The sequence below is a fragment of the Nelumbo nucifera genome, chromosome 1 (genome assembly GCF_055504915.1).
Source record: "Nelumbo nucifera cultivar China Antique chromosome 1, China Antique-T2T, whole genome shotgun sequence".
NCBI classification, from domain to species: Eukaryota; Viridiplantae; Streptophyta; class Magnoliopsida; order Proteales; family Nelumbonaceae; genus Nelumbo; species Nelumbo nucifera.
The window spans coordinates 85,924,832-86,050,815 of NC_142649.1; the positions used below are offsets into that span (position 1 = coordinate 85,924,832).

At 38.5% G+C, this 125,984-nt stretch overlaps 3 protein-coding genes and 1 long non-coding RNA gene across 7 annotated transcripts; 3 read left to right on the forward strand and 1 right to left on the reverse strand.

Annotated features, from left to right (window-relative positions):
* Positions 1 to 15,098: 15,098 nt before the first annotated feature.
* LOC104599522 (TAF RNA polymerase I subunit A) lies at positions 15,099 to 62,789 on the reverse strand. 2 transcript variants are annotated; one of them, XM_010262096.3, is made up of 10 exons: positions 61,934 to 62,789; positions 59,762 to 60,137; positions 46,669 to 46,785; positions 46,046 to 46,128; positions 44,249 to 44,679; positions 43,418 to 43,593; positions 35,472 to 35,557; positions 19,653 to 19,786; positions 17,046 to 17,345; positions 15,099 to 15,710 (listed from the first exon to the last, which is right to left on the reverse strand). In XM_010262096.3, the coding sequence occupies exons 2-10, from the start codon at positions 60,080 to 60,082 to the stop codon at positions 15,526 to 15,528; spliced, it is 1,833 nt and encodes a 610-aa protein (XP_010260398.1). In that variant the 5' UTR covers positions 60,083 to 60,137; positions 61,934 to 62,789; the 3' UTR covers positions 15,099 to 15,525. The 2 variants fall into 2 exon arrangements, with proteins under 2 accessions (XP_010260398.1, XP_088743422.1); XM_088887296.1 differs by lacking the exon at positions 59,762 to 60,137 and having other exon boundaries at positions 61,934 to 62,778.
* Positions 62,790 to 62,924: 135 nt separating this feature from the next.
* On the forward strand, positions 62,925 to 66,740 carry LOC104599523 (uncharacterized). Of its 2 annotated transcripts, XR_735527.3 has the most exons (3): positions 62,947 to 65,702; positions 65,862 to 66,095; positions 66,188 to 66,740. It is a non-coding gene; the product is annotated as an uncharacterized LOC104599523 (long non-coding RNA). The 2 variants fall into 2 exon arrangements; XR_002022775.2 differs by having other exon boundaries at positions 62,925 to 66,095.
* Positions 66,741 to 72,129: 5,389 nt separating this feature from the next.
* LOC104599524 (apoptosis inhibitor 5-like protein API5) lies at positions 72,130 to 97,185 on the forward strand. Of its 2 annotated transcripts, XM_010262099.3 has the most exons (17): positions 72,140 to 72,502; positions 72,654 to 72,815; positions 74,978 to 75,077; positions 75,303 to 75,368; positions 81,123 to 81,220; positions 81,336 to 81,410; positions 81,606 to 81,755; positions 84,231 to 84,257; positions 85,381 to 85,446; positions 85,558 to 85,623; positions 92,293 to 92,403; positions 92,765 to 92,854; positions 92,944 to 93,050; positions 96,080 to 96,194; positions 96,308 to 96,373; positions 96,461 to 96,564; positions 96,645 to 97,185. In XM_010262099.3, the coding sequence occupies exons 1-17, from the start codon at positions 72,416 to 72,418 to the stop codon at positions 96,823 to 96,825; spliced, it is 1,671 nt and encodes a 556-aa protein (XP_010260401.1). In that variant the 5' UTR covers positions 72,140 to 72,415; the 3' UTR covers positions 96,826 to 97,185. The 2 variants fall into 2 exon arrangements, with proteins under 2 accessions (XP_010260402.1, XP_010260401.1); XM_010262100.3 differs by lacking the exon at positions 84,231 to 84,257 and having other exon boundaries at positions 72,130 to 72,502.
* A 7,901-nt stretch (positions 97,186 to 105,086) lies between these two features.
* Positions 105,087 to 107,574, forward strand: LOC104599525 (basic leucine zipper 34-like). Its single transcript, XM_010262103.3, has 4 exons — positions 105,087 to 106,037; positions 106,164 to 106,254; positions 106,399 to 106,525; positions 106,872 to 107,574. Exons 1-4 carry the CDS (start codon positions 105,520 to 105,522, stop codon positions 107,027 to 107,029), a joined length of 894 nt encoding a protein of 297 aa, XP_010260405.1. The 5' UTR covers positions 105,087 to 105,519; the 3' UTR covers positions 107,030 to 107,574.
* Positions 107,575 to 125,984: the final 18,410 nt, after the last annotated feature.

Here is a 125,984-nt window from a genome sequence, read left to right on the forward strand (position 1 = left end):
ATTATTTTTTAAATTATAATAGGTTTATTCATTCAGACCAAACAGTTGAACTGCTGACCTGGAAATTGATGACCAAAGCAGTTCCCCTTCCGAATCAGGTTTTAAAACATAGGTATATGGGTTTTGGAATATGGGCCTAAGGCCCATGATTTTGCTAATTAATTAGGTGATCATGTTTATTTAGGGGTGTTCGGTGTATTTTAGAGAAAATCTCAGACCAAACCAATTGAGAAGTTCTCAAACCAAACAAACCATTTTGGTATGGAAATCTAACCAAACCAAACCATTTTATTATACTTTAGGGACTTTGGGCCATTCTACGAATCTATTGGGCTTAATCCAATTAAAAAGCCCAAATAATACCCCTAAAAAGTTAAAACTTTTATTTTATTATAAAATTAAAGAAATAATTATGTATTTATAATTTTACACACACACACACACACACACACACACACACACACACACACACATATATATATATATATATATATAATATATATATAGTTTATGATTTACAATTTGGTTTCATATGTGATGTTGCACAATCTGAACGCTCCCTAATGTACTGTGATTCGGATTCTGATTGGATGTTGGCCGAATTGTGTGGCCAAGCTGATGTTAGGATGTCCGAGCTAAAGTGTGCTGCAAAGGAAGAAAGGTGAGAGTGTCCAGCTCTGATACTTAAATCAGTAAGTGAATGGAGATTTCTCTAAGAGAGTGAGCGAGCTTGAGAGTACTAGTGTGCGTACCTCCCCAGGTGAATTCAGGCTCCTTTTATAGTCATCATGGGCTTAGGGCGCTTTGGCAACTATCCTGGGCTTCTGGTAGAGATGTTTCTGCATTACTAGGTGCAATAAAGTGTCGGTTGCAAGATCCTCACAGGGGTTACAATTCGTCTAAGTGAAGTCAAGGCGCGCGACACGGCGAGTCATTCTAATGGTCACGTTGTTAACGCCTTTGGTGGCGAACCGTTGGAGATGGTTAGCAAGCTCTTCTTCATGGGCCGCCTTCAGACCTCTCAACTCGGCTAGTTCCCTGAACAGGTCGCCACAGTCTTACGGGGTCTGCTAGCTTAGCCTTGCCGAGGTGGAGGTTGGCCGAGCAAGGTGGAGGTCGGCCTGAGCGAGGTACTCCAAACTAACTTATTGAGTTGTTTTGCTGACTCAACGCCAAGGTGTCATCAGGAAACCACGTGCTGCCACTTGTTTGGGAGGACCAAATCACCCCTCATCAATTACCCCCCACTCTCGAGCTAGCGCCAGTCCAGCGACGAGAGTAGTCTTCGATGAGGTGTTTGGTCTAGTTTATTCACAGTTCGCCCAACTCGCCCGGATTTGGTCTGAGGCCGCTCGAAATGTGTCCCTCCTCTTCAAAATTTGAACCTACGTGGGAAGTTTTTCAGGGCATGGGTAAATTATGAGTGTGCAACCGTCTAATTTCAATTTTTTTTTAATTTGTGTGCTTCGTCGAGCGCATGCTAATTCGAATTTTGAATTGGCACGCGCTTTCTGCCAACTATAGTCGAGCTAATGGTGCACCTATGTCATTGATTTTCATGAGTTGCGCATCCCGCCAGATGTTATTGCATCCTCGCCATTGGTTTCCCCCTTGGCAAGTTATAAGTATGGGGTCCCCCATTGAGGTCCCCATGCGCACTATTTCTTCCTTGGAGTTTTCTAGGAAAATCCGAGAAGGAGGTTTGCAAGTTGAGCTAGTCTGCCGAGACGAGCTCCGTTTCCTGTTAATTCGAGTTCCGCCGCTATTGCTTTCAGTTCTCTTCCATTCTTCTATTGAGTACCTTAGTTTTAACCATGTCTGGTAATCTTTCCAAGAATAGATTGTCTGACCAGAGCTCGAACAGTGAAGCGAGTCCCTCGAGGGAGCGCTCGTTCGGTGCATACTATGGTGGTGCCTTGGTGGGGAAGAGGCATGAGGTCAAGCAAGCCATGTCTTCCTTCGGCCCTATTGAACTGTCTGGTGAAGAGATAATTGAGCTATGCCACCATTATGAGATCCCCAACGAGCCCAATTGGATCGAGCCGCAAGCCGGTCACTACCCCTGGGATCACGGCCAAGATGCTCTATGTGTTTACGAGGAGGCATTGGCTGCGAGTCTCCGTTTTCCTCTTCACCCTTTTGTAGTTGCAATATTGAGGCATTATCATGTGTCTTTAGGTTAGCATGCTTCTAACGCAATCCAGGCTTTGGTGGGGTTAACCATTTTGTTCCACCATCGTAGCTTCCAATTGAGTCTCAAGGCTTTTTCTACCCTGGTACATATGAAGAGGATTTCAAGTCCCTTTTGTTTCTACCTTCCTTTTTGCAACGGAAGGAAGGAGCTGAATGATTTTCCCAATAAAGTCAAAGGATGGAAGAAGAGATTCTTCTTTCTTGCTAAAGATGGTGGCTGGAGTCCGGACACTTTCTGGTACAGTAACTGCCGGAATGTTGCCAAGAGTGAGGATGGTGAGTTGCGAGTTGCTCTTCAGGAGTTTATCTGCGAGGAGGTTCAGGTTGAGAGGGTTTTAGCTAGGCCCATGCTTGTGTGAGCGGGAGTGAATCGTATAGGTAGGTCGGTTGACAGGTCATGCATTTTCATCTGGTATTCCTTATATTATCAGCTCGGCTAACTGTTCTATTCCTTCTGCAGGTATGGCGAGCTTGGCCTCCATGATATCTATTGACAAGGAGAAGAGGTCTTCTCGAGAAAACCGTCGAGCTAAGCATCATTCTTCCATGGAGGGGACATCGACTGGTACGCCTCTTGTTGTCGACCTGGAGGGGGATGATGAGCCTATGTGCACAGACCAACACATGACTGAGTCTCAGGTCGGCCAGGAGGAGCGAGAGGCCAGTCCCTATGTCTCGAATATACCTCCCTTCATCCCTAGTGTGTATGATGTTTCGGTGATAGACCGGTTGCACAATGCGCGTCTAGCTCTCTGGATAGCTAGGGGTATACTCCTCCCTAAGGACATGTACCAATATGGCGAGTTGGATCCCATCAAGGCAGGAGCTCAGATGACTTAATGCATCATCCAGGTTTGTCTTCTTTTAGAGTTTCTTGATCCTTTTCTACAAGGTATGAGATATCTTATTTTGGTCTCAATCTTTGTAGGCGAAGACCATCGCTCAAGTCTTGCTGGACCGCGTCCATTAAAGACAAAAAGAGAGGGCCAGCATGCAAGCGAATATTGGTTTGCTACAGGCCGAGATGTAGAAAGTTCGGGTCGATTCAAAGGGGGAGCGTCAACGCTTCTACCAGATGAACAAGAATTTGCAACGCGAGCTAAGCGAGGCACGTTGCGAGCTAGAGGAGAGATGGCGAAGTGTACTTAGGACATCTTTTGAGCTGGGGAAGAGGCTATTGCTCTTTATCTGAAATCCTCGGAGTATGAAAAGAAGAGGGCGGAGGATGGCATCCCTTTTATGAAGAGAGGTTTCAAGCTGTGTCATAATTACTTGAAGTCACTGTATCCTGCTCTAGACCTCGACTCTATTTTTGTGCGCTAAGTCCCGGACGCGCTCTTCATGCAAGTGGATGAAGAGCCCTTGACCCCGGAAGAGGAGGATGACAGCAAAGATGGGGTCGAGGAGGGGGGCGATGAGGAGGCCCAGGACGGTGATGGTGATGAATAGCTTGGCCCTGCAACTAGACTGGTCTGGTGGTGATGGTATCTTTGTTATTTTCAAGAGCTAGTATTCTCCTATAAGCTTTTCCGGGGCCTATGTACCCTATTAATGTCCAAACAATTGAACTCTCTTCTTTTTTTTTTGTGGCCATATGGCCTCCTTTCTTTATGGCCATTTGGCCTTTTTTTCCTTTAATGGAAGCTATTGTTATCATATCCCAGCTTTCGCTCTCTATTCACTTGGCCACTTTCATGTCAGTTAGCTCGACTGGATTGTCATATCGCTGATTGAATATGTCTTTGTGCTCTTTAACTTCGTCAATTTTGCTTTCCATGATTCTTGGCCGAGTTGTTAGTTGACCTTTGGCGAGCTTTGATGCGAACTTTGGTGAACTCACAGAAGTAGCTCGAAACACTTTGCTTCAAAGGTAGTACCTGTGCAGGTTATCTATGTTCTACGCCCAGGGCACTGCCTTCCTTCAAGTGTTTTAAGTTCATACGCGTTCCCTCCTATGATTCTAGAGACCCTTTAGGGGCCTTCCCAATTCGGACTGAGCTTTCCTACACTGGGCTTAGGTACCATAACTTTCCTGAGTACCAAGTCACCAACCCTAAATTGACATATTTTAACTTGAGCATTATAATACTGGGCTACATGTTGTTGGTATGCCGCAATCTATATGTAAGCCAGGTCTCTGACTTTTTCCACCAGGTCGAGATTTTTTTGTAAATCTTCTTCATTTAAATCTTTAGTGAATGCTTCAGATCATAACATTGGTACCTCCATTTCAGTTGGTATTACTACTTCAGTCCCGTATGTCAAGTTGAAAGGAGTCTTGCTTGTCACTGTCTTTGCAATGGTTCTATAAGCCCATATTACACTGGGTAGCTTGTCCACCCACAAACACTTAGCTTAGGAGAGCTAAGCTTTGAGGCTGCGTAGAATGGCCCTGTTGGTCACTTCAGCTTGTCCGTTAGATTGGGGGTGTGCCACCGATGTGAAATTTTGCCTTATTCTCATCTTCGCGCACCAATTCTGGAACTTGATATTTTCAAACTGGTTCCCATTATCTGAAAATAGCACTCTAGATAGACCAAATCTGCAAATTATGCTTCGCCAAAAGAAATTTTGGACGTTGCGAGTTGTGATGGTGACCAATGGCTCTACTTCTACCCATTTAGTGAAATAATCCACTGCCACAACTAGGAACTTTTTCTGTCCTTTTTCTAGTGAGAAGGGGCCTAACAAGTTTATGCCCCATTGCGCAAACGGCCATGGGCTAGTTAGGTATCTCAGGTCAGTAGCTGGTTAGTGTAGGATGTTGGCATTTTATCACATCGTTGGACTAGCTCAATCGCATCTGCCTTCATGGTGGGCCAGTAGTACCCTTGTCGTAAAGCCTTTTGAGTGAGGGCCTTGCCTCCTAAGTGTCCTCCGCAAAGCCCTTCATGAATTTCGTGCAGCACATGGTCTGCTTCAGTTTGTCGTAGGCATCGTAAGTAGGGCAGTGTGAAGGACCTTCTGTAAAGCAACTCGCCCACTATCACGTAGCAAGCTGCCTATTATTCTATCCGCCGAGTAGCATTTCTTTCTTTTGGCAATATGCCTTGTTTCAGGTAGTTGAAAATTGGATCTATCCAGGTCGGCTCGGTAGTTGAAAATTGGCAATATGCACTATTTTACCTGCATTTCCCACAGAGGGCGCCAATTAATGTCGTGCAATCTGAACGCTCCCTTGTGTACTGTGATTCAGATTCTAACTAGATGTCCGAGCTAAAGTGAGCTGCAAGGGAAGAAAGGTGAGAGTGCTCGGGTGGTTTTTTACCCGGGAGGGCACTCCAATGCTTAAGTCAATAGGTGAATGGAGATTTCTTTGATAGAGTGAGAGAGCTTGAGAGTACTAGTGCATGTACCTCCCTAGGTGAATTCGAGCTCCTTTTATAGTCATCAGGGGCTCAGAGCGCTTTGGCAACTTTCCTGAGCTTCTAGCGGAGCTGTTTCCGCGTTACTAAGCGCAATAAAGTGTCGGTTGCGAGATCCTAGCGGGGGTTACGATTCGTCTAAGTGAAGTCAAGGCGCTAACGGTCGCGTTGTTGGCGCCTTTGGCGGTGAACCTTTGGACTACCTTTGGACCTTTCAGCTCAGCCGGTTCTCAGAATAGATTGCCGCAATCTTATGGGATCTGACAGTTCGGCCTAAGCAAGGTGCTCCAAGCTAACTTATCGAGCTATTCTACTGACTCAACGCCAAGGTGTCATCAGGAAACCACGTGTCGCCACTTGTTTGGGAGGACCAAATCACCCCTCATCAGTATGAAAATCTTCAAACCATTTTTAAGTATAAAGTGAACCAAATTGAAAATTTAGTTTGGCTCCATATGTGCTATGCTATCCATCGTGTTCTAACCTTTTTATTTTCCTGAAATGCTAAGATATTTTCTAAAAGAAAATAAAAAGGTATACTTTTTTTTGGTAAAAAAAGAAAAAGGTATACAAGAGTGAGGCAACCCGGATTTCCCGCTACAGAAAATACAACACCGAATCTAAAATAATAATAATAATAATAATCTCTGCAACTCCAAACTAAATAAGAAGAACTGCAATCCCATGTAGAATCAAGACTAGGACCCAAACAAAGACGCCCCACCCAAAATCTACAATAAGATTAGATAGAGAGCAAAAGGAAGGACATAAAGCTAGCTCCAACAAGGAGATATGCCTCTTCCTATGGTGCTCCACACCATAGAAGATAATATAAGCTGCCAAAGGACCAATCTGAGCTAATATTGTTAGACAATTTTGTATGCCCTTAGCTTCAATCAAAATGATGTACATTATGAGTTTATTGTAAATGAATAAAAGTACATATTTGATTCATGTTCCCTTTGTATGTTTCTGTGTAATACCCTTAAACTAGACACTTAATGAGACTCGTGTTAGTTTACAATGTTCACAGCCAGTGGATCGGTCTGGGGAGACCTATCCTGATAAGGCTGACACTGATGTGCCACCAAGTCGGTTGGGGTGGCCTGTCTCAGCTACCAGGGTGAGACCCCAGGCACATGTAGTGTAGGATCAATTGAATCTTTGAACCAGACCAGATTTCCAGTATTGCCCTGGACCTTGGAGATTAATGGACAAAACTAGAAAGTTACACCCGACCCCTAGACTCGATTATGATACTGCACTAGGTATCGGATTGGGTTGTCTTTGATGTACCAATCAGTGAGATCCTTAGCGGGGGTCAAAACCTAGGTATGTTGGAACAGTCTGAGAATTCATTTGAGTGTGTGATCATAGTGACAGGATCAGCCCCTTTGTCGGACAAAAGTAATGATCGGGGATGCACTCTCTCAGATGGAAACCAAGACTGCCGGCAGCCGATTTCAATCGTTGAGATTTGTTTTGCAAAATATATTTTATATGAGATATAAAAGTATATATATTATGGTTTCTAAAATGTTTGCAAAATGTTTTAATTCCCGGGATCCATATAAGTAAAGAGTGCAACATTGTTCCTTGCAGCCGAGGGAGAGGTCATCTCTTGCCGGGCAGTGTAGGATCATTATGGGCTGAGAGGTTGAGTGTAAGAACATTGAGGATAATACCTGATGGGCTAATCTTGCATCTGCCCACAGTCCCTAGGTGTTACAAGGTGGCTTGATCCAGGGACCACTTAGGGTAAGTGTAGGGCCCATAGAGCCCATTTGATGGGTTTCAAGGGGTGCACTGTCCATAAACAGTGTATTCGGCCAGGCCTTGTAACAAAGGCTGGGCTGAACCTATGTGGTTGATGTGTAGATCAATGCTTGGGTCCCATGCCATACAAGGAAGCCCAACTGGGCAGCAGTTAGGAAGGCTAAGTGAGCAATGGACCTTAATGAGCCTAAAGCCCATTTCGAAATGGGCTATTTAATTAGTTAAATATGGGGCGAATTCTGAGATGGATTAGCAGATAGGATAGGGTCTTAACCCTATCCACTCAGAGAGTCTAGATCAAGATTAGGAGAAGGCTGATCCAATATGCAGATAAGATAAGGGCTTATCCTTATCACCTAAAGGGATGTCTGATCCAAATATGATTTGGATCAGCAACTCCTAATTGGATTAGGAAGGGGCGGCAGCTTTTAGAAGACAGATATTCACATCCTCTCTAGTGTTGAAATCACAGAAGAAAGAATCAAGCAACCCTACAGAATTCTTTCTTGCCGCCTACCTTAAAAGTTCGATCTCCAGTTCAATGGGAGAAGTCAATATTTGATCTTGATATCAGTTTTTTGTGAAAGAACTAATAGGAAGCTGTGCTCACGTGCCATCCTACTATTTCTTGCGAAGGACTAGGTTCTTGGAGAAGAACTCTGCTGATTCTGCTCCATCCTGCACTGCGCCATCTTTAGTGGGAGCAGTCTTTGGATCCTTCCTTGGACGTGAACACCTCCATTGGGAGATATTACTTCTCCGCATCAGGTATAATTCTCTCCTACTGCTTTTGTTTGGATCTGGTTCAGTTTATGGTTCAAGATTGATTCTTAAAAATATGATTTTTTAAATAGGGAATTCAATTCCCAGTTGAAATGGAGAGAAAATTATTTGAAATTTGCCCACCTTATTCCGCAAGATTTTGGCGTCCATATGATATATCTCTCATCCCTTTAAATATTGCCCAAATTTGACTCACCATTTTATCGATGTAGAGCTCTAATCAAATTTGTCGAGATTAAAGTAAATATTTGACTGTATTCACCTCTGCTTGATGCGCTTTTTTTTTTTTTTTTGGAGGGGGGGGGGTGGTTGGAGACTAGAGCAAATCACTCAATCACTGTCTTGCCTTGCTCTCTCAGATCGTCATCTACCTTGTTTGGTTTATCGTCTTGTATCAAATATTCGTGAGACCTGTACTTAATTAGCTTAACCTTTCTTTTTTGTGCTCGTAATGAAAGCAACCATGTGAAACTTGATATCCATGCGGAAGTCGTCGTTGGGTTAAATATATATGGATACACAGAAGTGCTTTATTGAAGTTACAAATAAAACGATCATAGCTAGCATATTAATTTTTGTATGCATTTTATCGTCCTTCATTCTCAAACGTATTCAATTAGAAAACCTTAGCAAAATATATAGTGAATTCTGCAAGGATTATAGGTATAATAAGTATAGACAGAAAAATTGAATCACATTTGTTGCACATTTCTGGGCCAAGGTCTTTCCACTTCTATCCTTACTGCAAATTAATTTTGGTAGCAATAACATTACATCTTATATATGCTTTTTTTTGTAAGAATTGTGTTCTCAATTGAGTTTTAAACTGTTCTAAAAAACTGGGACGTTGAAGACATTCTATTATTAGGCATAGATCAGACGGTTGGTATTATTGGTAAGGTTTCAATGTTTTTTGAGTTGTCCGGTTGATAAGTCTGGTCTATAAATAGAGAATTGGTGTAGGATTTCGATTGGTTTAACTGTAATGGGGTGGGCCCAAATTGCTTTTTTTTTTTTTATGGATGAACAATCCGGACCGTTGATTTCTTGGGTTGTCCTAGGATCACCTCTTGTCACCTATACATAGAGATACCTATGGTGTAGGGTTTCCTATTAGCTTCTGATGTAGGCGCATGTGGCAAGGCCAGGATGGCACCACGTGGCAATGGCCGGATTCAATCTTAGCCATCCACTGCTAACAACCTCCAACTGATCCCAGGGTGAGTTCAAGTATAAGTAAGGGTGTCCCTCTCTTGATAAGGACACTTAGCTCATTCCTGTTCTTCAGTTCTCTTGTTCTTGAGTGACCTCGTCTGTGCTCTCTTGTCACAATCCCTTTTGTTTATTTGACTAACTTGACCATGGGCAACTCCGCCCCTAAGATAATACCCGGGGCCTCGGATACATCAGCTCCCAGACACATCAGCCCTTGGCTAAGAAAGCACATTTACTTTGTTGCCCTCAGCCCATTCTTAGCAGCAACAGTTTTAAAAACTGACCAAGAGACCGAATGATTTTTTTCCTTGGGGTTGTAGGTCACCAGTTTGACCATCATCGTCAAACAAGTTAGACCATGCCAAAAGTTCAACTGCCCAAATCAAATGGGTCAATAGTTGAATTTTAGGCTGTGTTTGGTTGCAGTGACACTGCAAATGATTTGAGTGTAAATTCTGATCTATTTTTATTTTGAATTTTAGTATATTTCGTTTGACTGTAGTACAAATGGAATAAATTAAGATGCGAAGCCGAATAAAGTAAAACCCAAAACAAAATTAAACAAGAATTTATATTTTTTTCATTTACACTTCCAGGCATTTATATTAATACAAATAAAGTTACACTGCAACCAAAGGCAGCCTTACGGAGTGAAGTGATTGTTAGTTGTTACTTGTTAGTTAGGAGTCCCACTCGTCAAAATTTGTCTATAGAAGCAAGCAAATGGTCTAATTTGGATGTTACTTGTGCAATGCATTGATTTGCCTTGTTATAAGTGTATTTGTGTGAAACGTAAGTATTACAGTCAGGAATACAGTGTATCTATGTGAAACAAAAGTTTCAAAAATCATAATACCCTTTTTATAGTATTCAACCTTAAAACATCTTTCTTCCAAAACATCTTAAACCTTAAGGTTCAATTTGGAAGGAGTACAAATGCAAAACATCTCAAACCCGTTCCAAATCCGACTAATTTTTCCTCTCAACTTCCCAAACCCATCCCACTTGTTAAACCCTTGGACCAAACGTTTTCTACTATAAAAAATTCTTAATGCTTATAGTGTGACTTGAACCCGGATCAATTAATGATAGTATCAAATCTCTTAACACTACTCTAAGCCACTAAATACATGTATATGATTAACAATTCCAACTAAAAATTAAACGAAATAATATTTAAAATTAGCATTATATAACTAAATAAAATAAACAATCTATCAAATCCAAATCTACACATCAAATGTTGATTTTAATCCCAAGAAATTTATACAAATAAAATATTAATAATTGGATAATTATCTTAATGCTTAAAATTTATAAATTTGTGCATGATATATAATATAATAGATTCATATTTATGCATCCCAGGTATTGTGTATTGGATACCCTAAAGTCAAAATCCAAACCCTATAAGGTTTTGATAAACAAATCCTATTAAGGTCGGTACAGGTCAGATACCCGAAAATTCCCACAAAATTGCCATCCCCACAAGAAACGGTCATTCCCTCAAATAGAGGAATGTCATTCCAATTTCAGCAAGAATGAGAATTGAATTCCAATTCCACCCAACGAAACAGTTAGAATCAAAATAACCCATTCCAAATCCCTATTCCCGCGAACCAAACGGGGCCTATAATTGTTGATTCCTTCCGTTATTTTTACAAGAGTCGACGAATGATATTAGGTCTACATTTCTGTCATCATATGGTATTTCTCTTAATCCCACTCTATATATTATATATAGGAGGGGTTCGGAATAATGGCTAAAACAGTAGTTCAGAACTCCGTCCATTGCTTCCCTCAACTTTCTCATCAAAAGTTTTTTGCTTGCAGATATACCAACTTCAACTTGTACTGTAGGCATGAATCTTATTATACTCATCCTAACTTTCTTGTTCCCCCTATGTTGCAAGAAGAATGAAGAAATTAATCAATGGGAAATCTTGGTCCTGGTGAAAGATGGATACCGCACTCCCATCCAAGTTTCAGTCTCATCCTTGGCTGATGAATCATCCATGGCCAAGTTTCAATCTCCTGTTCAAGAATCCAGTTATCGCATAAAGCCACAAGGAATATGGAGTTCCTGCTGGTATAAGCTTGGGGGCCAGAATACTGATGAACATCACCAACAACAAGAACAACAGCAGGACGCATCAATACAGCTGAAGTTAGGGCCTAAAGGAGGGAGTCTAGAGATGAAAGGCCTCCCCAAGACCATCCTCAAGGCCTGGGTCTTTGCCATCATAATGCTCTCGCTTATTGCATTAACATTGGTGTATGACAACAGAAGGAAAGAAATACCAATTACAGCTGAGGAAGTCGTACATTTTTGTTAACTTTAAGATGGGGAGGGAAAATGTGTTCTCCAGGTGAATATCAGAACTTCTATGAGTGCTTTAAATCGTGTCTCATCCATTGAACTTCCCGAAATTAAACCAAATCCAATTCAAGAAACCCACGTTGCTGGCTTCATCGATACAACAATCTTAAGATAAAGAGAAATCAAACCCACATGATTCCTGTAAGTGGCTTTTGAATTGAGATATATGTAAAGCGATGGGTATCTCAGTTTCTGATCATAATAAGATTTTGCAAGTATAGGCTGATGTAGATCTATGTTGTGTTCTTAGCTGATCAACCCAGTTTCAGAAACAGACAACCTTTGCTCAGACGGTTAGATGTCGTCGGTGGAAAAGCTTTGCTCAAAAGTCAAAATGGAGATGGGTTTATTGGGTTTCTCTTCCATCGAATTAATGTTTCTCTTTATTTTGATGATGTTTTAATGTTTTTAAATTTCTGAAAATAATGAAGAAATATAGGTCCCTTGCACCTTGGTTAAGTTGTTTCAAACGGGTTTTCCTACTCACTTTTCTTAGATGGTCTTGCTTATTTCTGCCATGTGGAATGGAGGAATGATGTGGCACATTCAGATCCCTTCACATCAACATGGTCTAGACTCTAGACCAGTGACAGAGCCAGAAGTTATCTCTTGGAAGGGCCAACTTAAACAAGAAAATAAGGAGTAGAAGAGGTAGGGTGTGGAGGGATACGGGGTGAGAAGGTTCAGTTTTACATTCTTTTCTTTTTTGTTTTTTTTTGGTGTGTGTGTGTGGGGGGGGGGGAGGCAAGGACCCACTTTATTACATTTTTGACCTTGTATCTACTTAATAACTATATAAATATTAGTTTTGGGAGGCCAAAGATCCCCCACCAATAAACTTGGCTCCGCCCATGGTCTAGACTCACCATGTCAGCCCTGTAGACCGAGTACTGCAGGAGAAAACAAGTTCAAGGAAGAAGAAGAAATATAAACTAAACATGGAAGTAATGAAGATATTTGATTTGAAATCATTTTCAGTTAAAATTTTGGATAAATTACAAAGACCACCTATATATAATGGGATTAGTGACAAATATCCCATGTACTTTCATTTGCAAGAGTGACCCCTTAGAATTTTTATCTTGCCACAAAGACCTCGTTAGGGTCTGTGTGAATTTTAGAAAAGATTCTTTTTTGGCTGTTTAAAGATTTTTAAATCCCAAAACTAGCCTTTTTACCATTTGCTTGGACAATTTTATCCCTTTCATTTACACTTTAATAACCCAACAATTTCTAAAAATGTTGGTTCTCATATAGTTTAATAGGTTCTTCTCCGATGACGACGATAACAATATCTTCTTCTCTGACATGGCATAAAAGATGTGAATGCTTTTTTTAATATCGCCAGAACTTTTCTATATCTGATGATGATGCATCCACCAACTCATACCGATGTGATAGTGGCAACAACTTGGGCAAAGAGTGATGTAGAGTTCTCGTCAAATGGTTCTCCAACGGTAAGTTAGTGTAGGTTAGGATTTAGGAGAAAATGGGAGAATGGGCAAGGAATAGACAAAAGGGGGAATGGCTTTGCCCATTTTCGTCATTTTGAAAATGTCATTTCGTGTCCTTTAAATGATTAAGAGGGCATTTTGGTAATTTAACGCCTTTCATCATCTGATTTACCAATTAAGGGTCTTTGTCTTTGTCTCAAATGAAAATACAGGGACATATGTCAGTGACCCCTAGTATTGAGGATCTTTTAATTTAACCCAAAAAAAATTAGGGTCGAGAATCTAAATTTGTTTCAACTTTCAATAAGAGAACCGAGTCAAAAGTTCCTGACAATGGGAAATTCCAATTTCCGACTGTTTACATGGACTTTCTTATGGGTCCACTAGTGTGCACTATAGCTGAGTTGACCTGAGTCATCCGACCTCTTCGAACTCGGTATTTTTGGGTTGGTTCCAGAGAATTTCCTAGATACTACTCGAACTACATCTCTGTTTATACATGGGCAGTGTTTGAAATTCCATACCGTCATTGATCCAGGCAGGTAGTTGAACTAGCCGATTATCATACATCTGACTGCATCCTTTTATTTATTTGATTTGGTCAATAGGCTAACCACCCGGTTGAATTAGAAAACTTGCCTCTTGTCCAGCTTTCTGGGTACGTTCTGACTTTTGGGCTAAAACATTGGTTACGGGTAGGGGTAAAAATGGATCGGATCAACCGAAGTCCCGTTCTATATTCTCGGATTTAAATAGCTCCATTTCATTTTTTGAATCAGAATCCAATCAGAAATCAGATCAAGTTTGGACTACCATTATCCAATCCGATATATATGTTATCTATTTATAAAATTATATAACACGTATATGTTATTGATTTATTTATAAACATATGATTTACATTGCATTTTTGTAAATTTGTTATATTATTTATTTTTTATAAAAAAATATGTATATATATGATCAAAATAGTTGAAAAGATATTTATATTTTTTGTTTTTCTTTAATTAAATTGTGGTTTTATTTTTTTATAATTTATTTATTTTTTTAATCAAATCAGATTGGATCAGATTCAACTATCTCATCATATTCGAATTCAAATCCATGTTTATGAGATCCGATCGATTTTTATATCAAAATGGGTCTACAATTAATAGTGTCAAATCAGATTCGAATATACCCCGATTCAAATCCGATCCAATTCATTTGCATCCCTAGTTACGAGGACCTACTAGCTCAGTCAGAGTCCTCACCGAGTTTGCCAAGTGATATTACCTCCAATGCTTGAAAACTTGTGACTCTTACATTGGATCAATTGCAGGTAGGTGATGGATGGATGGGCTTGATTAAGGTTTTGAATCCTGGCCCACCTCCAGATGTACCAAAACGACTACATCAGCACCCCAAACTAGATATAATGGTTAGATGTGATGGCTACAAATTTAGATGTGCAAGTGATTCATGGCCTATCGAAGAGATCACCAATCAACGCTGACCCATCCATCAGACTCAGAGATTAGCCACCTTCCCCTTTTAGATGTAGATTGAATACGACGTTAAACTGCAGGCCCACCAGCCATGAACCAATGACTTGGTCAAGAAAGATCTACCATCGTTAGGTTAATGTTGGTTGGTGTCGTGTGTTGCAACTGCTGTTTGGTCCTTTGGCTGTGTTTGGTTGTTATTTGCATTGAAATTAAAATACAGAAAATTACAGTCCCATTGTAGTTTTCTGAATTCCACTGCAGACCTATAAACATTCAAAATGTCAAATACCCCTACTCTATGCATCAATGTCCGTTCATGAATTGGCATCAATTCCAAACTGGCACCTACTCCAACTGTACTTTGGGCCTAAAAATTCTGACCCTGGGCTGAACCGTCATTCTCCCAATAAAATAAAGTAAAACCCAAAACAAAATTAAAACAGAATTTACAATCTATTCATTTGCATTCCCATGAATTTGTACTAGTGCAAATAAAATTGCACTGCAACCAAACACTGCATCTGTATTTCGTATTTTGTATTATTTTGCATGTACTTGTACATACTTGCATATGTACTCTTTAAAAACTGATACTTTGTTTCTTTGGATTTTGAATGAAATCCTTTTTACAGATGGATTTCTCCCTATCCTTCCGTCTCTTGGACAACTTTGTGAGGAAGCCTTCGTGCGCGCATTCATTCGTGTGTTGCATGTCAATGTCCGGTAAGACAACCAGATAAATTGACTCATTCCCTAGATAATTGACTCATTCCCTTCTAGAAATCATTGTCAGAAACTCTTCGCTAACACCTAGTCGTATTTATTAATAATGGTAGAAATCCTTCATTTGTAGAGAAAAGCAGTTCCAGCATTCAATTTGCTCTTTTCAAATTTTCATGGAGATTGAATGAATTCATCATGTGCTTTTGCAAGAACAACACTCTGCCCTTGTTTTCTTCCTTGTCTAAACAAGTATAAACACTGACAACATATTCAAATTTGGGTCCATAGAGGTGAGATGCACAGGCTGCCTTGAACATTATGAGCTGCAACTCATCTGTTTCAATCAAAAGAAAAAGGTCCATTAGTTTACTATGAAGGAATGTGAATAGATAGATATTCATGGTCTAATGCTAAAATTGACAAACCTTAGAGCAATATTGAACATCAACATGACGTGGACAAGTAATCCTAGTTATGGCATGAACTACATTGCTTGTAGAACATTGAAAAGAAAGGAAATTTAATAAACAAAGAAGAATGAAACCTCTGGTAGAAATTCTGAAATGGCTACAGGCTGTGGCTGACTGGTTGGGGTATATGTACGTATAAAGGAATCAGAGTTGAAAATCTAGTGCAATATAGTAGCCAGATCCTAGCTCAATTTAATAGCAGGATCATCTAGATGTTTTGTCAGAAGAATCAATGAACCAAAAACCACCAAAACCAGCCAGCTCATGATGGGAAAATCAGAACTGGGCCTTTCCTGCTCGAATCAAGGATGGTTCTAGAATCTTTTGCATTCAAGGCTTCTTATTTTTAAGTGGTTTAGTATGCTGAACTTTCTTCTTTCCAAAAGATCTCAACCAGAATGTTAGTGTTCATTGCCAGTTCATCTGTTAGTGATCTGTTGCTGATTCACATGTTCTACATAGCTTTTTACTTGAGGATAAGGCTTAACATGTAAGTAACAACATAACAATTACCAATAACTATAAAAATTGAAACCACTAATAGATAATAATGTCCGTACTAATAGTATAAATCATGATATTCTAAATATTATAATATGCAATTACTGTATGGAAAAAGGGTCAATTACTTGGTCTTATAGTAAAATCTCATACTGACAAATGTAAGAAAGTGGGTTTGACGTTTGAGTCTGGAGCAGCAACTTTGCAACCAAAAAAAACAAATACCAAAGTTAGGTCCATATACAATCCACCCTCCAAACACCCCTGTTATCCAGGGCAAACAATGGGTGATGGTCCTTTTAATTACTAAAGATAGTACACTAGTAATTACTCAAAATAGAGTTTAAGACATCTGTAATTAAAAATTAACACATTTTCTCTATTGGTAAGGCCACCTTCACTGGTAAAGAGTGGCTGATAAAGTGTTATTCAACTTGTCACCATTGTCATAGTTGTTGCTTTTCATTTTCTTTTATTTTTTAAATATGGTTGCTCGTGTGATCTGACATCTGATTAAGAATATAATAAGTCAATAAAATTGAAATTATCCAATCAATTCATTAAGAGTTTAAGATTTCTCAAAAAAAAATCATTAAGGATTTAAAAAAAACAATAAAGGTTATTAGACAAACATCAAATCAATAAAACATTATCACTACCACATATTGAACCATAAATATCAGTTCATAAGAAGGTACCAGATTGCATTTTGGAAATAAGGGTGCTTTTACTGAAGTGGCGTGTTGACCACCATTTGCAACGTAGATTCCACGATGTTCTGGACTTTCCCTCCAAAAATGCTCTAGGGATAACAGTGACAGAAGCAGAATACCCTTGCTTATCTCCACCATTTTCCCCACATATTGATAAACGATCTTCTTCATATTGTGAGAGGTTAAGGAAACAAGATGCAAGTTCCCCCCATACATCACATCCTGGAAAGGTTGCATCAATATGTGAAGCTATCATCTCCAATAGTGTTTCAAGACCATAATCCCCTGTAAATACCAGAAACAACTCAACAAGTGAGTTAAGAGAATGCCATGTAACAAAGCTCCATGGTAAAATATTAATTCATACAACAATCACACAACTCACCAAAGAATAAAAAACACAAAAGCAACTAAAGTAAAAAAAAAAAAAAAAGAAAGAAAGAAAGAAAAATAAAACACAGTATGGTTACATTAGTAGTCTCACAAGCTATATAGTGAAGCAAAAGGATGGCTGCTATTCAGTTCCTTTAGTAACATCAGTCATGTTAATTGCAGAATGCAGCTTTGCAGCAAGCATGAAGGGAAAATTTTTCTCCCATTTACAGAGGAACACTTTATACTCCCTGCCCTCAACACCATATTCTTATTTTTTTGGAGGGCTTAAATTTTAATGGAGAAAGAGAGCATCAACAGCCCAAGATGACCAAAGAAAAACACTTTTGTCCTATTAAAAACGACCAAAGATTAGCATACTCAAAAAGCAGTGGACATTAAAATTTCTGAGATGATTAACCAAATGATACTAACGCCCAATTAAACTGACTTAGCATCTGGGTTGTTCTACTAATAATATCAGAAACCACCATTTATTCACTTGTTATGACCATCCATATGGGCAGATTTCTGTACTAGGTAATCCAAGATGTCTCCCAGAGATGGTATTAAAAGGATTAAGAACTACTTACATGTTCTGAGGACTCATATAAAGGTGCAGGCATCTCATCTTGAGGAAAAAGGCATAGTCAAACCCTAAAGCTCCCTTCTCCAGGCTCATCTGCCTCAACTAGGCTTTTATCTTTCAGAAATATTGTTAGTAGGCCATCTTCATAATGGAATTCCAAACATCATCAAATGCCATTAATAAATGACCAAAGATCATCCAACGGAGGCCAGGGGGAAGGGCTCAAGAGCAAGGCTAAGTAACTTTAGTTCTCAATATGAATATGGGACTGTTGTAAGATGTTTCAGAATTTCTATAATCTGGGCTTATGTTTACAGTAAAATCTTCTAATATTTAATTATATTGAGGATTATTAAGTGCATGCATGAGGCTAATATGAGTCTACATCCATATTAATGTGGAAGTACACAAGAGCTACATGGTATGGAGAATTAAAGTTCCACATTTTGTTGGACATAAGAGCCATATTGTATCAGACCTGAATGCGATGCAAGAATACTTCCATTCTCATCTATTATTACTCCCCCCAACACCAGATGGCATCAGGGTGCCCATACTGCTCCCATCAAAATTTTATTTCCCCCGTCCTCTACAAGGAGGCGGGGCTTGTCCACTCTTTAATAATTTTTAGTTTTTAAGAAGAAAATGCAACTGCCCCCAATTTCTGAGTCATCACATGTAATGTCTGAGAATAATTCCACTGTCCTCACCCACCTATGGTAATGGTTTCAATCAACACCTCTATACTCCTTTCTTTTTGCACCCAAGCTAACAGGTGATAGTGATGAAAGACAAGTTTGCCTCCTATGGTAATGGTTTCAATCAACGCCTCCAAGCATATGCCTTTTAAAACACTGGGAAAGACAAGTTTGATCTTCAGTGAGTTTTGATTTGTCTTGAGAAATCAAAGCCTGATCAGTAAATAACTAAACTTTCTAACATCACAAGAGATTTTTGTCGCAAAGATAAACAAATTCTTAGCAATCAAATAAAAAGAAAAGAAAAATTATGGACTTAAGGCCGCAAATGGATTGGATTTAATCTAATTTGAATTTGAACTTGATTAGTTTAAGTTGGATTCAGATACCCATTTAGCCATAACTGGGACAAATCGGATGTGAAAGTATGGTACGTTTATTAATCGGACCAAATTCAGATATTGCTTGATCCAATCAGATTATATATCAATATATAAAATATTATTTTGAGTACTAAAGTTCCTTCAAATTAAGTTGGATTTGGGATTTAGATAAACTTATTTTTTTCAATTCAAGGCATATTGTTTGCTTTGTATTTAATTTTATAAATTTATGCTATTTTTATAGATTTACTGATATTTGTAATCAAATAGGATTCAAATTGTATATCCAGATATGTAAGTGAATTGAATTTGAAACCATGTTTTACATATCCATTCAAAATCATATCAAATTCTGAATCAGATCAGATTCAGATATACACCCATTGAAATTCAATCCAATCCATTCGCAACCCTAGAAATAAGTGTTGCTATATATAAAAGACCTAAGCAGTACACGATTCACCAAAGAACTTGACAAATAGGTATTTTCCTTTATACTACTAGAAGTCAGAACCATATCCAACTTCAAGTTTCAGGGTCCAGTACAAACCATTTCTATGCATGGTGATGAGCCTTGTTAATGACTGGCTACATGTTGGATCCTTCTTTAAGATTTCCTCGTAGCAAGTTGAAAGTACGCTAGAGTTCTTGCTATCAAAACATTCCAGAAGACTAGCCTTTAATCTGCAGAACATGGTAACCTTTTAAGTAAGAAAGATTAAGGCCCTATAATATTTATTTCCAGTGGCATGGCAAGTTTCATGAATAATTTATAGTGACAATAACATTTAATGAAATACTGCACGTAATTCATACAAGTTTTCGACAACACAAAAAAAGAGAGAATTACTATAAATTAGAAGTATGAAAAAAAAAGAACAGATTTCCTCCAGCAAAACAGAATACTAGTAAAATTGAGAAACATAAGAATGTATTGAAGTACTGGGCAAGGATTGCTTCAGAGTTGAAATAACACCATAAAGGTATGATATATCTTTACTATATGATGTTGATACAGTGATTCTTTCCTTGGCCTCACATCCAGACCACCAATATTTTAGTCCCTTTTGTTGAGAGAAAGTTAACTAATTGTATTAAAATCTAAAAAAAAAAAAGTACATGAGATGACGTAGTACAAGAAACAACTCAGGAATTACAAAGGTAGAGTTCTGTTATGAAATAATGCATCCCCAAGAGCACCAGAATTGGCTAGTTTGTCTGCTGTAGAGTTCAGCATCCTAGGAATCCAGAGCAGTTTAACAGTCAAAGAATCCTGATGATCTCTAGCCTCACTCAGAAAGTGAGACGGTCTCCATTGTCCCTTTCCCCAAGACGCTTCATAGTGTTAACAGAATCTCCTTTGATGACTAGAGCAGTCAACCTTTTTTCTCTTGCTATTTGGAGCCCTGTAAGCACAGCTAGGACCTCAGCCCTAGTGGAGTCAGCATTCACAATAGGACCACTGAAAGCCCACCAAATGTTACCATTCCTTTCTCTAAACACACCACCAATACCACATATCCCAGGATTTCCCAGAGCACATCCATAGAAGTTTACGGTCCTCTTCCTCTTCCCTTTCAATGCAGAAGTTAAGAACTCTTGAGTGACTAGGGAAGGGAGACAAGATTGCCACCACATTCAGCTGAAGCTCATTCAAAGAAACTCCTATAAACTCCAAAGATCTCAGGACCCAAAGATTGCACATAAAAGTCGTGTGAGAGATCAAATCACTAAGAGATCTAGATTTGTTTTCAAAAATTTGATTGTTTCTTTCTTCCCACACACCCCACACCACTGCTTGAGCCACCATAGACCAATAGGTTTTCCCCCTTTTACGATCTCTACCTTGCCATTGCCAAATAAACTCCTCAATGAGCTTGGGAGAAGCCCAACTACAAGAATAAGTGGATCCAGATCTTAATTGTCTCTGAACATTGAAGAAGGAGATGTTCAGCAGATTCACCACTACTAAGGCATAGGGTAGGGAGCTGACATGTGGGGAAATGTACAACCTTCCTTCGTTCTTTTTCTAGAGGTCACAAGTGTTTATTTTCTAAAAACAAGCCTTCCACACGAAAAAAAAAAAAAAAGAAACTCTAGGAGGAATTTGAGAGCACTAAACCTTCTTAAAGGGGAAGCTTTTATTTGATAAATTTGTGGTATTTTATTAATCAGAAAATAAAAAAGGTGTACCATCAGCCTAAAAGGAGGCACAAGATGCTACCTCCCCTTAGAGCTAAGCAGTTAAGTACACACTCTGTCCTGAATTACAATTATAAGGTAGCCCAGAACAGATCACCCCTTGATACCCCTTGTTTAGCCAAAGAGTCAGCCATGGCATTTGCCGATCTGCTGACCCACTGAAAACTAACTGACATATTCCTTGTAAGCCGATGAACTTTCTTCAGAAGATCCCAGTAACACCAGTGTGCAGCTTCTGGGTTTGACTGCCAGCCCTCGCCACCTCGGAGTCCCCTTCAACTATCAGGTTCTCCACTCCAAGCTGGCTAGCAACTATCAGCCCTTGTAGAGTCACCAATTCCCACTGGTCCTGAGGATGATATTATGTTGCTATCCTTATTTCTCAGCATCCCTCCTATACCCAAGGGCCCTGGATTACCTTGACTACTTCTGTCAAAATTCATTTTTACCACACCTTCCGGGGGAGATTTCCGTTCAGGCAAAATATTGTTCTTGTCATGATACACTCCTGTTTTGATCATAATTCACAAAAAAAGAACTTGAGTAGAATTAGGGTTTCCCTATTCAGGGTGTATAAGTATGCACTATGTCTGCTAAAACCCATTAATTATATTCCTTAGAGGAAATACCCTTTGATTTTGATTTTATATGAAAGAGCTACTTTATAAGGATTAAACCCAATAGCAGGTATAAGCAGTCCCAGCAGCTTGGATTCTTAGTGGGTTATACCCATGAGTTGTCCCCACAATTGGTAGATAGGTCACAGGACCCACACACAATTGAGCACCTTTAATATTTTAACAGTGGGCTCCACTAAATGGGACCCACTATTTGATAGTGGACATGACCCACTTTGATATTTTAAATTTAATTATTTTAACAATGGGCCCACTGATGGGTGGGACCCACTATGATGACTTGATAGTGAGTATGGCCCACCTTAATATTTTAAACTTGAGTATTTTTAATAGTGGGCTCCGCTGAATGGGTGGGACCCACTTTAATGTTTTAAACTTGAATATTTTAATAGTGGGCCACTATGATGACTTAATAGTGGGATATGGCCCACTTTGACATTTTAGACTAGAATATTTTAACAGTGGGCCCTGCTGACGAGTGGGACCCACTAGGTTGATTTGATAGTGGGCGTAGCCCACTTTAATGTTTTATACTGAATATTTGGGCCTCACTGACAGGTGGGAGCCACTAGGTTGATTTAACAGTGGGCATAACCCACTTTAATGTTTTAAACTTAAATATTTTAACAGTGGGCCCCGCTGACAGGTGGGATCCACTAGGTTGATTTGATAGTGGATGTGGCCCACATTAATGTTTTAAACTTAAATATTTTAACAGTGGGCCCCGCTGATAGGTGGGACCCATTAAGTTGATTTGATAGTGGGCATGGCCCACTTTAATGTTTTAAACTTGAGTATTTTAACAGTGGAGCCCGCTGACAGGTGGGACCCACAAGGTTGGTTTGATAGTGGGTGTGGCCCTCTTTAATGTTTTTATACTGAATATTTTAACGGTGGGCCCCGCTGACAGGTGGGACACACTAGGCTGGTTTGATAGTAGGTGTGGCCCACTTTGATATTCTGAAGTAAAAAAAATCCACAGTGGTCCCACTTATAGGTGAGACCCACTGCTAATTTGGTAGTGGGACCTACTATGCTGAATGGGACCCCACTAAATCATGTTATCTAAAACCTGTTATGACAATAGATGGTCCATTGTCGACCATCTTTTGAGGTGGATAAGATCCACCAAATGTGACAATGGGTCCCCCAATTATGAGTGGGACCCATCAAAACAGAATTATGTATCTGTCATAACAGTAGAGTATATCCTTTTGAGGTGGATGAGACCCACTGAATATATTATGCTACATATTGACTTTAATTTGTTTTTGTTTACAGATGTCAATACATTTGTTGAAATACTTGACAACCCATTAATCACAGTGAGCCCCAAGCATGACTTTTTGTTTTCCTTCTTTTGTTTTTATCTGCTGTAATACTGGGCAGTCCACTGAAAGTTCTGCTCTTCTGAGGTCGATAAAATCCACCAAACCAAACAGTGGGTCCCGAGTACTAGTTTTACTTATAATCTGTTGTAACCGAACATGACAGTGATTCCCAAGTGTTTAATTTTTTTTTATTTATCTGTTTTAACATTTCTTTTGTGGTGGATAGAATCCACCGGATATACATATATATAATTTGAATAAGCTTTTGAGTTCTAACAGAACTCTAGAGAGAGAGAGAGAAGATAAGGATTGAAATAGATAAAATTTTAAAGAGATAGAAAGATTTATACCTGTGTAAGCCTATCCTTACACATCATCAGCCGAACTTCAAATCTCCTCTATTTCTTCTCTTCCTCTCTCTTCTCTCTTTTTTCTCTTTCTTTCTTATCTCGTTCTCTTCTCCCTTCTCTCTATCTGCCGCCCAATTTTCTTCTCCTCTCCCCCTTATATAGAGGAGACAGTTATGGGGTAGGAAAGTTAGAGCAACCACCCCACTCTTCATACGTGGGGTTGTTGCTTAACTCCCCCCATAACCAGAATAAGTTTAATTTATGTGAAGTGGGCCAGCTGTCAAATCTGGCCCCTCAAGCCTTATTTATTTTTTTTTTACATTATATATTTTTAGCCCTAAACAACTCCTTGACCTCAGCCAGGCTTCTTTTCTTTTCTTGGAAAATTCTTGCATCCCTTTCTTCCCAAATTGTCCACAAACTAGCTGCTCTCATGCACATACACATTAAACTCCAACTTTCTGTCAACTGCCCTAATGTCACGGGGGTAGTTCTACAGCGGAAGAAACCCGTGTGGCGTCTTGGCCAAGGCAGGCCAGGACAAGCCTTTATGCGCTTAGAGGCTAGGAGTTGCCCGATGGGATGGCTCCACCAAAGTCAGTAGCACTGGATCATGACCTCAAGTCCAATGGCCGGGGCACTCTCCTGGCTCAGACTGGTCCATGGAAGGCGCCGCTTACGTGCTAAAGGGGGACAACCATAATGGAAGGCGACCATGTGCCGAAGAGGTGACTTGGCACCGATGTGAAGGGTCTCCTGTATGCCGATGATGACAGGCACCTGTGTGCCATGATGATAGGCAACCGCTTGGGCCGGAACACACCCGTGCGCTAGGGGCAACGAGATAGCTCAATTAGCTTGGGCAAGGGGCTGGCGAGGTGAAGGGACATGCTTGAGCCAGGCCCGCATGCCAAGCCTCCCTTGAGTATCGGTAGCGCAGTGCCGATCCAACACCGTCCCCATGAGCAAGTGTGCACCCATGAGGAACCCTGGTAGCCATGCTAGCCGTTAACCAGGGCCGCCCCGCAAGGGGATGGAGGTCTAAGAGTGCCAAGGTTAGGCACCCAAGGAGGTCGACCACCCCTCCTCAAAGAGTACGTTAAGCTTTTGGTGGTCTGCCTGAAGATGACATCAGTTCTCCCAAAAATCTTACAGGCGAAAATGACGAGCATGTCCCTAACGTAAGCCTGCCAAGCGTAGGCAAGGCTAAGCCTGCTTTGAACCGTAACAGGCTCCCCCACTCAATTCATTGTCGCCCTCGACAATGACTCCTTCCGTGAATGGGCGTTTGAGTCCCGCGCCATCCACTCTTCAGCCAGTTCTAGGGCTCGCCTGGCCAACCCGGGTCTTGCCTATGTTGGTGTCCATTTATGGGGACGGAACCATTTCACCATGCCGGCCTGCCTGGACTTCACCCCCAGTGTCGAGGTTACTCAAACCGCGCAATGGCTATGCCGTTGAACTATGAAAGAAGGGCCCTCGAAGAAATGTGTGTGGTGCTTCGCGGAGGTCCGTCCTATGTATCATCTTACCTCAAGGCTCAACCGTCTTCTTGGTAGTTTTTCAGTGATGCTACCGAACACGTTGATAGGTCTACTCCTCATGTTGGCGATGACCTGGGTACCCTTTCACCATGCTGGCCTGCAGACTTCACCTCGCCGATTCGGGTTACTCAAACCTAGCCATGGCTTATGCTCTCTGGGCCCTCGAAACTACGCTTCGCCTCGCCGACTCGGGCTACATCTTCACTCCGAGGGGGCCCCACTACTGCTGCCTCAAGGAGACCTGACCGCTTCAAACGCGAGTGTGGCAACTTTTACCCATGAGTGGTCGAACATGCACTCGCCTTGTGATAAGCTTCTGCTGCTGCAAGTGTTCAACCTGAAAACTGAGCATGTCCACCTGAAACTTTGCCGGTGTAGGGCCGCCATGCTCCAACGGCTAGCGTAACCACATTCCTAACAAGGCTCACGCGTCTGCCCCCGCATGAGGACAACAACCAATGCGTTTGCAACCGCAAGGGAAGCTGTTTTAGGGTCATTGGAATGGGAACGCGAACATTGAATGGCCTCTTGATAGGCCTGATAAACAATCTGCTCGATCCTGGGTGGAAGTGCTTAGGGACCGCACCCCACAAAATGCTGCTTGTCGAAATGACCGCTTCAACTGGCTCTGGGCTAATCTGCTGAAAACCAACTGTTGTTGCAATTAGCCAACTTGCTCTGATACCAACTGTCATGGGGGTAGTTCTACAGCGGAAGAAACCCGTGCGGCGTCCTGGCCAAGGCAGGCCAGGACAAGCCTTTATGCGCTTAGAGGCTAGGAGTTGCCCGATGGGATGGCTCCACCAAAGTCAGTAGCACTGGATCATGACCTCAAGTCCAATGGTCGGGGCACTCTCCTGGCTCAGACCGGTCCATGGGAGGCGCCGCTTACGTGCTAAAGGGGGACAACCATAATGGAAGGCGACCATGCGCCGAAGAGGTGACTTGGCACCGATGTGAAGGGTCTCCTGTATGTCGATGATGACAGGCACCTGTGTGCCATGATGATAGGCAACCGCTTGGGCCGGAACACACCCGTGCGCTAGGGGCAACGGGATAGCTCAATCAGCTTGGGCAAGGGGCTAGCGAGGTGAAGGGACATGCTTGAGCCAGGCCCGCATGCCAAGCCTCCCTTGAGTATCGGTAGCGCAGTGCCGGTCCAACACTGTCCCCATGAGCAAGTGTGCACCCATGAGGAACCCTGGTAGCCATGCTAGCCGTTAACCAGGGCCGCCCCGCAAGGGGATGGAGGTCTAAGAGTGCCAAGGTTAGGCACCCAAGGAGGTCAACCACCCCTCCTCAAAGAGTACGTTAAGCTTTTGGTGGTCTGCCTGAAGATGACATCAGTTCTCCCAAAAATCTTATAGGCGAAAATGACGGGCATGTCCCTAACGTAAGCCTGCCAAGCGTAGGCAAGGCTAAGCCTGCTTTGAACCGTAACACTAAGGCATGTGGTTCAAAAAGCAACTTTACTTCAGAGGGCAAGTTCCACCTGCACCCAAATAGCACTAAAAACTAATTCCAAATATTAGCAACAAAAGAACAAGATATCAACAAATGGTAACAGTCCTCACTCTGCACTTTACACAAAATACACCAGTTTGGGGATAAACACCAATAAGGTCTCTTCCTTTGCAAGTTTTCCAAAGTATTGATCTTACCATAAAAGGTTTCTCAACAGAAAACAGTTATTTTAGGAGGAATTGACCTTGGGTAGATTTATTTTATTGGGAAAACCCATGAGGAAGGGATAACCGGGGGATAGGAACCTTGAAATAGGTTTCTTTTCGAGGAGGGAAATTGAATAGTGGGAAGGAAAACGATCTTCTAATGGTTCAGAGCCCACCCAAATATCTTCCCAAAAGATGATAGAACTTCCAGAACAAACAGCATACCTTACAAACCTGACAAATTAAGGGAGAGTGCCAAAAATTACCTTCCAAGGTGTTGTGAGCAAGGCCCTTTGACATACCCCAACATCCCAACCAGATTCAAAACAGCCATGAATACTTTTTACCACTTCATGGCATAACCTCTCCCTTTCCAAGGGTCACCTCCAAAGCCAATTGCCTAGAACAACTTCATTCTTACTCACTATATTTCCTACCCCTAGGCCCCCTTCTTTTTTTTTTTTTGATCAATAACACTTTCATTAATTCATCAATAGAAGATTTACAAAAGGAAGACAAACACGCTTATCTTCCAAGAGCAACAAAGAACCTCAAGAAAAGGAAAAAAGAAAGAGAAAAGAAAGAAAACACACTAAAGTTACAGCTTGGCCCAAAAAAGTGAATCCCTTTCTGCCCCTTGTTTAGCTAAACCGTCAGCTAGGGAATTAGCCGATCTTTTAACCCAACGTATCTTAAGCCCCCTTCTTTTTTACATCGACTCACCACTTCCCACATGATTAAATCATCTTTTTTCTCTGTGATAAGAAGTCTCTCATCAATTTTTATAACCTCTTAACCTCCCCATTGGCATGTTGGCTAGTGTTACCTTAACCAAGGTTACTCTACCCCCCAAGGATATATAGTTTCTCTTCCAAGCTGCCAACCTTTGTTCAAACTTTTCCACCACAGGGTTCCAAAACCTTTGGTTTAGCACCTTGGGGAACTCCTAAGTAGGATAAAGGCCATTGTGACCAAGTGTAGCTTGGGCATGTTGCTAAACGGCAACTAGTGTGAATAAGAACAGAGATAAAGGATCCCCTTGTCTTAGGCACCATGTATCCTCAAACCCACACTTCCTTTGCACCTCTAACAGAAAGCTCCAATCCACTACATCATGGGCCTTTTCAAGGTCTAGTTTACAAACAAAACCTTGATGCTTTGATCTCTTCATCTACTCCACACATTCAATTGCCATTAAAATCCGATCAATTATTTGTCCCCCCTAAACAAAGGCTACTTGACCTTGACTAATGAAGGACGGAAGCACCTTTTTAATCCTCAAAGATAGGACCTTAGCCAAAATAATTTTAAACATACTAGTCACTAGTCTAATAGGTCTAAAATCCTTTAGCTGTTTGGCTTCTTTCTTCTTTGGAATCAGGGCTAGAAAATAGTGTTGATCTGCAACTTATAACTGAATTATCCTCAAATTCTCTGAAAACCTCAAGCAAATCTTCTCTGATTATAATCCAACAATATGGAAAGAGAAAGCCATAGTAAACCCATCTGACCCTGGTGCTTTAGATCTGCCCATTGAGAATACAACTTGCCTAATTTCCTACTTGAAATTCCTTTCCAACCAAAATTTGCTTTCTTCAGAAAGATCCCTCTAGTTCCACTCTAGTATCTAGTGGCCTCCTTAGAATGGATTTGAAGTGATCAATAAAACAAATGGTTATCTCCTCTTGAGACTCATAAAGTATTGAGATTGAACAAGTCAAAATAGCAAATGGTTGGTGGATGTACCTTCCACAAGGAACCACCGTCGGTGTCATTGGTAGATGTCACCAGTTCTACAAAAATGAGGTGAGAGTTCCCAAAGGTGTCAACACCAAGATGCATACTTTGCCCATGCTTCTTCAGCCCTAGGAAATTCGTGCCTTGGAAGCGTGACTGGTTGGAGGCAAGGGATCTAAACAATTGCTCTCTAACATTTGCAACTGGCCAAGATCCTGGCAGAAGGTGTTCCTTGAGTTCCGCCATTAATGGAGAGCTTTACGAAGTGAGAAATGGAAATCGTCACTGGTAAAATTCATTGTTTTTTTACATTGTGAGAAATGGAAACCATCCCTGGTAGAGTTGTCAGCATCGAAGGGGACTTGAAGTTTAACTCAGAAGTGAATTGGGGCTTGGATTTGGGTTAAAAAAAGATTTTTGTCATTTGAGAAATGATATGTGGGCATTTAGGACATTTTATCAGCTCTGAACTGCCTCTGACCGCATTAAGTAGTTGGGTGACCTCTTACAATTTCAGATCTAAAAGTGGCATTCAGATCCACTTCTAAACATGACCCCAAACGTCTATTACCTCTGAAAATCAAGTTTTTCAAAGATAAGAAGCGGATTCAGCGTTATCAAACGTCGCCTAACTCATGAAAGAATTTGGTATTTCCATCCCCTTCCTTATCCACTTACATCTTGATTTCTGCCTCTAAGAGATTTCTTCCCGTTGGAGGACCTCTTCAACTTCTATCTCAATTCTCTTTCTTGAGTATTCTGGTTCTTTGTGATTCCTCCACTTCCAGTTCCTCTATTTGATTCATCAAAGAAGATTTTTTTTAGTTCTATTCTCCCAAATTGGTCTCTATTTTCCATTCCCTCAAATTTGACCTCAATTTTTTTTAATTTTTTTGTGAAATCTTACCCCTTTCCACTTCACCCCCCTAATTTCAACCATCAACCATTCCTCGATCTTCTTTACAAAGTTTGGGTGTGTCAACCATATTTTCTCAAACCTAAAAGGTCGGGATCCTTAGCTAAAAGGCCCGTGTCCTAACTCAATGGGACAATGGTCAAAAGTAACTCTGGGTGGCGCTCTAGCTATCAAACCCCTCCAATTGTTTTCCCAACTCTCATTAAATAGGAATCTATCTAATTCGAGCAAGTTGATTTTTCCTAAAAAGTGGACCAAGCATAATGGGCGCAATAAAGGGAGTTCTTTCAATTCATAGCTATTCATGAACTCATTGAACATCCTTATGCTGGTTATGATAATCTATTGGGGATTATTTGATTCATTAGAAAGCAAGATTACGTTGAAATCCTCCCCAAGCACCAAGGACCTTCCCATAACCGTTGAATCCCATAGAGTTCTTCCCAAAATTCATTCCTCTCTGTAATTGTTTGGTCCATACACATTAGTTAATGCCCAAGTGAATCCATCCTCCACCACCCTAAATTCTAGCGACACCAAGAAGAGTCCTTTTAACTCCTCCACTGCCTCCACAACATCCTCTCTCCAGAAAATAACGATACCCCCCAAAGCCCCCCAAGAAGGTGCAAAAACGCAATTTATTCCAATTTGGTCTCTTGGAAGGAGATCCTTAATTATCCTTCCCTTCCTTACTAATTTGGTCAACTGCTCTTCTATCAGCTTTAGCTAATTTGGTCTCTTATAACATCACTATTCGACCTTTCCCCTCTAAGGAGATCCTTAATTAGCCTTCTCTTCCTTGCACTCCCTAGACCTCTTACATTCCAGCTAATGATTTTCATAGACAACGGTTTTGGAACTTGTTCCTAAAATCATGCCCCAAGTTAGACACTCTCCTTCTTTCCCCTCTTATGCCTTCTATATCAGAAATCAATCTCTCCACCTCTGATCTTTTCTTCTTCCTTCAGATACTTTCTGTTCTGGAATTGCTTGAGATTTCTTTTGCTACTATTGGAGTTGAAAATTACACCTACAGTTATTCAGATAATGTAAGAAAAGAAAACTGGAGAGAAAGAGAAAGAAGAAGAAAGAAGTTTCAGCAATAGGTTGTGGAAGAAGAAAAGAAGGGAAGAGAGAAAAGAAGAATTCAAACCTCTCTCTCTAGCCCCCTTTCATCACTTTTATTAATAATTCTAAGTCTGAGTATAATTACTTGGATGCCCTTAATGGAGCGGCCAGCTCTAAAGAAATAATTAAAGAAAATAAAAGACGGCCCATAACTAAGGCTCATAACTAAGAAACATAACTTTTAAATACTACCTAAAAGAAATAAAGAACACTAAGGCCCATTCAGCCCATTCTCACTACACTCCCCCTCAAGCTGAGCATAATTAAAGAACACTAAGGCCCATTCAGCCCATTCTCACTACACTCCCCCTTTCATCACTTTTATTAATAATTCTAAGTCTGAGTATAATTACTTAGATGCCCTTAATGGAGCGGCCAGCTCTAAAGAAATAATTAAAGAAAATAAAAGACGGCCCATAACTAAGGCTCATAACTAAGAAACATAACTTTTAAATACTACCTAAAAGAAATAAAGAACACTAAGGCCCATTCAGCCCATTCTCACTACACTCCCCCTCAAGCTGAGCATAGATGTCAATCATGCCCAACTTGCTTACTTAATGTTGAAGCTTTGCCTTTAGGACTCTCTTAGTTAGAAAATTTGTTAGCTACTCTTCTGATGCAATGAAAGGTAGGCACACCTCTCCTGGAACCACTTTCTCCCGTATAAAGTATCTGTCTACCTCAATGTGCTTAGTTCTATCATGCTGAACTGGACTATGAGCAATGTTAATAACAGGTTGGTTATCACAATACAACATTGGTGGTTCGTCACATGAAACACCCATCTCATTAAGCATCAATCTAAGCCATAACAACTCAGAAAAACCATGGGCCATAGCTCTATACTCTGCCTCAACTGAAGATCTAGCAACCAATGATTGCTTTTTGCTTCTCCAGGAAATAATATTTCCGGCTACCATAGCACAATATCCTGATGTGCATCTCCTGTCATCCACATTTCCTACCCAATCAACATCTGTATATGTTTCTACTTTCATGTGTCCATGTTTAGCAAATAATATACCCTTTTTGGGGGTTCCCTTGAGGTAGCATAACACCCTTTCTGCAGCAATCATATGTGTGTCCCTGGGAGTATACATGAATTCGCTGATGACACTCGCAGCATATGAACTGTCTAGACGAGTCATACATAGATAAAGAAGTTTCCCCAGTAATCTCTAAAACACTCCCCTGTCAACTAAAAGTTCTCCATCATCAGTTGAGAGTTTATGATTCACATCAATAGGGTAGAGGCAGGTTTAGCACCAAGTTTTCCAATCTCAGTAAGAAGGTCTAGCACATACTTCCGTTGAGAAATAAAGATACCTTCCTTGGACCTAGCAACCTCAATGCCCAAAAAATACTTCAACTCCCCTAAATCATTAATTTCAAATTCAGAACTGAGAAACTTCTTAAGAGCACTACCTTCTTTTGTATCACTACAGTAACCACAATATCATCTACATAAACTTTAAGAAATGTCACCAAAGTGCCTTTTCTCTTAACAAAGAGGGTATGATCTGATTGAGTCTGAGTGTAGCCGAACTAAACAAGAGCAGCCCTAAACCTATCAAACCAAGCACATGGAGATTGTTTTAGCCATCAAGTGATTTCTTCAATCTACACACCTTACCCTGCATTTCTTTGCCATATATACTAGGAGGAAGGGACATATATACCTCTTCAGTGAGATCACCATTCAGGAATGCATTCTTAACATCAAATTGATACAAAGCCAATCATAGCTCACTGCTAAGGATAAAAGAACTCTCACCGAAGTCATCTTAGCAACTGGAGAAAAGGTCTCACTGTAATCTATCCCATATACTTGGGTATATCCCTTGGCAACAAGCCAAGCCTTATACCTCTCAATTAAACCACCTGCACGATACTTGATAGTGAAAACCCACTTGCACCCAACAGGTTCATTCCTAGCTAGCAAGTTAACAATATCACAAGTATTGTTTTTATGAAGGGCTTCTATTTCAGTACTCATAGCAATCCTCCAATCTGGTGTGGATAAAGCTTCTGAAAGACATTGGGATGGATTGAGAGGAAATGGAGGCTAGAAAGGCATAGTAGGATGGGGACAACAAGTTGTAGGAAAGGTGTTTGGAAATACAATGAGTTGTACATTTCCTCTTACCTTTTCTCAAAGCAATAGGTCGGTCAAGGTCTAAAAACGAGGGTGTTGGTAGAGGAGGTGATGGACATGTCCTCTCTTTAGGAATCGAGAGCGCTTGAGACTCAACTAGAGGTGTGGAATCAACCTGTGTGTGCCTTAGCTTTTGCCGCTAGTACCACCTCTGAGTATAGGATGAGTGGAAACAACTAGAGGACTAGCACGAGGAGGGGGAGGAGCAGGAGTGGAAGACCTCACAGGAGAGGATCCCTCCATGGGAATGGGAGTAACTATGGAGGGCTTGACACAAGACTCAACTGGAGTTGGCAAAGGAAGGGATGAAGAAAACAACTCAAGAGATCTCTCCCCCTCAGAAGGATGGCTATAAAAAGGAATTGACTCTGCAAAGGTGACATCTATGGAAACAAACCGGGTGCCACTAATGGGATCAAAACAATAGTACCCTTTCTGTATTGAGGCATAACTAAGGAAGATAAACTTCCGAGCCTTGGGCTCAAACATGTTTCTTTTGGAACTGGGAATGTGGACATAATAAGTGCAACCAAAGACCCTCAAAGGAATAGAGAAAATCTAAACATTAGGAAAGAGGATTCCAAAATGAGATTTTAACCCCAAGACTCGAGAAGGCGTATGGTTTATAAGGTAGGTAACTGTTAAAACTGCATCACCCCAAAACTTCAAAAGAACATGAATTGCAAAAAGAATGCTCCTTGCAACTTCTGCAATGTTTTATTTTTCCTCTCTGCTACTCCATTTTGTTGTGGAGTGTGGGCGCAAGAACTCTGATGAATAACCCCAAACTTCTCACGAAGTCAAGATAGGAGGTAAGGTCCTTCTCAAAATATTCCTTAGCATTGTCTTACCAGAATATTTTGATGCGGGTATTAAACCGAGTGAGTATATGTTCAAGGAACTGTTGCACAAGTTTAGGCACTTCAGCCCGAGAGCGCATAAGGTAAATCCAAGTATATCGTGAAAATCATCAATAAACAGGATAAAATATTTATACCCACCCATACATGGTAATGGTAAGGCCCCCACACATCAGAGTGAACAATGAAGACTCAATAGACTAATTCCCTTAAATAACTCTAAAAACAATTGACTCAATGAAGAAAAGGAAAATTGACCCAAACAACTATGGCATAACATAATACGACTAGTGGACTCTGAAACAAATGTAGTTCTCCTAGGTTGTACTTGGCTCTACTCAGGCATGTCTAACAGATAGATCCCATTCGCTTCATGGCCACTCCCAATCACCTTCTGAGATTCCATATCCTAAAAAACACAATATGAAGGAAAAAATGTCAGACTGCAATTCAGGGATTTAGTCAAATTACTAATTGAAAGCAAATTGGTATCAAGTTAGGCACATGAAGAACAGATGATAAGGTCAGGGCATTATAGGTCTTAATGTCTCCCTTTCCTGTGATAGGGGCTAGGGAGCCATCAGCAAGGTATATCTTATAGGTCTTAATGTCTCCCTTTCCTGATGTTGAACTGCATGCATTTCTCTTACAAAGCCACACTTGATACATATCCCCCCTCCCAAAAACACACACAAAGAAAGAAAGAAAGAAAGAATCCTTTTTTGCCAAAATACCAACCATACTCATCATCATCATCCAAGCTTTACCAGCTATATGGAGTCAGTAACATGAATCCCTTTTTGCCATTCCAATCTGTTTAAGGCCATATTCATTGTTAAATTGTGAGCACTTAAATTATTTCTTACTACTTCAACCCATGCCCTTTTGATCTACCCCTAACCTCTTCAACTTGCAACAGATCACTTCTTTTTACTAGTGCTGTCAATGGTCTTCTCTGCACATGACACCCACCATACTCCTCATCCCCCTTATTTCCTAGTCTAGTGCAGGAGTTTTTACACAAATGCTCAAAATTCTCTGACTGATACTTATTTGACTATAATGGTATCGAGAAAAGTTGCCAATCAAAAAAAAAGTGTTAAGAAAAGGAAAGGTCTATATATCTAACTAGCTTACAATTAAACCATGCCCTAATCAAGCACATTTAAGTAAATTTTTTGGTTGGCTACACAATTAAGTAAATGTTTAGACACAAGAACTAATCGAATTTCTGGATTTCCCACTATAAAAATATTAAAAAAACTAAACTAAACTAAGTCCAGAATCATTATTGTTTGACTACAGACCAATGGATTTTGATAGTTTTACATAGATAACATTGTAGAAAAGAAATTCAATTGCAACAACATATGAAAGGCAAAACTTTCTCAAAAGATGAAAATGATGGTACAATTTTCAATATGTGAGTTCCGCTTATAAATTTGTCACCCTCTAAGTCATGCTAGTGATGATAGATTTATAGCAAAATGGGTTCAAAGGATAGAGTCATCATGGAATTTAACACTGGGTTCGAAAGTCTTGACCAATGCAGTATCATACCATATTATGCCACATTGTTAAATATCCTATGACACTAACGTGATGATGCCATGGAATGATTATAGTATAAGTGAAAAACAATAACCAATAACAGCATCTTATTTTATCAACATGGCACTGATACAACATTGCATGACATGAATGATATTAAAGCATGATAACCAATCATTACAGAAATTATTTCTGAACTCAGCTATTGAAAGATTGACCATCATCCATGGGAACAATTTCAATACATAAGATCTTTGGGTAGAACAACCAAATAATACAATTACCTCAAAGGAAGTGTAAGATTTGAATTATGGCATAACTTTTCAAGCTCCCCCAGTGCCTCCCCAATGCGATTTCCAAGTAGCAATAACTGGTAAAAGAGACCAAGTACAGCTCCAATAATTAAAAAACAAACAAAACATCCAGACAGATTGCATAAATAAAGGATGAAAAACCCAACAATTTAAATGAGCTCTACATATGGAAATATTCAAGGTTACAAAGTTAAGACGGCGGTTAAAGTACATCTAACCAATCATCCCTTCTGGGCCACTTACAAAACTAATTGTTGATCTCAGTTTACAATATTGTTAGTCAGAGAAGACTTTTGGCACGGAAAAGTTAGTTGATTCACATTAGGGTGGCACATTGGCTGAAATCTCTGGATTCATTCATAGACTTCTCAGTGGATGACCTGTTGAGAAGCTGGAAAGAGATAGCAAGTTCTGCCCAGGTTAAAATGGAAATAAGTCCCTCTTGGATACCTCTCCCATTGGGCTTCCTAAAACTGAATTTTGATGGCAGCAGCCTTGGGAACCCAGGTTTGTCAGATATTGGGGGAGTATTCAGGGATGAGGAGGGGATTGTTTCAGCTATCTACCCTGGCCCTAATGGAAAGGGTGACTCTCCAAGGGCTGAGGTCTTGGCGGCATTGGAGGGAGTTCAAAGAGCAAGGGAGTTGAACATTAGGAGACTGATTATTGAAGAGGACTTGGAGGTGGTAATAAGATGGCCAAAGGAAGACAAGACTGCTATGTGGAATTACAGCAAGGAAAGGAAAAAAAATAAATAAATGGCTGGCAAAAGATAATGAGATAAAATTCAGTTGGGTGAAGAGATCTGCCAACTCATTTGCAGATGACTTAGCAAAGCAAGGGGTGATGTAAGCTTCAAATTATGGTTTATTTCCTTTTGTTGATTATGGTTTATTTCCTTTTGTTGATTATAATCAAATAAAAGAAACAAAGCAATGGAAAAACTACAAAGCAAGTGACCATCTTAATTATCTAAATAATAGACTGATGTAAAGCAAAAAGATCAAATAAATAACAAGAGTAGATATGCAAAGCAAAATACTGAGTTCAATAATGGCATTTTCGTTCTTTCTCTTGGGATTTATGCACTATGTATCTCATCAGAATACTGATGCAAGGCTATATGCGCTGAGCAGTTTTTGGATCATTAGCAGCACCCAATATGTTCTAAATCTGACAATAGATAGGCCTCTCTCTAAGAGGGTCCACTAAGCTCCCTCCAGTGACATTACATAGTTTCATTTCTTTTCTCTTTATTGGGTTTTAACCATTTTTCTATGGTTTGTTGTGGGTCCATCTGAAGGTCATTATTAGAAAACCTCAATGGCAAAGATATAATGGTGTTTTAGGGCAGTATATATATGACTTTAGAGCTTGTGATAGTTTAGTGTTTCCTGGTGGGTTGCAGTGCACATCTTGGAAAGTTAGGGGAGGAAATAGTATTAGGTTTTGGAAGAAGACTGTGCGGGGTGGGAAAGTTTTGAGAGCGAGTTGTGTCCAAGATTGTATACTTTGAGTGAGGTGGGGAGTGGTGATTTGGTGCCCTAAAAATTGAATATCACTGTTAGATAGGGAGATTGAGGAATGTGTGTTGTTGTTGTCCAAGTTACAAGAGGTAGAGATCAGTCCAGAGAGGCCTGACACAAGAAGGTGGAAGGAGTGCAAAAGTGGCAGATTTTCAGTGAAGTCTTTTTATAATGCTTTGGCCCCTATCCCACCAAGAGTGCAAGTATTTGCTTGGTTGGAAGCTATGAATAGTATCCTCACTCAAAATCATCTAAAAAGTAAGGGATTTCAAATGGCTAATAAATGTGTGCTGTGTGGATCAAGGGAGGAAGATGTGTTTCAGTTATTATTTCATTGCTATTTTACAAGATTCATTTGGGGTTTCTTCTTCAGGCTTGTCAACAAGGATGATTGGAATTCAAAGTCCCCTAGTGAGGTATTTGCAAAATGGCTGGTTCTTAAAGTCAAGAAAACTAAAATATTTTTGGAGCCGTATTCCTTTTGAAGTAATTTGGGAGGTTCTATAGAAAGAAATAAAAGGATTTTTTAAGGAAAAAATTATTTGCTGATCAAAAAAAGTGCATTGCTGTTCTTTTATTTATATGCATGCTGATTGATATGTAAAATTAAGGAACTAACCTATAATTTAGTTTTTTTCTTTGTAAGATCCAGTTTTTTTATGAATAATAAAGCATTTCATTAAGATTAATTAAGATGGACTGACAACTGATACAATACAGAATTACCCCCAAGAGGTGCAAGTTGCTGACTCAAAAACAAAATAAATTACAATGTAGCCCAGAATAAGTTTTCCCTATTTACCCATTGATTGGCTAGTAAGGTCTGCCAGGCCATTAACCGATCTCCTCTCCCATTGAACTCTAACTATTAAATTAGAAGTTAGCCACTTGAATCTTCTCATCGCCCCCATGAAAGACCAAGTTACTGTCTCCAGTTATTTCACCCATCCAATTACCAGTTTAGAGTCTCCTTCAATGGCCAAATTCCTAAAGTTCAACTCTTTAGCAGTTTGAGCTCCCTATAAAACAGCTTCGACCTCTGCACTAACCACATCCGCCACTCAAATTGGACCAGAGACTAAAGCAACAATCTGGCCCTTTGTATTCCTAAATACACCTCCAATACTAGAGGGCCCAGGATTACTCAGGCTGCTCCATCAAAGTTTAGCTTTATGAAGCCTTCTTCTAGGGGTTTCTAGGCTAGAACAGGTTTTTCCTTAACCGAAGAAGATTTAGCAACTAATTCCCAGTTTCTCCATATTTCATCAATGGAGAAGAGTGAAAATAGATCCAAAGCTTTAGCACAATTAATAGCCCTAATTAGCGGGCAGCCCCAAACAGTAGCCTCATCCCTTTCTTAATCATTGAAAATTCTGTTATTTCTTTCCTCCCGAACTGTCCAAACTAAAGCAGCCCTAACACGTCTCCATAAAACTCTCCCTCTTCTCTTAGGCCACCTGAAAGTTGTAGGATCAAAAAGCCCCCTCATTTGCAAAGGCATCCTCCACCTGCACCCGAAAAGACCAAAGATTATTTTCCAAAGTTTCACAACAAAGGAGCAGGATATTAGAATATGGTAATAGCTTTCTCTCCATTTGCTTTGACAGGAAACACCAACTTGGGGAGATACAAAGGTTGGGTCTTTTCTTTTGTAGATTATCCAGAGTGTTTAATTTCCCAAGAGAAACTTCCTAATTGATGTGTGTGCATGCTACACATCATTTTTATTGCTTTATACATGGTTTTGATGATGATTTTCAATGGTTTGTACCCTAATTGAGCAGAATTTCAGGAAACTAAGTTTGGGACAGTCTAGGGTGAAGAGAGCGTGAAGACATATTGATATGGCTGAAAGGGAAGCATTTCGGCCCATCAAGAAGAAAGGCCCAGCCAAAACCCAATGGGAGAGCAGCCCAACAGCAGTTCGGCCCACCAAGGAGAGAGGCCCAACAGCAGCCCAACCACAGCCCTAAGGGAAGCTCCAAAAGGCGGCTAACTTTAGAGAATTGAAAAAAGGCTGAAAAGAAGAGTATAAAAAGAAAAGGAAAAGAGGAAATTATGGTTCGGACCCCTGAAGACAAAATCAAAGAGAAGAAGTGTTGGAGATGGAGAGAAGGCTACTGAATGCGAATTGAAGAGGAGATCGAAGATTGATGCAGAAATCCTAGGTTGTCTTCTTCTTTGATTCTGCGAATTCGGTAACCTAGATTCAATTAGGGTTTCATGGTTTTTCTTTGTTGAATCTTTCTTTTCTTCTTTCTATTATGCGAACCATGATGGATGTTAATTCAGATTTGTAATTAATCTTTTAAGCAGATCTGATTGATTGTGATTCATTCTTGAGATTTCTTGATTAGGGTTTTCGATTATAAGAATAATCTTGGCCGAATTGTTCTTGTTTCTTGGATTACTTGAATTGCTTGAGAAAGGGTTTAGGTAATCAGATCAACTAATCAAGAAAATGGATTGAATGCATCTTAGAGATAATATGCATAATTCGTTGGCATTCATTCAACTAGAATTAATTTCTGTTGAATTCCTTGTTCTTAATGCATCTATGGCGATTAAATTTCTAATAGAGATATAGGAATTGTTGCTCATAGATAGAGTGGGCTGTGCTCGAGAGAGGCTGCTCATACAATTAGGGTTTAGCCAACCTAAGACTGAATTCACTTCGGTTGGACAGCTTAATGATTTAATTGCTGAACCGGTTTTGCTAGTTTTTGCATGCAGTAATTCTTCTCATCATTAAAGGTGGTCTGATCCGAGAATGCTTAGGGTAGTTTTCTAATTAGGAGTTAGGTTTTTCTTTGCTTAATTTTTCGGTTTATTAGATAACAAAAGGCTGATTCAGTACTAGTAGTTGTTGGATCAATCCCCGTGGGAACGACACTATACTCATCATTATATTACTTGATCGGCTAGTGCACGTGATAGTGTCTTCTAAGCGCATCACTAATAAAGGGCTCTAACCTTAAGGGGAAAGGGGTTAGACCAAATTTACTTACAAAATAAAGGATGAGGGTTAGGGACAGAACACAACTGAGAGAAATCCAAACAAAGCAGCTTGATTAAGCTGCATTCAGGTTCAGATTCTAGCATCAGGTTTAGAGAAATCCAAACAAACAGTGTCAAGGGTTTTGAGTAACAAAGCAGCTTGATTAAGCTCAGAGTCTCTCAGGCCTCTTCTGAACTCTACATTCCAACTAATACCCAAGGACCGGGAGAAAGAAACAAACCTTTGAATAGGTTCATTTTTAAAAAGACCTAGAGAGTTGGGAGTCCAGATTCTAGCATTAGGTTTCGAGAAATCCAAACAAACAGTGTCAAGGGTTTTGAGTAACAAAGCAGCTTGATTAAGCACAAATTCTCTCAGATCTCTTATGAACTCCATATTCCAACTAAAACCCAAGGGCTAGGAGAAAGAAACAAACCTTTGAATAGGTTCGTTTTTAAAAAGGGAAAGGGAATACAAAGATGGATAAAGGTCCTTAAGGATGGAGTTACCAATTCAGGTGTCTTCCCAAAAAAAACCCTATGTGCACACATCACACCTGATGAGGCTGAGGAATTGGGGAAGGATACCATCAATAGCCTTCCACGGAGAGTTCAAAGTAGCCACCTAGACATTCCAGCATCCCAACCATTACAAGTACATCCATGAATACTTTTTTTATCAATAACAAAGGATTTCATTAATTAAAAAAAAAAGGATAGAAAGGGAGGAGATAACCTCACTTATCTCTCCCAAACAAGAAAAACAAAGCAGAAAAATAAGAGTTGAGCCCAAAACAAGTTATCCCTATTCACCCCTCGCTTTGCTAACCCATCAGCAAAGGAGTTTGCACATCTCTTAACCCAAATTACATTAACTTCCATCGCTTTTGTCAGCCACTTGAATTTTTTTCTTTTCATTGTTGTGCATCCACGTCCATGAATACTTCTTACAACTTTATGCCAAAGCTTCTCTCTCCCTCTCTAAAGGCCATCTCCATAGCCATTTACCCAATAAAGCTATAATCAGTGTTTTAAAAGGCACGGGAGGCGTATGCCTAGAGGCGCACCTCCAGGCAAGGCGCTCCCAAAATGCCCTGAGGTGTATGCCAGAGGCACTGACACCTCTGAGGCATATGCCTCAGGTGTAAGAGGTGTACGCCTCATGCTCTTTTTCATGAGGCGTGCTAGAGGTGTACGCCTCATGCACACCTCATATACAAAGACTAAAAAAAGAAAAAAGAAAAAAAAAAGGAAAGGAAAGGAAAAGAAAAGAAAGGTAAGGGAAGGGAAACAAAAAGAAACAAAGAGAAGAAAAAGAAAAGAGAAAAGCAAAGGGAAGAAAAGATAAGAGGAAAGAAAGTGGTCTGCCCCCGGCCCCCTCGGCTGGTGCATCTTTATTCTTCTAATAGTGCTATGCATCTTTGTTCTTAATATAAAAATTTTTATATTAAAAATAAAGAAAAAATGAGATCTCCGCTTCCTCTTCTTCTTCCTCTTGACCCCCCTCCTCTTAAGGAGGCGTGATCCTCCTTGTGTTCGGGAGGCTTACACCTCTTACGTTCTGAACTACGCCTCATGCCTCTAGGTAGTGGAATGCCTCGCCGCCTCCACATTTTAAAACATTAGCTATAATCTTCTTCCCCATATTGCCAATCCCCAAACTCCCTTGCTCCTTACTTTTGCATATTATATCCCACCTCATCAGGTGATCTTTTCTTCCTTCTCCAGGCTCCCATAAGAACTCCCTCATGATCTTCTCTACTTTCAGCACCTCCCTTTGTGGCATCTTAAAGACTAAAAGGAAGAAAACTAGAAGGTTTGCTAACGTAGACTTAATCAAAGTAATACAGACCCTAGGGACACGTAATTCCTCTTCTAAGCTGATAATATCTTGGCACATGTTTCAATAATTGGGGTTCAAAAAAACTTCCCTCCTAATTCCTATGGGTTGGCTCCTAAAGGTGTACCTAGATATTTCAACAGCCAATTAGTGGTAGGGCAACCTAAGGCCTTACAACCCCAACCATCTCCTCCTCCCCTAGGCTCAATCCCACTACACAACTCTTTTCAAAATCGATCTTCAGTTTAGAGACAAATTCGAAAAATTTTAGCACTTGCTTCAAATTACTTGCCTTCTGAGGATCAGCACTCACAAAAAATAATTGTATCATCAGCAAACTGCAAATGTGTAACAATTGTGCTCTCCCCCAACCCTCCAACCTTTAAAATGTCCCAAGCTATCAGCTGTAGAGATAAGACTACTGAACACCTCAGCTTTAAAAAGCCCAACCTTTGTGATTTATCAAAAAAAGTCCAACCTTTGTAAGATTGGTTGCCTAGGCAACTAGGCAATCCAGTGTTTCCTAGAATCCACTAAGAACCTTAACAACCATATTCCGTGCACGACAAACTTCTGAGGATCAGCACTCTCACAAAAAATAATTGTATCATCAGCAAACTGCAAATGTGTAACAACTGTGCTCTCTCCCCCAACCCTCCAACCTTTGAAAAGTCCCAAGCTATCAGCTGTAGAGATAAGACGACTGAACACATCAGCTTTAAAAAGCCCAACCTTTGTGATTTATCAAAAAAAAATCCAACCTTTGTAAGATCTGGTTGCCTAGGCAACTAGGCAATCCAGTGTTTCCTAGAATCCACTAAGCACCTTAACAACCATATTTCTGGCACGACAAACTTTACATCTAATCACTGCACAAATGAGGTAGATTCAGGCCAAAATATAACAGTAGCATGGAGATGTATGCATGTTTATGTCTCAGCTCATGCCAGCCCAGTTTGAATATTTACAACTTCCTTTTGATGTTAGATGTTTGATTTTCATTGCAAAACTGAGATCACCCATCAAATCTCCATTATTTTAATTCTACAATTTTTTTCTTTGATAATTATTTTAATTTTATAGTTTTCTCCCATCCATGATTTTGCACCAATTAAATGTCACAACTCCAGTTGATAGTCACTTTGCACAAAGAGTTAACATTGCTTCAAGGTTAATGGGTCCTCCAAATATATGAAAAGAGAGTAGCTTAACTTACTTCCTGGACTATAATAGATTGAAATAAAAAAAATTGGGCCAATAAATATAACAATAAATCAACTTTTTCCCACCCAATAAAGTTATATATCACTCTCCCTAGGTTCTGAGTTAAGTTCATAAAAAACCTCATTTATGTTTTTCACAATATACAAAAGACTATAACAGTACAGCTTGCTTTTGCAATCTATATCGAAATATACAAATAATTTAAGAAAGATAAAAGCATCTTGTATTTGGAATTTTGGAAGCTCCATCAAAACCAAACCCAACTTGCAAGATTCACATTTTCCTAGTAACAGGTAAAGATTTCAAATAAAAATGGACGTCAAAATTACCTGTATCAAAGGAAGTAAAGCTGCCATTACTGGAGGAGTTGAACATAACGCATGCTTTAAGTGCTCCATAGCATTATTGTAATTGTCATTAAGCATTCCCATATACAAATGAATTGATTCATCCAAATTATTCTTCCAAGTTGGAAGCCTTAGAGGTAATATACATGCATCCAACCCTTTCACAGCAAAAGATGAAAAATTATGTGTCAACATCGACCAAGGATGCCAAGACTTTAGCATATAATCCAATATTCCAAATGTTAACATTCATTGTGGTGGCTCCCTTTCTGGCATATGGTAATATATATTACACTGTTTATAGAAATCAATCTTAGTCTCCATTGCATTACCCTTCAAAAAAAACAGACTTTTTGCTTCTTTTTGTACCTTTTTCGTCCTTCCAACATATCTCATAAATTTCCCTAGTTACTAGTAAAAAGATTGTGTACATATGTAAAATAATCATACTTTTTGGGTGATGCACCAAAAATGGTTTTTTGATAAGTCAACAAAAATGGTTATTTCAACTGCAACATTTGAACACAAAAAGCCAAACCAGCTTGAAAAAGGAATATGCTATTGCATAAAGGACCCATTTGGGAGGGCTTCAGCTTCAAATTGAACTGCTTTCACTCAGCCGCATTGAAGAAGCTACTAAAACAAGCTTCACCAGAAAGCCAATTTTTTGGCCAAATGAAAGCATATTAAGATTTCCAGGTTTTTCACCAAACATAACTTCTACGCTATTCGTGTGGGCCCACCTTGCAAAGCCAGAAGCCACTGCATGAAATCCCTCCCAAACAAGCATTAAATATAAAATCCCAAACTCACCTTGTACAGAAAAAATGGATGCATATATCAAGTTGTCACCATGATCGATAAAAGGTGGTTCATTTCCACTAGCTTCAGCAGACTCCTGCATGTAGAAACCCCATGGCTGAATATTCTGATAGAGTTTTTCTTTTTGCCGGTAACCATTCCCATTTACAGGAACCTCTTTATCATTTCTAATAGAGGTTTCTGAATTACGTTGAAAAGGAGAATCCATTTCATGATTATCAATTCCTTTATGACCATCTGTGTTTTCAAGCAGGCTGATGGACCTCCCCACAGACATCTCCGCTGGCGTAGGTGGCTCAGGAATGTCAGAGGTTTTCAGCTTCATATCTTCTGGGATAGAAGAATACCAAAGTTCATAAAAGATCAACCCAATCATCAAATTTAAAATTGGGTCACTACCATATTCATTTTCCTGCATGAGGCTGTAAAGAAAGCAACGTGAATATTCATGATGATAACAACTCTAAAAACACTTCTAAATTATCTTTCCATGCATTTTGCAAACAAAATTAATAGCACTTCAAGAACAAGAATAGAACAAATAAACTACAGAATACAATAACAGAAAAAAAAAAAAGACAATATGCCTTTTTCCTTGTGTTTCTTTGTAACTAAGGCCCAAGGGAAACTGCTGTACAAAAAATTAAGTACAAAACTAATACTGAGCAAAAATACAAGGACATAGTGGCAAACAACTCTAGTTCCCTAGAAAAGTTAGGCAAAGAATCTCTTTTTCTTGTTCCTTTATAACTATTTTGTGGCTGAAGAAAAGGAAGGGGAATAGCTGTACAAGGTTGAAACTGATGATAAGAAAAATATACAAGGTATTGTGTGGCATTCACCTTTAGTTTCCTAAAGGAGAAAAGTGACTAAATGCCATTAGGTCTCAAAGATGTCTCTGGTTCTTTCTTGCAGAGATGCAATATATAGCAAAACGTGCCATCCTCCAAAGGAGTCTTCTACCAACAAAAGCCTTAACTGACGATTCCAAAAGGAAGACAAAAGGGTTCCAAAAGTACACAAAAAAAGCTCCAAAAAGAGGAAAAAAAATGCACCTAAACCTGTCTTTCAGAAGCATGCTGAAGGAGGTCATACACCACTTCCAGTCATTTTTGCACAAGAGATACATGTTGGTATCATTCTAGCTATGCCAATAAGTTTATAAATAATAAGAATTTCATTTCTCATCGTTGTCCAAATAACAAAAGACTCCTTTTGAAACTTCACTGCTCCAATAAGTTTATAGAAGAATGCAAATAAATCTTCTATTCAGTTTAGCACTATGATCTCAGTTGATTCATTTTCATTCATAACATGAGGAGAAAATTACTGCTGTTGGACCTAGGCCATTGTGCTACCTGCACCAACTTGTCAAGATGAGCAACAGAACTGGGAACTTCTGTAAAATTGAAGTTGATGCTACAATTGTAATCATATAAAATAAAATGCATTTCAGAGTCTCAGATTAACAAAGGGAGGAGAGCAAAATTTTGAATGAGGTACATGATATAGCATTGTCCATGAAGGTAACCTAGGTTAACAATCTATTTCCTTTATCTGTTGCATTGGAGTGTGCTTAGCTTGGAACACTTGGAAATTAATCTAAAACAACCCAACTTCAATACAGAAAGCCAAAAAATAAATATGGTCACAACTGTGCCATTGTTTGGATAATCCAAGTATTTAAGATATCCTATGGAAGCAAGTATAGAAAACTATGCAGTATAAATATTTCATTTCATTTTAAATTTAGGAAAAGTGGAATAAAAGTGTCAACAAATTTCATACCACATCATAGCTTGATGTGCTTCTTCAGTGTTCCTTTTTGTAAGACATAAAAGGACAAATTCCAATTGATTCACGCATCTATCCTGCCCAACATTTAAATGTATATGAGTATATTGTTATGCAACATGGTTCATACTCTGCATGAATATTTAAGCAACTAAGCTATGTCTGTGTATATAATTCCACCAGTATCAAGAAATTTAGTGTTGCGTTGTACATCCCAGGCCTAGATAAGCAGTTGAATTGGCACTAGGGGTTGGATAATAATATGGATCTTGGCCTAAAACCTACAAGTTGATATAAATATAAGCAGGCAGCTAGGTCTCCAAAAAGCACAGAAATCCACCATCTAGTCAAATAACACAAAGTCAGGGAATAGTGCTTGTGACTGACTGTTTAATCCACAATTGTTAATATACACAAATAGAAATAGTTTGGCCAGAGCCAGATATGTTGCACAACTCCCATTTGTTACATGCAAAGTGCAAGGGACACAAGAGTTGTTCTTATGAAAGTTTCTAGAAATGGAAAAGGAAAATTGAAACTGTTAAAAAGAGTACATGAAAGAATAAGCTAGAAGTCATAGATCCAATGATGAAACAGATAACCATGCCACATTATACCTTTGCTGGCAAATTCTTCATTGACCCATTCTTTCTAATCCAAATATCATAGATATGCTTGATCTTTGATAGTTTGATATGATACCCAGACATCTGATTAAGAAGCTCCATTGCAACCTAGCAGCAATTTGCAAGTATTATGATATCAAAGATGCGCAAATATTGCAACATTAAATCCATATGATTAGTCACAAAATATCCAAACACCTTAACCATTTTGATCAGTGGCAAATCATCATCTAATTTAAAAAGTTCAACATGAAATCCATTAGTTACAAAATTTTATATACATTCCATGGACATAAAATAGGCACCAATGCTAGATATGTTAACAAGACCAAATTATCCAACTCTTTACCCTTTTTGATCAGTGGCAATTCATCACCTTACTAATTCAACAAAGTACTAAGGAATATATTATCAATTTATCATGTCAAAAATTTTTTGTAATAAAAAAAATTATTAAAAGGAAGAAAGAAAATACAGGGGAAAGTGACCAGAAGTCACGAGAGAGAGAGAGAGAGGGAGAGAGAGAGAGAGAGGAGGAGAAACAGAACAGAACTTCAAGACTCAAATACAAATACTCCAAGCCAGCCTAGCCTCAGAAAGATCAGCAGAAACCAGAACCCACATAATCACCACAAGACAAAAGCCCCTCAACAGAAAAGGACCCCAAAAACAGCCCAAAGACAACTCAAAACTCAAAGCCAACAAGGACAAGTACCATTCAAAAACCCCACAAACACACATCTAAACTCGGAATAGACCAAAGCCAAAACCAACTCACAAGTTACAACCTTTGATCCGCTAAAAGACTAATATCTTCTTACAGTCTTGTTCAATAAGATCTCTTCCTTAAGTAAACCTTAGAACCAGAATCGGCTAGCAAAGTCCCATTACCATGTCAAATACTATTCTGCAAAAAAACCCTATAGAAAAAAGTATAGTATATAATAACTGAAACAAAAATACACAACTGCCAAAATTACAAGTAAATTTTGGGCCAGGATTATGTACACCTGGCTTTCATCTAAACCCACCTAGTGTAACCAGCATACTTCAAACTAATGGGTATAGCCGTGCCAGCACTTAGCACTTGGCAGCTGACATGACACTTCTTGTAACAAGTTTATGATGATGTTTCAAGCTGAAGTCAGAAAAATATTAGATGAGGTATGGCAAAAGACACATCCAATAAGTGTCAACCCTTGTATGTTTTTGATTGATAACGGAAAAGGTTTCATTGATTATAGTAGAAAGAATGCAAATGTACAAAAATTGTTTCAGCTATTGGCTAATTTTACTACCTAAAGAAATTTTTCAATACATTGTTTACAAATGAAGCAAAATATTACTCCCTTGTTGCCTCTTCTTTAGCCAGTGAGTCAGCTAAAGCATTAGCTGGTCTTCTAACCAATGCATAGGTTAATGGGTGATCATTAAGTCTTTTTCAGTTGCCTTTTCCCTTTTATGATCCAAATTTTCTCTTTAACCTGTTAATTATGTTAAACTCTTAAATTATTTGTGCAGTGCAATATTAACCAAGATTGTACCTTTCATGATTTATATAACTAAAACATTACATACACCTAGAGCCACATGAATGCTTAGCACCCATATCACATGTCTAGCAACAGACCTGCCATGTTCACGTAGAGGATGTTAAAACGTATTTAGCCCCATTATATAGCTCCTCGTAAGAGATCAAGCAAGAGAATTATAATTGAATGATCCTAATATATCGAGCACTATTAGGCTATTTTTGGCATAGCATTCATTTAAACAGAACCTTTTATCTTTTAGCTATGAAGGCATTTGGACAAGCCAGTGTTTTAAAACGCATTGGGACCAAGTGTGGTTTTAAAAAGATGTACAGTGTGGATCAAGGCCTCAGTGTCAATCACATGTTCAGATCATCAGTATGGCACAAGCCAGATGCTTTAATCAAGGACTACTATGAGAAGAGGACAGGTCAAGCAATCTGGTCCCCAGGACTTAGAAGAAGTCTCCAAGATTGGAAAGCTGAGAAGCTGCTAGCACTCATGGGTGAGAAAAACCAGGTAAGTTAAACTCTTAAATTATTTGTGCAGTGCAATATTAACCAAGATTGTACCTTTCATGATTTATATAACTAAAACATTACATACACCTAGAGCCACATGAATGCTTAGCACCCATATCACATGTCTAGCAACAGACCTGCCATGTTCACGTAGAGGATGTTAAAACGTATTTAGCCCCATTATATAGCTCCTCGTAAGAGATCAAGTAAGAGAATTATAATTGAATGATCCTAATATATCGAGCACTATTAGGCTATTTTTGGCATAGCATTCATTTAAACAGAACCTTTTATCTTTTAGCTATGAAGGCATTTGGACAAGCCAGTGTTTTAAAACGCATTGGGACCAAGTGTGGTTTTAAAAAGATGTACAGTGTGGTTCAAGGCCTCAGTGTCAATCACATGTTCAGATCATCAGTATGGCACAAGCCAGATGCTTTAATCAAGGACTACTATGAGAAGAGGACAGGTCAAGCAATCTGGTCCCCAGGACTTAGAAGAAGTCTCCAAGATTGGAAAGCTGAGAAGCTGCTAGCACTCATGGGTGAGAAAAACCAGGTAAGATTGCATGAAAAAAACCAGGATAGAAGGTGGTTATTTTCTGATAACTCTGGATTGTTCTCTGTCACATCTTTCTACAAGGTCTTGCCTGCACAACATAAAGAAAGCCCCTGGAAATGGATATGGAGAGTTGGTGTCCCATCCAAAGTTTGCTTCTTCTTATGGACAGCAATTCTGAATAGAATTCTAACCATTGATCATCTACTGTCAAAAGGATTGGTACTGGAGAATAACTGCTGCTTATGAGAAAGGAAGAATATGTACATCATTTGCTGATTCTTTGGAATACAGCATAAGGTCCCATTTTCTCAAGCTATTTAGGATTAGGAATCATTGGTTTGTCCCTAAGGATCTTACAACCCGCTTCTCTACCTGGACATTAAAAGAATTGACCAAAAAGGGGGAGAATCCTATAGAAGCCGACACCAGCAGCCATTTGTTGGCCAATTTGTCTAGAACATAACGAAAGGATATTCTGGGATAAGGATTTTGTATTATGAAAATTCTGTAAATAATACTTTTTAGTATACATTGTGATGAACTAGCACTGTAAACATCTCATGGCTGAGGGACCCTCTCCTTCCTTTAAATACAAATTTATTCTTACCTTGAGAGAGAGAGAAAGAGAGGTGTTGGAGATGTATGACTGATGCACAGCAAAGACATACAAACACTTTATGCAGGAGGTACATGTCCCATGTGCCTTTGCCTTTAGAATAGTCTTTATAATAATAAATCAAAGGGAGGAACCATTTTAACGTGTTTCCCATTATATATTAACATAATATAGATGATGAAAACCCCCAAATTTGTTAATTATAATATTATAACAAAAATTCGATAAATAGAAGTGGGGGCTTTGATTTATTTTAATGCATTACAATCATTTAAATATTAAATGGCACAATTGTTTATGATAATATTATGCAATTTATGTGGATTACTGATTCTGAAATCTTGATTTGCAACTCTGTAAGCTATATATTGAATTATTGATGACTGATGATCCTTACATAATAACATATGAAGATACCACATGAGATGATACTTCAATTCCATATTTAAATGTGATGGTTTTGTTATTAAAGGTTAAAAAGAAAAATAACTTCTCATAAATTTTCCTAGTTTCATGGGATATTACTATTTTTTTTATCAATAACAACAGATTTCATTAAATAGGAATAAACTTACAAAAAAGAGGAGCTAAAGTATCTTTACTCTCCAGAAATTGGGTAGGCACCCAAACTGAAAATAACAAACAACTACAACTGAGCCCAGAACCCAGAAACCCTATTCACTCCTTGCCTAGCCAATCCATCAGCAAAGGAGTTTGCATTTCTCTTTATCCAAGTACATTGAACTTCCATATTCTTGATCAGCCATTTGAATTTTCTCATTTCATTACTGGAGCTCCAAAGCTTAGAATTGTCTTCTTTTAGCCAATTCACTACAACCATAGAATCTCCCTCTATAATCGGCTTCTTGACATTTATGTCTTTAGCCCTTTGTACCCCTTCCAAAGCTGCTAACACCTCAGCCCTCAAAGAGTCTCCCACTCCAATTGGGCTAGAGAACATAGCTATTACATTACCATTCTCATCTCTTAATACCCCCCCAATACCCGAGGGCCCTGGATTCCCCAATGCTATTACCATCAAAATTTAGTTTGATAAAACCAGGAGATGGAGGGTTTCACATAGGATTCAAGGTCTTCTTAATCAAGATTGAACTTGCAATTTCTTCCCATTTTCTTAACATATCATCTGTTGAAAAATCTGTGAAATCATCCATTGTTTTCAACCAGTGTATTACCCTTATATGGATCACTTCTAGCACATTTTCCATCTCTCTCTCAATTTCTGATAAAATTCTTGAATTCCTTTCTTTTTTTTGGATCAATAACAGAAACTTTATTAATTAAGAGAAATCCTTGAATTCCTTTCTTCCCATACTGTCCAACAAACAGCAGCTCTCACACATCTCCACATGATCCTTGATCTTTTTATTGGGAAGTTAACAGAGGGAGAGGTAAACAAGCTTTGCACATTCGATGGGGAGATCCACCTGCACCCAAACAAAGAAGCAAACCATTCCCAAATATTTTTTGCTAAAACACAGGATATTAGTAAGTGGTAACCAGACTCACCAGCAGCTCTACAAAGAACACACAAGTATGGAGATAAACAACTATTGGGTCTTTTTCTTTGAAGTAAATCACCGGTGTTAACTCTTTCCAGAAAAGCTTCCCAACAAAAACTCCCAACCCTCGGAGGTATAGGTTGACACCACACTTCCTTGACAAGGAATGACAAGCCAATAAGACTTTCCGGTTGTACTAGGGCTTTAAAGAAGGAGGCACAAGTAAAGGACCCAAAAGGAGTCAAAGTCCAAATCCTACTATCTGTTTTTGTCGGCTCCAAATAAACCCCATCAAGAATGGACAGAAGAGTTGAGGTACTATCCAATTTTGTGTTCCAGAGCGCTCTTCTCAAACCCAAGTTCCACCCAAACCCAGAATTTGAATTTGAGGGAACAAGGAATGTGGCAATTGGTTCATTTTTAAAGGTGGAGATTGCAAAAAGGGTCGGAAATTAGTCTTTCAAAGGATGATCCCCAACCCAAACATGTTCCCAAAACTTGATGAGGTTACCCGAGTGCAAGTCATATCTGATCCAAGGAGAAAATAGAGGCAGAAAAGCTTGGATTGATTTCCAAGGCGATCTCTTGTAGTCATAGCCAAAATCCCAGAGTCCCATCCATTCTCTGCAAGCCCGTGAATACTGCAAATTATCTTAGCCCACAGTTTTTCCTTTTCCAATGAAAATCTCCACAGCCATTTCCCTAGTAAAGCCAAGTTCCTCTTCCTTATATTCCCAGTGCCTAGATCTCCATCCTACTTACTCCTACACACCACCTCCCACCAAACCCTATGATCCTTTTTCTCCTTCCCTGGCTCCCACAGGAAATCTCTCGTTAGGTTTTCCAACTTGTTAGCCACCCCTACAGGCACCTTAAAGACTGAAAGGTAATAAATGGGCAAGTTAGCTAAAGTAGACCTAATTAGGGTGATTCTTCCTCCAAGAGATAGATAATTTTTCTTCCAAGATGCAAGTCTCTTTTCAAACCTCTCCACAATTGAAGTCCAAAAACTTCCTTTTTGAGGATTATCTCTCCTAGGGGAAGACCAAGGTAAATTAGAGGTCAATTCGAGACTTCACATTCCAAAATGTTTGCACATGCAAGGATCTCGCTTTCCCCCATATTCACACCTACAACACAACTTTTATCAAAGTTTACTTTCAGATTTATCATTTGCTCAAAAAGTTTTATTGTAAGTTTTAGATTCCTAATCCAATTCATGTCCCCTCCCTCACATAAAAGAATTGTATCATCTGCAAACTACAAATGTGTGAGTGGTATGTTCTCCCTGCCTACTCTCCACCCTTTGATTAGACTCCTAGAGTCTGCACTAGAGATTAATCTCCCTAAGACTTCAACAACCATGGTGAACAAGAAAGGAGAAAGGGGGTCTCCTTGTCTTATTCCCCTCAATGTTGGAAAGAAGTCCACCATCGTTCCGTTCACCAAACTAGAGTAGTGGCAAGTCCTAATACACCCTATAACCCACCTGCACCATCTATCTCCAAACCCAAAATTGATCATCATCTCCAACAGAAAGGACTAGTCTACCAAATCATAAGCTTTTTCCAAATCTAACTTACAAACCACACCCTTTTTCCTTGATTTCATGAAGTCCTCCACACTCTCATTTGCTATAAGTATTTGATCAGTTATCTGCCTTCCTCTCACAAAAGCTCCTTGGTTATTTGATACAATGGTATTGAGCACCTGTCTAATTCTAAGGGACAAAACCTTTGCAATGATCTTATACAGACTATTTACTAGACTGATTGGTCTATAGTCCCTTGGATGTGTTGCTTCTCTTCTTGGGAACCAAAGCAATGAAGGTGGAATTCAACCCCGGATTAATCACTTCACTCCTCTTCTGTTAAACTCATCAAAGACCAGCATTAACTCCTCTTTCAAAATCTCCCAACAATCTTGATAAAATGCCATCGTAAAGCCATCTAGACCTAGTGCCTTTGATCTATCCATAGAGAATACTGCCTCCTTTACTTCCTCCACCTCAAAATTTCTCTCCAACCACTCCCTATCTCTTACACTTAGGTTTGGCCATTCCATCCCCTCGCTCCACACCCTATTACTTAAAGGTTTTCTATAGATAGATTTGAAATGGTTTGCAAAGGCCCTAGCAATCTCACCATGATTAGATAAAACGGTCCCCTCAACTTCCAAGCTTGAGATAAAATTTTTCCTTCTTCTCCCACTTGCCACAACATGAAAAAATTTAGTACTCCTATCCCCTTCCTTCAACCATTTACACCTTTACTTTTGTTTCCAATTAATCTCCTCCTTGAGCAAGTCATCCTCCAATTGTTTTCGCAGTTTCCACCTTTGTTCTTTGTCCTCCTGTGTAATACAACCCCTCCCCTCCTTCACATCCAAATCTTCCAGTTGTGCAATCATGGCTTGCTTCCTTTCTTCTAACCTCCCAAATTCTAACATATTCTATTCCTTAATTTTACCCTTCAAGAATCGTAACTTCTTATGGAACCTCATCCCATACCATTCTACTATAGGATGACTCTATAGCCACCAGTCCTTGACTTTATTAATAAAACCTGGGTGGTGTAGCCACATATTTTTTAATTTGAACAGGACAAGCCTTGTATTTCCCAATTCTTCCTCACCAATCACAATAGGCCAATGGTCATGGGATATTACTATATCTTTTATGTATTTTAACCTATTTTTAATTATTAATTAGATCTAGCTTACACCTTACGCCTTAGGGATGGTGGAAAGCCTCATTATACCTATGTCTTTTAAATCATTGGGTCAACAAAAATGGCAACAAGATGCCTATAAGGGTTAAGCACCCATTGAGATGAAAAATAACTCATGAGTGCTTTTATATAGAAAAAGTGTCACTGACTTTTTTTTATTGGAAACGGTAACTTCATTAAAGTAACTTTCCAAATTTAAGTATAGCCGTCAACCCCTAAGAAGGTGTCGAGCCCCCAGTAATCTTTCTTACAAAACTGCCCAGAACATACTCTCCCTCATAGTCCCTTGTTTAGCCAACGTGTCTGCCAAACCATTAGCTGATCTCCTTGTCCATTTGAAGCATGCACCGATCTCCCTTGTTATATTGTGGATTTCCCTTATGGGCTGTCTTTAAATCCAGGCTCCCAACTTACCAGATTGCAGCCACTCAATCAACAATTTAGAGTCTCCCTCAATCTCAATTGGTGTAACCCCAACTGTTTTGCATATCTTATACCTTGAAGCAAGGTCATCACCTCCACTCTCAATGAGTCCCCCACTCCTATTGGTCCTGAAAACAAAGCCACAACTCTGCCATTTTCATCTCTGAATACTCCTATACCTGAAGGACTCGGGTTACCTCTTGAACTCCCATCAAAGTTCAATTTCACTCTTTGTTGTGTTGATGGGGACCACAATTCCTGCACAATAGGTTTCATGGAAGTTGTAGAAGCCGCCACTTCCCAATTCCTGTAAATGTCTTCAGCTGAGAAGTCTTTAAACAAATCCAAAGTTTTCAACCAATGAATAGTCATAATAATTATCCTTTCTACAATTGCCTCCTTGGATTTCTCCACGCTTTTAAAGATTTTATTATTCCTTTCTTCCCAAACTGACCATAAGATAGCCGCTCTTATGGCTCTCCACATTAACTATGTGCATGTAGTATAATTCTCAGAATCTGACATGAGACAAGATTACAATCTGCCCAACTCAACAGGCTTGAAAAATAGAATCTTGTGACTCAATAGGCATCTCCACTTTTTAGGTTTTACATTGATATACTTTTATTTTTAAAATGATAATAAAATAATTGTTCGAAAAGAGATTGTAAGCAGGGGAGGTAAGGCAATGCAAGGGATCTACCTGAAAGACAGTAGACGGCTTTGAAAGGAGAAGGAAGAAAAGGAGGAAGCTGCAGAAGAGATTTAATGGAAGTTGTGAGGGAGCTGAGAGCACAGTTCGGCAGAGCTTACGCAAGCAATGATTATGTATGCATAGGGAAGCCTTTGGGCCTCCTCTATTTATACAGGAGGTCACTTAGCAAAACAGGAAACCACATGAGAAGAATGGAAACTTTCCCCAAAGTGGGAAAGATTGTTTATCGAATAGATCTGAGATAGAGAGGGCACAAGTAGGGTTTTGCCACGTGTCACTATGGGGATCACGGAGTTTGGGCTCCTGTCTTTTCTCTTCAAGGTCTGCATGTGAGCACAAGATCAGCTACAGCCCTACATCTAGAAGCCTCTCATGACTTAGTTGTTTTGTTGGGGTGCTTATATGCTGAATTGTCATTGCAAACTTATTGTATGTATGTTTTCTTTTGATAAATGAACTTATTGTAAGTATGTTGTTCTACTGCGCTGCAGCGCTTAGGCAGTATGTCATCGTAGCACAGTGAACTGTTGAGACAATGCATTGGATCACAAAATAACGTCAATATTCTAGAGGTAGTATTATCGTGGATGTAGCTATTTATCGTGGTTCAGAAACTGTGTGGAACTGTGTTGCGGGGATTTTGGGGCTATGATATAGTTGTATTTGGGTGCTGTTCAGTGCAATTTTCTTATTGTGCAAATGAAGAGTTTGGGTTTATGTGCAATGTGAGTGTGTTGTGGTCACTTGCTTTAGCATTTGCAGCGCAATCTCCAAAGAGCCTAAATCCATGTACTTACAGAGATCATACTAAATGTTAGAAAAATAAATCAATGCAAACAACATTAAGCAATTAAAATATTTAATGATTGATATAGTAAATTATAAATTATGTTCACAATTCATGCCCAACAGCCCAAATTTTAGCTTAAGAGTTTGAGGGTTTAGGCATACAAGAAATATGCAACAAGAACCAAAAGGCAGGATATCAAAGACAAGGAGTAGCATGTAAAAAGGAACTAATCCTGCCCACCAACCATGCCACCAGGCCCACCACCCTATACACAGCTGCTACCCAAAGGACATCAAAACCAAACCTAACCGTACAGAACAAACCACCCCATATACAGAACCCTAAAGCACATTGGTAACAGGGAAAATCCCCTTTTGTATCTCTCAGTTTTTTTTTTTTTTTTGAAGATAAAAATTAAACATTATTAGAGAAAAGGAAAAGAAGATTACAGCAGGGTGATAAGGAATCACCTAGCGAGAACAGACCCAAAATACAACAGACCCACCATAACAAAAGCCCCTAAAAAACAGAGAATTAACCCTGCAGATATACCAAAGCACCTTAAGAAACAAACCATATCCAATTACAAATATCACAACAAGAATCACAGAGGTCCCTACCACAAACCCCTAAAACAAGCAAGAGACTGAAACCCAGGACCTCCAAATCCTGCCAGAAAACACATATGAAAAAAGCATCCTGAAACACAAACAATTCAACTGATGAAATGCTCAACTCAAACTTTATCCATTTCCTCCTCATGTCCACTGTCTAATATAGAAATCTCTTGTCTCATCTGGGTAACTTTCTTTATCTTTCTCCCTTTCTTTTTTAATCCTGCTCCATATACTCCCATCTTCAGTCTTGCAAAAACATTTGAAACTTGTCTCTTTTGATTGGTTTTCTGTCTTCTAAATCTTCTTACTGCATTAGGGCATTTCTCCCCCCTTGTAGATCCCTCCCTTTGAGCATTAAATCTTTTTTTTTTTTTGATAAATGTTTGAGCATTAATTCTTTCTAACTCAAATATGGCATTCTTCTCAAACAATTGATCTGCACTCAGGTCTTCTCTACCCTTCCCTCCTCTACATCTCCAACTATCTTTAAACTTCCAAATTCTTTAGTTGTCCCTGAACCAGAATCAGCCGCCCCCTTATTCTTATCTTTCGTCTGGACTCTAGTATTTTCCACCCCCCTAAAAGCTTTCTTTGCAAAATCCTCTCCCCCCAAGAAGAATAAACCCAACAATTTACTGACCCTTACCCCTGTGTTCAGCACCCTTTCCATATCCACAGATTTCTCAACTTCGTGAGTCTCATCTATGACTACTTCTTCCTCCTCTGTACCTGTTGCTCCATCTCTTTACCTAATCCTGCATTCTCTTGCAAAGGCCTGGTTCTGTATTTTTGTTCCCTTATGTAGACTCTTTACAGAGACATTTTCTTTTCCTCATCCTCTTCATCAACAGTCTCTACTTCTTCCCTAGAAACATGGAGGTCACCATTTTCCATGTCAAACCCTGTTTGAACTTCATCCCTCTCTCCCCCTTGACCGTGTTCATTCTCCCCCAAACTGTTCTCCCTTCCACCCTCTTTTTTTTTCAAAATCCGGCTCTTCCAATATCTTTAAGTCATCTTCTCCCACATTGTCATCTTCTTTTGAGAAAATCTCTCCCGGATGCACTCCATGACCTTGGATCCTGATCTTCCAACGCAGCATTTCCTTTATGGGCACCTCCCTTGCATCCGACTCAATCTTATCAGAGGAAGCCAAAATTCATAAGCCTAAAAAATTGGAGCAGTCACCCAATCTTTCATTATCACAAGGAGGTTTCTCAGATTCACCTTCTTCATTTTTAAGAGAAGACTCGCTGGGATTATACGGCAAGTTGCTAAAAGACCCCTAAAACCCACCTAGTTCAGACCACTCGCCCCTGTGACCTGAACCACTCTCTTTTCCTGGTTCAAAGTCTGGCTTAATCGGGTCAGATAACAAAACCGATATTAAGCTATCCACTCCTTTTTGTTTCTCAAGCTCAACTTCCCCTTTACCAAAATCATTTAACTTTGGAACCTTCCCGATGAGTGAGCATTGTTCAAAACTTCCTTCCCCCCTTCTTCTTCCATGCCCGCCACATTAATCAAGTGTCTCTCTTCAGATCTTTGTCTGCCATGTGGTTCGCGCCCTACCTTGTCAGCTTCGTCTTCAACCTCTCGCCCTTCCCCCCACAGTGACACTTCGTGTTCCAACTCGATCCAGACCTTCGTCCAAGCTCCATCTGTGAAGACATCAATTGAACAAGGAAATCGCTGCATAGCAGATATTTGAGGTGTTACAAGATATTAATATCCCTCCTGTCACCATTGCTACCTTCTCCAGCACCAGTTTCTTCCACAGATTGAAGGGGAATCCAACCAATCTGATAGCAAAGGCTTCAGTATGAAACACCTTGCTGTTACAGGCAGCAATCCATTTCCTCACAAGAATGATGCCCAACTCAGTATCAGTTTCCATACATGTCAACATGATTCAACAATGCTTTCAAAGAGTCCATATAATCTAGGTCTTTCCATTTGTCTGTATGGTCAGAAGATACATGCAACCTGAATATACTTTTGGGAGAATGACGGTTCAGCCCAGGGTCAGAATTTTTAGGCCCAAAGTACAAAATCACACTTGGACTCTTGTCCCCTGCCGGATGGCAAGAACATTGTAAGTTGTCGCTGGGTCTACAAGGTGAAGCACAAGGCTGACAGGTCAGTAGAGTGCTTCAAAGGTCATCTTGTCAACAAAGTGTCACAAGTGAACTCTTCACTACGCCATCAAGTTCCATTCATTGTGCCTACAGAATGCCAATCTAGTAGTTACATGTCCATATGGCTAGTTATCTAGGCAAGGGCCTCTGACAACTGGTCATCTAACTGAGACAATATTCAGTGGCCTAAGCAATCAAATCTGCAGATACCAATTATGAAATTCATCAGATAGGTCAATCTTGCATATAAATTTTTGGCAAGACAAATTACTTATGGCCCATAATCATATGGAGGAGGCAAAGGAAAGGGTGAATAGAAACAGTGGTCAAATGTGCACGCATTTCAATTAAGTATCCCAAAGAATAGCAATTATCTAAGTATGTGATGCATATTCAACAAGTCAATATCCAGATAGAAAAGTAATCCAGAGAATGTATAGAAAGACCTTAGCAGTCAACAGGCTTATTTCAGCACATTCAGAATTCCATGTGGTAACAACAGTAAAATGTCTCATGATCAGAAACAGCCAGATGACCATCAAATTCCAATCTGTTACAATCTTTTTTAATACAAATAAAAATAATTTGGAGAAAAGTCTACAAAGAAAAAAGATAGCTATAACATCTGGTTTGCAGTTATGAGATAGGGGCACTCCTAGTGAGAACTGGGACATAAACAATGGGTTTTCCATATGTAAGCATGTCTGCAATTGTGAGGATAGTTGAGAAACCATTTTGAGATTTACCTGGACATTATAGACTTCATGATTGTATTTTCTATAAAACAGGTCCCCTCTTATTACGTAATACATAAACTCTTATTCCACTTGAGCCCAATTTACAATGAATAATGATACATAAGCATGAAAGACAAAGTCAGCAAGAAAACAGGAGGGAAAATGTAGTAATATATCCATACCGTGTACTTCATTCGATTCTTCATTGGAGACCTCTCATTTAGTGTCCCTTTCATTAGTACGCTCAAGATGCCAGATGCTTCTTTCCATTGGTGTTGTCTTAAAAGCTTCAGAAGAAAATGGCTTAGTCTAATACGATGTTCCATTCGTACATTGTATAAGGGCTGGGGATAGGATGGCTTCATGAAAGATAGATGTATTCTCTTAGCAGCTGTTGCAGGTTCGTGATAGCAACCATTTTCAATCCTCTCTCCAACCTTTCTTTTGCCATGATTGTCTTTGCGAGCATCTTCACCAAACTCCATCACGCAGTTATCTGACATTATTGTTCATGCACTCAAATAGGCCTTGCTTAAAACCCTAGAATTCCTTAACTCCCTGCACTTATAAAACCAATTATAGATTCCAAACCAAAGAAAATTGATTGATCAATTACTGCTTTTACAAATAAAGCGTTCTCCATTAATTTTAATTACTCCAAAATGTTAGACATGGCAAAACACTCATGGAAGTATTTCTAACTGGACTCTTGAATACTTGAACAACGTAAGCACACATCCTTGCTGAGATTTGGGGTCTTATTTATAGATAGGCGGCTGGTCTTCAGATAAGATCTTATCTACTGGCCTCTATAATTGAGATGCCTTCTTATCTTCACCATTGTCTTATTAGATGAGCTGGCTTCTTCACCATTGTCTTATTGGTGAATCTTTACTGTTGAGGCTAGTGGCAGGTCTTTTCATACGCAAAAGTATTCTTCAATTATCAAATTATTCAAGTGCAATGTAGGAAGAAGATTTGAAAATTTTTTGAAAGTAAATACAAACTGCGCAAGAAGGGCAGAGCTATCATCACCCATGGTAATTGAGGATATGAGAGATGAAAAGAAAGAGACTTGCAAGGTAGTGGAAAAGACTTAAATTAAAACTTCAACTGATGAAATTGAATTAACTAACAATAATAAATCTTGTGCAAAATCCGTGTTGAACCCTGCAATAGTCGAAACGAATGATAACTTCCAATTCCCGAAGTGGATGCAAATCCAAAATTCAAATTTGGAGAACGTTTGGAAGGCAACTAATGAGAGTGTAAATGGAGGACGGAGGTACAAACCAACTGAAATTAATGGGAGGATGCAGGCCCATTTAAAGTCAAACCACCTGCCCAATGAGAAAGCCAAAAGGGGCAAATTAATGATGAAGAATGGGGCACAGTATAACACCCCTTTGGGAGAAGATCAACCTCTAGGGCCTGTTTGCACCAGTACTCTGTAGGAAGAGAAGGAGAATGGTTTGATTGAAGAAAGTGAGAGACTTTGCAGACAAACAGAACCTGACCCTAGGGCAAGTAATCATCAGGAAAATGAAACAAAATTGACAAACAGGACTGTAAATGAGGGATTTTTTTTGTGAAACTAAAAGGTATGGTTTTATGAAACTAAAATAGTAAACCCTGAAAGATTAGTTCTGTGAGCTTCAATTTGTCCAGTTTAATGAAAGATTAGTTTATGATACATTTAAGTTTTAAACTTCATATTTATTTATTTATTTATTTTGGACTTGTGGAGATGAATGATGATTTGTACTTCTTCATTATATGAAGAGCATAATTGCAAATACATGATCAATAAAAAGCAGCAACAAAAAAGAAAGTAACAAACTTCCATCAGTTCGAAAGGATGTTCCTTTCCATACTAACAGACCAATCCCCTTTTGGATGCAGGGCCCTGAGCAAAAGATTGAAAGATTACTCCCTCACCCCTATTCTATCAGAACCCCCACCTTCGGACTCAGTGGAATGGTCTGAATAGAGAGGAAGTTCAAATCCCTCAAACTGTTGGATTTCACGAAAGCCGATTCAGCAATGGCTACTTTACTGAGAATCCAAGTAAAATGAAACAGTAAAAAAGAAACAAACGAAACAGGCATCCACTCAGTCCAAATAAAAAAAGCAAATTCGACAAGAGGAAACCAGATGAAATAAGTAGCAAACTACAGATAAAAAAAAAAAATGAAAGAAACTGATTCACAAAAAATATATATATGTAGGATGACAGTTATTTTCATTACCAGCTCCGACAGTCACCCAAGTGCAGATTAATCCATAACAAAGATAATGACCAGAGAAGAGAAGAAAAAAAAAGTAAAAAGAAAAATCAAGTAACTAGAACTCGCCTGAGCTGGGATTTCTGCCTGTGTTACTTCTCGATGACGATGGTTAAGTGGTACACCAGATTCGATTGCAAGAGATAATGCTCCAGTTGATCAACACTCAAGTTTGTCGCCGCGGTTTAGGACTTTGGGTTCTGGTTGGATGTTGGCCTGACTTCAGAAGAGCTTCCTAACGGATGATTTATCCTTGAGCAACAATGGTGAATGCTTAATACCACGGGGAGGACGCCAAGAAGATGATGCGAGTGAGTTTCTCCCGTCAGCTGCGAGTAAAGCTTTTAATGGTAGAGGCCGTAGATCCTTTTATTCACATAGAAATTATGATCGGAACGAAGAAGATGGTGCGGGTGCGGTGACTGACGACCGGAACGGGTGCCGTGAATGGTAGTGGTGGGAAGCAGGCCAGAGGTGTCGTTCGGCGATACAGAGGAAGGGTACAGAGAGAGAGTGTACAGAAGGAAGGAGTGAGAGAGAAGGAGCGGCAGCCGGATTTCGTGAGGACGACGCTGGAGATGACACCACTGCAAAGGTCTCCGGTTTCTGTTGCCGTCAAGCTCCGTTCGTTTCTGCTCTATCTATGATGAACAGTATTTCGGGTAGGTTCGAGTGATTAGAAAGAACTATGGGGGGAAAGAGAAAATGAGAGAGATGTGATGAAGAATGCCCCCGCTGCTAGGATTTGCAGCGGCAGTTCGGTTGAAGCGACAATGGAAGGGGAGGAGGGGGCGGAAATCTGTGGAAGAAAAAGAAGAAAGGAAAGGGAGAAGAGAGAAAGGTCGGAGGAGCAGAGAACCGCCGGGAGGGGTGCCGTCGCTGCGCCTCTCTTCTTCGTTCGAACGGGGAAGAGGAATCCTCTTTGATTTCTCATTAGCCCGAATGAAAAAGCTTAAGTTGTACTAGTGGCAGTTTAGTAATTTTTCGTACGTTCGGGGGGCATTGTTGTAACGTCGGAAAAATTGAGTTAAATCGTATCCAGGGTGAATCGGGGTCTTCTAGTTCGATGGTGGGAATTTTTGGGCCAACAAAGGGAGGGTTGAGATGAATTTGACCGCGGAGTAGGGTCGTGCATGTGCGGGCCTCTGAGATTGGCGGAAACATAATAGGGTATTTTTGGCTAAAATTTTATAGGGTGGGGATTTTTGAAATTCTGAATCAACAGGACAAGCAGCGGCCTTCATCTTCTAGTTCAAAACCTTGAGATTCATGGAAGCTGAGGCCGAAGTCCACTGAAGTCTTTTTGTGGTATAGTGCTTTCTGTATGTCTATGGTCTATCTGTTCTTTTGCTTTTTGTTTATGTAGTTCTAGATTAAAGCAAAAAGCATATTTTTTCTAGCTAGATTTTATGTGGTTTGGAGTTTGGGCAGTAAGTTGTTTCCAGAAGACTCACTTTGTCCACCTTCCCCTCGAGTTCTAGAGTTTCATGTCTCTACTTTCGCTTTCCCGGTTTTGCTGTTAAAATTTCTCTTATCTAACAAGACCGACGATACTCCCATATACGAAACAGAGGTGTCTGCTTCATTTGTTCGTCAGGGTAATTTGGCAAAAATTGCTGGAAATTTAACTTAGTTTAGTTTGTTTATGAATCGGTCTATTGTTCTCTTATGAGTTACGATACTAATTTTGGGTTTCCTTCTGATTTAGTAGCCATAGTGATTGATGCATGCGCTTATTTTTAGACCCTTTGAAACCCCTATTCTTACATGCATTTTTCGTCTTGCCAAGCTACTTGTATTTCGGAGGTTGAATCTACTTTTATTTGCAAGTGTTCCTTGTTGAATTCTCCTCCACCTCATTTATTTATTTTTTCTTGTGTCACACTTTTTGCTAATAAATCATGTATTGAGACCACATGATTTGTTTTTTCGAGCCTTACTTTGCACCATTGCGTAGAATTTGTTAATGATCAATGCCATAGATCAATTAGTTACATTTTAGTAGTTCTATTGTCTTTGTGATTTGCTCATATTACACTCCGTCAGAGGATATGGAATTCATCAGACAGATGAATGATTTGGGGCTTCCTGTTTCCTTCAGCACAAACAAAGAGGCAAGTCCAGATTTTTCTTTTTCCTTTTTAACTTTTGTTGTTTCTATAGTGACAATGGTGTTGCAGTGTATTTAATATGTTATCAATGCTGTATTGCTCTGCAACACAATGTTGCATTGTTGCATAAGAAGATAGCCATCCGACATCCGAATATAATTTCTCTTATGGGCCATTGCATTCACAAAGAAACTATATTTTTTGTTTATGAATTGATGCATAATGGATCTATTGAAACACAATTGCATGGTATCACTTTATTTCTTATCCAAGGTCAGTGGAAAGGATGTTAAAAGATAGTGAAAGAGTAACAGTTTAAATTTGTCACCTTGCCCTAGAGGCAGCAATGTGAGTTTATCAGTTTGTTAAGCAACACTCATTTATTTTTATTTTTTTAAGTTCTTCTCATTTACCTGATTTTGTAGTTTCATGTAATCCATTCTAATTTTTTGTCATCCATTGACTCCAATTTTGTGATGTAGAGGCTTAGAATATCTACATGAACACTATAATCCTCAATGATCCATAGAGATTTTAAGTCATCAAATATTCTTATAGATTCAAACTTCAATGCAAAGGTAAAAAAAAAAGTCTGAATCAATGAGATTATCATATTTTTTCACCAATAATGTTTTATTGTTAAAATTGAGACCAATCGGTCTCTTATTAAGGCTCTTTATAATCAATAATATGTTATATATTGTTGATTTACAATTTTTCATTATTAATCTCTTGTATAACTCTTTAATTCCTTATTTCATACATATTTTGACATTTTGTCTTGATTCTGATTTGGGTGATTCAACTCAATTGGTATGCCAATTGAGCTTATTTATTACGTGTTGATTTTTGTTTTTCTCTTCATTTAATGTCTTTTGTGAACCCTGTTGAACTTTATAATGTGCATATTCTAGTAGTTATAAACTTTTGTGTAAAACTTTTCTTCCATTTTTTCTTTTCCCCTAAATTTATCTGGTAGACTTTTAAGGGATACTATACTAGTACACCGCATTCTGGTTGTAGACCTATCATATGTGATATTTATGTCAATTTATACTAGTACACCGCATTCTTTTGGACAATCAGAATAACACTAGAAATATCCTTTGGTACCTCAAGGTTTCACCACCTTGAATAATTCGTGGTTTCACCACTTTGGCGGGTCGGCAGGCTGCTGTTCAGCTTCCCAAGAATAATTCATGGTTTGGCGGGGTTGGGGAAGTACAACCATTCTATAAGATTGTAAAGATGCTCTTACAAATTCCATATGGAAGCATCAAATTTGGCCTCACCAAGGGAATTTTACCTATTGGAGTCCCATAAAAATGCCTCTGCTTGGGTATCTCATAGTTTCAACTCACGTTACATGGACACAGAGCCAATGCTCACTGATATGGCTATTATGATTTATAGATTTTTGGGAAGTACAGGTTTCACATGAATGTATCTTATTAATGGGGATGCCATCATACATTTCAGCATACATATCTATTTATGCATGTCCAAGGGAAACATTGAAAATCTTTCATCCATATCCATATTTATTGGACGTGTTCAATAAAGGCATTGCACTTACAATTAAAGTGTCTAAGTAACATGGTTGAAAGTTATCACCACCTATCCATGGTTATGTAGTTGGCTGTTGTGGCAGTCCAGTCGACTCAAACAAGCTTATTCCTTCAATGGAACTAGATGGTGGTTCTGGTCCCTATCCCTACAGGTCAAAGGTGGGCACATTTACTTGTTGAATGTGTAATCTCATATATGATCTAGAGCTAGGGGTGCAGGGATAAGGGGGCAGTAGCAATTTTGTCATTTTTTGGGAAATTTGTTTCAGAAGGTATATGTTGCTCTTTGTGAACTAACATTCTCTCTAATATTTGCAGATGTAAAAGATATAAAATGTGTGATCAATTATGATTTCCCGTAAAGCCTTGAAGATTATGTTCACAGGATCAGATGAACAAGTAGTGCAAGTGCTAGAGGGACTGCTTTTACCTTATTTACTCATGCAAATGCAAAGTTTGCCAGAGATCTTATTAAGATCCTACAAGATGGCAGACAAGTCGTTAGTCCAACATTGGTTGCAATGGCCCGGTCAAGTGGTTCTCATGGTGGAGGTATGTTTCTGACAATTTTCTCTATTACATGTTTAAGAGATGGGTGGGTTTTCAGTTGACTTGAAATGATTTTCATGTATGTGTTTTGACAGGTTCAGGGGGGAACTTCTGCTCAAGGGGATGGGGATGTGGTGGTTTTGACAATCGAGCTTGTTTTGATTTCTGGATGCAACACCGTACCACTTGGTACAAGGAAGCCTTGGTAGCGCCTATTCTTCAGTGGGACGGTGAACTGTGCTGACAACATAGGTGTGAATAACCTATACATCATTTTTGTGAAAGGGATCAAGGGTCGTCTCAACAGATTGCCGTCAACCTGTGTTGATGACATGATGATGGCCACCATGAAGAAGGGGAAGCCTAATCTCAAGAAAAAGGTCATGCATATTGTCATTGTTCGATAACAAAAGCCATGGTGCCAAAAGGATGGTGTCTACATGTACTTTGAAGGTCAATTATTTTTCATTTTGTTCTGTTGTTTTCTTTCTTTGTTATGTTTTATGTTTTCTTTTTGTTCCCTTTCAAATGCACCGGTATATCTAATCAAAGTTTTTTTCATTTTTTCTCTTCTTTATTGTTTTTTTTTTTTCCATGAGATTTTAAAGCTTCATGTCTTTAATCTGATTATGATGGCTCTTTTTATTGTATTCGTCAGTAACTTGTATTTTGTTAGCATCGAAGTAACTTGTATTATGTTAGCATTGAACGTTAAGATCATAAGATTTTTTTAAGCTTGTTCTTCTGTGCTATTGTAGGCAGTAATTTTATTTTTATGTTGTGCTCAAAGTATTGCCTAACTCATAGCACTTTGACAGTTAACTATTAAGTCAATGGCTTTTGAATGGTGGGTCCCAACAAAATTCATAGGTATAGTTACTCTGTACTACAGTGTGGTCATTAACTAGTAATTAGTGTGAAGAGATGCCAATGCTTTTGGAGTTGTACTTATGGAACTCCTAATGGTAAGAAAGTCTATGGAAAATATGGCACCAGCTCAATGCCACTATTGTCACATGAGTATGTTTTGTTCTTAATCCCCATCTAGGCTGGAAAGTTTATAGGAAATTGGTAATCAAATTCTTACCATACATGTGGAATGAATCCTAACCATGGATCAATGCCAAATCTACAGGCATGATGCGGTTTATATGGGGGCTACTAGTAAACTAGGAGGAGGCTATAAATTCAAATTTATGAGGGGCAGTACAATCTACTTATCCCTTTTATAACCTACTTTTTCTCTACCTTAATTTTTAGAAAAAAATAACTTACCTTAATTTCCAGAAATACAGACTTATTTTTTTATAACCTACTCTTTCTCTCTCTATTTGTCTCTACCTTAATTTCATAAATAACCTAAAAAATAATTAAAAACCTATTTTTGCAACCACTATTATAATATATAAATTTTAATTTATTTTAAGTAATTTTTTTCTAAGATACTTTTACTAAAAAATACCTTCTCAACTTATTTTTTCTATACAATAATTTAATTTCTTCAAGCCCCTGCCCCTCCGCTAGTTGATAATTTATATGATTGTTGGGAGTATATCCAAACTCTAACAAAATTATTAAAACTTTTTTTATTGATTGTAAAGTCCTTTTAAAGTACATTTAAGCTTGACCACAACAATACAAATACTTCATATTCGTTATTATTCATTACATTCCATTCGCATGTGATATTACATGAGTACTATAATATGTTAAAAGCCAAAACTGCCCATTCGTTATTCTTCAATATCTATCTATAATTGTTAGAATTCATCTATACCCAACTGTCAATATTTTGATTCCATCACAACGATAGCCAAGAAAAATGACAACCTTCTTTATTATAAACTAAACACTGGATACCATCCCTAACGGTGGAGAAGACAATGCTCATTTGGTAACCCAAGAATAAACATCTTTGAGTTGCTTGCAATGGCAAATTTGGTAATGGGCAATGTACTGATAGGGGTGTTTAATTGTGATAGTCCCTCCAAAATCTTGGTTGGTTTTACTCTACTATCGTCAATATTTAGTTTCGGTAAGGATTTTTCAAGTTATGAGATCATCATCTTAACAAGTTAAGAACAAAGAGGGGTAAAAACAATAAAAACATTACCTTTAACTCAATTCTCTCAAAGACATGCAAAGAGATGGACTTTGACATTCACCATAATAATTGTCGTCAAGAAACATCTAGTATTTCGGCAACGCTGAGGGATATGATTTAGATAACATCTAGTTGCACAAGACCAAGGAATAAGCTTCATAAATTAGAAAGCAAAACCCATACCTCTTGATTAAACCATGAAATGGTGGTAGGGTTCGATATTACTACCGAAATTGGACATAGCAATTGATTATATGGTAGCTTATATCTAATCAAAGCTAAAAAGCTAGTGGGATTAATAGGTATTGGAATTTGGACCATGTCAAGTGCAAAGGAAAAATCAAATGTGATAAACAATTGGACATAGCAATTGTTTTTCTTGTTGTTGGTTTAAAAAAAAACCTCAAAATCAATTTGCTTGAAAATAGATTATTTCTCAAAACAAAAACACAAGAAACATGTTAATGATTGTGTATGTGTTTTTTGTTTTCAAAATTGGAAAAAGAAAAACAAATGAAAACATTCATGTTGTGGAACGCCCACATAAAGTCACCTCCCCCATTCTCACTCAAACCTCCCTTCTTCCCAAACCAAATTTCTCCGATATTTCCATTTTTAACTAAAGGGAAAATTTTCAAAGTACCTTTATGGTTTAGGAATTTGACTAACTCTACTCCTATTGATTACATATTGTCTTAAAATACCCTTATATTTATGACAAATTGACTAGCTTTATCAGCCCCTACCATTAGTATCCGTTAATGTTCCATCACAATCCAAGCACATGTGACACCACATGACATATAATTGTTTTTAAAATCCAATATTACCCTTTTGTGGGCAACAATTAAACCCGAAAAAAAATATAAACAAAATATTACTCTTTTGCAAAATTTTATGAAGACAACATCAAATCGTAGTTGTAGGATTGTTAAGAGTTTCGGTTTGCAATATCTAAACCTCGAAGAAAGTTATCAATCAAACAATATTTTAACCTAGATAAAAGAGAGACTCCCAATTGTATGATCACTTAGACTATATTATTGACAAATGAAAGCCAACCAATTTAATAAGAGTGAAGGAGACGACACAAATTACAAATCATTTTCAAGGGAATGATGATGAATGTGCAAATCTATTGCACAGGCCTAGAGACAATAAGATTAGGTGCAATTAAATTTTGTTCGAATGAAGAAGTCCAGGGTTTTGCACCTATTGTTCTTTGGCAACCTATTCTCTAGCTTCCAAGTATTGCTTTGATAGTTTTGGTATCAAAATCATGGAAGGGTTTGAAACAAAATGACAAACAAGGTAAGAAGGGGAGGGGGTTTTCAAATCAAATGTTTTTTTTTCATGGGTTGATGGTACTTGTTATTATATTTGTGTTTCAAAGTCCAAATGTATTGCACATAACTTGTATTAGGGCAAATACTACACTGGAGACAAGAGCTCAAGGGGTTTGGGTGGCTATTGGCCTTTGATATTATTATCTACTTGATCAATCGTGTTTTTATGTGAATTTGAATCAAGTAATATGAATTTTAGAAAGTGAAGTTAGCAAAATTTCGCTATCAATACACGTTTTCTTTTAAGAAGTGAAAGAAAGGATTGCACCTATAATTATACGTTTTGAGTTTGATTTTTATTTTTATTTTTTGCTTGTGAACAACTTTAGATTGTTAGGAAGAGAAGCTTTTAAACTAATCAGGCAATTACATAAAACCTAGCTAATAAAATTTTAAACCATTAAAGATTTCAATTGTGTACCTCACATTTGTGAAGCTATGGACCTGTTAAGATCATTACCCCGAATCAATAACTGCACATTAACTTCTCTCACATGGTGGTTGTGATTTTGGATGGCCTTACTAACCTTATCATCTACATAGCCCTTGACAGTATCCTTATAGTCATTGATTTTTTTGTTTATCATTTGGGTTTAATTTTGAATTTTTTAATAGCACAAGACAAATTTATCATTTCATTTTTTTGTTAGGTCTAACGGTGATGACAGTTATTAGAAACCTTATGGGTATTTAAAATAAAAGGGGGTAAAGCTAATCATTTATTCATGACCGTGAATTGTCAATAAAGTTATGAATATTTTAAGTGATTCTTTAAATTGTAAGTGTAAGATTATTCAAGGAAAAAATCTACTTTAGTACCCTTAACTTTGGGGGTAGTGTGAAGTTAGTACCCAAACTTTCAAAAAGTGTAAAGTTGGTCCAAAACCGTTAGGGGAGTTAAGTATCATGTGAAAGGATAAAAATGCTCTTCACCTATTATCTAATTTTCTTATAATTGATATTCAATCTCTAACCATTAATTCCGATATCAAGCTGGTTATGGATTCATTTGGTCTGTACCACATTGGGGTGTCAAGTTGGTATGCCAAAACAAGGAAGTGTTCCCACCATTCCCTACATTGTGTGCCAAATTGCTTATCAAGGGACTCGTGTGGCTCAGTTAATTACTCGATGGGGAAACTGTGCACCAATGCTTTGATGGGAGCAAAGCCTAAGATCGAATTTGAAACTCTTCCAAATAGGCAAACAACCATCACTCATGACCACGAGCTACTTATACCATTCTTCACTTCACATTCCTCTGTCACACCCTTCTCTTTTGTTCCAATGATCACTGAACTTGTTCGCACAAACTTGAGGACTCCCAAGTGTATTACACCATGATTCAACCCTAACCCCCGTAGCCCTAAAATGTCTACCACCATCATCACCATCACCACCCTCCTCTCCATCCTCCTAACCATAACCATCTACCCTATTACAACCACTGCTCTATCCTCCATTATAGGGATTGACTCGTTTTTCTCCTAGCATTCACGTCTTGCCCCACATGCCTCCAACGATTCTTTCCTTTCCCCCTCCTTGTCTACTCCCTCCTCTCCCTTGAAATCACAGTCCCCGTCCATGTGAAATTCGTTGGCTCTTTCTCTAGCCACTCCCAATATCTTTTCTCTTATTTCCTTCACGTCACACCATATTATTTGATCGATTCCATGCCATCGGACCCATTCCTCAACACCTTGCCATAGAACCCCAAATCCCAAAACATATTTTCCTTTATGCGGCTAGAACATATATGCTCACCGTTATCACCTCCATTATCCAATTCTTATTTCTGTCAAACCCATTATCATTAAATCATTATTAAGAAAAATAGCTTATCCTTGAACAAGAGATCCATCTCTCTACTTTGGCCCTCTTTGCAACAGTACCCACTAACGAATCATCAACTTCAACCACCACCTCGCTTTCTGACAAATCATGGAAGAAAGCCCATCAAGAGTCTCCTGAATGCTTGCTTTGGTTCAACCTGGATATATGCTTGAAGTGTGGTGACCTTGTTGAAGCTTGTAGCTTTTCGCCTTTACGATGATGCTCCTAATAAGGGGTTTTGAGATTTTCAGCAAATGGGTATTGATGGAGTTGCTCCACATTAGATTGGCTGCTGCAACGGAAGACCTAGTGATGGCGTTTGATTTGATTAAGAAGATTATAAATTATGACATCCTGTCGAAGTTGATGTTGTACGGATCGACGCTATTTGGGTTCTGTAAGAAGGGGGGAGCGGATAAGGCTTACGAGATTGATGCCCATATGTAGTGTCTGGGGTTTGGGCGGAGGAGCTCGAGCTTGTTGCATCGTTACGATTTAGTTCAAGTATAATAACAATGAACGATGTCTATTTTTTCGAAGGGTAGTTTTAATATTTTCAAAAATTTTAAGTTGACTGACTGGAGGGACCGACTTGATTCGGATACTAAATTGACGCTTACCCCCAAATTCAGGTACTAAAGCGGAATTATTCAATTTCTTGAAATTTAAGAGCAATTCAAGACTTCAATTCCCAAAATAAGGTTGAAAGGGCATTTCAGTAAATTCAGTACTTTATTACACCACGAACACCGTTCATTGTCGAAGAATCTATGGTGAGACGGAGAGAAGGCAAGGGAAAACTCCGCGGCTTCGAAAGCTTTTTCGGCCCTCTTGTGCCTCTCTCTCTCTCTCTCTCTACTCAGAACACATTTTTTCCCTCTCCTCCGCTTCGTACTGTTTTGTAAAATTATACGGAAGCCACCAAAATGGAACCATTCTTCCCCTTTTAATCTCAGTTCCTCACTCTCTCTAGATCTCCATAAATCTTTCTCTTTTAATTCTTAATTAATTTCTCTTGGGTCCAACCATCTTAACCTGCAATGGCCGATGGGTCCGAAGAGGCCAACGATATCGAGAAGCTCTACGAGTACGGCGAACGACTGAACGAGGCCAAGGATAAGTCCCAGGTTAACTTCAATTCTTCAATCTTTTTCATTTTCATTTTGGGTTTTCTTTCTAGGGTTTTAAGTGGTGTTATGAATTGAATTTGATGTTAGCTACTTTTTGTTTTCGAAAAAGCTTGATTTTTTTTTTCTTTTTGGCTCTAAATTGACGCAGAATGTAAAGGATTATGAAGGCATAGTCAGAGCGGCCAAGGGCAGCATTAAGGCGAAGCAGTTAGCAGCACAGCTTATTCCCAGATTCTTCAAGTTCTTCCCAAGTCTATCCAGTCAAGCTGTTGAAGCCCATTTCGATTTGTGTGAGGAGGAGGAGCTTGGTGTAAGTAGCTAATTAACTATCCACCATATTCTTTGTTTTCTCCATGCTTTTGAGTAAACTCTATTTATATTTAAAACTTTTTCACTTGGTTTGTTTTAGTTTAGAGATGATACTAGCATTTCTAGACATGGCTGATTTACAGTTATTGTATCACATACCATGACAATCATACAATTCCAGGAAGTCTCAGAACCTGGAGACATGATTGGTCCCTATGTTTGGACTGCGTTAGCAGCGGAGTTTTGGTTGAATCTGGAAAATCAGAAACCATCAGGCTGTGGCGAGAGATTGCGTCACCATGTTCGGATTGCTTTATCAATAGAGTTCTAGATGCACTTTAAAAAAATTCAAGTTGCAGATATAGTGGTAAACGGCAATTGCATTGGCTATATGACTATATGCAATTATGCACCTAAGGTTGCTTCATATACTTGAGGTGTGTAGATGTGTAGGTTCGTTTTTAGAGGTTAGGCTGCTTTATGCAGTCACAAAAATTCCATTATTATTATTTTTTTAATATCAACAATGCCAGTTAAAGTGCTTTATTAACGGGGACATTTATTATATACAATATTCATAAAAATATTTATTATAAACAAGGTGTCCATACTTCAAAGTTGGGAGGAAGGACCAGAAGTAAAACAAGAAAACTGAAATCTTTAATAGCTCCACAGGCTGACCAATGCATCTTTTCCCAAGCACAATAGCTATCTCAATAAACCCATCTCTGAATGCAAAGAAGCTCTGGCAACCCAACTTCTGACTAGCTCATCTGCTATAGGGTTTCCTGATCTTGAGATCCAATTGAAATGCTAAGCAGGATTCTCATCCTGGTTACCAATGATCTTGTCTCTCTCATTTGCTGTTGTAGTTTCCAAGGTTTGATGTAGAGCCCATCCAGCCAATGCCAACTGATGAATTTCTTTCGACTTCTATGGCGTCTGTTCCTAGGAATTAGCCTACCCTTATTCCTTAAACAGTGCAGAAAAGATAGACTTTCTGCCCTTATTGCTGTTTCTTCTCTAATAGAATGAGGATATGTCACTATTTCCTCTCCCACATGCCTCTAAAGGTGTTTACAATGCATTCTTTAGTAAATGCCACTTAGTTGCCTATGGAACAACTGTCAAAATTATGCTTGACCCAACCTTGAGATGAAGTAATCTATCTTTTTATCAGCAGGCAAAACATTATTTGCCTTGGATGAAGAAAAGATGCTAATTGCATGCCTTCCTCTAAGGACAGAATCAATAAGAATCCCCTTAAACTCTTCTCTTGTAGATATCCAATTCAGAGGGGCTACTCTTATAGTGACAATTTCAGTCACGAAATTTGTCTCCATGGTTTCGATCTTGAAAGGTTATTGCATTTCTCTCTTTTCATTGTTCCCACAGGGTTGCTGCCCTTGTACTTCTCCAAGTAATTCTTCCCCTCTTTTTGTTTGGATAGAGGCATGCCATGCACCCATAATTAGTTGCATAAGAGCTACCGATGAAAATGTCGTTTACTCGTAGTTGTCTAGGTATCAGCTCAAGGTTGGATAGCCTAGTGACCCAGCTGGTTGAAATGTTGAACTGGTCAAATATTAATTCCCCCTTTTTTCTTTAGTTTCAAATTTTCGCCATTTCCATCATTAACAAAATAATTCTTATTTATTACTTATTTTTGTTTAATACGATGAATATATAATATTAGAGACATGTCCATTTTCTACATATTTTCTATATTTTTTTGTACTTTCTCCATTTATTATTTAAATATGACATCATGGGTTGATCCGTTTGACCCAGATGATTTAACCACTGATCCATAATCTAGACAGAAAAGTGGTTTCTTTTCCGGGTTGGTTTTAAAAGCACTGATGAATATATGTTGTTGTGCCTAGTGGCAGCTGCATATTTAGGCTTCATAGGTGATTCTGACACCCATCATCAAAATGTCTCCAAATTTTGGATATTCTTTCTTTGAGTTTCTGCTTGACATGACTGCATCATTAATTTTTCCAGCTAAGGATTTCCACCTTGTACTTAATTTGCCATTAATTTCTGAAAGTGGTTTCTACTTCCAGTTTTGTCTCAAAATGCAAACCAATATTTTCTTTACCTTCAAAATATTCATTTACTTATTTGAAATATAAACTCTGCTATTACCTGTGACTGCAGATTCGAGTACAAGCAATTCGTGGTCTCCCTCTTTTTTGCAAGGATACACCAGAATATGTTTCTAAGATTGTGGACATTCTTGGCCAACTTCTTACTGCTGGTAATTTGGTTCTCAAGTAATATTTTGAGTACAAAGGGCAGGGTTGTAAATGGCGGAGCATGCATCTCTTTTTCTTCCCCTTTGTATATTTTATGGCTTAGTTTTAATTCAATAATTTGATTTGTGTTACTGATAAAAATTGTTTATACTTTTCATAGCCTCAGTCTCTTTCTCTCCAATCTCCATCTGTCTTTGTATTCATCTTGGTTCTCCTCATTCTTTCAGAGGAAAATGTGGAGCGTGATGCAGTACAGAAAGCCCTTCTATCATTGTTAAGGCAGGATGTAAAAGGTAATTTCCTTTGCTATTAGAAACCTTGAAATCTTGAAGCAAAATACTATTGTTTTGGGGAGGGGTGATCCATTTTAGTTTTGGTCTCTTGCTCTTATTTTTGTAGATTCGTTCATGAAAAAAGTTTGTTGCTCCATTTATCATCTTTTCCCATTTTGCATTGGTTATTGAAGAAGAGTTTCTCCAGTGCATGTTTGCTAGGGACTTACTATTGCCTAACAGGATTTTAAGGAAGTAAATGCCAGAAACATGCAATGGATCTGGTAGAATCCAAAGGTTTAAGCAAGTGATAACTCATATATGATGGACTATATTGAGTGCAACTTCAGTGATATTAAGAGAGTATATGGATAAATGTTTTGCCTTGGAATGGGGGGTTGGAAAAGATGGATGGCAAGAAAATGTTTTTAAAAAGATAAATTTCTATTTCAATTCCTTTGTGAAAGAGAGGTTCAAGGGGATGCATGTAGAGTGAAATCCAAGTTGCTAAAATGGAGATATTCCTTGTGGTTTCTAATTGCTGTATGGATAATGGATATTGATTACATGTAAGACGAGAGTTTGAGAGACATATAGTAGTATCCTTCATGCTTTATGGTTATGGAAGCTCATGAATTAAGTGCATGCTCCAGGACAGTCATGGTACTATACTCACCGTCTATTCTGGGCACAATTGTTACAGAAACTTAATTGGGCTGAAATGTTACCAATAACTGCAAGGTGTTGAGAATGGAAAAGTCTCTCAACTTTAATAACCTTCTAGTGGAGGGAAATTCTAAGGTAGTGGCAGGATGGTTTAAAACAAAAAGGGAAGGACCTTGGATGTATATGCATAACATAAGAGAGGTTATGTGCTTGACCAGAAAAAAAGGAACATCTTTCAAGTTTCAACTGCATAAAGAGATCAGTCAATGGTTTGGCTGATTTCTTAGCTACACAAGGGGTTCATAGACATTAGTTGTATTGAGGAGTTGGGAACAGGTCTCCCATGGAGATTGAGTGTACTTTAAACTTTAAGAAATGACTGGATGAAGGTAGATAGCCGGGGCTAGTCTACCAAAAAGGATCAACTGGTTCAAACCTGTCTTTGTATTTTGTTTATTCTTTCATATCAAAACAATAAAGTTTTAGTTACTAATCAAGAAAATATCATTCATGTTTTCATAAGGAAGAATGTGTTTAGTATTGCAGGGCCAAAAGATGATTGAAGGGATGTCAAATTCATTCTTTTCTCTAGACCTGTATGAGCTAAAAGAAGTTGGTTACCAACTTACAAGGATCCCACATGATATGTAGAAGATTCAAAATTTTCTTAAATCATTGCTTTAATGTGCCTTATTCTCATGTTATTATCTCACATTACCTTTTTCTTCTTCTTTGCTGTTTCTGTTATTATCTTCACGTTTGTTTTTTTAATGTTCCTTAGTCATTACTAATCCATAGTTGTCAAGACATCTAGGCAATTTTGGGTGATAGTGGGGCACCCAGTCGCCTAGGTGCTCTCCTAGACTAAGAATTTTATAAAATAAAAACTAAAATTTGGTTAGTCCCCTAGTTTTATAAACCATGTAACATTCATATTAATTAAAAAAATATAAATTCTTTATATTAAGAACATTAAATATCTTAATAATGGAAACTCAATTCGGGCAGATATTTGGACAGCAGTTACAGGTTTAAGGAGGGAAAACAATGAACTTGAAGGAAGTGGAAGTTGCAGGAGATTCAAGAACAACCATTGCGTGTCTAAAGGCTGAGCAGAAGGTAGCTTGGAGCTATTGATGTTATCATCAGAGAGCTACAAAGAATAATTGAGGACTTGCAAGCACAAGTGAAAGGTTCCAAGGGCTGCCAATGGACTGGCAGATGACCTGGTGAAGCAAGGTGTACCAAGGGATCAATTGTATTGGGGCCAAGTTGGCTAGGGGTTGATGTTTTCTCTTTGTTTGGAGGTTAATCGAGGCTAGCCTCCCTATTTGGGCTCTTCTGCTTTGATGTACTCTCATTTTATTTCTGATTAATGAAATTCAGTAATGTTATTCATAAAAAAATCCCTCTCAAAACTTGACAAATCATTATATGTAAGACAATCATATTTTAAATATATTAATTTCAATATATTGGTAACAAAGAAAGAAATATATTAATTTCAATATTTTCAAAAAAATGTAATAAGTATTTAATACAGCAATTTCATATGAAATTAGCAACTAAAGAAGGCTATAATTTCATGTGATAAAAATTTAAGATAGAGAGCAAATAAAAGAGGGAAAAAGGTGGGTGGAAGTGTGGAACTACTGTTTCATTTAATGCAAGAAAGAGGGAGAAGAAAAAAAAGAAACGTCTTTGTACTGATATACTTTCTTTTCTCTTGTCAAAACCATTGGGTCTTTAACTTAAAACTTCAAAGCAAAGTATAAATGATGCATATGCTATATAATAGAATGCATTGATGCGCACATTAGTAAGACATAGCAATATTGATGATGTTATAATAAGGCACCTGGCTTCTGATTTTGTTGCCTAGGCGGGTGGGTGCCTTGTTGCTATAAGTCAAGGTGTACAGGCAAGACACCCAAACAAGGATGCCTAGTAGCCTAGCTGATGCCTTGGCAACTATGTCTAAATCATCCCTTAGTTCTTGTTCCTTTTCTAAATTCTATCACTATCTTCCTTATCCTTTTGTTGCTTCTATTAAGTTTCTGCAATCCTTAGACACTACAGCTTAGACTTGATTCCTTTGTTTTATTATAGAAACATACACCGGAAACAATTCTGAATTTAGAGAAGAAGAAAGAAAAGAAAGAAGGAAGAAGAAGAAGTTCAGGAGGAAGAAAGATGAAGACAAGGGCTTGATCGTATCTCTCTCCAGTCCCTTAATCATGTTTTATTAGAATTGATTGATTGATTCCAATTTAATGTATAATTACAAGGGTGCTCCTTATAGGGCAGCTGAATAGATAACAGTAAAGAAACAAAGGAAAAAAAGCCCACAACTAAGGCCCATTAGCCAATAAATAAAAATAAACCAAATAAACCCAACGAGGAAATAAGACAGTAAGGCCCATTAGGCCCACCATCTCTACACTCCCCCGCAAGTTGAGCATAGATGTCAATCATGTCCAGCTTGCTTACATAGTGCTTTAACTGTACCTTAGGAACGCCCTTGGTTGGAACATCTGCTAATTGCTGTGTTGGTAAAAAAAATCTGCTAAGTGCTCCTTTGAAGCAATGAAAGGGAGGCAGACCTTCCTCTTTATCTACTCTTTCTCGTATGAAATGTTTGTCTACCTTAATATGCTTCATTGTTCATTCTATCATGCTGAATTGGGTTATTAGCAATATTGATGGCATTTGAGAGACTTGAACCATAACAACTTTGAAACCCCATGGGCCATGGCCCTGTACTCTGCCTTAGTTGAGGATCTAGCTACCACAAAGTACTTTTTTACTTCTGACTTTTTTTTTTTGATTTTTAGCATTTTTTTTTGTATTTTTGTGCCTTGCTTAAAAAAGGTGCGTGCCACGCCTTGTGCCTTGTGCCTTGCGCCTTACGCCTTACGCCTTACGCCTTACGCCTTACGCCTTATGCCTTACGCCTTACGCCTTAGGTGCAAATTGGCCCTTGCGCTTTTTTTTTGCGCCTTGCACTATTAAAACACTGCTTAGGGTTAAGTTTGGTAAGGAATTCAAAGACCCTGTTCCTCTCCATTAGTATCCTTTGAGTTTTAGCATCTTTTGTGCACCCCCATTGAATTGTCTCCATCAAATCGATTTCCTACCAGAGAGACTTTAGCATTGAGAAGTATATGCTAAGGGCTTCTCCCCTTGTTCTAAATTATTCACATCATTCTTTAATTTATAAGCCCTAGCAACATTTAACTCCTGTGAGTGGGTTTCTTTAGCAGTATTCACCCACAACTTGTGTTGATTGATATGTTGTTGCATATAATTAACCAGTCGACCTGCATCTATGCAATTATCCTGCATCCACCTCTCATAGGTAAGATCATCCTGCTTAGGTTTTGCCTTACGTCCAGTGGTTTACCTCCATTTTCCTCTTCTACAGACATGGAGTAGTCATTGCCCCCAACAGAGTCTCTACAGACCCCTTGGCTAAATCTAGAGTCAGTAGATTGTTTTGTCTCAACTCTAGTTTCATCCATTGATTAAACGAAAACAAATGAAAATAAAAACAAGGTACTACTAATCAAATAACACTGACTTGAAGCCAAAGTTGCTCCTTTGTAGCAAAAAACTAGGGTTTCAAAGTACCCAACAATCTGGGAGAAAGAGAGAAGTTATAGCCGCTCCTACTAGACACTCCAGAAACTTTTCCAACCAGAATCAATCTCTGAATAGGTTGACAAACTTCCTTTTAAGCTTCGATCACAGCTTCAAATTGTCTCTAGACCCCTTAGTCTGATTTCTCCAGTTGGCTAGGGATTTTGGGAAAAGTATCCAAGAACTTGTCTTGGGTCTCAATCTGAATGTTTAATCCTCTCCCGAAAACTCCCCAACTAGGTGACACCAACCTTCAATTGACCAGCAACTTAATTCTGCACACACACTGTGTATGGGCCAATAAAAGGAAAGAAGGAAATGGTGACATACTCTGGTACCAAGAAGAAATATAAACCAGCAACAATTCTGAATTTAGAGAAGAAGAAATAAAAGAAAGGAGGAGGAAGAAGAAGGAGTTCAGGAGGAGGAAGAAAGAGGAAAAGGGAGGGGAAGAGAGTTTGATCGTATCTCTCTCCGGTCCCTTAATCATGTTTTATTAGAATTGGTTCCAATTTAATGTATAATTACAAGGGTGCCCCGGGTAGGGTGGCCGAACTGATAATAGTAAAGAAACAAAGAAGCAAAAGCCTACAACTAAGGCCCATTAGCTAGTAAATAAAGAAACAAATAAACCCAATAAGGAAATAAGACTCTAAGGCCCATTCCACCCACCATCTCTATAATTATATTTTGAAACAATCTTCCATCTGTCTCCTGGTACATGTAAGCTAAATCTCAAAACAATCAACTTAAGATATTGTGGTGTGGTCTATTTCTAGCTTGATAGAGATTCCTCCAGTCTCCAGCCTTTGATATTTTTGACTTTTAAGCTAAACAAGTTGAAGTCCTTGTTGTCTGTCATCATTATTAGTGAAAAACATGTATATTTTGTCAACGTTGTTGGAATTGGATTTTATGATGGGTGGTTGTTGTTAAAACTAAATGGTGGAATATGGGTGTCTCAGGAAACTTAATGGTAGTTCTAATTGATCATTGAAACGAGGAATGTTTTTAGGTTGCCTGACCATATGCAATATAAGCCATTATGACTACCAATGGTAAGCACATTGGCACAAATTAAAGGCTTCGAGGAAAGGATGAGTAGGCTATGAAAAGTGTCAATGGGGGTTCTGAGTAAGTAAATGAAAGGATATAATCTGTTTTATACCATGGATTCAAAATGGTTCAGACAAGGCTATGGGTAATGACAATTATATTTTTGATAATTGACTAACATGACATGTTGATACTATATCAATAATTTATGTTTTTCTTCTTGTGGTCCACTGATTGGTTTTATGCTAGAAGCCAACTATATGAATTGGTAATTGGTAAACATCTTTTAGTTACATATCTCAGCTCCATAACTTCGTTTTCCATGTATAATGATTTTCTTAACAGTAATGTAGCAAACTGGGAAGCTCTTTCGCTGCACCATTTTGTGTTGCATGACACATTTGTTCCTTGCAGCTTCTTTGTCAGCCTTGTTTAAACATATTGAGAGCACTGATGAACCAAGTGCGGATGAAAGTATTCGCGAGAAGGTTCTGAACTTTATCAGGGATAAGGTAAGAAGCCTATTATATAAGCTTTATAGTGTCCTAGTGTCATTTGTGCTGTTATTTTTTGTTTTTTGGATTTATTTGTATAATCATAGTTGAGTTAACAGTAATTCTATTTCAGGTGTTCCCTATCAAAGCTGAGCTCTTGAAGCCTCAGGACCAGATGGAAAGACATATAACTGATTTGGTAAAAAAGGTAGGTTTGTGATAAGTTTTCTACGGTCTTGATCCTGTATAAGTATATTTAGTGGCATGACTGTAGCTTGATGGGTTGTTTGTTACATTTTGTTTTCTTTTATTATTGTACGTTAAGTTTTTCTGAATTTCAATTATAGTTATGTTATTTTGAGGACAAAATCTGAAAAATGTTAGTTTAATTGTGTTATTCTAGAGTTTGCAAGATGTAACGGGGGCAGAATTTAAAATGTTCATGGACTTCTTGAAGAGTTTGAGTCTATTTGGAGACAATTCTCTTCCTGAGCATGTGCAAGAACTAATTGAAATTATTGAGGGGCAGGCTGATTTAGATGCGCAATTCAATGTAAGTTATGGACATGAATATATAGACATGGTATCTTTTGTTTCATTTTATTCTAAATGTGCTCATTGTCTGCTAGACACTCTAAGTTGTGATGGCTTTTCTCAGATAAAACCTTGATGCATTTCTATGAACGTCTACAAACATTGCTAGAAAAAATAGTTTTGGTGTATTTTCCTCTTGCATTCATGTTTTACAGTTTTACTACTATTGTTTTTGATAAATAGTTTTACTACTATTTTCAACTATATTATGATGAATATGTATGTAAAGGGATTAATCTAGAGGATAGAGAGTTGTCTACTTTGCAAGAATGTGTTGTTCTGTCACCTCTTGGCCTATGAAATACCTAGGGCTTCCTCTAGGAGTCAACCCCAAAGACCATAGCTTTTAGAGCCCAGTGATTGATAGATTTTCCAAGAAATTGGCAGTTTGGAATACAAATTACATCTCTTTAGATGGTAGGATCACTTTAATCAAATCAACTTTGGCAAATCTCGCCGTATATTACTTGTTAGTGTTTAGGATATCACAAAGAGTGGGTAAGGTGGTTGAGTAGATAATGAGGGACTTTTTGTGGCAGCTAGGGGAGGGAAGAAAGATCATTTGATTAAATGAAAAGTGGTGTCTAGGAGTAAGAGGCTAGGTGGATTGGGAATTGGTAGCATTGAATATAGGAATTCTGCTTTGCTGGGGAAATGGTTGTGGAGATTACAGTTAGAAGGGGGCAAATTATGGCATAAGGTGGTAGTGAGCATCCATGGGCTTTTTGACAATAGATGGGATGCCAAGGTATGTACAAGGGCTTCCCCTTGGAAGGTAATACACTCCGTACTCTCATGTTTTCTCACTCTCATAAGTATGATGTTTGCTTAAGTAATAATATTCTCTTTTAGGAATATGTGTGGGTGGGGCAATATCCTTTAGTTCAGTTTCCAAATCTCTCTGCTTTGTCTTCTTCCAAGAGGGAACCTATTTCAAAGTCTGCAGTCCCTTCCCCTAGTTGTCTTAGCTTTGATTGGAATCTGGGGTCTAGAAGGGCTTTGAGGGACTATGGAATTCCTGGTTTAGTCCAATTCCAACAAATCCTTTGATGATTTGTTCTTGGAACTCTTTAAACTTGATGGTCACATGAGCTCTTATGGCTTCGGGATCCTTTTCTTTCACTTCTTTGATGTTTTATCCTGGCCTCTTGCTCCTATGTATCCCTTTCCTGTTAATGAGGTCTGGTACAGGACCATTTCTCCTAAGGTGGGAGCTGGGAGCCTTTATTTAGGAGGTTTTCATGAGAAAATTAACATTTGTGACATGCTCCAATAATGAAGGCCAAATGTTTGCTAGTCTTCCCCATGGTGTGTCATATTGTGAATCTAATGGTGAGTCTTGCTATCACTTACTGATCACCTATCTATTTGTTGCTGGTATTTGGGAATGGTTTCTCTTGTTGTTTGGGTGCAGGTGGACTCCTCTGAATTTTGTATGAACAGCTTGTCTTTTTTCCTAGTTCTTTTGCTTGGCCAAAGAAAAGAAGAAGCATATTGTGGAAAACTACAAGGGCCACAATCATTTGGACAGTTTGGGAAGAAAGGAATGCAAGAAGGGATTATTGAATGTATAACTAAAGAAGGGATTATTGAATGTATAACTAATGTGCTCCATTGTAGTCTATGGAAAGCTTCTTTTCATTTACAATGGATGACATCTTTGGAAAATGGAAGGAAGTGGCGGAGACATCACCGAAAAGCTAATCATTAATAAAGAGTGGTTTTGTACAGAAAAAAATGGTTTATGAAGTTGAATTTTGATGGAAGTAGTAGGGGGAATCTGGGGCCATCAGGAGTGGGAGGTGTATTTAGAGATGAGAATGAGCATGTGGTTGCATATACTCAAATCCAGTTAGTGCTGGAGATTCACTAAGGGCAGAGATAAGGTGTCCACATGCAAGGAATATGTATTTGAAGAAGTTAGTCTTTATGGGTGATTCAAGATTGGTAACAGGATTGCTGCAGCATAGAGAGGCTGTATTATGGCGATATAGAGATGAGTTAAAAATATTCAAGTGGCTTGCCCAAGACAGTGAAGTGAGAATTAATTGGGTAAAGAGAGCTGCTAACAGCATGGTAGATGAATTAGCTAAGCTAGGGGTGGGGGGAGAACACATGTTGTGGGTTCGATTGTAACTGAAAAATACTAGATATGGCAGGTGCCTTCTCTGTAAAGGGGATATTTGTATATATGTACCTTTATGTTCTACATTAATAAATTTGACATGGTTATTGATAAAAAAACATGTATTAAAGTGGTTATTCTGTTTGCATCTACTTATGTGGGCATGGGAGAAGAATTTCATGACTGAAGGAGATCATATGCATATATAATCCAGGTTACAGAAAGGAATACAGTGACTGTCTCAGCTTCTTGCTTTCAAGTACACTGGTTTTGGTGGTATAATTTAGTTTTTTTTCTTTTTTGTCCCAGGCAAACTTGGAGGTGGGGAGGGTGAAGGTGGGATTCTGTCACACTAACTTTACCAGCTGGCACCTTTGATCTTCTGGTATTTTAATTGTATTTATATGTATGAATCTCTAAATATCTGGCACCTTTAATCGGTAGTTTTCAAGGTGCCAAGGTGAGGCTAGTTGACAGGAGGGCACCTTGTTGCCAAGGTGATGGATTTTTTTTTTTTTTAAACAAAATTCCTAATTCCTAGTATGATTCTCTAGGTTCCATTAACTTGAGAAAATATTAGTTGGTCCTATGATTTTTTTTTTCTCAATTTTCTTCTACATGGAAATAAGACATGGCTGGACAAAGGACTGAGGACCTTTTAAGGTTAAATAATAAAAGACTAATTTATTTCAGTTTCTCTCTTGAATTGTGGAGCAATCTTACACATGTTAGGGCTGTAGGGTAAATGCATTAGGATGTAAATATGCTCATAATTTCTGCAGGAGGTTGCCCAAGTATACAATGCATTTTCTTTATAATCTATGTGTGAATTATTTGATTTGCTTAAAGCAAGTGGAGGCATATTGTACAACTTATCTGAATTTTCAAACTTCACGTTCTATACATGTGGAATCTTTTATTACATTCATAATTTTTTTTTCTCAAAAAGGTAAGATAACATGTATTAATTCTCAAAAAGATGTACATGCCCATAAATATAGACATATGTTACATTATGTGCAAGTAATCACTCATAACCTATGGTTCCTTTGTTCCTCAGCTCTTAGGTTTTCATTAAAAAGGAGGAAATGATAATTGCTGATCTGGTTCTACAATGATATAATCGATCTTTAGATTGTTTGATATTTCATTTGAGCTCTGTTCTGCAATTTTTATTGTTAAGGAGAGAACAAATGAACTATTTTATTTGATTTACCAGAGTTTAGCTGGAAAATAATCACAATGGTAAATATTGGTTTGGAATTTTGGTAACTTTTTATCAAGTATTTACTATCTATTTGAGTGTAATTATGATGCTCTTATTGGTCCTTGTATACATGACAAGTTTTTTTCGCTCTTAATGCTTTTATCTATTTGAAATTAGATTTTTACACCGAAAGTTTTCTATTTCTATCGTATATGTCTCTTAGTCTGTATTTGGATGTACTTAAAATGACAGGTTTCAGATGTTGATCACATTGATAGATTGATTTCATGTCTATACATGGCTCTTCCATTTTTTATGGTATGCATTGTGTTTCAATATTCTTTTTCCTATTAGTCAAACATGTAGACTTATTTAAAAAATAGCAACATTATCTTTCTTTTTGTATGACTGAAACCATACTTTCCTCAGAGGGGTGCATCGAACAGCAAGTTCCTTAACTATTTGAACAAGCATATTATACCCGTTTTTGACAAGGTAATATTTAATTTTCTCTTTTGACATTATGAACAATGAAATCTTCTTCAATTGTTTTTTGGAAAGTCATATTGTTCTTATTCTTATTCTTATTCTTCTTCTTCTTCTTATTATTATTTTTGATCAATAACATGGAAAGTCATATTATCCTACTATTTTGTTGTATCTATGTAGTATGTAGGTTGTTCTTCTTTATTGTTTGGTGAACTCAAATGTATGCCTAGCAGAATGTTTTTTTTTTGAAGATTTTTATGTAGAAATTTTCTTTTGACAATGATTGTTTTTTTTTTTTCTTTGGAATGAATCTGTTGTGCCCTCTCCTTGACACCACTTCAGGGCAATCCAAAAGAAAAAAGCCCTGACAGGATGGTGGTTGGGGGGTGGTACTGGGGAAGGCAGTGTCCATAGAAAATTTCTTTTATATATTTCTCTCTGCTCTTTGGTAGAAAATTCTGATCTGCCTGCATGACATGAAATTTTTATCATGCTGCTCATGCAGTGGTGATATATAAAAGTTGTCTCTCCATTTCTTGGTGCAATGGTTAAGTCTTGGGCTGACAAGTTTGAGAACGTGGGTTCGAGTCTGAGTGGCAACTTTGTGCAAAGAATGTCAAAGATTGGGTCTGTATTGAGTCCACCCCTTCCAAGACCCCAGATAACTGGGACCAACATTGGGTAATGGCCCTTAATAATGGTAGGGGTTTATATTCATAAGATGTGTAAAAGAAATATCTTTTAAATAGCTTATTTTGCCTCCAGACATATCCTCAGGTAAATAGGTGGGAGTTGGTTGATGCATGCCCTGTTTTGATGAAAAAATGGAAAATATTTCAAACTAAAACATACTTTATTGGGATTGTTGATTGGTTGTCATTTTCAAACAATACTTTAGTTGGGTTGAATTGTTTACACTAGTTAAAAGGATAGTTTCCCGATCATCTATTATCTTTCTTTGAAAAAATTTCAAGTTGTTTCTTCTTTTCGTGTCTTTTAGGACTCTTGGGATCTGGGGCTAAGGAGAGGCTTAAGAGACGCAAAAGTGGAATTGGCAGATGATCTGTTTTCTCTTCTTAGTTCAGTCTTCTTGGACCCTTCTTGTCCTGATAGTAGAATTTGGACTAAAACCTCTTCTGAATGTTTTTCTTGTTCTTCAATTCTTTGTTGCCCCCTACAAACCTATTTACACCCTTTCTTGTTAAAGAAGTCTGGAGTGCTCTGGTGCCTCCAAAGGTAAGGGCTTTTTGTTGGGAAGTGGTTCTCCAAAAAATTAATACCTTAGAAGTGCTTCATAGAAAAAGACCAAGTTGGTGCTTGTCTCTACATGTCTGTAGCCTTTGCTTAAGGAATGGTGAGATGGTAAATCATCTATTAATTTCTTGTCCCTTTGTTACTCTTTTATGGGATTGGTTCTCCTCTTTCTTTGATTGCAGGTGGAACTTTCCCTAAAGTGTAGAGGATCTCATTGACCCTAGCTTCTTCTGACGACCAAAGAAGAAGGGAAGGGTGATGTGGAGAACAAGGGCAACTATCTTGTGGGAAGTTTGGGAAGAGAGAAGCAACAGGATTTTCCAAGGAAAAGAAAAATCAGCTCCTAAACTTATTGAAGGGATCACTGTCAAGACTATACATTGGCTGAAAACTCTAGATTTGTTCAAGGTCTTGTCTACAGATGACTTGACTAGAGGTTGGAGTATAATAGCAAGGTCTTTGGTATCTTGTTCTACCTTACAAGCAACTTGGTTCCCTCCTTTACAACGTAATGTGAAATTAAACTTCGACAACAACTCTGCGGGGAACCTTGGTCCATTTGAAATTGGGGGTGTGTTTAGAGATGAGGGAGTAAGAATCCTAGCTATGTACTCTGGTCCAATAGGCGTGGGGACTCGCTTAGAGCAGAAGTGGTGGCCCTCCTTCAGGGCTTCAGATTGGCTAAGTAATTGGGTATGGAACAGCTAGAAGTGGAGAGAGACTCAAAGTTAGTAGTAGGGTGGGTGCAAATATATAGTCTGGGAACTTGGTCCCTAAGACAAGCTGTAAGAGAATTATTGAGCCTTACAAGGGAGCTGGGTGTAGTTGTTAAATGTTAATTGGACTAGGAGGTCAACAAATGCTTTAGCTAACTTACTAGCAAAGCAAGGGGCGGATGTTTTGGGCTGTGTTGTAACTTGATTGTTGTTTCAAGGGTCACCTTTTCCTTCTATAGGTGACAATTTGTAATTCTGATTTTCTAATTAATGAAAGTTAACCGTTTCCTATACAAAAAAAAGATTAGAGGTACAAAATATTTCATTACTATCCCAGATTGAGGAGCCTGATCTAAAGAATCCCAAGGAATTTTGGATGAGCAAGGGAGGAAGTTGAGACAAAAACTCAAGAAAGATTTGGAAGAAATACCATTGAGAAAAGAGATCTCTTGGAGGCAAAAGGCTAGGCATAAATGGATAAAGGAAGGGGATGAGAATACTAAGTACTTTCATGCCCTAGCTAATGGAAGAAAGAGAAAGAACTTTGTGGTAAAATTGGAATTTGAGGGTGAAGAGATTATAGATTAGGAGGAAATAGCAAGGAAGTTTGTGGATCATTTCAAGTTCCTGTTGAGAAGGCCCTTGAATAACAAATAACATGTCCAAGTTAGGAGTAGACTGGCCAAGATTAAGTGAGGAAAAGTGTGAATTGGTTAGAAAGGGGGTTTGATGGGGAGGAAATTGGATGGGAAGTGTGCCTGATGGTCAGATCAAAAGCTCTTGGTCAGGATGGGTTTACAATGGCCTTTTATCAAGATAGTTGGGAAGTGGTGAAAGAAGATCTACTTGGGGTCCTTAAGGAGTTCGTCGATAGACATCAAGTAAGCCGGGGAGTCAATGCCAGTTTCTTAGCCTTAATCCCTAAAAAATAGAAGAAGTCGTCCTAAGGATTTCAAACCGATTAGTCTGGTGACGAGTATCTACAAAATTTTGGCAAAAGTTGTCTTTGAGGCTAAAAGTAGTGCTACCTCTAACAAGCCAATCTCAAGGAGTCTTTGTGCAAGGGAGACAAATAGTTGATCAGATACTTATAGCCAGTGAATGTGTAGAGGATATGAGGAGGTTATGTGAACAAGGTGTTGTTTGTAAATTGGACCTTGAGAAGGCTTATGACTTAGTGGATTGGAGTTTCCTAAGGGAGGTTTTGAGGAATTGTAGCTTTGGGGATAGGTGGTGTAATTGGGTGAAAGGCCGCATTAGTTTTGCTCACTTTTCAGTGTTGGTAAAGGATGTGGTTAAGGACTTATTTCCAGCTTGTAGAGGATTAAGGTGGGGAGAAATCCCCTTTTGCCCCTTTATCTTTACCTTCGTTACAAATGTTTTTAGTAGGCTACTTTCAAAGGTAGATAGGGAAGAGACAAAAGAGGTTGGAGAATAGGAAGGAATAGAGTCCCAGTGACCCATCTCCAATTTGCGGATGATACTATTATTTTTAGTGAGGGGGTGACCTAAGGAAAGTGAGGAATCTCAAATTAAACTTTGATGGGAGCAGTTTTGGCAACCCGGGCACGGCTGGAATTGGTGGGGTCATTAGAGATGACATGGGGAATGTAGTGGGGCTGTTTTCTGACCCTATTGGATGGGAAGACTCCATTACAACTGAACTAAAAGCTCTGGTTTTTGGTATACAAAAAGCCTCGGAAATAGGTGTAAGGAAGTTGGTTGTAGAAGGCGACTCCAAAGTGGTGATAAGCTGGCTGAAGCAGGATGGAAAGGCTCCATGGGTATTCAGAAATGAGATTAAGAAAATTAATCACTTTACAAAGGATATGCAGGTTTTATCGATAAAAAAAAGGATATGCAGGTTTTATTTCAGTGGACTCTAAGAGCAGCAAATGGGTTTGTGGTCCAGCTAGCAAAGCAAGGGGCTAATAGGGAACATTGTTTTTGGGCTCTGTTGTAAGACTATAAAGCAAATCTTAGGTGGAATGCCTTTGGACATTGGGGTAGCCGAGGCTATCCATTCTCTGTACTAATATTCATATCTTTTTGTTAATAAAATCATTTTCACTAATAAAAAAAGAAGAGGGAGGGTTGGGAATAAGGAACTTGGTCCTAAAGAATGTAGCTTTTGTTAAGTGGTTGTGGAGATGGCCCTTAGAAAGAGAGAGGTTATGGGTGAGGTGATAGCTAGTATTCATGGCTGCCTGGAGAACGACTGGGATTCTGGTGTATCTCATCGGGGTACTTTGATTACTACTTGGAAAGCGATCCACAGTATCCTTTCCCAATTTATTAACTTTGTTAGGTATGATACTTATTCTAGGAACTCTATTTTGTTTTGGGAAGACGTTTGGGTGGGTTCTTCAGCCCTCAAAGACCTTTTCCTGGCATTCTATTCCATCTCCTTGTTTAAGCATAAGGTTGTTTCCCATTTCCTCCCATACCCTTTTCCCCGATGTCCTTGAATTGGAATTTTGGTTTTCGTAGGGGTTTAAGGGATGCTGAACTTGATATTGTTTTGAAACTTCTTTGTGTCCTAGATAGTGTCTCTTTAGATCCCCTAAAGCGGACAAAAGAATTTGGTCCCCCCATCCTAAAGGTTTCTTTACTTTTGTGCCTCTATATTAAAGGTTTTGGACTAGGTCTAATCCCCCTAAAATCACTTGGTGCTGCTGGGAAGTGTTTCTTGGGAAGATTAATACTTTGGATTGATTGCAGAAGAAAGTGCCTGTCCCCTCTTGGTGTATTCTTTGTAAAGCAAATGCTGAGGATTGCTTCCACTTAATAATTTCATGTACCTTTGCTGCAGCTATTTGGGTTTTGGATTTTTGCCTTGTTTGGATGTAGGTGGAACCAACCTGCGGATATAAGCCAACTCTTTGATCCATTGGCTTTTGTGTGGCCCAACAAAAGAGGAAGAATTATGTGGAAATGTATTAGAGCTGTGACAGTTTGGAGGAAAGGAATGCAAGGATTTTCCAAGAAAAGGAACAAAGTCTTTTCTTTATCAAGGAGCGTATCTTAACAAGGGCAATTCACTGGCTGAAAACTCCGGATTCTTTCCAATTGCTCACTTTTGACAACTTTTGGAGGATTTGGTTAGCAGTGGCAAAGAGCTCCTCCAGGAAGGAAAAGGTTATTGTTTCTTGGACCCCACCACCTGACGGTTGGGTAAAGTTGAATTTTGATGGAAGCAGTCAAGAAAACCTTGAACCCTCAGGCATAGGAGTCTTGAGAGATAAGGACAGCAACATCTTACACTTAGGTCCAGTGGGAGTAGGAGACTCAGTCAGGGCTGAATTATTGACGGCTTTACAGGGTATTCAGATAACAAACCATTTAGGAGTTGGGCATCTTCTCATCGAAGGAGATTCTAAGATTGTTGTCGGCTGGTTAACAGAGCTGGGATCAGTCATTTGGTGCTACAAGGATTTCCTAAAAAGGCAAGATGGTTAACTAATAATATGCCTGTTAGCTCACATTGGGTGACTAGGTCAGCAAATGCTTTGGCTAATCTTCTTGCTTAAGAAGGGGTTTTGAGGGAACATCTGTACTGGGCAACATTGTAATGTTTTTTGGTGTAGCTTTTACACTTTAATCTCAAGGGAGGTTGAACCTTGTGCCTCCCCTTGGGGCTTGGGGTGCTTGTAACATTTCTGATATATCATTAATAAATCTCTTTTCAATTATAAGAAAAAGGTCATTAAGGGCCATCCTCCAATTTTGTTCCTGGCTATCTGGATCTTGGGAGGTGTGGACTGGATATGGACCTAAACTTTGGTAATTTTTGCATGAAGTGGCCACTCTCATTAATATGGTCACAAAGAGATCATAAGTTCATTATTATATTAAATTTTATTTCTTTAAACTTGTAAATGTGTACGTTCTTTTGCATGTGGCAATTTTAGATGATGATGATGATAGTAATAATGTGTCTAAAGTTTTCTACAATTTTATATTTTGTGTATGGAAATAATTCTTATTTATTGCAATTATTTTTGTTTAACATGATGAACATATAATATTAGAGATGTGCCCAAATATTTTCTACAAAATTTTGATATTTTTTTGTAATTTTTGTGTTTTGATCTTTTTTATTTCTATTATTTAATTATGACATCATGGGTTGATCATTTGACCTGGATGTTGGAATTGCTTACTTGCCACCTTGACAGAACTCACAGAAGAATGGTTTCATTTTTGGGTCAGTTTAAAAAAACATGGGCTTTATAATGTTAAAAGTTTGGATATAAATCTAATTAGTAGAATTTATTAGTAAGAAGTCATCATCATAATACATTAAATAAAGGATTAAATGAGAGGAAATTGAACGAGTTAATTAATGCTTTAAATATGGGATTAAATGAGAGAGAATGGGAATTAATGCCTTAAATATAAGATTTAATGAGAGGAAATTGAATGAGGTGAAAAGTAGTACTTCAAATTACATTTTCTGTCCTCACAATTAGTCAATTAGAGAGGTAGGGGTATTTTGGTTAAAAAAAGTTCTACAAGCATATTCATACTTGTAGTGTAGATATAGATAGGATAGACAGTTCCGAGCTATTCTTTTGAACAACGATGAGCAACATTATTTGTATTAGAACTTCTTGAAGTTGAGATTGTTCAACCATCAGATATTTGATCAAATGAAAAACTAATAGCTATGCAATTTTGGTCTAACAATGCTTTTCATTGCCAGCTTCCTGAAGAACGGAAACTGGACTTACTCAAGAACCTTGCAGAAAGCTCACCTTATACAACACCACATGATTCACGTCAGCTTCTTCCATCTATTGTTCAGCTTCTTAAGGTAAAAGCTATAGAAATTATGCATGGATAATATTCACATAAAAAGAATTCGTACTTGGTTATTTAATTCATGGGTCATGGTGTCGACTATCGGCAACACTTTTACCACTGCTTTGCATCTTTGTTTTTTGATGCTGCAATTTAACCATATGCAATTCAATCTCACAAAAAAAAAATGTAAATGACATATGTCATGTGGGAGGAAAATTTAAGTTGGGTTGCCTGTCTGTATAGCCATCAAATTGTCATTCCTAGTTAGTAGCTCTATCACCCCCCTTCTCACTCATTGTTTTAACCTTTATTATTTAGCCATATGGAGCATCCGTCTCATAAAATTTCCCTCTGTTTCCGTTTTTTGGCAGAAATACATGCCTATAAGAAAGGCTGGAGAAGAAATGAATTTTACTTACGTGGAGTGTTTGTTGTACACCTTTCACCATTTGGCTTCAAAGGTTATTTAACATTTATGGTTCTTTTTTTCGACATACTTTCATGTTTATTATTTCTTGTTGACACTTACTTCTTTTTTGTTGTTATACAGACTCCTAATACAACAAATAGTTTGTGTGGTTATAAGATAGTGACTGGTCAACCATCAGACAGACTTGGAGAAGACTTTTCTGAGAGTTATAAAGATTTCACTGAGAGGTACCTTATACCATAGAGTCTTCTCTGTTTTTTTGGCAGTATAAAATTTATAAAAGGTACATCAAAGATTACAACAAAACAGTGGTTAGAGATTACCTGAACGACAGAAAAAACTCTAACCAGAATTCAGCCTTGTACAATATGCAAAGCATTAAAATCACCATGTCGACCACCCATTGCCCTATAGTGTACTCCAAATGTCTATTGACATCTCTGAATTTTAGAAGGATAAAACCCAGTCCAACAACTTTGAACCAAGGATCAAAATATTGGGAGCATTGTATCGTATATTTTGGATTCCAAAAGGGAACCCTCTTTTTTTGTAATGAAAAAATATATAAAATCCTACCCAAAAACCAATTTTAAAAAACTAAAAAAATATAAAAGTGCAAGGTTTTTACTACTGATACACCTCTATCGATACACAGGGGCATATCAATATTTTGAACCTTGCTTTGAACTAACCCTCGAACATATCTTCATCCTGTTGCTTGCTTTTCCTTCAATGATTCTCTCATTCCTTTCTTCCCATAGCTCCTGACATACTGCAAACAGAACACAGCTCCAGAAATTTTTTGCTTTTTTTTATTTCCTTATGAAGGCCAACATGCGAAAACCTCACTAGGCCAACTTGGCCCCACAGCTTGAAATCAAATAACCAAAAGAAGCCCCAAACAAATTGTGAAAATCTGCAGCCAAAACATAGATGGAGCGTATCTTCTTTCTTTGATCCAAACAAAGTACACGTGCTAGCCAGCTGCACCCCATTTTTCTTAAGATTGTTTAGCGTAAGAATGCCCCAAACACACTTCTCCACTGATCTTTCAACCTGATTTCTCGACAAGGCTATATAGAATGGCTTTTTTTTTTTAAAAAAAATGGAAATGTTAACTTTCATTACTGAAATAGATAAACGTACAAATGTCAACCACTCACTACTAGAGTATATGCCCCGTAGGCCCCAAAATTAACTCAATGATTACAGTGCAGCCCAAAACAGATTTTCCCTATATAAGCTAAACCATTAGCTGATCTCCTGATCCACTTGAAGAGTATCCCAACCTCCCTTGCATAGCTGAAAATTTCCCTCATTTGCAGTCTAAAACTCCAAGCCCAAAACTTTCTTTCTGCAACGATCCTAATAGCAACTTTGAGCCCCCTTCCATCTCCAGATCATGAAAGTCTCTTTTTTTAGGCAGCCTCAAGCCTTGAAGTAAGGCCATAATCTAAGCTCTTAGTGAATCTCCCATCCCTATTGGTCCAGCATACAACCAGTCTACCCTCCCCATCTCTGAATACTCCCTTCACTCCAGAGGGGCTCAGATTACCCAAGCTATTCTTTCATTCCTTCCATTGCAAATCTGATATGTTTGTTTCCATTGAGTGAACACGGATACGAGAGTGTCCTGTGTATTTCTCATTTTTCAGTTCATTGTCATAAAGCCTTATCTCAACTATATGGGCTTGGCTATCATGATGATAAGAGTTTTGCAAAGGTTTTAAATACTGGTAGCCAACCTGATTTAACCCCGCTTCTATCGCTTGGGACTGGCACTGCAAGACAAGCTCACATTGGCAGAATTTAAAACTGATTTGCATCTTTTAGTTCTGTTGAAGAATCATAGGGATTACCTGTTTGGATATTCTCTAAAAACTTAGTGCTATCTGCCTTTCCATTATACAAAATGAAAAAAGGCTGCTTGCATTGGGAAATGTATTATCCTAATTCCAGAGAAAGTGCTCTTTGGTGTTGACTGTTTTTTGAAGTTTTTTACGAGAAGAGGTAAGGAAGCTTCTCTTTAGTGCATAAGTTGGTTAAGGAGACCCTTATGAACAATTTGACATTTTACCAAGAAAATAAATAAATAAATACCATCTTATGCAACTTCATATCCCATCTGCAACAGGCTAGGTCACCAGGGGATGACATGCTAGGGGAAGATTAAAAAAAGTGCATTACCCAATGTTGGTCCCAGCCATCTGGGGTCCTTGGGAGAGGTGGACTGGATATGGACCTAACTTAGGGATGCAACTTGAGTTGGGAATTTGCTAATTTTTCAATGGACCTGAACCCTAACCCAATGCCAACATAGTTGAAATTCTGCAGCCACAGACCAAACCTTTGTTATATTTTTCTTTCATTTACACAAAGTGGCCACTCTCAGACTTGAACTTGCGTTCTTATGCTCATCATCCTGAGATTTTCCCAATACACCAAGAATGTTCATATTAGGGGAAGATTACTAAGGGGAAAAAAGATCTGTGCTTCAGTTACAGAAAAAGGATGGAAAATTGTTACTTCTTGCTGCATAATCTTGTCTTTCTGGTACCAAAGTCTCCTCCCCCAAAGCCAAGTATTTTGATACTGGCTCTTCATGGTTCAGTGGTTTCCCTCTTTGAAGTGGTTCTATGAGTGGCTCAGATGATGTTATCGATGAATTGGTAAATATCTTGGATAAAAAACATTATAATAAGAAAACTTGGATAAAGACTTTCCTGTTTTTCCCTTGTAGCTTAATTAGTAATGGCAATGGGATGGGCGGGGGCAGGAAGCCACTCCCTATCGCCGTCCCCGTGAAAATACTTATCCCTGTCCCCACCAGAAGGGACAAGGTTATCCCCATCCCTGTGGGGATCCCCACTCCCTGTATTTTTTTTTTATGATATCAATCATTTAGTTTTTGTTTTTTATTTTATTTAAAAATAAAAAATATAGTAGTTAGAATTTGCTCTGTTAGAAAAGATCGAATATATTCAAACATATTCAACCATATTTTTAAAATACTAAAAATATGGTTGATTGCTCTCCCTGTCCCTGGCAGCGGGGATGAAAGTTTCCCCATCCCCATCCCCATCCCTGCAGGGGGGAAATCATCCCCATCCCCATCCCATTTGGTTAGAAGAAATTTTGGGATGGCTAGTGCAAAAGTTTAAACTAGTTACTTGGTCAAAATTGTTAGGTTAGGTGTTTGGTATGAGGTTTCTCTAGAAGGATAAGATCAACATTGTTATGGTCGACGGTAATGCAGATTGAGTAATGTAGAGGATCTAGCCAGGGCCACCATGAAGAAACTAACCCAGGGAATGGCAGAGCACAACAAGGCAATGGCAGCTGCTAAAACCGATGAAGCAAAAGCTAGCATTGTAAGTTTTATTTTATTCTTTTTATTTTAAAACTTGATATTTTGTCGAGTATTAGCATGGTGTGTGGAGCCATCTCTTATATTAATCACAATCATTCTTTCTGTTCTTCGCAGAAAGTAAAAAAACAGAATACTACAACAGGATTGCGAACCTGCAATAATATTCTCGCAATGACCCAGGTTAATGATGAAAAAAGACAAATTCCTGTTTGATTTATATTTGTATTTTGTATCTTTGCTTGACAGTTTCACTTCTGCTGTATTCAGCCATTGCATTCAAAATCACCTTCATTTATTGGTGATAAGAAAATCAATCTCTCATGGAAAGAAGTGGCAAAACCTTCAACACCATCAACGACTGCTCCAGTGGGGTAAAAAAAAATCTTTGCCATGTACTCATCTCATCATGTTCTGTGTTTTGGTGCTAATTGTCATTGCACTTGCCTTGTAGGGGTAAGCGAACTGCTACAGATACTAATGGTTCAGGTGCTCCAATAAAAAAAGGACGGGGTGTGGGTGGTGTGCAGAACCAACTTGTTAACAGGGCTTTGGAAGGTTTATCTCGTGGGGGCAGAAGTGGTGGAAGAGGTAGGGGTTGGGGTGGACGTGGCCGAGGAAGGGGCTATCGCTAAAAGTTTGGTTTGCTTGGTTCAAGGTGATAGCCATAAAGAGATGTTCATCGAGTGTACCATTGTCTATTCCCTTGGTATTCAGCTTCTCATGAATTCTGATCCCTAGGGAAGGACGCTAACTAAGGTTTTCTGAGGATTGTCTAACCGAGAGAATCGGAAGGGATTGGGCTTGGCATTCTCAGTCCTGCTGGCTGCGACCTGTAGAAGGATAGAATTTTAGTTTTTTAGTCTTTTAACCCTGTTTTAGACTAATTGTTCTCTAACTCACTGTTCTAGTGCATGCAAAATCTTACCTGACTAGATGAGAACACCTTTCTTCTATTCTACCAATTGAAATGCAAGGCTTTGAAATTTTCTCAATTGAAATTAGGCATGTGGTTGATATTTAGCATTGTCACTGAATCCATTTATGTAAAGGCAAGTGGGATTCAAGACAATGTTACTATGCTGTCTGCAGTTTAATACCAAGAAATGGCGCATTTGCATGGGACAACATGCAAATTTTCTGGGTGGTTTGATTCGGTTCGCTTGAACTCCTGGTTTGTTTTCAGCGTTGAATGATGAAAAATTTCAGTTAAATAATTAATCTGGCTCCTCGAGATCAACATGCTGCGACTGCCAAACAAGGACAAGGAGCGAGATGTCTTATTGGCCAGGGCCAGGAGGAGCTGATTGCTTTGTTGTAAATGATTGAACAGGACCACCATGACCATCCTAAAAAAAGGCCAACGATTCGGTAAGGTACTTTACTGTACTGTATTTGATCTTTCAGTGCTTGAGCCAAGTTGGTAAATAAAACTGGAAAGAGCCAAGTAGTAGTAGATTTGATGAATTTAACATTCAGATTAAAGTTGATCCATGATCGCGAAGTGGGGCAAGGCCAAAAAGTCCAGCATACGGAAAACATATATGAAGGGGACCTTAGCTTTAGATAGTCCAAAGTTGCAGAAGCTTGGCGTTAGGCTTTCACCAGTAATTTGCCACAGAGAGCAGAAGTTTGGTGTGAGACTTCACCAGTAAATATGGTGAGGTTTCACCAGTTAGTACCATTTGCCCGTTTGAGAGGGTTTTCCCGCAGTGGCTTCCGGCCTTACAAGGTTGGCCCCATACGGAAATCCATGAAGCTGTGTTTAGTGAAAACCCCAGAGAGTTGAAAAATACTGTCGTTGAGCTGAGGACTAGATTTTCCATTGAAGCTAGTTTTGGTAACTTCTCTGAAATGGGCTCTACTGTGTCGCCAGATTTCGATCCCTCAAGAAGTGTGCATTCTCTCTAGTTTAAATCAATATGATTTTCAAGCATCTGCTCTGCATAGTTTTCTTCTGATGGGCTCACGCTAGATAAGTGCTTGGTGGAATTTATGTTTTTATAATTAACAGTTGAAATTCTACCAATCAACAACAGAAAAAAAAAGGTCGGAATTCTGATTGGGAGCATTGATCAGCTTGTAATGTTGCAAGTAGGTTTGTCGCCTCACATCACATGGGAGAAGTTGAGGGCAGTTTGTATGGTGAATCAGTTCTGTTAAATAGCATTACAACAGTATAGTTTTATTTCCATTATTGGAGCCATTGAGGACCACTCATGTGCCAGAGAGGCCCTTGACGGTTAAGGTGAAGAGATTCTCTGAGTGCGGCGTTTCAAAACCTGATTCGAACTGCTTTTCCCTTCCTTTAATGTAGATGGGTCACTGGTTCAACAATCTGGGTCATTGGGTCAACTCCTGACCTTATGAAAATAGATAATATTCGACAAAGATAAAATAATACAAAACTTGGTAACCTGATGAACGGGTTAATGGTTCAACTATGTGGGTCATAGGGTTTATTAACTAATTTAATGGTTCTGTGTAATATGTTGGCTCCCAGCCTCCCAGGACCAAGGTTAGACCGGAACCGTGACCAGGTCACCACCCAACCGGCCGAGTCAACCTCGAGTTGAAAGCATTGCTCTGATGTAAGTTTGAAGGCTCTGAAAAAGGTAAGAGTGTATTTAGGATTTATCACATAGAGGATAACTGGATAAGGTCTCTGCTAGTATTTGATTTGTGGTACAGAATTCGGAAGGTTGCAATTGCAAATTTCACATTTTTCTGAATCCCAAAAGTCCGGAAAAATGAAAAGAGAATAGTCATTTAAATTATGAATAATGAATGCAGAAATGGGATTGAATTTCATTTTGTCAAAGGCAGCGTTATATTTTACCATAGAAACGACAGTATTATATGTAAGGCAAAATCTATGGTGCATCAACTGCATTGTGCAGTGAAAGATGTGAACTCTTAAGCAGTTTGATGGCAAGTGCATTTGGCATTCAGGACTTATCTCCTTTTTACTGTTAATATGTCTTCATGAACACTGAGTTTTTAACTACAAAAAGGTGATAAATTCTTAAAATAAAGAATGTTAAATGCACCCTTTATAAAACAAGAAAATATATTTTGTAAAATATTAATCAATGAAAATTAAATAGACCATATGACACCCTTAATGCAATCGATTGAAATTGGATTTGACATATAGCAAATATTACTTAATGATATATATATATATATCATTGGATCATTCAACCACTCATTCTTAATGGTTTGAATGGCTCAACCAAGACATGGTTCTTGATGAATTGGGATCTGCTCCTCACAGCTACATCTCACCATGTATCAGAAATATCTTCCCATGAATAATAAATACAAATACAGAAGATGTTCCTTATGTGTAGCCAGGACATGCCATGAAATCGGTGTGAAGAGCGCTCTGTGAGGAGCAGATCCAGACTCATTCTTGATGGAGTTGAAAATTTTGTATGAAAATAAAGCTTTGATGACCAATTGACTTTGAATGATCCGACTGTCAGATCTGGACCAGTTTTCCAACTACTATCTAGTTTGTAAAGGAATGCGAGTTACTTTTATGCCCTAGTGTAATCATCCAAATTAACTTCTTCATGCCTTCAACACCCCCTCCTTCCTGCAAGTTAAAAGGGGGCAATAAGGCCCACAGATAGGGTGTCAATGGAACCGGATTTGGTCCAATCCAATCCGGTCTAATATGAGTCAATTTCAGATGAACCAGGTCTAATCCAATCTGATGGATGCATTAGACCATTTTGGTCTGGTCTAATTTAAACCAGATATTGGTTCAATCCGACCCAATCCAACATAAATCCATTATGGGTGGATCAGGTCTAATCCAATCCAATAAACACTTTAGACTATTAGGTCTAGAGTGGTCCTCAATTTTGATATGGACGGGGTACAATCCAAAATTGATTCATTGATACTCTACGCAGAGGCAGGCCAAAATGGACATAGGTTGAAATAGCAAGGAAAATAACAAATATGACACTAAACCAGACAGAATGACAAAAACAGGATACAAGTAGCTGAGCCAACCTAGTTGGTGGGCTAAGGCTTAGATAATAACGATGTACCACCTGACTGTAGTAAATTAGCTATATAGGATGACTATTAAATGTTCCTCCAAACATCTATGTCATGTTCTTTGGTAGTTTTTACAGGTAAATCAGATCTCCAAAACAAGATTTTAATAGTGCCTATTGTAATAGTAACAGCCCCAAAGATCCTTGCGTTGCATTTGCATCTATATTAATAATAGTCTTCCTTCATATATCATCAAATTAAGCATATTATGTATAGCCAAGTGGCAATAACATATTAGGGGAGGGTACGTTTGCACGTGGCTGATGACGTGGCAATGAGGTTTTGCAAACCAAACTCTCGAGTCTCTATGTGCGTCAGTTCCTTAAAACTCGTGTAGACTAGTAGGTATTGTTAATTTTATAAAACCAGTTTGTTTTGGCTCTGATTGTTCTTTTCTTATTTCTGGAAAAAAGAAAACCTTATGGGGAATTAAAAATTTAAGTCCAACTTCATGTCCACAGGTACCGAGGTGAGGTTCCTCCTGATACAAGTTAAATTATGAAAAAAATTTATGCAAATGTAGAAATAAATCACTAACCACCATCTTAATAAACTGAATAAATTAATGATCAAGATTCAAGCGTCCTGTTTCGATACTTCTCATGTACGTTGTGGGTCACGAGACTGGGCCCAGTTTTAGATGGGCCCCTCTTCGGAGATTGCATAGATAAGAAATCTTTTGTTTATTAGTTTGTATGTATAGTTGTAATGAATAATTCTATGATAATATGTAAGATTTTTTTTTTTTAAATTTAATTGTGTAAAGGAGTATGAGCAAACAAATTAAACAGTTGTATCCACATGAGGATATTTATTTTGTTTTTGGGATTAGAGATCTCTTAGGTGTGGTGGGTTTAATTAAATATGGGGTCTTTCCTCCACATGCCTGTGTGAGTACAATCCCTCCTTTGAAGGAAAAAGAAAAGAAAGGAAAGAATATCATTCAAAAACAAGCAGCTCTGAAGTGAAGAAAGTTTAGGGTTTTCCACAGAGTTTTCTACTTTCTTTTATTCTTAGGAGGGAGGAATTTATTGACCCATTCTGTGTTTTGAAGCTTGGAATTAAAGGCCCATCTAGACTGTTCAATTGATAGAGCACCCTTTGGTTAATCAAATGTCCAGTTGTTGTGTTGTGCCTTAAATTCTTTGTTGTACCCCGTTCCATGTCCAATCCGTATTTGTGGAGAAAAGCCTTCCATGAGGCAAAATTTTATAATAATATACGGTGGAAGCGGAGCCCGTATGGACGATCCATTTTCAGTTTATGGACTGACTCGAATATGTTATGTTAAGTTGTTGGGGTTTTCTATTTGATGGAAAAATTTATGATGCAGAAAAGATATAGTATGGAAAGAGTTTTGATCAATTAAAACCCATCCATGAATTTTGATAAATAACACCATGTTTCTTATCATGTTTATGATTTTAGTTTATTGGTAAGTTGATTTTTGGATATCATATCTTTTCCATATCATAGTCGACCCCTATTTGATGTATCTTTACTTGTATAAAAAGATAGAACAAGTGTATAAATGAGAGCTCGGGGGTATTGTTATTTAGGCCCGTTCACTTTTGAAGTAGTTATTTACTCGGATAAATGCATTTACCCGAGTAAATGTATATATTTATGTTCTTTTATTTCCTAGGTAAATAAGATAATAGTCGTTTTATCCATAAAATTGATTATTAAAAGGGGAATTTTTGTCCCATCCAAGTATTGCCAACTTTTCCCCAAGTGGGAAAGTTATTTACCCACCTTAGAGATGGGTATCACTTTCCAAGAAAAACAAATTTTCTATGGACCCCATGTAAATATGAAAAAAGAACATGGATATCTTGATTAGTGGGAACCAAAAGCCCATTAACCAACTTTCCCCCCTCTCAAAACCCTAAAAGCAAACAGAAATTTTTTATGAGAGTGAGATTGTACAACTTTGTATTCTTCATTGTTGTTTTCTATAGTGAATTTTTGTTTCTTCGTCACCATGGTTTAGGGTTGTAATCTGATTAGATTCAGCAAACTCCGATGCCAATCCAGTTATGGAAAGCTTGCATATCCGATTTAAAGACCTAGCATTTGAATTCGAATCCTAATGGATTCGGATTTAATTTGACTCCACTTTAAATTTTCTTTAAATATAAAAAAATTAAAAATTTATTTACTTTTCAATTTTTATATATAATAAACTAATGTAAATGTACACACTGAATTTCTTATATATAGATCCATTATAATATAATATATAAAATCTATTATTATCATTTTAAATATAATTAAATAAAATCTATGGGGAAAGGAAAAAAAAAAGAAATAAAACATTTACAAATATTGTATAGGTTTTCCTGTATTTCCTTTCTTTTCCTTGTTCAAACCAAACATAGCGTTAATGTTTCATTCTTCCATGGACACCTTTATCCAATAAAGTAATCTAATTCTTCTTCAAATTTTCATAATTAACAGCAATTTACAGTTTATGAGGGGCATGTCACGTCAAACAAAAGTTCTTCTGACCATGTTCAGTGGTTGGATGGCTACTCAACACATACCTGGTGGGGATGCAACTGCTGATACGGCTCTGTCGTCCCTATTCAAAACATTATTATTATTGTTTTTTTTTCACCAGAATACCTTTACAAAGAGGGAAAGTAATCCAGTAAATGATTGAATCTCTCAGTTGGACAAGGCCAGTAAAGGATAAGCATATTCATCTACTGGTGATTGCTGTTTGGGTCCTTTAACTTGCCAGGTGTCACAAACATGGAGTGTCAATTTGAGCATCACTTTGGAGCTTTCAAGAAGTAGCAATAAGACTCTTCTCACAGCTTGGAACATAGACAGTAAAAGCTGTGAAGGTCACAGTCAATGAACAAAAACAGTTTTCACCCAGAAGAGGGACAACATTGGTTGTCCTCCTAAGGTGGACTCCCATCACAAATCTATATAAAATATGTAAGTTTAGCCTGGTTCGACCACTTGACGAGGTTTGTCTATAACCAATTAACCAGTAATCAACTAGGACAGAGCCACAGAGAGGCCGGAGACGGCTCATAATGAGGTGTATGCATGGGATCCATACAGAGAGCTTCCACAAATGGTTGCAAGCGGTGATCTCCATCTACTACTATTTTATATACATCTGCCTTTCCTTTTCAGACTTAAAGGGATTAAATTACTATGTCTGGTTTGCTTCTTCTCCCCTCCCTTCGCATGCCCTAGTGCTTTTCCATACTCCACCACCAACCATACAATTAAATGTCCTCCCTCCTTGTACGGCACATTGGAATTTTCTTTGGGAACTCAAATTCCATTAAAACCCACTAAAGTATTCTATTGAAAAATCAACATATGTGGAGAGAGAGAGAGTTTTGAAGGTTAATCTGTACCCAACTTAATGGATATGGTTCCTTATTCCTGATTCCTTGTTTAAGGTACACAGAACATCAGTATGGCCTGGAAACAATTAAGGTGTATGGTCCTGGACATGGATGGACTGGACACCACTAGGTCTGATCCTAGACATACATGCAACAGCTACCACATGACTACATTCATATTTATCAAAAACCGGTCCATAGTCCGGACGACAAGTTGGACAAAGGACGGTCTGATCAGTCCAACTTGACCGTATATGAACATGCCATACCCCAATTAGATGATGAACATTTTATTTAACCCAAGATTGACTCGAAAAAATCTTGGTTAATTTACCCAATGTAAATGTACCCGAATCAAACCAAGCTTGGGAAATCAAAACAGAATTAATACAGTAACTGTTCTATGAATATATACATACTTCACCAAGGAATTGAAAGACAACATACTGATTGAATGGTCAGGATCACCCAATCAATGCAATTTCTTCTCTTCCTTCTTTTGGGTTTTCTAACTTAATTATAATCCCATCAAAGGGATCAACAAATTGAATAGAGTGGTTATTTTTTTAATTAAGATGGGCATCGATCAAAAAATCAAAATCAAAGTCCTAATGTCGGTAGAGGGAGTTCTGAGAAGCTCTTCTCTGTTAAGCACGGCTCCACCTTTTTCTCTAATCATTATTGTTGTCCCCTCAAAACTTCCATTAATTAACAACAAAAATGCCAATTTAAATCGATCTGAAGCTGAAGGTGTCCAGAAACAGTGAGGAAAGGAAAAGTGGCGCAATACATTGCCACCATGTGAGCATGGTTTTGGGACAAAGCAAAGAAAGGTGGGGGCGTGCAAGCAGTTCACATGGGCAGGACATGATATGATGATACCAACAAGCTCCCTTCTTTCTTTCACAGCTCATTTCCCAAATCCCACAAGGCCCACCCTAGCACTATCCCACACTATATTTTATCTTCTCAAGGGTTTATATCCCATGTTCCTCTCCTACTCAATCAACCGAAGAATCACCAAGAAACAAGAAACAAGTGGGTCAATCCAAAACTATAAGGTATTGTTATTTATTATAGGGTAGGAAATAGGAATAATACCTATAGAAATAACCAAAAGGGGTCTCTAGATCCATCAAATGGTGGTGACCCACTTGTTTGATCCGACGGTCTAGGTTTACCATGAAGGGTTTCGGTGTGTAGGGGAAGGGTGTATGGGGGGAAAGTTGGTGAATGTTACTTATGAGATTATTATAAGCTCCGGCCAAAGAGAAGGTCACATCGGCACGTGGTCGCTGATTCCGCCAGTTATTAAACTAGTGCGACTTTCCAGTAAAACCGTTGAGACCCAACCCCTCCCCAGCTGTAGCTAGCTGTCCCAATCTCCCATGTGACCGTCCCCTCCGAAACCTCTGGGCCTAAAAAAGAGAAGCCAAAAATAATCAAACTCATACAAATGATGAAAAGAAAGGAAGGAGAACAAACAATGCACGGAGACAGAGAGAACCACCGCCACCACCAGTCCACCACCAACGTCAGACTCTAAGTGTAATCATTTGACAAGAGCTAGCTGCGGTTCACAAGCACAAGCACAAGCAAGCTTCAGCTGAAGTAGCAGCAGTATCAGCAGAAGCAAAAGCAGAATAGCGTTGTTATTGGGGTGGTCGTCGTTTGTGTTGCTTACGTTGTTGTCGCTCTCATCTCTAGCTAACATCATATATCCCAAGAATTGTGTTTGTGTTGTGTATAAGAACGTTTTGTAGGGTTGGTTGGTTGGTGTCTGTTTGGGTTTTCTTTCATTTGGTTTCTGTCTACACCTTTTCGTCATCTCTTTCTTCCTCTCTTTCCCTTTAAATTGTGTTTGTTGTATAGATTGAATTAATGGCACAGTTGCCTCCCAAAATCCCAAACATGGCACCCAACTGGCCTAATTTTCCTCACCAGAAGATGCCCGGCATGGGCAGCTTGACGCACAGCACCATCCAACAGCCCTCTTGGGTTGACGAATTCCTAGACTTCTCGTCGGCGAAGCGTGGAGCTCACCGGAGGTCTGCCAGCGACTCAATTACCTTCCTTGAAGCTCCCATGATTGAAGAATGTCGCAATTCTCCGTCCTCATTGAAGCCTGGCAGTAATGAGTTCGAGAGGCTGGACGACGAGCAGCTCATGTCTATGTTTTCTGACGACATATCCGGGAATGTACCTCCGACGGGGTCGTCGTCCAACCCCTCTACGCCCTCGGATCACAACAGCATTAACGACGAAAAGCCGACGCCCTCTGACCAGCAGGAAAGGAATGAATCTGCCGAGGTCCAGAGCTCGTGTAAACCAGACCCACAAGTCCCCCCGCCGTTATCTTCTACCGGCGAACCTATCGTCGATCCCAAGAGGGTCAAGAGGTAACAAACTGATAATGCTATTGAATTCTATATGCTTATCTCCCACCCTCAAGCCTCATATCGTTGAAGTCCTTGAATTATCTTAATTACTTCTCAACTGTTCATCTTGGGGTGGTTTTGTATCAGGATTTTAGCAAACCGGCAATCTGCACAGAGGTCGCGAGTGAGGAAGCTACAATACATCTCCGAGCTCGAAAGGAGTGTAACAACATTACAGGTGCGAGACAATTCAATCTCATTGATCTCTTACTCACATCAATTATCACTAATTTACCTTACTTATCTGAATTTTGGTTATCATATACTCTCAACCTACTGACTTCGAGCTATTTGCTTTCTAAAAAACGTGGAATTAATGAAGACGGAAGTATCAGCATTGTCACCAAGAGTTGCATTTCTAGACCATCAACGCTTAGTTCTTAACGTGGACAACAGTGCTCTTAAGCAACGGATCGCTGCTCTCGCTCAAGATAAGATTTTCAAAGACGGTAAGCGTTAAGTTACTTAGCAATTAAGCTTAAAGCAAGATTATATTGTTCTTCGTGGGTTGCTCATGAACAGTACTCTGCAAATTTTGCAACTTGAGCAACAAGAATAGCTGTAATTCTCTCAACATGTTTGATGGTTGGTTGTTTGGGTGGATTTTTGGAACAACCCAACGACATATATGCTTTATTTTTGGTAAAGCATTGATGGGTATTTATCTTTTCTGTGATAAAGTTACTGCATTTATGTGCCATAACTTTATTAGGAAAGGTAAAGTGAGAGCCTTTTTTTTCCTTGGAGTAAGAACCGTTTGATGAGAGAATTAAACTGCTTACTTCATAAATGCAGCTCACCAAGAAGCACTGAAGAAGGAGATAGAGAGACTAAGGCAAGTGTATCATAATCAACAGAACCTAAAGAAGATGGGCAATAATACTAGACCACCACCTCCTTCAGACAACCCTGGTCCTGGTGGTGGTACTGAGAAGGAACAGTTGCTGAACTGAGGAAGAAAGGGAGAAAGTGAGGAGTGTGGGTACTGAGGGGGGAGGTGGAAGGCTATGAGGCTGTGGTGCATTCTGCTAACCTGCGCATTCACGTGATGTGTCTTGCTTTTGTGTAGGTGGGTCCTTGACAAGGTTGGCGGGTAGGAAAAGGACACGTGGACTTTATGGCTTCTTGAATGTTAGGGAAAAGATTGGGTGAGAAGATTGTTTTACTTGGGTGGGTGTTTAGGGAGGGGTAGTGGCGGTGGTGGTGATTCTTTTTGTATTGTATTTTCATTAAATTCTTTTTATAATTTTGTCTAAATTGCTTGGAAAGGGGAGGGGGAGAGGCAAGAGATGGTGGGAAGTGGGGTTCGTGTGTTGGGATGCATGAAAGACAAGATTGTCAGGGCTCTTCAATGTCTGATTGTTGTACCCTTTTCGGTTTTTATCTTCTTGGGGTGTAATGATGTTCTATGCCTTCTTTTATTTCTTCAAAAACATGTAGAAAAAAACCCTTCAATTGTGCTCAATTTTACTCCGGAATTCATCTTGTTTTCCACTCATACCCTTTTGTTTCTAATTATGCTAGCTATATGTCATTTCTATATATATATTTTGACGTAAGTAAGGGGGCGTTTGATGAGTGAAAACGTTTAGGCTATGTTTGGTTTGAGAGAAAATTTAGGAAAAAGAAGGAAAAGGTAAAAAAAACCTTTACAACTTTTGTATTGATTTTTTTGTCTTTTCCTTCTTTTTCCTACCTTTTCTTTCAAATCAAACATAACCTTAGGGTTTCTATTTTCCATATCTTGCCATATCATAGTGACCATGCGTGTTACCATTTCCTCAAAAAAACTGTAGAGGAATAAATAGTTATTCTAAGAGTTTGGTGGGGAGGGAATGTTTATTGAAGTGCTGGCTGGCTTTATGTGGCATTGACATATGACAATAATAATAATAATAATAATAATAATAGTAATAATAATAATAAAACAGGGGAGCTTATTTTTCAAGAAACCCTTGAAAAGAACGTGACAATATCAGAGTTTATCTCTACTAAAAGTGTTTTCATAGAAAATGGAAAATGGGTGTTTCCAAAGAACGCCTCACAAAGTGTTGATTTCTAAGGAATCATTTCTAAATGTTTCTTTTGGCAAAAAACATCTAAAATAACTCACTGGTAGGGTTCTTTTTTGGGCGGTGGTGGTGGTTAAAAATATACTATTGCTCTCTCCACCAAAAAAAAAAAAGAAAAATTATGACTAGTTTATTCCAAATAGTAAAAGTGTTTTCATGGAAAATGGGTGTTTCCAAAGAACGCCTCACAAAATGATTTCTAAGGAAACATTCTAAACGTTTCCTTTTTTGGGTGGTGATGGTAGCTAGACCTGTTCATGGGCCAGGTGGCCCGATGGGCCGGCCCAGCCCGGCCCGACCCTCAGACGGGCTTGAACAGGCTTTTTGGCCCGCAGGCTTAACCTCGGGCCAAAAAGCCTGGCCCGCATAAAATTCGAGCCGGGCTCGGGCTTTGCCAAAATAGCCCGACCTGGCTCGACCTGTAGTTAAACCTAAGTAAACCCGGCCCGACCTATAGTTAAACCTAAGTAAAAACCCTATGTGATGTCCATTTGAATAAATTTTTTGATTTGAGAAGGTTGTTGATTCACTTGTAGGCCCATTGTTCATTTAAATAGGGGAAAAAAACATTTGAACTAAAATAGATAATGTCTATTTGAATAAGAAAAAATTCGAATTTCTTTTATTAGGTCGGGCTTCGGGCTCGGGCCTAATGTTTTTCTGTTAATAAAGAGTTAAAGCCCGGCCTGGCCCGGCCCATGAACAGGTCTAATGGTTGCGGTGAGAAGAGGTTAAAAATATATTGTTTATCTCTCTCTCTTTCTTTCTCTCTCCAAAATTATTATTGCTTTATTGGAAAGAAAAGAAAATTGTCCAAAACTCCATCAGTTTTTTCGAATTCTCTTAAATCCATCACAACATTTTGAAACGTCAAAAATTCATCATCCAAAACTCATCATCCGTTACACCATCCCTAATGTTGAATGACCCAAGTTGTCCACGTCAGCCTAAATGAACATTTTATGACTGAATTGTTCCTGAATTAAATGGGATTGATGAGAGAATTAAATGGGAATGAGATCTATCCTCTCCGGTTAAAGAAAAAAAACAGTGTTCTTGCCAGAGTGTTTCACTGCTTTAAGAGACTCTTTTGAAGGTCAGGGTTGGAGGTTCATCACTGGTATAGAACGGACGGAAGCAAGGTGTTTTGAAATTTTGGGTCCATGTTCATTTAATTCCCTCCAGACATCTACTTGTATGGTCATTGTTTGTTTAATCCTTTTTTACTTTGACTAAATGTCAGAGTGTTCAGAAGATGGTTTCAGCCAATACCGTACGGAAATTTTTTAATCGCATCTAGTTTCCTCATCTCAGACGAAGGGAACAGTCTTGATGAGTATCCGACCGTTTCTTCTTATCAGACGAAGGTACGAGAGTTCTTCTTCTCCGAAGTTGCAGACTATTCTTCTTCTCAGAGACGCATTCTGTTCTTCAATCTCAAACAAAGGCAAAGCAGCAGCCGGTTGAAGAAGAAAGCAGCGGTTATTTTGGGTTGGATAATGACGGGGGAGTTGCAGACTGTTCATCTTGTTCTTCGATCTCAAACAAAGGGGAAACAGCGGCGGAAGGAGGAAGAAAGCAACGGCTAATGCTTGGGTTTTGGGTTGAATAACGACAGGGGTAGTTTTGGTATTGCAAAATGAATCGAAAATAATAAAGGGTAAAGTGGTAAATTAAGAATGTCCATTAGTGAAGTTACTGTTATCTTATTGAGAGGGTGAGTTTTTAAGAGAATTCGAAAAAGCTGATGGTGGGTTTTGAACAATTTGCCATTGGATGGTTTCATTCATCACTGTTATACATGGCAAGTTGGCAATACCATGGGCACACAGACTGTTGTATTGTGCATTAAGGAAGACGAAGATAAAACTGATTTGCTTGGCTGGTTCCCTCTGTATCAACTACAGGCGCAACCCTGTATTGATGATACTGTGGGAGTATCTAACCTCTCTTGGTCCACTAATCATACCATCTACACAATAAGGCAGAAGCCAAAAGCTTGGTTTTGGAGCCACAGAAGTGCATGCAAAATGGTTCAGGGCCCATAATTAACTTTGTCATATGTCGTCCCGTGCATGTTCCATCAATGGATGGGATTTGGGAACCCACCATTTAATCGGTTTCGAATGTGGCTCTCTGCATGGATGATGCAACTTGCAACCATGTGTTTTTGCTGCCAAGGAGAAAGAAAGACTCCGTTAAAATTTCTGGAAAGCTGAGACAATGATGCAGAGCAGAGGAGGAACCAGATGGTCAAAAGTCAATTCGATTGTGTTGATTTTGGTGCAGGGTCTCGGTTTGTGTCAGAGTGGGACTCATCTGCTGTTGACGCTGCTGATCCTCTCAACATTGAAAATATATGTCATAGTAATGAGCCCCCACAATCAACTATGGTCCCACTGTACAACAACCCCTCTGCTTTGCTGGATTACTTTGAATTTGGCGCTTGGTTTTACTGAAAACATGGGTGTCAGTCTACTACTCAATACTCATCTTTTTCTAGCTACAAAAGATGCACCGACCAGCCAGGAGAGTGAAGAATACCTAGGATTAATTATTATTTTATAAAACAGGTTAATTCTTTTTTTATGGGTTTTTTAGTTTTTTATTTCGATAAATGTTTAATTAATTAAACAAGTATTACCATGAATCATTCTTTTTCATTTTCATGGGATGCACTATTAAGTATTACCAAATTATAAATGTGGGTTTTTCTATTTTCATAGAACCCATCAGCTTATTGGTTGTTTCGATTTACCGAAACAAATGCCTTCTCCATAGAAATGAGGGTTGAGGACGCTAGCTTCAAAGGGTTCATGACAACATAAAAAGGATCCAACAATCTCAATGGTTATACGCTTGATGAGATGAGTAATGAGTATAGAAGAACAGGAGATCAAATATCATTTCCTTCCCATTCTTAGACCATCGAAAGAAAACCTGAGAACTAATATGGTAAACCAAATGTCAACCATGAATTTCAGAATGGATTATTCAGCTGTGGCCTGTTCCTTGCGTATAATGAAGTATATAAACACCATCTATTGCTAGCATAGGGAATCCTCTAAATCTCTAGAGTTAGAAAGCCTCTCAAATCATTTGGGATACCTTATATTCCAAAAGAAACCAAATAATGATCCAATTTCCAGAGGAAAATAAACATTTTTAGTGTAATTACTTGCTATGTAATTAATTCTTTTTGGTCGGCAAGACCTGCTGAATTATGGTGGCAAAACTATAGTAAAGCCCCTTAAATAGGTTTTCTTAGGGTCTGTCTGGTTAGTGGGAATAAGTGTCTGGAATTGGTTTCAACTATTTTGTTGGGCAGAATCGAAATTTGATATTTAAAGGAACTAGTAATTAAGCACGTGTGTTGTATGTATGATTTTTTTTATATTAATTACTTGAATTTTAGATATATCATACTTAGGATAGAAATAAAAAATTAATAAAAGTAACAATATGAATGCATGCACTAAATGTGCACATGCAGAAATTTTAAATTACAATAACAATTACTACTACTACTACTACTAAATTTTGTATTTCATTTCTATTTTAAATAAAAATAATTTTTATTTTAACAATTATTTTTATTTAATATGATGATTATATAACATTAGAAATGTTCCAAAATGTCTTTGACAAAACTCTATACTTTTTTATCTTTTGTGTTCTATCTTTTTTTTTAAATATTTATTATTCAATTATTGACATCATGAATTTCTTTGAAAAGTTGGATCATTGACCTATCATTTAAATAAGAAAATAGTTTTGCTTTCAGATCAATTTTAAATTATATATTTCATCTACATTATATACATAATTTTTACTTATCACACTTAATTTTTGTTTGACATAATTAATATATATTTTTTTTGATTATTTTTTAAATATTTATAATTTATCTATTATATCATCGATTAATCCATTTGACCCAAACCACTATCCCACGATCCAAAAAGAAAAATAGTTTGATTTCTATGTTGACATTAAATTTTGTATTACATTTCCATTATTTATAAAATTATATCTTATGTGTAATATTTATTTTTGTGATTCTTTGTATTTTCTATTTTTAAAAATTTTATTATTTGACTATAACATCATTTCATTTAGGTTGATTTTAATTTTGGCATTCCATTTTCACCAATTATAGAAATACTTCTTACATTTCATGCTTATTTTTATTTAGTATAATGAATATACAATATTAATGACATGTCATGTTCTTTTTTATTTTTTGTATTATATATTTTATTTATTTTAAATTTTTATTATTTAATTATGGCATTTTTTGTTAATGGATTTGACCCCAAATGGTTGAATTTCTTACCCACCACCGAGATGGAAGAAAATGGTTTTGTTTTCTAATTATTTTTATATTATTAAAATTAATGTGGATTTAATTAATAAAATTTAGGGGTTTCCCTAGGTGGAACTAGGATTTCCTAGGGGTGGACTGAATCCTGACCATGGATTGATGCCAAATTCACAGGTAGGATGTGGTTTATAGGGGGGGGGGGGGGGCTACTGGTAGACTAGGAGGGGATTGCAAAAGAGACTTCTAAGAGGGAGTGCAATTCAAAAATCCCAAAAAATTAATGATGAGAAAAATATATCTTAAATATAGGATTTAATAAGAGAATTGATTACGTTTCGTTCAGTTGAAACTCTCCCCTTTGGTTAAAAACTGTCTAACTTGGATGGTTCAACCATTTACCCTTTTTTGTTCTTCTTAGTCACGCATGATAGACTAATTAGATGTGAACGAAAATTTTCTTGGTCTTCTTAGTCACATGTGATTGATGAAAGAATTAAATGGAAATGAGATCTATCCTCTCCAGTTAAAAAAAAACAGAGTGTTCTTGTTCTCAACCCAGAGTATCTCACTGCTTTAAGAGACTCTTTTGAAGGTTAAGGTTGGAGGTTCATCACTGGTATAGAACGGAAACGGAAGCAAGGTGTTTTGAAATTTCTAATCCATGTTCATTTAATTCCATCCAGACATCTACTTGTATGGTCACTGCCTGTATTCGGACTACTCTTCTTCTCAGACGAAGGGAATAGTCTTGATGAGCATCTGACTGTTCTACTTATCAGACGAAGGTACGAGAGTTCTTCTTCTTAGAAGTTGCGGACTGTGTTAGACAGTTATGCCCTTAGCTCCAATCAGATTGATGCATCTTTTGACATTTATTGTAAGTGAATAAAGTACATAATTGGTTCATGTCATTGTGGTGTGTTTCTATGTAATACCCTTAAACTGGACACTTATGAGACTCGTGTTAGTTTAGAATCTTCACAGCCGTTGGATAGATCTGGGGAGATTTATCCTGCCAAGGCTGACACTGATGTACCACCAAGTTGATTGGGGTGGCTTGTCTTAGCTGCCATGGTGAGACTTGAGGTACTTGTAATGTGAGTTTATTTTGAAACCCTGATCCAGACCAAATTCCAGTATTGCCTTGGACCTTGGAGATAGATGGACAAAACTGGAATATTACACCTGACCCCTTGACTCGATTATGGTATTGCACTAGGTGTTGGATTGGGCTGTCTTTGATATAATAATAAGTGAGATCCTTAGAGGGGGTCAAAACTTGGGTATGTTGGGACAATTTGAGAATTCACCAGAGTGGGTGATCATAGTAACAGGATTAGCCCATTTGTCGGACAAAGTGAATGATCAGGGAATGCACTCTCTCCAATGGAAACCTAAACTGCTGGCAGTTGATTTTAACCGTTGAAATTTGTTTTTGCAAAATATATTTATATAGAGATATACTTATATATATATATATATATATATATATATATATATACTTATGGTTTCAAAATGTTTGCAAAATGTTTTAAATCCCGGGATCCATGTGAGTAGAGAGTGCAACATTGTTTCTTGCTGCCGAGGGAGAGGTCTTATCTTGTTGGGCAGTGTTTGATCATTATGGACTGAGAGGTTAAGTGTAAGACCATTGAGGATAATACTTGATGGGCTAATCTTGCATCTGCCCACCGTCCTTGGGTTTTCTTAAGGTGGCTGGACCCAAGGACCATTTAGTGTAAATGTTGGGCCCATTAAGAGTCCATGGTGATGGATTCAGGGGTTCACTGTCTCCTACAGTGAATTCGGCCAGGCCTTGTAACAAAGGTTGAGCTGAACCCATGTGGCTGATGTGTAGATCAATGTTTGGGTCTTACTCCATACAAAGAGATCCAACTGGGCAGCAGGTTAAGGGGTAAGTGAGCACATAAGCTTAATGGACCTGAAGCCCAATTCGAACTGGGCTTAAACTAATTAATTAAAAGGAGGCAAGATAAGATTTATAATCTGATTAGGATTAGCTGATGGATAAGATAAGTCTTATCCATTCAAGAGTCTAGATCTAAATATTAGATTTGGATTAAGGAACTCTCTCCTAATTAGATTAGGAGGATGATCCTGAGAAGGCTATAAATAGGGGGGCGAATTCCTCAGTTTTATAACACAGCAACCTGCAAAATTCTCTCCTATTCTTGCCATCCCTACCTAGTTCGATATCCTCTTGAGAAACTGATGAAGAAAGGTTTTTGATATTGTTTCTTGGCTGAAGAAACAATCTGAAGTCATGCTCACCAGCCCTTGTTCGATTCTTGTTGAAGGATCCTGGTTCTTGCTGAAGAGCCATCCTGCTGATCCTGCTTCATTACACATTGTGTTATCTTCGGTGGAAGCGGGTTTTGGTATTATCCTTGGGTGTGAACATCTTCATTGGGAGTTATTGCTAATTCGTATCAGGTATATCCCTCTCCTCTCTTTTGGTTTCAGATTTGTCCGATTTTGATTTCAAGAACGATCCTTGAAAATGCAATTTTCTAAAATAAGGAATGTGATTATCAGATGGGAGAGAGAAATTTTTGAAATTTCGCTCAACCTACCTGCAAGTTTCGGCCATCAATTTGATGGATCTCTCATCCATTCAGATTATTCTTAGAGATGCATCCTGTTCTTCAATCTCAAACAAAGGGGAAGCAGCGACCGATTGAGGAAGAAAGCAGTGGCTGTTTTGGGTTGAATAATGACGGGGGAGTTGTGGACTATTCTTCTTAGAGAGACATCCTGTTCTTCAATCTCAAACAAAGGGGAAGCAGTGGCCGATGGAGGAAGAAAGCAGCGACTGTTTTGGGTTGAATAATGACGAGGGAGTTGTGAACTGTTCTTCTCAGAGACGCATCATGTTCTTCAATCTCAAACAAAGGGGAAGCAACTGCCGAAGGAGGAAGAAAGCAACAGCTAATGCTTGGGTTTTGGGTTGAATAAGGACGGGGGTAATTTTGGCATTGCAAAATGGACCGAAAAAAGGGTAAAATGGTAAATTAATGATGTTTGTTAGTGAAGTTACTGTTATCTTAGTGAGATGGTGAGCTTTTGACGTTTTGAAAAGTAGTGGTGGGTTTAAGAGAATTCGAAAAAATTGATGGTGGGTTTTGGACAAACTTCTATAAATTTTAATATATAAGGACAAATTTTGTTGTCATCACAAAATTGCAGAAATATTCGAAATTATTTTGTAATTTCATACTTTTTAAAGTAGTATAGATGGACATTCTCTCTCTCCATTGAGAATGAGAATTCAATTCCAATTAGTTCTTTCTGGGATTCCGATTTCTATCGAAACCAAACAATTTATAAGAATAGACTGATCGTGATTCTGATTCCAATTGTGAATCAAATGGAGATATGGCCGGTACATTCTATAAACGGTAAATATGTAGTTCATGGAAATTAAGGATAATTATTACAAAATTGTTACAAACGAGAAAAGTAACTCTGCCAAAAGTTTCTTCTGCACAAGAAAATTTATTTCGGCTCCCAAGTTGACGAGAGTGGTTGCCATTTTATGGAAGAAGTGATCTCTCTCTCTCTCCTCCTTAACATGTTACAGCAAAGGCATGAACACGACGTAAATTTGCTGTAGGTTTCTTCTACATGAGGTGTGTTGCAACGACGTTAACTCAGTTTTATTACCTTAATTTGGAAATCTAATAGCCTACTCGGCTACTACCGAGGGATCATTAATTCTACCCATATAGCCCGTACAAACACTACATGATAGTACGTGGAAATGGAGTAAAATGTCAAAAGAATGAAAGGGCAATTTTGGTATTAACTGGCAAAGCCTCTTGGAAGTCCAAACATTAGAATTATGTTGTAAAGATAATCTGCAAATACCATGTAAGATATCCTTGCCCACTACTCCCAGCGCAGGGCTTATTGATCATTTGATTGACTGACGTGCTTATGTTTTGCATGCAAAAATAATTCCTTCATTCAAATGTGATATGCGTGAAGCGTATGTTCACGCATGACCTTCTTCTGTCTCTCTCACTTCGTGGAAATCTGGGTCCAAGCCGTTCCATCTTCTATTTATTTAAGTCATTACAACTCTGGGCGTCAAAGAAAGTGGCAAAAAATGAAAGCTACTAATAACCAATAATCATCTTTTACTAATTTATTTTCATCACAATGGCTACGGGTCTAGCTTCATTCAAAGAATGTCATATGGAGGTAATGGATCTTCACCAATTAACCTGGGATAAGGGATAATTATTCACATTTTTTTTTTATTAAATACAATCACTACAAAAAAAAATTGGTTTTGGCGACGTTTCCTAAAAGACCATAATTATCATTTTTCAGCAGTTTCTATACAAAGAAAAAAAAAAAAAAAACTGTTTTTCAGGTTCAGTTTGGAAGGAGTACAAATACAAATGTATGGCGTGTGAATCTGTGTATTTTATATTGTTTTATATGTATTTGCACCGTATATATCTGTATTTGTACTCTTTTGAAATTGTCTTTGATTATAATGCAAATGAATTTATACTGATGCAAAATTATAGTGAGTGTAAATTCTGACATAGTTTTGTTTCAAATTTTAACTTATTTTGTTTGATTTTAATACAAATGATTTGAGTGTCTCCGTTGTTAATAGTTCCAGTGAAGGAGTATTTCTGTCATCATCCCTCTCTGCTGTTTATATAGCATGGTTATTGATTTTGGGTCATGAATCCGAATGATGGAGGCCTTGTCCTAGCTAGGGCTATATAGAATGGGGTTCCCTTCTGTAAATTATTTTATATTCTCTTCTATTCCGCTTCTTTTTTATTTGTCTCAATTGAATTTCCAGTGCTGTTGCTTTAAAGGTATATATATACCTTAATGTGATGAAGCAAAACAAGAACTAAAACCAATTGATTATGACTTTTGCTTTTTTCTTGTTAATTGCTAGGATCATTATTCACCAGAAACTATGTAATCACGAGATGCAGTGCGAAAATCAACCCGGGCTTCAGTTACAGATCACAATTGTGGCTAAATGCACGTTTACTTGATGCAAAAACAATTATTATTGTTCTTGTCTCTAATGCCTCTTATCATGCCATCGCCATTAGACTAAAAACAAATTGTTGCCTCGCTGGCTGCCTCTAAATTTAGGGCCTGAATTTGGTGGAAAGATTGGCAGATTATCCATTAATTTAGAGTATATAACTTAGTTTGGATTGTTATGGTTGGAGTACTTTTTGCTAGTTGATGTAACTGGTTTTCTGGGTTGGCTCCAGCTCCAATTGCTCATCATTCTCTCAATGCTTGATTGATGGTCAGTGTGAAAGAGATATTTGAAGACTTAACAAAATAGAAAAAAGGAGATTTTGATGGAAATACAATCATACAAATCAGTGACAAATTAAAGCTGGGGTGATTTGTCAAATTGTTTTTGCGCCAATCATGCCCAAGATATATAATGTAGTTGAAAATATTGACCACGCCTAACAAATTATAACCATCTTAAGCTGTCAATGGGTGGGCCTTTATATCTATCTATTTTGTTTGTTTCTTTATATTGCTAAATTACATATAACCCGCCCTGTACTTAAACTCTACCTGACCTGGTTATAGGGTCGATAGTGAAAGTAAAATGATTAAATTGTCTATCAAGATTGTATGGGCTAACGGTGAGACATATCAAAATAATGAAAATGACCGTTTTAAATTATCTGATTAATCGACCATTTTGAAGGTTTTCTCAACATGAATTTTGTTGAAAAAAAAAGTTAAGAGATGTATGCAAGAGTTAAGATATTAGAAAAGTTAAGGTGCTGTTTGGGAAGAGCACAAATACAAATATGTATGGTGTAAAACCTTATATATGGCATTTTGAACCCTGTATCACTGTTTTAAAAACCGGACCGGACCGGACGGTCAGACTAGAAAAACTGGGAATCGGTCACCTGACTGGTTCCGTTTTCCTTTAAAACCGCTTTTTCTCCTAAAATCATTGATTTTGGTCAGCAAACCGCTGAACCGGCCGATTAACAGTTCGAACGGTTTTGACCGTTTTCCAATTTTTTATTTTTTGTTGTCAGAACGGATCGGCCGTTCGAACCGATAACCGGACCCCTAACCGGTTTGTTTTTAAAAACCATGCCTTATATTACATATTTGTATTTGTATTCTTCCCAAATTTCTACATTTGGTTGCACTACAATTTTACTTGAACTAGTTGAAATGCATGGGAGTGCAAATGAAAGGAATGTAAATTATCGTTAATTTTGTTTTAGGTTTTACTTTATTTTGCTTGAGATCATATTTTACTTCATTTGTATTGCAATGAAAAGATAAGATAAAATTTAAAATAAAAATAAATCAGAATTTACACTCAAAATCATTTGTACTACAACCAAACACAGCCTAAATTTTAAAATAAGGGTATTTTGATTTTATAATAAAATAAGGGTATTTTGATATTATAATAAAATAAGGGTATTTTGATATTATAATAAAATAAGGGTACTTTGGAGTTTTAGAACACGGATTTAACAGATGAAATGCAAACAGTGGAGGCAATATGCTAGAATTCATAAGTTGAGGGGATTTTAGTGTGACACAAAATAATGTTCAATGAGCAAAGTGTAATTTACCCGCTTTTGACAGTCTTATCAGTGATAGTGCTAGCCACAAGCTTTTGGAGGGATAATATATCACGTGAAACAAGGATTTCATCCTCCCCCTACACACACTAGGCGGACACACTACTAGGCACTAGGCACCTTTTTGATGTTTTCCCGGGACAGGGGGGACGGGGTTAGGGTATCTCCACATGCCTTGTCGAGGAGTTGGGATCTCCTCCCATGAGGAGAAACGAGAACGGACCTTGAAGTATGGGCTGCCAAGTGGCAATCAGTGGGCTGGGCTCCTATTGAGCCTACCATTGAGCAGACACAGACAAGCATAAAGGAGTTTGTACCGTGGCAGGTGTGTTAAAGCCCAGTGGGCCAGCCCCATCTGTATGCAACTATTCTAGACAAGTGACAACTCTGTGGGCAAGCTCTGGGCTCATGCTAGACCTACAATAGAGCAATCGGGCCTAAATGCGGGTCCATCTCGGTCCACAAGTCCTGCTGGGCTGGACCACAACTATAAATTCCTCCTAGAGTTCCTAGTTACATGAGGAATGCTACAAAACAACGGGTTTATGCAATTCTTGTTGCATTTTTGCTTTTTTTTTTGTGTTTCAATGATTTTGTTGCGAAAAGAATAGGGCATGATGAGAAATATAAGTAGGCTACGTTTGCTTGCACCCAAAACGAGGGAAAATTAGCATTTTTTTTTTATTTCAGAAAATAAGTTACCCAACAGTAAATATCACTTGCATCAGGACCGTTGATTTTTCTCAGCCCTAATAACAACCATAGTCCATATCCCACCTATGCATCACTCATAGTCCATATCAAACCATCTTGTTTGAGAACAGATTGTTTCTTAAAATAACACAACAAACATCTTGGTTGTATATGTGTTTTTTTGTTTTTAAAACTGAAACAAAAAAAAAAAAAATGTTCTTGAATCTGGTTTCAAAAACATTTTTTCATTTGATTATTCAATATCATGTTCTTCTATACAAAAAAAATTTGTTTTTGTTTAAAAACCAATATTTTGCTTACTTCCAAAAACATGTATTGTTTTTTGAAAACAAAAACAGAATTGGTTGCAATACCAATCTGTACTGGTGTAAATGAATTGTTGTACAAAAGGGTTGGTGTAAATTTTGCTTCAGATTTGACTTTATTTAATTTTTTTGAGAAAAGAAAAATTGGAACTCAAATGATTTAGTCCCCATATAAATGAACAGAAAAAGGAGAATTATTTGTATAGTCCTATAGGAACAAGGTAAAATGGGAAATTGTTAGGATTGAATTGGGAGTCTCCGGGATTAGGAGACTCCGTTGAGTTAGGATCGAATTAGGAGTAGGAGTCTCCGTTTTGAGTTTGAGTTCCTGTAAACTTAGGAGATTCGATGGCTGTGTATGGCTGTGTATATATATATATATCTGAATCTTCAATGAATGAAAACAAGAAAAAGAAGAAACCAGAAAAGCTCTGGTTTTACATGGTATCGAAGCCTCGGCACTTTGGAGATCAGCGGCGGCAACAACGATTGTTCGGCGCCGGCAAAGGACCAGTGATCAGCGACGACACTCCTTCGGTGATCAGTGGCAATACTCCTTCTCGTTTCATCGAGGTCACCTGCACCTGTGGTTTCTGAAGTATCACTGTTCATCGTCTCCTTCGGTGAACAGCGGCGGCACTTCAAACCAGTGATCAGCGGCGACACTCCTTCTGGTTCGCTGAACTACGTTTTCCTCCGAAGGCAGCAGTTGATGTATGGTCCGCTGAATTGCGTTTTTCTTCGAAGGCAGACTGAATCCCTGTAGCAGAGCCAGATTGGAACCCCCAAAATCTCCACCGACGTTCATGGGCTAATTGAACGATTGGAGGGCTGCCAAGGAAGACAAAAACGACCCTCCACTTGGGTAGTTCACGGAAGACGGGTTTGGTACCAACTGAGGCATCGGGGAAGAGATCATCGAGTCTGCGTCTTTGGTCCTCATATTAGAATTACTACCAGTGGTGGTCATGACAGTTGAAGTGGAGGTCACCGTGGAGCTGAATTGTTGCTGCTGTGATGATTGCTGGGTTATTGACGGGGAGTTGACTCTGTAGATGGCTAGAGAAACTTCCTGTACCGAGCGAAATTATTTCCGTCTTCTTTAGAAATTTTACCTTTCTCATGAAGAAGAAAGGTTTGATTCTTCAGAAAAAAATTGACTATCTTCTCGATTTCTTGTCGAACAAAAAAGGTTTGATTCTGTTCCTTGTCGAACTGACTCGAACAGAGAAAGGTTTGTCTTCTTCGCGCGGCGGGAGAGAAAGGTTTTCATTCTCTGTTCCTGACAAACAGTGAAAAAGGCTTTCACAGGACAAAAAGTTTTGGATTTTCGCCTCACCAGGTAAGAGTAGAGAACTCGGGGGTTCATTCTCGATCAAAACGTCCTGATCTTTAACAGGTTTCCGGCGAGTCGAAGTTCTGCGACAGGTATTAAGGAGATCCGGAGATTGGTTCTCTGTCTTTTGTGGCGATTCTGCCGCCGATTGTGGGCTTTTAGACACAATAGTCAGCATGATTGAAAACAGAGAAAAAGGAGCAGGGGCAGGAGGAAAAGGTCGTGGTGGCCAAGTCAAGGCCAATACAACCAAAACCTCTGCGCAAGGCAATGCATCTCAAGGAGAATCAATTGATCCAGCCAATACTGGGTTAAATGGACTGAGTAGTGAGCAGTGGAACATGTTGCTCAACTTTTTGAACACACAGAAAGAGGGGAGTCAACGACTAAGTGGTAAGCAAAAATTGTTAGAATAGATAATAGACACAGGGACCTCTCATCATATGACAGGAAGCCTCCAGTCGATGAGAGACATAAAGAATGTCATTCCATGCTCTATCGGGCTACCAAACGGGAAAGCGGCAATAGCAGAGAAAGAAGGCACAGTTGCACTAGACGATCATCTGAAACTGACTAGTGTTTTATATGTGCCTAGTTTAAATTGCAACTTACTTTTTGTATCGCAATTGATTGAGGAATCAAATTGTATTGCCCAGTTCACTAACAAATTCTGTGTGATACAGGACCACACTACGAGGATGCTAATTGGAGCGGGTGAGCAGCGAGAGGGACTCTATTATTTTCGAAGCATTGCATCAACAAGAGCAATGAAGACTACAGAGAGCAGGACATGTGATATTTGGCATCAAAGGTTAGGGCATCATTCTTATAGAATTGTTAAGTTAATGATGACAGTATTAAGGCTTGTGATGCATGCTTTCGAGCTAAACAATGTCGAGAAGAGTTTGTTTCTAGTAATAATAAAGCATCCGATATTTTTAGTTAATTCATTGTGATTTGTGGGGACCTTATAGAACTGCAGCTTCTTGTGGTGCTCATTATTTCTTGACCATAGTAGACGATTTTTCTAGAGGCGTTTGGATTTATCTTCTGGTTGATAAGACGAAAGTGGGACGAGTTTTTCAAAATTTTTTTGCTATGGTTCAAAGGCAATTTAACAAACCTATAAAGGTGATCCGTACTGATAATGGGACTGAGTTTGTATGCTTGGCTAGTTATTTTGCTGAAAGTGGTATTATTCATCAAACCACTTGTGTCGGGACCTCTCAACAAAACGGGAGGGTTGTACGCAAGCACCGCCACATACTCAATGTTGCCCGAGCTTTGTGCTTCCAAGCCAGCTTGCCTATTGATTTTTGGGGGGAATGTGTCCTGACCGCATGTTATTTGATCAATCGAACACCGTCCATTCTGTTAAAGAGAAAGACTCCCTATGAAATGTTATTTGGGCGACCTCCTTCTTATGATAATTTGCGAGTCTTTGGTTGCTTAGCGTATGCGCACAATCATGGTCATGGAGGGGATAAATTTGTCAGTCGAAGCAGACGGTGTGTTTTTGTCGGGTATCCTTTTGGGAAGAAAGGATGGAGCTTGTATGATTTAGAGTTCGGCATGTTCTTTGCTTCCAGAGATGTTACTTTCTTTGAACATGAATTCCCGTATGCACACAAAGAGGATGCATAGCCGAACAAAGCACAAGATTGTGGAATAAGTGGGACAGATGAGGTGTTGGTACCATCCACTTATTCACCTGGACTAGCAAATGGCAAGATGGAGACTAACCAGCGAGGTGAACTCGCAGAAGAAGGAATCAGTGTAGAACAAGGAAACCATGTAGACCCGAATGCCAATACTAGTGAACCCATGCATTCTTCTGACGTCACCACAGAAAATGCAAGCGAAGACAGCCCTGACGTCAGGGGGGGTGGCAATGTTGAGCAACAGCAGCACTTTGATTCTCATTTGGGGCGTGGGCATCAACAGAAACAACAGTCCACAAGGTTAAGAGACTATGTGCTACACACCACACAGTGCTCGAGTCCCTCTCCGCGTCCCTTTGCAAGCTCACTCGGCCAATTACATCCTACAGGTAGTCCTTATCCCATAGATAACTATGTGAATTGTAACAGTTTTTCTTGTCGACATCGTGCTTTCTTGGCATCTATTACTGCAGGAGTTGAACCTATTTCTTTTGTTGATGCCGTAAAGGATGAAAAATGGAGGGATGCAATGCAGAAAGAAATACAAGTACTTGAGAATAATCAGACATGGACCGTAGAGCCTTTGCCATCCAGAAAACGAGCCATAGGATGCAAATGGGTATATCGAATCAAGTACAATGCTGATGGGACAGTGGAAAGATACAAAGCCCGTCTCGTGATTTTTGGGAGCAAGCAGGTTGAGGGAATTGATTATAATGAAACTTTTTCCCCAGTTGCAAAAATGGTTACTTTCCGTACATTTCTTGCAGTCGCAGTAGTTAGAAATTGGGAGCTTCATCAAATGGACGTACATAACGCATTTTTGCACGATGAACTTCATGAGGAAGTCTACATGAGAATGCCTCCTGGTTTTCAGTCAGATAAACCAGGTATGGTGTGTCGGTTGTGAAAGTCTCTGTATGGCTTGAAACAAGCGCCAAGATGTTGGTTTGCTAAATTAACCGCAACCTTGACGACATATGAGTTTCAACAATCAGGTTCAGATTACTCCCTATTCACCTTTCGTCGAGACAGGATACATGTGCTTGTCCTCGTGTATGTGGACGGTATTATCGTGTCAAGTAATGATCGTATGACAATTCAAATCTTCAAGAAATATTTGAGTGACTGCTTCCATATGAAAGACTTGGGACCATTGAAATATTTTTTGGGCATTGAAGTTGCCCGAAACTCAACAGGAATTTTTCTGTCTCAACGAAAGTATGCTCTAGATATTATCACTAAAGTTGGATTATTTGGTGCAAAACCTGCTCCTTTTCCTATGGAGCAAAATCATAATCTGGCCTTGACAGATGGGCCTTTCTTATCTGATCCTAAGCGATACAGGCACTTAGTGGGCAAGCTTATTTATCTCTCAGCAACTCGTCATGAGTTGTCTTATTGTGTGCATGTTCTGTCCCAATTCGTGCAGCAACTGCAAGAAAGACATTGGGAGGCTGCATTGCGAGTGGTGCGCTATTTGAAAGGAAATCCTGGTCAAGGAATTCTCTTGTGTTCAGATTGTGACTTGCAATTATATGCATGGTGTGATTCAGACTGGGCGAGCTGTCCTTTGTCCCGACGTTCCCTATCTGGGTGGTTTATTCTACTTGGGAAATCACCGATTTCTTGGAAAACTAAGAAACAACACACTGTGGCTCGTTGTTCAGCGGAAGCAAAGTATCGGTTTATGGCCACGGCCACGTGTGAGTTAAAATGGCTGAAGGGATTGCTATTGGCTCTTGGAGTGACGCATTCGAACCCAATGCGATTATATTGTGATAGTCAGGCAGCCTTGCATATTGCAGCAAACCCAGTGTTTCATGAGCGTATAAAACATATTGAAGTTGATTGCCATTTTGTTCGTGATGAGATTCAAAATGGTTGCATTCGTCCTGCTTATGTGTCGACTACCGTTCAGCTGGCTGACATTTTTACAAAGGCACTTGATCGCAGAGAATTTGAGTATTTTCTCCACAAGTTGGGCATTCACAATCTGCATGCTCCAACTTGAGGGGGGGGGGGGTGTTAGGATTGAATTGGGAGTCTCCGGGATTAGGAGACTCCGCTGAGTTAGGATCGAATTAGGAGTAGGAGTCTCCGTTTTGAGTTTGAGTTCCTGTAAACTTAGAGAGATTCGATGGCTGTGTATGGTTGTGTATATATATCTGAATTTTCAATGAATGAAAACAAGAAAAAGAAGAAACCAGAAAAGCTCTGGTTTTATAGAAATGTAGTCCCCAATTTATATTTGAAAGCATTGAGCGTGGAAGGTGGTGCAAATTCTGCATTAGTTTTTACGATACAACATTTGCACTGACAATAAGTGCAAGAAAGACGAAAAATACAAACTTTGTATCAGATTGGATGCAAATCATAATTACAAATAAATAAAAACAAAACTGAATTGAGTATTGAGTACAAATTCTGCACTTGATGAAGATTTGCACTGCAACCAAATGCAGTCACTGGTACAGCCCAATGCACTTTATTTTTTATTTTAATATAATTGAAGTTGAGAGACCTACTTAAATTGAGCAGATAAAGAAACAATATTAAATTTAAAAGAATTACAAAGAAATGTATTCTGCCCCTTATAATGTGCACCATACACTATATACATCTGGTATATATACCTGTTCACGGCTGAGCTTTGGGCCCGGCTTTACATTGTTTCGGGCTTCGATTTTAGATTGGGCCATTCAAATTTTGGCAAAAGTCAAATCAGATTCCGGATCATGAATAGGTCTAACATCTTGTAGAGATCAGCTTCAATCAGTGTAAGACTCGTTCAAACAGCCTTTATAAGCCTTGCATTGGGACCATCCTCGTACTTATGTGATTTATTT

Excerpts from the sequence above, each read along its gene's own strand:
- LOC104599522 (XM_010262096.3), bottom strand. The coding sequence starts at position 60,082 with ATGTCAGATAACTGCGTGATGGAGTTTGGTGAAGATGCTCGCAAAGAC. Across the intron at positions 43,594-44,248 it reads ATCCATTTTTTCTGTACAAG|GGTTGGATGCATGTATATTA; the intron begins GTGAGTTTGGGA and ends TTGCTGTGAAAG. Across the intron at positions 19,787-35,471 it reads AATCTTACACTTCCTTTGAG|ATTAAAGGCTAGTCTTCTGG; the intron begins GTAATTGTATTA and ends CATGTTCTGCAG.
- LOC104599524 (XM_010262099.3), top strand. The coding sequence starts at position 72,416 with ATGGCCGATGGGTCCGAAGAGGCCAACGATATCGAGAAGCTCTACGAG. Across the intron at positions 72,503-72,653 it reads AGGCCAAGGATAAGTCCCAG|AATGTAAAGGATTATGAAGG; the intron begins GTTAACTTCAAT and ends AAATTGACGCAG. Across the intron at positions 84,258-85,380 it reads TGGAGGTGGGGAGGGTGAAG|GTTTCAGATGTTGATCACAT; the intron begins GTGGGATTCTGT and ends TTAAAATGACAG.
- LOC104599525 (XM_010262103.3), top strand. The coding sequence starts at position 105,520 with ATGGCACAGTTGCCTCCCAAAATCCCAAACATGGCACCCAACTGGCCT. Across the intron at positions 106,255-106,398 it reads GGAGTGTAACAACATTACAG|ACGGAAGTATCAGCATTGTC; the intron begins GTGCGAGACAAT and ends GAATTAATGAAG. Across the intron at positions 106,526-106,871 it reads AGATAAGATTTTCAAAGACG|CTCACCAAGAAGCACTGAAG; the intron begins GTAAGCGTTAAG and ends TCATAAATGCAG.